This window comes from Magnolia sinica, chromosome 15 (assembly GCF_029962835.1).
Source record: "Magnolia sinica isolate HGM2019 chromosome 15, MsV1, whole genome shotgun sequence".
Lineage (NCBI taxonomy): Eukaryota > Viridiplantae > Streptophyta > Magnoliopsida > Magnoliales > Magnoliaceae > Magnolia > Magnolia sinica.
The window spans coordinates 4157584-4260762 of record NC_080587.1 but is presented as its reverse complement, the minus strand read 5'-3'; the positions used below and the strand labels follow the sequence as shown (position 1 = coordinate 4260762).

Sequence of the window (103179 nt, the reverse complement as noted above, 5' to 3'; positions counted from 1 at the left end):
GTTTTCAACAGTGGAAATCAGTACTTCTACTTTTTCCTGTGGTATGGTCCACTTGAGATTTGGATATGCATCAATTTTGGGTTCAACTCCTAAAATGATCTTGAAAAATGAATGGACGGCGTGGATAAACCACACGCATTCAGGGTGGGCCCAGCAGAGTTTAGTAACTCCTTGCGCAGTCCGATTTCCTCGATGGTAAGCGGATTGCTTCCTGCACCCGTCCAGATGCGGATAGCATCCTACTCCCGTACGTCTCTGGCCACGAACTGGCAGATAGGGGGCGGTATGATGTATATATTTATCCATGCCATTTCTCCCTTTTCTCAAATCATTTTAAGCATGAGCTGAATAAAATGAGGTAGATCCAATGCTCAAGTGGACCACACCACTTAAAAATGAAACATATCCTAATATAAGGTGGACCATAATATAGGAAACATTGGTAATCAATATTTAAAACTTGATCTCCTGAGCCACAAAAGTTGTAGATCATGCTGATATTTGTGTGGTCTCTTCATCTAGGTCCTTGTGACTTTATGAACAGGCTGGATGGCAAATAAATATTCTGGTAGGACCGTAAAGTTTTTTTAATGGTGGTGATTCAATCACAACTATTTTATATGGTATATACCACTTAAGATTTAGATCTGTTTTATTTTCTTGATCATACCCTACAATGAACTTTCAAAATGGATAGATGGTGTGGATGTAAGGCACATACATCCCCGTGGGCCCATAGTTAGGGATCCACCCACCTCAGTGGTTCCTACAATGCACTCAAACCGGGCTCCGAGGAATCCCATTGGGTTCTGAACATGTGGTTCATGTGGTGTTGGGTGCAGCCATGTCACCTTGATGTGTTTTATCCACACAGTCTATCCTTTTGCTGGCTCATCTTGGGCCCTCCGCAAAAAATCAAGCATACCAATCATTCAAGTGGACTACACCACACAAAGCCTTGGTGATTGAACACCCAACATTAGAACTTCTTGAGGCTAAAAAATGAAGTATATCAAAAGCTTAAGTGATCCACACTACAGGAAACAGTGATGATTGAACTCCCACCGTTAAAAACCTCTTCAAGCTCAAAAGATCAATGGATCAAGTTGATATTTAATATTTTCGTTCTTTTAAGTTCATGTGACCCTATCAAGAAGTTGAATGGCAAATAAACATTAAAGTAGCATTAGGAAGGTCATCCACTGCTTAATATAGTGTAGCCCACCTAATATATAAATTTGCTTCATTTTTCTAATTCATGCTATAAAATGATATGACAAAATGGATGAACGGCATGTATATAAAATATATACATCATGATGGCCCATCAGTCACCACCCAATCTATTTCCAAATGTGAGTGGCCTATTCTCGTCCACGTGTACGTCTGAATAGTCACAAGATCAGTCTACGTACGGGCATGGAAAAGGATCCCTATCTTCCGCCGTGTTTGTAAGTGCGACTTTTGGATGCTGCGGAAAAGCGTGTAGACGTACGCTGCGCGTCCTACCCGCTCTGTGGGACCCACTGTGATGTAAATGTTTCATCCACGCCGTTCATCGCTTTTATCAAATCATTTTAATATATGATCCTAAAAATGAGACACGTAAAAAGCTCTAGTTCACCACACCAAAGGAAGCTGCAGTGATAATGACACTCACATTTTAAACCTTTCTAAGGGCCAACGTCATGTTTTTTCACCATCCAACCTATTCATACGGTCACGAAGACGTGGATTAAGTGAAAACAAAAATATCAGCTTGATCTGAGACTTCTCCAGCTCCCAAGAAGTTTTTAATGGTGGGCGTTCAATCCCGACTTTGTGATCCACTTAATCCTTGAACCTGCCTCAGTTTTTGAATTTCATCTTAAAATGATCTTAGAAAAATGATGAACGGTGTGGATAAAACGATTACATCACGGTTGATGCCACGGAGCCCTGCCCGGACGGTAGATAGGACGCGATCCGCGTCCATTGACAGGTTGAGTAGCGTGATTTGCTACTGAAGTTACGTGGGCCCATCATGATGTATGTGTTATATCTACACTGTTCGTCGTTTTGGAAAGATTATTTTAGAAGGGACAGTGATGTGCACCGTTGGATCTTTCCAAGCGTGATAATAATGTCTATTTCGGATTCAACTGAGTAAAGATACCTCGTTTCAACACGAGAGGTCTTGGATCCCCAGTGGGGGTGGCTAACATGGAGTGTGTGTGTACCGACATGGTTGTGTATGTACTAACAAGCTAAACCAAATTTTTTTTTTTTATGATAAGTTAACAAATTCATCGAAAACCAAAATAGCAAATATCAGCTATTTGGAAAACTTAGCCCTTAATAGGTTTTTAATAGTAGGCATTCAATCCCTACTGTTTTCTACGGTGGGATCCACTTAAGCTTTGGAACCATCCCATTCCTTGGCTCATGTCTTAAAATAATTTATAAAAAAATATACACAGTGTGGATACAACACATATATTATTGCACGCTCACCAAACTGGATAATGTCACTACAATAGCCAATTTCACCACTCAACCTGCAAATAGCTATCGAACAGATCGATTGGGATACGAGGAACCCTAAGAAAACTTATAAATATACGGATCCATACTAGATGAAAAGTACATGTAAAGTGATTTTACCCTCGGTTATATTTACTCTAGATTCATCTACCTAACTTACGTATTGGACATTAGATGATAATAATCATTACCAACATTAAAAATCAGTGCATTAAGTGAGTTGAATTTAAAAAATAAGCCATCATCCTGCAATAAAATCTTAGACTATTCCTCATCAAGTGGCTAACCTTTTATCATGAAATCATTCTCACAACCACTCTTTCATAGTAGTGTATCAGGTGCAGCCCTCACTGTCGAGCCCACCTTGATGTGTGTGTGTGTGTGTATATATATATATACACACACACACTATATCTATGCTATTCATTCAATTTTTCCGATTGCTTCTGAGCATAAGCCTCAAAATGAAGCATATCCAATTCCCACGTGGACCATATACTATAAGAAACAGTAGTGATTTGTCCATTAATAGGCCTTGAAAGTTTTGGAACAACTGATTATTCTATTTTTTTCTTCCTTCATCCATGTTTACTGTACCTTATCAACAGGTTGGATAGCAAATAAACAATGGACCATAAGAAGTTTTTAATAGCAAATAAACATTACAGTGGGGCTCATCTGTCATCTCAACGTGGAATCTAAACCGTGAATCTGGCGTGCCACCTCATGTTCACCGTACATTTAAGAATCATCCTGATCTAGAATTAGATGCGATGCACAGCAGTGGAAAATGTACAATCAGGCATACAACCTATGTATTCACGTGCTGTGGCATAACTTATTTTTAGAACTTGCCTGATTTTTTTTTTTCAATCTTTTCATTCATCCTGGTGGGGCCCACTGAGAGTTTCTACGTTGGTACGTCACCCCCCATTGTCGACGGTTGTGTTTTTTTTTTTTTTGTGGCCCATCTGAATTATGGATTGGGGTTGGACTCTTTTTAATCTGTGCCTAACACGAGGGCCCGCATCCAATGGACGGGTTGGATGACACTCACATATCACCTTGGGCCCCACACAACTTCAATGTGTGGTAATTGTTATGTGATCATTCCGGTTGCTTGCTAACAAGGGCATCCGAGCCATGCGGAGGGCCCCACCATGAAAGTTGACAAATCAGGCTGGTCCACGCACTAGGCAGGCCGCTCCGTCAAAATCAATGGACAGATCTGACTGACATACAAATCTGGCCAACAAAATAAGTATATCAGCTTGATTATCGATGGTGGGGCCCACCATTCCGCGACTGAGATGTCCAACACATCTACAGCGTTGGTGGAAAAGACAGGGATACATGTTAAGTTAGCCTTCAGCTGATGTAGGTGTTCACACCATCCACCTATCTCTCTTTGAAAAATTTAGGGATGGATCAGATCATGTATTTGATCAACGTGGTCTCTGGTAGGCTGTGGAAGGTAGGCTGGATGGAATAAACGGTTCAGATCTCCCAATTGGGTGGAAAGGAAACCTGGGAAAGATTTTCTAGGCCGTCTAACTATTTCTAAATTTTCTCAACCACCTGAAGATGGACGAGCCTGCTTCCGCACGAGATCATATATGTGGTCGGATCCATCCAATGGACAGCTCAGATCATCCTCGAGCACGCTACGCAGCCACATCTACCGGTATATAGATGGGATTCTCGTACAAGCACGTTTGCTCAAGCGCAGACCAAACCTTCTTGCGGCCACCCCGGATCCAGCTGGGTGGGTGTGGCCCTGACCGGGGGCTCACATCTATTTATATGCTGTATATCAACGCCATCCATTCATTTTTCATATAATATAATTTCAGAGCATGGTTCCAAAAAATGAAGTATATAAAAATCTCAGTTGTACCACATGACAGGAAACCGTGTTTATTGTAGAGACAGGCCTTAATTTTTATTTGCCATTCAATCCGTTGATAACGTTACACAGACCTAGATGAAGGGAAAAGACAAATAGCATCTTGATCCAAAACTATTGTGGTCCCCAAGATTGTTTTAATGGTGAGAGTTCAATCCCTATTATGTGGTCCATTCGAGATTTGTATCTGCTTCATTTTTGCTACCGCTGCCTTAAAATGAACCGGCAAAACTGATGGTTGGCATGGATATAAAACAGGTACATCAAGGTGGGCCCCATGGCCAGGGATGCACGTCCGGTGTCGTATCTAATCCACGTTCAGCGTGCGGGGCCCTGCTGTTGAGCTCCCTCGCGGGAGGAAACGGATTGGCTACTGACCCCACCACTAGCCAATGGCTAGTGTTTAGTGTTCTGTGGGCCCCACCATGATGTATGTGTTTCATCCATGCCGTCCACCCATTCTTCCAGATCATTTTATGTTATGATACCAAAAATGAGGTTGATCCAAATATCAAGTGGACCGCACAGTGTTGATTGAACGCCCACCATTAAAAACTTATTGGGGCCACAAAATTTTTGGATAAAGCTGAAATATATTTTTTCCCTTCATCCAAGTCTGTATGACCTAATCATCTAACCATTACAGTGGGCCCTAGGAGGTTTTTAATGGTGAACATTCAATCACTACTGTTTTTCCTTGGTGTGGTCCACCTGAAATTTATTTCTAGCTTAATTTGTAGATTAGGAACTAAAATTATCTTTCAAAATGGATGGACAGCGTAGATAAAAACATACATCATGGTGAGGTCCACGTAGCAGGAACTACTAGCCACTTGGCTGATGGCAGCGTCACTAGCCAAACGGCGTCTCCGTACGTGTAGGGCCTGCTTCCCCAGTACTGGATGTCACACGTGTAGAGATCCAGAGCATACATTAGGCAGCGCTGTCAGGTGGGGCCGTATAATAAATTTGGACTATTAGCACCGAGAACATGCCACGCACCATAATGAATTCCGTACGGTCTTTTCTAGCCATCCCTCATTTTGTATCCCGTGGGAAAAAAACAAAGATCTGATTGATCCAAAACTTTTATGATATTTAATGGTCGACACTCATTCAACACTGTTTCATGTAACATAGCCTACTTGAGATTAGATTATACATTATTTTTGGTCTAATATCCTAAAATGAACTATAAAAATAGATAAACAGCATGGATGAAACACATAAATCATGGTGGGCCTATATTTTGATTATCTCAGCTAAAAGTGAAATTTATTTATACGAAGACAGGAAGTGTAACCTTTCTTTTTTGAAAAAAAGGAAAAAAGTCTTTTTGCTTTTTAAGAAAAGCCGTAATAAGATAATCCATTCCCAACGTGTTATGATGGATGGAAAGTGTCGTACATGAAAATTTTCATTTTTTAATTTTTTATAGGTTCGGTGTTACTTTTTGTTTTTTTTTTTTTTCATGTAAGACGACAAGAAAATGATAAAAGGAATCCACTAAAATCTGTGGGACCCACCGTTATGTATGTGTCCGGCCCATGTCAATCATCCGTTTTACTGCTCTTTTTGGACGTGATTAGCTATTGGCGGCGGTTTTATAGCTATGTAGCACATCACCAAGTTCCGTGGGCCTACAATTATTATCATTCATCCATTTGAAGAGAATATTTTAGGGCATGACATAGAAAATGAGGCAGATCAAAAGTCCAAGTGGGCCCCACCATCGAAAACAGTGGAGATAGTGATGCCCACGGTTAAAACCTTTCAGGGTCTTTTAAGATGTTTATTTGAGAGCCAACATGTTCATAAGTTCACACGGACATGAACAAAGGAAAAATACAAACATTAGTTTGATCTTAAACTTGTGGGCCCTAAGAAGTTTTTAATGATATATATTCAATCACCACTGTTTTATGTGGTGGGGTTCATTTGGGCTTTAGATTTGTGTCATTCTTTAGCTCATGCCTTAAAACGATCTCGCTAGTTGGATAAATGGTGTGGATACAACACATATATTATAGTAGGCACACAGAGATTGGTGACATCACTTGATGAAACGTTTCAAAATTGGCCACCAAAGTACAAAGAGTCAGATCATGATGATAATATTAAAACGGTCGAGTGCATTAGCATCGACACTAACAATGCTCTGTATTTTACCACTCGAGTACGATGCTCTAACTGTGCAAATCCAAATGTCACCTATGAATGTCGCACGTGTGTACTTAGTCAAATTAACATTCATCTCATAAATAAATAAATTAGAGTAACATATATAAATTTAGTGGATAGTTAAAAATAAGTAAGGATAATTAAACCAAGTTAGCAGGGCAAATATCCAAATAAAAGTATACAATTCTAAAAGCCTATAAAGACCACCACAAACCATAAACAAACCAATGAATGACATTACATCAATATTAAGGAAAATCCATAAGGAAAACCAATGGCTCAGCCTAGCCAAGCCAACTTTACTCAAAACACATAGCTCGCCACTGAGCCTTACGCGGGCCTCCTACACTCCACAACTATCAACCACCTACATTTACTATTTATTTTTTGAATTCAAGTCGTGAAGGGCCAACTTAGTGAGAAATCCCTCTAAGATTACATGCACAACATATCAATCTAGTGTATAGTTTGAAGAAAATCACAATATATAGTGCATCTTGTTTGAATACAAGAAAATGCTCATTGCACTTCTTAACTGGCTAATCAGTGGGTTTTTCTGTCTACGCGTGCGCGCGCGCGCACACGCTATAACGTCCTGGATTTTTTTTAGATCTCCAAAAATCATTGAATTTTTTTAATGTAATTAGCTTATATTATTACTTACTGGCCATTACCACTCAATGTTAGTTTATGCACGGGTGAAACCAGTAAAGAACCGAATAAGTCCGATTAATCAACTGTAGGAAGCTAACGAATCCGCCCGATCACTTGAACACCAAGTTTAGCCCCATGATTTACTCACATAGGGCCCAAATCTAACCGACCCATCGTTAACTAATCAAGATAATCATAACTAAATTAAAGATCTAACTGAAGCCGAGTCAGATAAGGCTCAAATATTTACTAATGGATCAAATTAACCCCATTACTCTTTTAGCCTAAAACCGATGGTTTAGAGTAATCATGAGCAAATTTTCACTTTCACTAGTTATAAATGGGCCATATTATTAACAAGTTAATCCAAACCTCAATCATTGCCCACGAGAAATCTCAATACCTAATTCATTTCATAAATGTCCCGATTTTTCAAACAAGCTCTAGATCGTTCGTTGGTGGGCCACTAGTTCCAAAACTATAAAATAATGTCCGTTTTACTGGGCTCAACGTCCATCACGAGAGTCGAACCTAAGTACTATCCATAACCACTCAACTTGAGTCAAAGGACGAGTGCATGAGAAGTGCAAATACTTTAAAGGAAGAAACTGAAACTTAAGTAAATTGGGTCGTCCATTCTTAGGCAAAGTTGAGGATTTCGAACCGTCGGTTTATGACCAAACTTCATACGTGGAGTAAGGATATTTTCTTGCTCATATCCGTTTAGCCGCGGCCCCGATCGACCATCAGTGACCGTTGAATAAACTTTTAATCATATCTGTCAATCGACGCATCCAAATGATGGGCCGATCATATCCATACGTAGATCATCATTAGGGCCAACTATCATACTATGTATATTAATATGTACGTCCCCATAGTGGGCCCTAGAAGCTAGAAAAACCCTCCCATAGGGCTAGTATAGTAAAAACACAACCCTTGGGGCCATTTACACCAAATCTGGCATTATAAAAGGGTCTCATGTGGCCACCCCCTCTCACCATACGAATTTGTCTTAGAAGAAAGAAAGAGAGAAAGAGAGAAAGACGAGAAAAGAGGAGAAAGAAAGAGGGAAAGCTTGGAAGCACGAGGGTTTATGCACCTTCACCCTCTCATCTCCTCTATAGCAACATCGTCCTTCATTGGTGTCGATTCGGCGACGATTGAAGGTAAGTATGGAGTTATATTTGTACGTTTAGGTCTTGAGTTAAATTCCTTTCAATTATTACAAGCTTGTATGCCTATTTAGGCATTTCAACAATGATTTCTTAACACCATAACCCTATGGGCGCCGTGGATCGAGCGATTCGTCATAAGGTGCGGACTATTATCCTTCGGTGGCCTAGCACCAATTTTACTATAAGCTTAATGATTATAAATGTTAGGATGAAGTGCTTGAGTAAATCTAGAGAGGGCCTAGCCAAGACCCTACATGATAGGTCTCCCTAAATTCCATGAAATGAATAAGTGTTGTTTATTTGTCTTCAACATAATTGAGTTTGATTTTGGTTTGACATGTTCATCGTATATATGATTTTACTAAATTCCATGATCTGATTGAGTGTTGTTTATTTGCTCTTCAACATTATTAGGCTTGATTTGGTATGGTATATTCATCTTATATGCGAACTTAGTATAAACTTTTTTGTGGCATGCATGATTGCATAAATCCTTGTTGTATGTTTGTCCTATGAATGATGTGTAGCTCTTGTTCTCTTCGTTAACCCCACATAACACACATACACATTTATTTCATATTATTGTTAGTAGTTAGAATTGTGTAAAAATCTGAATTTATATGTTTAATGTATGAGTGTATGACATCACTTGTGTTAGATGATGAATTCCGATGTGTTGAAGTGTTATTGAATGTCATAAACCCCTTGGTTGGTCAGGGAATTGAAGTGGGAGAAGGTGGTCCCATTGGTAGGACCATCCTGCGGGTTTGGGCGGATGCGAATGGGGGATACAATGTACCTGAGAAAACTTATAAAAATACCGCTCCATCTCAAATAAAAAGTACATGTAAAATTTTAACTTTAATTATATCTACTTTTGGTTCATCTACCTAACTTAGGTATCAGATATTAGATAATAATAATCATTAACAATGTAAAAAAACTGTAAAAGAAGTGAGTTGAATTTAAAAAACAAGCCATCCGCATGTGATAAAATCTTAGACTATTCCCCATCAAGTGGCCAACGTTTTATCATGAAATCATTCTCGCAGCCACTCTTTCATAGTAGTTTATTAGGTGCGGCCCTCACCTTTTATCATGAAATCATTCTCACAACCACTCTTTCATAGTAGTGTATTAGGTGCGGCCCTCACCTTTTATCATGAAATCATTCTCACAACCATTTTTTCATAGTAGTGTATTAGGTGCGGCCCTTACCATGGGGCCCACCTTGATGTATATATCATATATCCATGCTATCCATTCATTTTTTTTTTTTCCAAATTGCTTTAGAGCATGAGTGTCAAAATAAAGCATATCCAATTCTCACGTGGACCATATGCTATCAGAATCAGTGGTGATTTGTCCATTGATAGGCCATAAAAGTTTTGAAACAACTGATTATTCTTTTTAAATTTTTTTTTTTTTTTTTTTTTTCCTTCATCCATGCTTATGCTTATGGTACCTTATCAACCGGTTGGATGGCAAATAAACATTACAGTGGATCATAAGTAGAAGTTTTTAATAGCAAATAAACATTTCAGTGGGGCCCATCTGTCATGTGAATGTGGAATCTAAACCGTGAATCTGGCCTGCCGCCTCATGTTCACCGTACATTTAAGAATCATCCTGATCTAGAATTAGATGCGATGCACAGCAGTGGAAAATGTACAATCAGGCATACAACCTATGTATCCACGTGCTGTGGCATAACTTAGTTTTAGAACTTGCCTGCTTTTTTTTCTTAATCTTTTCATTCATCCTGGTGGGCCCGACTGAGAGTTTCTTCGTTGGTACGTCACCCCCCAATGCCGGCGGTTGTTGTTGTTTTTTTTTTTTTTTTGGCCCATCTAAATTATGGATTGGGGTTGGACTCTTTTTAATCTGTGCCTAACACGAGGGCCCGCATCCAATGGACGGGTTGGATGACACTCACATATCACCTTGGGCCCCACACAACTCCAATGTATGGTAATTGTTACGTGATCATTCCGGTTGCTTGCTAACAAGGGCATCCGAGCCATGCGGAGGGCCCCACCATGAAGTTGACAAATCAGGCTGGTCCACGCACTAGGCAGGCCGCTCCGTCAAAATCAATGGACAGATCTGACTGACATACAGATCTGGCCGACAAAATAAGTATATCAGCTTGATTATCGATGGTGGGGCCCACCATTCTGAGACTGAGATGTCCAGCACATCTACGGCGTTGGTGGAAAAGACAGGGATACATGTTAAGTTAGCCTTCAGCTGATGTAGGTGTTCACACCATCCACCCATCTCTCTCTGAAAAATTTAGGGACGGATCAGATCATGTATTTGATCAACGTGGTCTCTGCTAGGCTGTGGAAGGTAGGCTGGATGGAATAAACGGTTCAGATCTGCCAATTGGGTGGAAAGGAAACCTGGGAAAGATTTTCTAGGCCGTCTAACTATTTCTAAATTTTCTCAACCACCTGAAGATGGACGAGCCTGCTTCCGCACCAGATCATATGTGGTCGGATCCATCCAATGGACGGCTCAGATCATCCTCGAGCACGCTACGCAGCCACATCTACCGGTATTTAGATGGGATTCTCGTACAAGCACGTATGCTCAAGCGCAGACCAAACCTCCTTGCGCGGCATGCCGGAACGCTGCGACCCCGGATCCAGCTGGGTGGGTGCGGGCCGTGCGGCCCTGACCGAGGGCCCACATCTATGTATATGTTGTATATTCACGCCTTCCATTCATTTTCCATATAATTTAATTTCAGTGCATGGTCAAAAAAATGAAGTATATAAAAATCTCAGTTGTACCACACGACAGGAAGCAGTGTTTACCATAGAGATGGCCTTAATTTTTATTTGCCATCCAATCCGTTGGTAACGTTATACAGACTTGGATGAAGGGAAAACACAAATAGCATCTTGATCCAAAACTATTGTGGTGCCCAAGAATTTTTTAATGGTGAGAGTTCAATCCCTATTATGTGGTCCATTCGAGATTTGTATCTGCTTCATTTTTGCTACCACTGCCTTAAAATGAACGGGCAAAACTGTTGGTTGGCATGGATATAAAACAGGTACATCAAGGTGGGCCCCATGGTCAGGGATGCACGCCCTTGGCTGGATCCGGGGTCGTATCTAATCCACGTTCAGCGTGCGGGGCCCTGCTGTTGAGCTCCCTCGCGGGAGGAAACGGATTGGCTACTGACCCCGCCACTGGCCAATGGCTAGTGTTTGGTGTTCTGTGGGCCCCGCCATGATGTATGTGTTTCATCCATGCCGTCCACCCAATCTTCCAGATCATTTCATGTTATGATACCAAAAATGAGGTTGATCCAAATATCAAGTGGATCGGACAGTGTTGATTGAACGCCCACAATTAAAAACTTATTGGGGGACACAAAATTTTTGGATCAAGCTGAAATATATATTTTCCCTTCATCCAAGTTTGTATGACCTAATCATCAGGTTAGATGTCAAATAAACATTATAGTGGGCCCTAGGAGGTTTTTAATGGTGAACATTCAATCACTACTATTTTTCCTTGGTGTGGTCCACTGAAATTTATTTCTAGCTCAATTTTCGGATCAAGAAATAAAATTATCTTTCAAGATGGATGGACAGCGTGGATAAAACACATAAATCATGGTGGGGTCCACATAGCACCAACCACTAGCCACTTGGCTGGTGGCAGCGTCACTAGCCAAACGGCGTCCCAGTGTAGGCCCTGCTTCCCCAGTACTGGATGTCACACGTGTAGAGATCCAGCGCATACATTAGGTAGCGCTGTCAGGTTGGGCCGTACAATAAATTTGGAGTATTGGCAGTGAGAACATGCCACGCACAGTAATAAAGTCCGTACGGTCCGACTTATCTATCTGTCACTCATTTTGTATCCTGTGGGATAAAAACAAAGATCTGATCCAAAACTTTTATGGCTCCAAGAAGTTTTTATTGGTCGACAATCATTCAACACTGTTTCCTCTAATGTAATCCACTTGAGATTAGAGTATACATCACTTTTTGTCTCGATCCATAAAATTATCTATTTTGATCTATAAAAATAGATAGACGGCATGGGTGAAACATACAAATTATAGTGGGGCTCACATAGCACCGACCACCTGTAGCCAATCCGTTTCCGATAATTATTGGGTTCTCGTCGTCATGGAAATGTCTCAAAATTCGTGGAAGTAGTTCAGTAAAGGCCCATTGTGGCTTTGTGTGTGGACCTTGATAATGTAGGGCCCACCTGATAGTGTATCGGCTCAATGTTTTGATTATCTCAGCTAAAAGTGAAATTTATCTACACGCAGACAGGAATTGTCAGCTTTCGTCTTTTTGCATTTTAAGAAAAGCTGTACTAAGAAAATCAATTTTCAACGTGTCATAATGGATGGAAAGTGTCGTATATGGAATTTTTCATTTTTATTTATAGGTCCGGTGTTATTTATTATTATTATTATTTTTTTCATGTAAGACGACAAGAAAATGATAAAAGGAATCCATTAAAATCATTTTTAATGGTCGACACTCATTTAACACTGTTTCATGTAACGTGGTCCACTTGAGATTGGATTATACATTATTTTTGGTCTTACATCCTAAAATGATCTATAAAAATAGATGAACAGCATGGATGAAAAACATAAATCATGGTGGGCCCACATAGCACCGGTCATTATCCATTGGCTGGTGGCAGGGGAGTAGCAAATCCGTTTACAATTATTATTGGGTTCTTGTCGTCATGGAAATGCCTCAAAATTCGTGGAACTAGTTCAGTAAAGGCCCATTGTGGCTTGTGCGTGGACCTTGGTAATGTGGGGCCCACCTAATAGTGTATCGGCTCTATATTTTGATTATCTCAGCTAGAAGTGAAATTTATTTTTAAGAAGACAGGAATTGTGAGCTTTCTTTTTTGGAAGAAAGGAAAAGAGTCTTTTTGCTTTTTAAGAAAAGCTGTAATAAGACAGTCTATTTTCAACGTGTTATAATGGATGGAAAGTGTCGTATATGGAATTTTTTTTATAGGTCCGGTGTTAATTGTTTCTGTTTTTTTTCATGTATGACGACAAGAAAATGATAAAAGGAATCCACCGAAATCTGTGGGACCCACCGTTATGTATGTGTCCGGCCCATGTCAATCATCCGTTTTACCTACTCTTTTTGGACGTCGGTTAGCTATTGGCGGCGGTTTTATAGCTAAAAAGTTCTGTGGGCCCACAATGATGTACTGTTATATTAAAATATTTTAGGGCATGACATAGAAAATAAGGTGGATCAAAAGTCCAAGTGGGCCCCACCACCGAAAACATTGGAGACAGCTATGCTCACGGCTGAAACCTTCCTGGGGTCTTCCAAGATGTTTATTTGAGAGCCAACATGTTCATAAGCTTACAGGACATGGACAAATTAAGGAAAAATACAAACATTAGTTTGATCAAAAACTTGTGTGCCGTATGAAGTTTTTAATGATATGCATTCAATCACCACTGTTTTATGTGATGGGGTTCACTTGGGGTTTGGATTTATGTCATTGTTTGGCTCATGCCTTAAAATGATCTCGCTAGATGGATAGATAGTGTGGATACAACACATACATTATAGTGGGCACATAGAGCTTCGTGAGGTCACTTGATAAAACGTCCCAAAAAGGGGCACTGAAGTACAAAGAATCAGGTCGTGATGATAACACTAAAACGGTCAAGTGCATTAGCATCGACACTAATAATGCTCTGCATTTCACCGCTCGAGTACGATGCTCTAACTGTGCAAACCCAAGTGTCGCCTATGAATGTCACACGTGTGTATTTAGTCAAATTAACATTTATTCCATAAACAAATAAATCAGAGTAACATATATAAATTTAGTGGATAATTAAAGATAAGTAAGGGTAATTAAACCAGGTTAGCAGGGCAAATATCCAAACAAAAATATACAATTTCAAAAGGTGTCTATAGGGACTACCACAAACCATAAACAAACCAATGAATGACATTACATCAATATTAAGGAAAATCTAGAAGGAAAACCAATGGCTTAAGCTTCTGCAGCCTAACCAAGCCAGCTTTACTCGAAACACATAGCTCGCCACCGTGCCTTACGCAGGCCTCCTACACTCCACAACTATCAACCACCTACATCTACTATTTATTTTTTGAATTCAAGTCATGAATGGCCAACTCAGTGAGAAATCCTTCCAAGATTACATGCACAACATATCAATCTAGTGTATAGTTTAAAAAAAATCACACAAACAATCACAATTTATAATGCATCTTGTTTGAATACAAGAAAATGCTCATCACACTTCTTAACTGGCTAATCAGCGGGTTTTTCTGTTGAAGAAGATGTGCGATAGCATGCACAACCCGTACTTAGTGAAGAATGGCCCAGTGTAGCAATCCGCCCCTGATATCCTTATCTCCCTCTCTCTCATCCTCTCACTCACTCACACATGCATGCGCGCGCGCGCACACACACACACACACTCTCTCTCTCTCTCTCTCTCTCTCTCTCTCTCTCTCTCTCCCCCCCCTAATTTCTCTATTTTTCAAACCTTGAAAATGAAAGAAATGGGCAAAGACCCTTTTATAGTCTCTACTTGAAAATTTTGGTGATTGCAAGTGTATTAAAATTTGAATGCTGTCAGTTGGACTGATGACAAATGTCAGTCGAACCAACGATTGGTCAGTTGGATCAACATATGCCAATTCTATCCTTTTTTCGTGCTACATAAGTTGGTTGATTTGAAAGGACCTAAACTGTCCTATATCAGTCTAATTTGATGCTCTGAGGCCCTAAACCCTACGTGTCATATTGCTAACCATTCAGTCATACCGAGCAACTTGATCATTGCAAGGTGGTGCCGACCCCACTACCGACACATCGAGACGTGATGAACTAGGGACTCAATGACCCATGTCTCATAGGTGTTATGTTACGGTTTGATTCACTAGGGTATGAAGTTTAATTACGTTATAGGTTTATAAATTTGGATTTCAACTATGACTCCTAAGACTTTGTGTATATGTGCATGTAAGCGCCTCTGATAGCCTACTTTAACCGAAAACCACCGGTAACAGTCGAGAACATTCAATATCCAAATATCCCAAGGTCAGGGTGTTACACTTCAGTAATGAGATTAGCCATTGAAGTATTTAGTGCTAATGTGTGTCCTTCTTTTTAAGGCACAAGCCTGAAAAAAATAGGTAGATCCAAAGCTTAGGTGGACCACACCAGATGAAATTGGGGGAATAGAACACCTACCATTGAAGACTCATTGGGGGCTACCAAAGTTTTGGAATAAGTTGATATTTGTTTGACATTATAAACATGTTGGATAATGGGTCCGCAACCCTGTGAGTCCTAAGAAGGTTTCAGTTTTAAACAGTGGACATCATTATCCCCCTTATTTCCTATAGTGTGGTCTACTTGAGCTTACAATTCGCCTAATATTTTGGGTCATGCCCTAAATTGTGACGGTAAAGCGGATGAATGGCATGGATCAAACACATACATTACGATGAGACTCATAAATTTTACCATTACCCAATTTTTATTAATTTTATGCATGCAAGGGTGGTTTTCGAAGCACATTTAAGAGAGAGCTTTCTTTCTTCCAAAATGCCATTTAAAAGTAATTATTATTTATTTACACAGTTATAGTATAATTCTAAAAAGAAAAACAAGCCCTAAAGGAATTTACATCTTGACGGTCACTGCTATATATATAGATATATAATGTCCACCACGTGAGAACCTCCCATGAGGTCGAGCAGTGTGGGCCCCGCCGTGATGTGTGTCAAACATCAACACAGTGCATTTGATGGGTCCCCTTTAGGTTATGAGATATCTCAAAAATCAGCCATATATGGAACTCAGGTGGGCCATACCATCTAAAACTATGTGAAGACATGCCTAAAACATATAAAAGTACTTGGTGTGGCCCACCTGAGTTTTGGATGGCTGAAACTTGGTCCCAACCCTCAGTCAAGTGGGAAACACACAATGGATGGGCTGGATTTGTGAACCACATCTCAGTGGGCCCAATAAATGATTATGAATATTTTAATGGCAAAGTAACCCCTCTCAACTATTGTATGTGGTGTGGCCCACTCAACTCATGGATTAACTTGATTTTTAAGCCCGTAGCCCACCATGGAATGGCGCATCTGGCTGTTGTGGTAGATGTTCAACACACATCATAGTGGGGCCCAAACAACTGACCTCAAGAAAGCTTAAGATGGATGAAAATGGCTCATGTATTTTCAACACATAGAAGTAGGTTGTGTTGGCCCCGTGCCTAGCTCATTTATTAAAATGGTCTAAGTTTGTGACCTGGGCTTTACCTGGAGCTAGGGCTTGCAATGGGTCAGGTCAGCCCATGGATCAACTAGCCCGACCTACTTCTCAAGCAGGTTTGGGCCAAGCAATATGGGTGGTGGGTCAGGTCGGGTTAGAAATGTAGGTCAATTAAGTAAATGCGCTACAGCTGTTCTTGCAGGACCAAATGGATTTTAAACGGTCCAGTGTTAGTTTGGGATTTGGACGCTTGATGCTCCTGACCCAGTCGCAAGGGAGGGTTATTTAATAAGATCTTAAATGAGGATGAGTTTTAAAGAAGGCTATTTTCGATATCAGATCCATTGCTTAACCTACAAGATATTTGGGCCCCACCATCATGTGCTCCTCTTGATATTCTCCTTGGCACCCAAAAAACATGCTGATCTAAAAATCAGGTGGGCCACACCACAAGAACATTTGTGATGGGATGCCTACCATTCATAATCTTCTTGATTTTGCATGGGGTCCACTGTGTTTTGTATACCATCTAGTCCATTCAGAATAGGAGTGAACACTTGAGAAAGCAGCCCATTCTAAAACTCAGGTGGGCCACACAACATGATACATGAAATTTGAAAGATTTTAGCTCATATGAGTTTTGGATCGGCCTAATTTTGGATGCCAAGGAGAACATGAAGGGCAGGAGAAAATGGATGGATTAGATGTCATGCACACATCACGGTGGCCCCTACGTACTGCATTTTAGGTTAAGCTTAACCTACTATAGGCTCACTAGCCCAACAAACCGTGCACCTATCTTTAATCAAAACAGATGATTTGAGAGGCTAGAAGCTCTAGAAAACCTCCCCATCCAACACAAATCCCCTATCCAATGTCCCACAAAGCCATTGAACACCACAAGCAAATTTGAAGGGCAAACTCCACATAAGCGGCAATTACTATGGTTATTTCAATAGCTTGGGAACGCAGCAAATCATCATGAAATTCCCTCGAGTTGCTATGATCAAATGAACAAAAGTCCACATGGACAACAATAATATTTTCGCCCAAGCCCTTTTCAACAAGTGTAAGGGCTGACCCCGGGACCATTGAGCTTTGATTGGTAATAAATTACAAATCCAGGAACATTCCTAGCCCCGGGACCATTGAGCTTTGATTGGTAATAAATTACAAATCCAGGAAGATTCCTACAATCTCTTTGAAGATCTCCCCGGACAGCTACCGAGAACACTCGGTGGTTGGGCAGCCCTAGGGTAAAACAACCATTTTAACTCCCTAACATAGTAAAATTACTTGTTTTATCACTTATTAAAGCAAATCAATAATGCTACATGTCCCCTAGGTGATTAGATCATTCCACAGGTACGTTTGCTACCAAAAGCTTAGTCTAACTTCTATAAATAGGGCCGTACACCTCTCATTTCTATATAGTTAGTTCTCAATTAATAACACTTGGGTACTTAGAGAGTGAGTAGAGAGAGAGAGAGAGTTGAGTGCGAGTAGGTAAAAGAGTGAGAATATGCCCTATTCATCCAAACCTTCCAACTTAGCTTATATAAGTATTCTAGCCATCTCTGCTGGGTTCGAGATTGATGGAGTAAGGTTGGGATGAGGATCCATGATCATCTCTTCTTAAGCTTCATTTGTCTAAACCTGCAAAGCCTCTCTATTTGCCCAGAGTTTATGTATTAAGCTTCATTTGCCTACACCTACAAAGCCTCTCTATTTGCCCAGAGTTTATGTATCATGCACCTGCACTGTTACAGTGCTATGAGCTTGAGCTTTCATATGCAATGGGTGAACTGTGCATATTTGTCGCACGTGTCCAACACCTCAGCCGTACAAAAGGTGGGCCACACAAAATAAGGCCTTCTGACTCATAAGGCAGACCTCACATGGGGCATTGAATGAGTAATTGGTAGGTCTGGTTTAGACCGTCCATTGCATCACAAGTGGGGTAAGGTGACTGTAGGGTAGGTGAACCAGTCTCTTTCTCACGGTGTGTTCCACGTTTTTGCACGGATCAGATGTCATTTATATGATACACGTTAGCACATTTACACATTGATTTTGAAGTTCTGGTGCAAAAGGAGTTAGGTGGACTGCCATGGATTCAAGGAATGTGTACCAGTGGGCCACTCCACGTGATTTCGTAGGGAGCTGGACTTGAATTGGGTAGTGACTAGGGGTGTCAACGGCCGGACCGGGGTAGGTCTGGGCCCGGATTTTGAACTATTTTGGGCTGGGCTATCGGGGGTATATTCCAAATTCTGATTTTTCAGCCTCGGCCCAGCCCATTGACACCCCTAGTAGTGACCCCTCTACTACCCACCATGATGTGTGTGTTTTGTCTACACTGTTCATCCATTTTGCTAGCTCATTTTAGGTATGGTCCAGTAGACACCATACATAAAATGAGGACAAGCCACTCTTTGAGCTTCAACTTAATTTCAATAAATTGTCTCATATTGACTTAAAAATCATTCAAAATTCAAGCGGATTGAATTTGGAGCATACTCAGTACGCGTCGGAGATAACCAACGGATCTGATCGACTAGCATCAAATCTAGTAGCCGTTCGATTACGGTCATGCATCCGAACTCCAAAACCCCATAAACTCTTTATATATAGCAAGCCATGTGCAAAAAAGGATAAAACGAACTCTCTGTACCCATGAATTTAAATTGGGCAGTGACTAGGGGTGTCAATGGGCCAGACCGGGATAAGCCTGGGCTCAAATTTTAAACTGTTTTGGGCCAAGCCATCAGGCGGGATACTCCAAATTCTGATTTTTTCAATCCCAATCCCAGCCCATTGACCACCCTAGTAGTGACCCCTCCACTACCCACCATGATGTATGTGTTTTGTCCACACCATTCATCCATTTTATTAGCTCATTTTAGGGTATGATCCCAAAATTGAGGCAGATTTGGCCCAAACCTCAAGTGGACCACGACAATAGGAATTGAACACCTACATTGAAAACTTCTTGGGGCCTCTACAATGTTTATTTTCCATCCAACCTTTCATAAAGTCACCTAAATTTGGATGAAAAGAAAACACAAATATCAGCTTGACCAAGCCTTGAAAAGTTTTCAATCCTAGGCGGTAAATTCTCATTGTTTTCTGTGGTGTGCTTCACCATGATGTATATGTTTTATCCACATTGTTCATTTATTTTTCCTAGAGGTGTACACGAACCGAGCTCGCTCGACTCGACTCGAAAAAACTTGATTCGACTCGGTTTGAAGTTGAGTTCGAGCCGAGTTGAACTGATTTTTTGAGCTCGAAAATGCGTTTGAGCTGGCCCCGGCTTGACTTGACTTGGATTGAACCCAACTCGAATCGAACTCGGATTGAACTAGTTCGGTGACTCGGTTACTTTGATATTGATGTTGCTCACCAAGTGTTTGATGAAATGACTCAACGAAGTGTGGCTGGTGGCAAGGAAGGTATGTATATGAAACCAACACCCTTTTTTTTCTTGATTTTTATGTTGCTTAGAAGGTGTTTGATGAAACACCTATAAAACTATTAATGTGTTGTCTCAAATATAGTGAGATTTTGAAGGTACAGTCTAGGTGTTTGTGAAAATGCTGCAATGGCGATCTCGACTCGATCTTGGCTTGAACTCGGCTCGGCGCCCGACTGAACTGAGCTGGCCAGCGAGGCTCGAGGACTGAGCCGAGCCGAGTTTGAGCTGAGGTCAGCTAGTGGCTGAGCCGAGTCGGAGTTGAGGCCGACTTGTTCACCAACCCAAGTATAGGGTTGCGATGTAGTAATAATTTCGGTAAGGCCGAGGTCGAATCCATAGGCTAATTTTGTACGTTTCTCAAAGTAACTAGAACTAGAACTAGAAGAAGATGTAATCTAACTCGGAAATTTTAAGGGAATAATGATGAAATCTTAATTAAAACTTATAAAATTCAAAGGTGGTAAACTAGGGTTTCGCAATGATCCACTTGTAGAGATCGGGGGTTCATGCTTGATTCATAAACACAACTGGAATCGAGTCCCATCTTCATCCAGGTTGGAAGATAATCCATTAAAATCCAATATGAACTTCCTTTGATTGGTTTTCAAGAAATGAGAGGTATGAGAATAGAATTGATTCCATCAAAAACCATGCCTATGAGACAAAGCAAACAATGGAATTTAGCCAATCCACATCCATTCTAAGTGATTATGAGCGTTAGGAAGGGTTCCATCATTCAACCATGCCCATGAGACGATGGTGAATAACAGGCTTCTTAACTTCATAATCATAATAATACAAAGAACATGCTCAAAGCTATTGCGGATCTATTGTAATTCCTTATAATCAAATTAGAATCAAAATCATTTCAACTTAAACCCGAATCAAAAGGCATAAAGAAAAGTCTCCCATCATACTAGAAGCTTCACCTCTTAGCCCTAGCTAAGAGGTTTAGCGATCATAATCATGATTAAACTAAACTCTTATCAAAGCATTAAAGAAATTAAAGAAGGGAAGGAAGAACTTGTCGCCGGCCACCTCTCTCTCTCTCTCCACGCTTCTCCTCCATGTCCAAGCTTCACATGCGTCTTCTCTCTCTCTCTCTCTCTCTCTCTCTCTCTCTCTCTCTCTCTCGCCTTTTATTCACCTTTTTTGGTCGTGTGGGCATGCTCGAATTTATGGACTTCGGATCATTTTCATGTTGTTTTACCATTATATTGATACAGTTATGATTCTAGTTCAATCTCTGCTCTTTTTCTTTTTGCCATTTTTTGTTTGTGTTTTTGAACTTTATGTTTCCAATGCAGTTGTCTGGCTGGTGTACATAATACCTGCGATAAAGCTGTTGTACACATGATTGGCTAATGTACATCACACCATCTATATAGTAGCAACATTGACGTCAGCCCCAAGAATTTCGGTGGAGAATTTCGGCAGAAGTTCTCTTGAGGGTGAGATAGGCGTGCGCTGTTACAGCATGCGGAAGCTGTTGCTTCCGGTTGGATTTAGAAGGTCAAGGTGGGGTCTACCATGACGAATTGTCGTTAAATCCACACCCTCCATTAGTTTTGTAAAATAATTTTAGGCCACGGGCCTGAATTTTAAATGGGTCTATGGATTGGACAGCCCACATATGGAGCAGAGAGATGGGATAAAAACCCTTTAACGCTGCAACGCATTCTTGGTTGTCCATGAAAGGATTCTATTCAATTTCTTGCATTTCAGATGACTTTCAGGCCCTTTTAGGCCCAATCACTTGATTTTCTTAGATCTTTGGCATGTAAATTCTTCGATCTCGGTCCACTGGAGTCCGTCCATTGCCTTGGTGACTTCCGAGCATTAAATCCATGATTTTAGTACCCTTTTTTCAGTTCAGACTCCTAAATTCACCTTGCATCATAAACATGATTAAAATCGGGCGTTAAACAGTATCATGTTCATAAAATCAGGTAAGGTCAGCTAGTGGCTGAGTTGAGTCGAGCTGAGGCCAACTCGACTCGGTTCGACTCGAAATACACCCCTAATTTTTCCTGATTAATTAGGGCATGAGCACAAAAATGAGCTAGATCCAAATCTCAGGTGGATCACGTCATAGGAAAAATGATATGATTAAACATCCATCATTAAAAAGTTTTTAGGTGCGCCATGAAAGTTTTGGATCAAGTTGATATTTGTGTTTTCCCTTCATCAAGGCATATGACCTAATCAATAGGTTATATGACAAATAAACATTATAGTGGGCCTAAGATGTTTTTAACGGTGGGTGTTCAATCACTATTGTTTGGTATGGTATGGTCCACCTAAGATTTATATTTGCCTCATTTTTGTGCTCATGTCCTAAAATAAGCTAGCAAAATAGATGGACAAGGCAGATAAAATACATACATCATGTTGAGACCCATAGAACTTTTCGAGCACCAACCACTACCATGGTCGGTGATAGAGGGGTCATTACTGAATTTGATTTCAATCCAAATCCCTATCCAATTGCTTAGCTCATCTCCCAATGACAGAAAAAGGAGGGACCTACCTTTCTTTTCAGTTCTATCCCTAGGAAAAAACTTAAGTTGGTGTCACAACAACCATCTCTATGGGGCTTATAGTGATGTATATGTTTTATCCACACCGCCATCCATTTTTTTCATATCATTTTAGGGCTTTAGCTCAAAATTGAAGCACATCCAAAGTTCAAGTGGACCACATTACAAGAAATGTCAGGGATGGAATGCCTATTATTGAAAGCTTCTTGGAGGCATATAAGTTTTGGATCAAGCTGATATTTGTGTTTTCCATTCATCGAGATGATTGGATTACAAATAAACATAACCGTGGGCCTTTGAAAGTTTCAATGGTAGACATCATTATCCCTTTTCTTTTTTTCTTTTTTTTTTCGTAGGGTTCCCTTGAGCTTTGGATATACTTCAATTTTAGGTTCATGCCCTAACATAAACTTACAAAATAGATAGACGACAAAACACATGCATTACGGTGGACCTCATAGAGCCCTGATACCACGTGTCTACGCCGTGTTGGGTTCACCATGCAATCTTTATCCCACGGCAAAGGGAACAACAGGCCACAGCAAAGAGCGTAACTTGGCAAAGACCCACATAAAACCAGCGATGTGGGTGGGACCCTAACGTAGGGCACACTTGGATGAATGCGGTGCATATGGAAGCAGATTGCTTGGTGTAACGAGTAAATTCCGTGGGGCTTATTGTGATTTATGTGTTTTATACACACCAACCATCTATTTTACCAGATAAGTTTAGAGCTTCAGCCCAAAAATGAAGCTTATCCAAACCTAAAGTATAACACACAAAAGGAAACAGTGTGAATTGAATGTCTACCGTTGAAAAATTCTTGGGGGCCACACGAGTTTTGGATCAAGCTGATATTCTTGTTTTCCCTTCATTTATGTCTGTGCAATCTTATGAATAGGTTGGATGATAAATAAACATCACTTTAGGCCCTAGGAAGGTTTCAACGGTGGAGATCATTTTTCCCACGGTTTTATGTGGTGTGGTCCACTTGAGCTTTGTATATGCTTCAATTTTGGGCTCAACCTCTAAAATGAACTGGAAAAATGGATGGATGGCATGGATAAACCACATACATTCATGGTGGGCCCAATAGAGTTTACTCAGTACGCAATCGGATTTGCATGTATATTCACTCTGTGCATCTGTGAGCTTATTTTAGGGCATGGTAAAAAAATGAAGTAAAAATTTCAGCTGGATCACACCAAGGGAATCAATGGTTATTGACAGTTAAAATCCTTTCATAGGCCTACAAAATTTTGGATCAGTTGATATTTGTTTTTGACTTTCAGGTTTTTGTGAACTTATCAACAGGTTGGATGGTCAATAAACATTAAGGTAGACCATAGGAAGTTTTAATGGTTTCAATGACCACTATTTCCTGTTATATGGTCCCCTTGACATGTGTATCTGCTTCATTTTTTGGACCACGCCCTAAAATAAGCTGAAAAACGAATAAACCTAGTAGATATACAATGCATATATCAAAGTGAGTCCTATGGTCAGGGTCTCACCCACATCGTTGGGGATGATCTCATGAGGCTGTAGGCTAATGCTTTTGGTTCTTTCTGTCCATCTATTTAGAAAAAGGTCCGATGGAGGTTGCCAGAATCCATCTAGTTTTACTGATGCTGCTTGTTTGAAGGTGCAGATATGATGACTTTAGTGGCATTATTTTTTCATTATTTCTTTCTTCTTCGTTTTTTACCAAAAGTTTTGGATGCTGCTGAGTTGGCAGTGCTGCTGTGGGATCTCTTTATTTGGTATTGGTTTTAATGCCTTGATTTGGGTCTTTGGTGCAAAATGTTGACTGTGTTTGCCTTTTTCTGGTCAAAGCTGTATAGCGCTGTGATAGGACATCCCATGAGGTCGAGCTGTGTGGGCCCCACCTGATGCATGTCGAACATCAACACCATCAGTCAGATGCACCATTCCATGGTGGGCATCGGGCTTAAAAATCAAGTCAATCCATGAATTTTGTGGGCCACACCACATACAAAAGTTGAGAGGGGTTCCCTCCCATTCAAACATTCATAATCATTTGTTGGGCCCACCGAAATGTTGGGCCCACCATTCTGTTAAAAAAGAAAAAAGAAAGAAAAGAAACGAGAGAGAGAGAGAGAGAGAGAGAGAGAGAGAGAGAGAGAGAGAGAGAGAGAGAGAGAGACCTTCCTTCTACACACATATCATTCCTGTGGGCCATGTATGCATTACCCAAGCCATTGATATGATGACCCCATCATGGATGAGTCATGCCCCCCAAATTCTCCAAAATTACAAGATGCTAGCAACATAAAATTAGGCCTTTTCCTCCATTGAATATGGATCATTGGTTTTCTATCATCTAATCCATGTATTCGCATGCCAATAAACATAAGTTTAAGAGTTGTTGATTGAAGAGATTTTTCGATCATGGTCCATCCATGATGGGAACCACAAGCTCAATGATCTGGATCACCAAACCAAGGTCCCAAATGTACAAACTCCATGCACAAGCTCCATTAGGGTCCACATGTAGAAATGGTCCAATGATCAGAACAATCCATCCATTGGGTGCCCTTCTAAGTGGACTGAACAGTAGTGATCTTTGTTCTAAATACAATTCCTACATGATCTTAGAAAATGTTTGTCTTAAAATCTACTTAAATGAACTTCTCAAGTAGTAAAATCCACTCCTGTTCTTTAGCTAAAGGTTAGATGGAAGAATTTTCATACCTTGCATTGAATCCATTCCATCTCAGATAACCAACTAACAGATGGAAACCATTCCTGAATTCAAAAAATGGTGCTTCAACACCGAAGATGAAAACAACTACCCTTCTCAATTAGGCTTGATAGCTCTCTCATATATCCATCACTGTTCTTCGTACTGCTGAGGCTGTGTTTGGATGCAACATTGAATTGGATTGAGTTCAATAGGGAGGAAAAGTGACCAAAAGGCAATGAGGTTATGTTGAAATCACGATAAGGATTAAAATCCAACTTTAAATCGATGTAATTGCAATTGGGTTCCAAAGTCTTTCAATTGGTCATTGCCTCTTTATTTAATCAACTTATTTCAATCCAATTCAATAGTACATCCAAACGTGACCCACATCTCAGGAACCTTCTGCCTCTGGACACTATACTTTAGGTGGTTGATGGGCTGCTGTTTGTTTCCTCGGATGAAGGTATGGACCACTTGTTTAAACGTGTGGCAGCCATAGCTACCTGCAATGGAAATCATATAAACAATGGTGTAAATCATATAAACAACGGTCCATTTACTTTTTAATAAAAATAAAATCCATAGTCATTTGGGTGCCTGTAACTTTTTAAGTCGGAACAACTTCACCATTTCTGGTGCTATAAAGAGGTTTTTTTGGAAAGTCATTCACCCCACACAAATTTGTGCCCTAAAGAGGGGAGAGAGAGAGAGAGAGAGAGAGAGAGAGAGAGAGAGAGAGAGAGAGAGAGAGAGAGAGAGAGTGGCAAAACTGGTGGACAGGGTTGATTTGTCACAAACATCCATGGAGCTTTTACCTATAACTCATAAGTGAATTTTTTCATCCAAACACTACCTCCAAATGAGTTATTTGTAAGTCCTTTACAACTAATGCAACTTACAAGCATCCAAACCACCCCTTGGTAACACCATAAAGCTTCCTAAACATGCCATCAAAAGTTTGTTTACAAGGCAGGTAAAGAAGGATTGATCTTAGGTGGGCCATTGGTCATAAATCTTTTCAAAGGGATCATGAGAATTCCTGTTTTGAATATCATAGGCAAAGCTGTCACACTGTATTCTCAAGAAAAGAGGATCAGTGGGCCCACCTTCATTCATAGTCCAAAAACTCAAAAACTCGCCTAGATGTCTGGCCGAGTCAGGTTGGCTCAGGATTGACAGTCTTTTCTTGATTCAACTCAAAATTTCACATAGTTATGCATTGGTAAAATATATAAAATTACCAAAATAAGCAAATGCATACACAAGGGTATGCTGGTAACAGACCACTTGCTTCCCTCAAGTTCTATAAAAAAATTGTTGACCCGGCAAGTTACTCGGCACGAGTCACTATGCGTTAAGTCAAGCCGATTCAACGAGTCTTCTATTCGGGACAGAGTCCCACTCACTCGTGAGTTTCCTAGTGACTCGGCTTGGAATATTGTCAAGTTGACCCAGTTGAAGTGCGATTCAAGTCTCCAAGTAGTAGAACTACGGTTTCAGTTATGTGGAGCATGAAAGAAGGTGGGATTGCACGATTGATTTGAAGATCCAATGGTTGCCTACCTTCTGATAGAATGAAAATCCTGGATTTGGATTCTTAGTAAGTAAAAATCGAAATCCAAGGTCCCAAATGACCAAAGAGAAGCTGTTTGGGTAAAAATGACTATAACACTTAGACAAGGAATGAGAACAATCTGACACAATTAGGTCACCTTTTGCCTCGGCCACAAGGAAAAGAGTCCGGATTTTTATTTTTATTTTTGGATTTTTACTCTTAGTATAATTTCCAAAATCCACAAAAGAAGAAAAAAAAAGAAAAGAAAAAGAAAAAGAAAAGAAGAGATCCTTGAGTAGATGGAAAAGAGTCTCTTTCCGATAAAGATCAATATTTCTTGCTTTTTGGAAATGTTACTAAGAGTACAGATGCGTTTGGTTGCAATAGATGTGTTGATATTTTATTTCATGATATTTTGCACCAAATTAGACTGATTAATCATCAAATAGCTTGGTATTTCATGATATTTGTTGCAACCAAACACAGCCTAAAGTAGAACTTCAAAAATCACATTATTTTTCTCCAGCCCAATTGTTGCAAGGTGGGTTCACGTGATTGATTTGAAGATCCAATGGTTGCTGACCTGATAAGGGTTGGTTTTTTTTTTTTTTTGAAATGGGCACCAAGATGGTCATTCAGAAAACAAGAAAGTGTAAAAAGATGAAAATTCTGTTCATATTGGAAATGTCCTTTATGATCCTGATTAGGAAAAGAGAACACAAATGAAATTGAATTACCTGATCGTCCCAGTTAGTTCTCCATGTAAGATAAGACAGTACAAGAGTCTGAGCAACCGTGCCAAGCAACATTCCAATCCAAATTCCCTACAAAAAAAATAACATAATCAAGAAAACTGACCTCCTAATGCTGCACTTAGCAGTTTCTTCTAGGCAGTCGTTTGGCGGCACATATTCTGGGCAAATAGGATTTTCAATCCTCGATCGTTAATCCAAGTTGTGTTTGGCACCCTGGATTTGGGGGACTTCAAACCCACCTAGGATTGAAAATTCAAGGATTTTCAATTCCCTCCAACTGGCATAACTGCTGTCTCATCCTTGCTCTAAAGTAGCCTTTTCAAAAATCCAGGTTGCCAAACACAGTATCTGGTTTCCATAGGGTTAAAAATTATGGCAGCCAAACACAACTGATAGAATGAAAATCCTGGATTTGAACTCTTAGTACCTTCAAATCGAAATTCAAGGTCCCAAACGACCAAAGAGAAGCTGTTGGGTAAAAATGACTATAAAACTCAGACAAGGAATGAGAAAAATCAGACACAATTAGGTCGCCTTTCGCCTAGGCCACAATTGAAAAGAGAACTGGATTTTATTTATTTATTTATTATTATTATTATTTTTTTTTTGTGTTTTTGGATTTTTACTCTTAGTATAATTCCCAAAATCCATGGAAAAAAAAATCCTAGTGCAGATCGAAAAGATTTTTTCTTTCCGATAAAGATCAAGATTTCATGTTTTTTGGAAATTTTACTAAAGGATATGTTTGGTTGCAATAGATATCTTGATATTTCATTTTATGATATTTTGCACCAAATTAGACTGATTAATCCTGAAATAGCATGGTATTTTATGATATTTGTTGCAACCAAACGCAGCCTAAGGTAGAACTTTCAAAATCACATTATTTTTCTCCAGCCCAGAAATGACCTTGGGTTCAAGACAACATTAGAAATTGAATGCATCAATCATGACTGATCTCGATCAAGTTTGACCCCTTTGGCCCTACAATTAGGACTCCTTAAGTGAATCTGAGGCCAATTGTTAAATAGGAATTGTCAGAAGATGATTCATCTGATGGGCCCCAGATCACTGAACCATGGTCCCACTTGTATGGACCACACGCATTAGAACTCCATACATGCTCTTATGCAACCAGAGTCCGGACCCAAAAAATTCCTCCTCACTGGGATGAATCTGTTTCAAGAGCGGCATGGAATCATTGCGGCATCTAATTGAACCCCTTCCCATTCTCTATGTTCGGATATGCTGCAATTTTCGTTTCCAAAACATTGGAAAGAACAAAAACATTGAAAAGATAGTTATGTAATTCTACATGTTGAAAGTTGAGTGTTAAATGCTGAAAGACCAAAACAACACATCTTACTTTAACTTGAAAACCGATCACATAACCGAGCACGACTCCAATAGGTATCCCAATCAAATAATAGCATGCGAGGTTCACGTAAGCGACCACACTCTGCCAACCCGCACCAACGGCAACCCCTGCCCATGAAAATTAATACAAAAATAAATAAATAAATATGTGAGATTATTTAAGATGGTTGGACTCCAAAGATGGAAAGAGAGAGAAAATCAGTATCTCTATCAGCATTACTTTAATCACTAATGCCATAATTGTTGGATATTGGCAACCATTAGTGGGTGGGTCCCACAATTACACTTAGGACATTCCCAATTACATATCTCTTATCCAACTTTCTTCATCACATATGAACTCTTCCCAATCCTCTCAATTCCTTCCTTTAAAAAAAAATAAAAATAAAAGGAGGCATTCTCTCAATAAAGGCATCCCATTTGGGAGATTTCCCGGAGAGAATTTTGGGAGAGGTATAACGAGTGAATACCCATTATCCATTAGGCTGCCTCTTGACAATAAAGGCATCATAGTATTAGGGGGGTGATCAAATCCTTTCCATTCCTGTAGTAGTCAGGTGGATCTTCAACTTTGTGCAAAGCTCCCTAGGATCATGTAGATACTATCAGATCCTGTGGGCCCACCCATTGAGGCCCTTTCAATAATCACTAATCTGTAATCACTATATAAAATAAGGACACGTTTGGTTACACCAAATTTCATGATATTTTATGATTAATCAGTCTAATTTGTCACAAAATTTCGTGATATTTGGAACAACCAAACGCACCCTAAAGTAACTCCGACAAGGCCTAGTCAGACAAATCAACAACACTGTGAGTGATTTCCTGGGCAATGGATTAGTGATTCATGCCATCAATCAGATGGCCCTGCTATGGATTGGCAATACCATTAATCTGACTAGTACTGATAAGTCACAACCAAAACTAGCATCTATGTTGAATACACTACAAGAAAAGGAAATGAAAGGAAGAAGCTCACCTGAGAGGACAGGTTGAACGCTGTTGAGAAGAATGGACAAGGATAACAGAGGAGAAAGATCTCCAACTGCTTTCGAAACCTCTGTGCTGTTTGTAAACATGTAAGAGATTTTTCCACGAAGGAGCATGAACGCTATAAAGATAGCCAATCCAATGACAAGCGAAGTAGCCACCGTGATAACAACTGAAAATTTTGCAGCTTTCGCATTGGCTCTTCCGAGCTCATTCGACACCCGCACGCTGTAATTCGTTGAATGACAAACAAATTTTCAAAACTCCACGAATAGTGAGAAACTTGGTACTTAGTAACTACTAATACACATGCACATGAGCGCGCGCGCACACACACACATGCTAGTAGGTATGGCAGGTGAAATGCATGTGCAAAGAGGAAGTGTTTTGCCAGACAGATAGGGGTGAAGTGATTGAGAGTTATTTGATACTCTTGTAAAGTATGACACTCGATATGATATGTTGGGACATCAGCAGTTGGATCTAGGTCCTTTTTAGTGACTAAAACTGTCTATATGATGGGCCTAACTATGATAGGGTCTCAAAATAACTCTCAGATTGAAACATTTGAACCCTTTGATCATTTAGAGGTTGTGGAGACCTTTCAAATTCAAAGGAACAGCGTCAAATGATCAAAGGGAAGGGATAGAATATCCTAATCTAAGCCATTTTATCTTATCATATACAACCCATCTTAAGGTGAGACAGATCGGAAAAATGATCAAATGGATAAAATATCCCAATCTAAGCTATTTTATTTTATTTTATACCAGCCCGTCTAAAGTGAACCCCATCATATGGTTTTGATCTTTGGAAAATGACCGCGTATCGAAGACTAAAATCCTGATGTATTTTATACTAATATGTCGAGATGCATTCTAGCAAATCATTTTGGTGCAGATGTAGGCTACATGTGGTGAAGGGGTGTGGGTTATGGTCCACAGAGGAATTTTAAGAACAACCGAAAGAAAAAATCCAAAGAAATAAAGCAAGAAAATTGCAAGAAAAATACCTTGCTGCAGCCAAGAAACCAAGTGCTATCATCATTTCCCACCCATTGATGTTGAGGCTGTGTGAAGAAATGAATGAGTTTTTGTAATCATAATCTTGAAATTGACAAACAAAAGCATGTATTTCTGACTCTTCTGAGTCGACTCAGACTCAGTCGAGTTTGATCCAGTTCAAAACCATGAGTCACCCTCCGAGTCGCCCAGTTAAAAACCATGGAACAAAGGTTATGATGAAGATGGAGTTTCAAGTACCAGATTGAGAGAGCATCTATAGCAATTTCAGCATTTTTCATGTGTCCTGTTAGTAGAACCAATATAGTGTTGTACCATAGCTCCAGGCTGTTAAGACAAAACAGATTACAAGATTAGAAACATAGGTATAAGTGGGCTTATTTCAAGATCGAACCGGGCTTTTACATAGAATATTGTTTGTATTCAAGATGGGCGCAGCTTTTCTTCTCTCAGGCCCAAAAATCAGGCCCGACCCAACATGCTTAAAAGACTCGGCGATTCAGACTGACCCGTCCAATCTCGAGTCAGGTCGAGACTTAGCTGAGTAGGCTCTGACTCATATGAATCATATAGGGTCCAACCAAGTCCGAGTCGAGTTTGCGGAGCCCAACCTGCAGGTCTAAAAGGTAAACCCAAATCTGCATGAGCCCAGCATGCCGCCGTGCCCAGTAACAGCCCTGATTAGCAAGGGTGTTGGATGTTGATGGACTGGGTCTGAGCCCAGCATTGATTAACAAGACAATCCCAACCTGAATTACAAGGCCTTCGCCCAAGCCCATCTTGCTCATTAAACTGACCGATTTGATGAACTTGGTTTTTGTGATTATCAATGCCCAGTGACTATGCCCACCGAACCAGACCCAACAAGTGATGGAGCCTTGAACTGAGCCAGCTCAATTAGTAATGTGGCCCAGATGTAAGACCAGCCCGACGGGCCGGGCCTAGGAATTTGGGCCCAAATTCGACATGTAGTGCAATCCAACCCGATGCATTGTTACCGTCAATCAGAGGACGCGGATTAGCTACTGACAGGTTGAGTAGGGAGACTGGCTACTGAAGTGACATCACCTAGTTCTATGGGTCCCACCATGACCTATGTTTTGTATCCACACTGTCCATCCATTTGGAGAGATTATTTTAGGGCATGAGCCAAAGAATGAATCAGATCCAAATCTCGGGAGGACCACCACAGAAAACAGTAGAGAAAGTGACGCCCACCGTTAAAAACTTCTAACGGCCACAAAACTTTTCGATCAAAAACTGATATTTGTGTTTTCCTTCTTTAATGTCTGTATTAACTTACGAACAGGTTGGATCTCAAATAAATATCACGTTGGACCTTAGGAAGGTTTCAATGGTGGTCGTTACTCTCCCCACTGTTTTCTATGGTGGGGTCCACTCCAGCTTTCGATCCGCCTCATTTTTCATCTCATGCACTAAAATGATCTCTCCAATTGGATGGACGGTGTGGATACGACACATACGTCATGGTGGGGCCCACAGAACTTGGTGACATCACCTCAGTAGCGAGTCTCGCAACTCAACTTGCTAGTAGCTAATCCGCGTCCCAATCAGAAGCTTGCATCCCAGCATGACAACTGTGCGAAATCAAGGCCATCCATCTGGCAGACACTACTGTGTATGTACCACTGTCACAGAGAAAAAAAAATCAGGCCTCTTCCATCATCTATCGGGGGAGAACGATTGGCTACTCCCCCTGCCACCAGCCCAGTGCCTGGTGGTCAGTGCTCTGTGGGCTCAACCATGACTTATGTGTTTCATCCATTCCGTTCATCCATTTTAAAATATCATTTTAGGGCTTGGCACTAAAAATAAGAGGAATATAAATCTCAGGTGGACCGCACCACAGGAAAACAATAGTGATTGGATATCCTCTTAAGGCCCAATGTACTCTTTATTTGACATCCTGATTAGGTCATACAGACCCATATGAAGAGAGAAAACAAAGATCAGCTTGATCCAAAACTTTTATGGCCCCCAAAATTTTTTTAATGTTCCACGTTCATTCAACACTGTTTCCTGCAATGTGGTCCACTTGAGATTGGGATATACCTAATTTTCGGTTTTAAACCATAAAATGATCTAGAAAAATAGATGGACGGCATGGATGAAACACATACATCATGGTGGGTCCCACAGAGCACCGACCATCAGCCATTGGCTGGTGGCAGGGGGAGTAGCCAATCCGTTTGAATAGCCAACCTGACAACCATGCCGGGCTCATTTTTGGGCCCATCCATATAAGGTGGGGTCCACCTGATGAACGATTCAAATCCCGAATCCAGAGAGAACTTACCAAACATATGAAGTAGGGCTTACCAGAGCATTGCACCAGAGGACAGAGAGAGCTTGATAATAGGCCATAGATCCTTGAAGGCTTGCATGGAGAGGCCTTGCCACGTGTCCGGACACCCACCACAGCAGATGTACCCCACCTGACCAACGATCGGTATGCAATCCGTAAGGAAGATCGAGACCATGATGCCCAAGACGCCCCACTTGAACTTGACCACCATGAGCCACGACAGGAAGATGTGGATAGCCAGCTGGATGACGGCGAGATAAGCGATGATGATGTTCTTGCTCTGGGCTTGGAGGTACATCTGGAGCGTGAATGAGAAGATGAAGGTGAACATGACAGGGATGAACATGAGGGAGATGGTCCCTGCCATGGCTGCGATCTCGTCGGCCTGGCCTAGCAGCCGTAGGATCGGGGCCGTGAAGATGAAGAGCGGGAGGAGGATGATGGTGACCGAGAAGAGGACGATCCATGACCGTTGGAGGTAAGTGCCAAGCATGTGGTATTGTTTGGCACCGTACGCCTGGCCGCAGAGCGTTTCAAGGGCGCTCGCCATGCCCAGCTGCCATAGAAGGAAGGAGATGGTGAAATGGAGGTTGACGGGAATGCCCTTGTGGTGTGGGGGGGCGGCATGCAGCCCATGCAACGTATTTGGACGGACGGTGTAAGGGTATTTTCGTCAACGAAGACGGAATAACCTACAAGAAACCGGATGCGGGTGGGTCCCTGACTGTGGGGCCCACTGTGATGTATGTTCCTTAAATCCGCACGGTCCATCTGTTTTGACAGATCATTTTAGGTATGATCCCAAAAATGATTGAGACCCAAATCACAGGTCGACTCTCGATATCCCGAGTGTCACTTATGCTTTGTGAAAGCTAGTTTTATGGTTTATTTTACTTTGCATATGAGGATTTGAGAAATTAAAATAGATCATGCTACGTACACTGAAATAAATGTAACTTAAACTCAAAATACGACTAACAAGAATATATATATATATATATATATATATATATATATATATATATATGTGTGTGTGTGTGTGTGTGTGTGTGTGTGTGTGTGTGTGTGTGGGAAAAGGTACTATGCGCTCGACCTCACAAGTTCGTCCCTTGAGGTCGAGCTGTGTGGGCCCCACCGTGATGAGTTTCGAACATCTACCCCATCAGTCAGATGCACCATTCCATCGTGGGCCTAGGTCTCAAAAATCAAGTCAATCCATGACTTGTGTGGGCCACACCACATACAGAAGTGGGGAGGGGCCGTGCACCATTAAAACATTCATAATCATTTTTTGGGCCCACAGAGATGTGGTTTGCAAATCCAGCCCATCCATTATGTGTGTCCCACTTGGATGAGGGTTCAGACCAAGTTTCAGCAGCATTCAAAGCCCCACCAAGTGCTTTTATATGTTTTAACAGTGTCTTCACATGATTTTAGATGGTATGGCCCACGAGTTCCGTATACGGCTGACCCATAATTAAAAAATCAGACATATAAGGAACTCAGGTCGACCTGTGTGGGCCCCACTGTGATGTATGTGAGCTCGACCGCATAGAACCATATATCTGTATATATATATATATATATATATGTATATCTATATATATATGGCCGAATGCAACGTATTTGGACGGACGGTGTAAGGGTATTTTCGTCAACGAAGACAGAATAACCTACAAGAAACCGGATGCGGGTGGGTCCCTGACTGTGGGGCCCACTGTGATGTATGTTCCTTAAATCCGCACGGTCCATCTGTTTTGACAGATCATTTTAGGTATGATCCCAAAAATGATTGAGACCCAAATCACAGGTGAATCACACGACAGGAAACAGTGACGATTGAATATCCACCGTTAAAAATTTCTTGCGGGCCACCGGAATGTTTATTTGCCAACCAACCTGTTGATAAGGTCACAAAGACATGGATGAAGGGACCATACAAACTTTGTGGCTGACAAGAAGTTTTTAACGGTAAATCACCACTGTTTCCTGTGGTGTGGTCCACCTAATTTAGATTTCCTTCATTTCTGAGATCTTTCCCTGAAAATGAGCTCTCAAAACGGATGGACGGCGTGGATGTAAAGCACATACATCACGGTGATGCATACATTCTTTCCCGCTAACATGCCACTGGTGCAGTAATCCGTTACACGAAAACTGTGGGTCCCACCATTACTTGGCAAAAGAATCACGTCCGTCTGCTTGCCTGACGGCCGCACCATTGGAATTAATTAACAACCGATGATCTGACTCATAATATAGGTGGGCCCACCATGATGTATGTGTTTGATCCACTCCTACCATTTACGTTGTTAGCTCATTTTAGGGCACCACCCACAGAATCCAAGTTCTTTGTACACCGCCGGTTCGGCAACGTTTCGGAATCTATTCATTGTCTAATTATCCAACACATCAATGTGACCTAACATGCAATCGACTGTATATGATCATTACTATTCTGTATAATATAATTAAGGTTGATTTTTATCATTGTGCCGAACAAATAAAAAACTACTGGCTTTCGCTTCAGTTTGTTGACGTGTGACTTGTGCAGTGCGCTTAGAATCAATTGTATAGCCTAATATAAATTGAACAACTATAATCTCAAGCACTGAGATATTCAGATACATTAAATGTGAGTGTATATGCCAAGATCAATCACTATTCAACCACTTGCAATATAGTTGTAAGATGATAAAGTGATTGTAAGAGGATAAGGTTCTTCCTTCAAAGATGACTTGCACCTTAACTTTCATATGAAATGACTTTTATAAGTAAAGACAATAAGTATTTTTGGCCGATTTCAGATAGCAATTGCTAAATGACTTTTTTAAAGATGAAGTGATTATATTAATATTTTTAATAGTCTGACAAAAGTATAGATTTAGATTACAGCTAAATATTTTTGTTATTGAATTACAGCTAAATATTCTTAGTATTTATATCTTTATTGTAGCTTTTCTTTAAATGTTTCTCTCTTCATTTGATGGCCATGGCAGTTGATTTTTCACTATATTGGTTTTTCAAATCATTCCTCCTCTTGACACATGTTTTTCTAATTGTTTTTTTTTTTTTTTTCACTCCACCACTTTATGCATTTGGGTTGCTCAATCATGTCCAGTACTAACATGTATCTTCCAATTGTAATTCCGTGTGGTCTAAATATTTCTAAAATAAACTTTCGCAGATTATACATTTCTATGTAATGAGCCATGTCCTTTTTTTAATTGGTTAATTATATTAATAACGGTTAGATTATACATTTCTCGTATAATGAGACATGTACTTTTTAATTGGTTATCTTAATAAGGATAAGATTATACATTTCTCTTGTAACGAGACATATATATTTTTAATTAGTTATCTTAATAACAATAAGAATATATATTTCTCGTGTAACGAGACATGTCCTTTTTTAATTGGTTATCTTAATAACAGTGAAATTATACATTTCTGGTGTAATGAGACATGTTATTTTTTAATTGATTTTCTTAACGGTAAAAAAATTAGGTACAACACTTCTTTACATTAATTTATTAATTTATTAAAAGGAGTCGCATGTTCATATTAGCACGCATGTCGATGTCCAAAACAGACTTACAACGGTGCACGGGATCCTCACCTAACACCAGAATAAATTTCATTTTAGTGTTTCAATGTAGCTACATTCACAGGCTGGTTGGTGATTTGGACGGTCTAGATTATTGTATACGTGGTCGAAGGAATCAGTCCATGTCCAAAGGATAAGAATGCCGTTCCATACGGGGTTCTGCCGTGCACGTAAGGGAGATGATATAAATTGGGGGCGGATTAGGTGCGCCCCGGCCTCACCCAAGATGGTATGGCCCCACCTTGATATATATATATATATATATATATATATATATATATATATATATATATATATATATATATATATATATATATATATATATAGGGAAAACGTATTATGCGCTCGACCTCATGATAAGCTCCTGTGAGGTGGAGCTATGTGGGCCCCACCGTGATACGTGTCGACCATCAACACCATGATTCCTTCGTGGGCCTAGGTCTCAAAAATCAGCAGTCAATACGTGACTTGTGTGGGCCACTCACATACGGAAGTGGGGAGGGGCCGTGCATTAAAACCATAATCTTTTTGGGCCCAAGAATCATGTGCGTCCCAATGACAGACGTTTCAAAACATACCCCACCAAGTGCTTTTAATGTTTTAAGCACTTGATGGGGCCCACCTGAGTTCCGTTGAATACGCTGCTGAAACTTTTTGGGATATTAATTTAGAGGGTACCCATCAAATACACAATGTTGATGCTCGGCCTACACGGCTCGACCTCATGGGATAGTGAGGTCATGAAAATGGCACTACGAGGTCGAGGTGAGCTGTGTGGGCCCCACCGTGATTAGAGTTGGGCATCGAGTCACTACCAAACATCTTAATGGTGCACGGCCCCTCCCTACTTCTGGTATGTGGTGTGGGCCCACACAACGGAAGTGGGGAGGGGCCGTGCACCATTAAAACATTCATAATCAATTTTTGGGCCCATTGGTTTGCAAATCCACCCATTTATGTGCGTCCCATTGCATGAGGGTTTAGAGACCTAGGGACCCCACCAAGTGGTTGTAATGGTGTTTCACATGATTTTAATGGTATGGCCCACGATAGATGTTTAATCCCAATGAGGTACATCAAATGCAAGTGTTGAGGTCGCCCACACAGCTCAACATTATGGAACGAACTCGTGAGGTCGAGCGCATAGTACCCTTTCCCACATATATATATATATATATATATATATATATATATATATATATATATATATATATATATATATATATGAGTAATGCTCACACACAACCAGTTGGACATTACATTTTCGTCCAACTAGCCATGCATTTAATGAAAGCAATCCCTCTTAATTAATGAAAGTAAATGCTTCTACCAGGCGTGTGTGTGTTTGTGTATTCTACATCCATGCCATCCGTTCATTTTTCCAAATCACTTTAGGCCATGTAACCAAGCCTGAAGCAGATTCAAATCTCAGTGGACCACATTGTAGGAAATGATAGTGATTGAACACCCCACCATTAAAAACTTCCTAGAGCCAAGTACGATGTTTCCCTTATGTTTATTTTCCATCCAATCTGTTAATAAGGTCACACAAAAGGGATAAGACAAATATCAGCTTGATCCAAAACTTTTGTGGACCATGGGAAGTTTTAACAGTCAATCACCACTATTTCTTATTGTATGGTACAACTGAGATTTCGATATGTTTTATTTTCGGGTTCATGTCCTAAAATGATCCGGAAAAACAGATGGACAGCATGGATATAGAATAAATACATCTAGGTAGGCCCCACTGTAAGGGCCGTACCGTACTGGGTGAGGCCAGGACTGCACCTAATCGGCTCCCACATAGAACGTTCGAATATAGAGGAGCTTTTGACAAATAGCACCCGCCCTTAATCCTACACGCCGAATGACCTCCTCCTTTTTTTTAATATTGTCAAATGATCGAGCCCTTCATATTTGCCCTTAAGTAACTTTGTAGAGATTAGAGAAATTTCCATGCAAACAGGAAAAGGTTATCCAAATCATTTGAATGGTTTTGATCTACCATTTAAATGGTCTTGATCAAATGTCCCGATGGTCCCATATTGGATGGTCTGAATCATGCGGCATGTTGGGTGGACGCAACAACAATTTAGATTTCGTGTGAAATGAAAATTTCTCTCCTCTTTGCGAAGTCAAGGAATCAACAAAGGACTCGGATGAAATTCTAACTAGAGCGGTTCATGAACTAAGTTAGCTCCGTTACCACAAACCAGTTTTGAACCGAGTCAAGCTGATTTTTTTTAGCTCAAAAAAATTTCCAACCTAAACCGAGTTCGACTCCACCCGACCTGGAACCCAATTCAAACTTGACATGCTTTGAATCGATTTGACTTGCACCGGATTCACTTAATATAAATATTTACAAAATTAAATAAATAATGTATTATATATTATATATATTAAAAATCTTAAAATCTAAACTCAAACTCAGCTCTTAGGCTTGAATTTGAACTCAGTTCAAAAGATCGAGCTCAAACTCTACTTGAACCGGCACAATGACTCAAACTCTACTTGAACCGGCACAATTGAGTCATTGATCAAGCCGAGCTGAGCTGGCTAATCAAGCTTGAGGATCGAGCCGAGCTAAGTTCGAGATGTGGTAGTCTACTAGCCAAGCAAAGCATAGCCGAGCCAAGCTCGACTCGGTTCAACTCATATACAGCTCTGTCCAATCATAGGGCAGTTTTATGATCTTATATGAAAAAGAAAGGGCTTATTTGACAATACTAAAAAGGCCGGGACCTTTTTTTACAGCTAAAAGGCTGTGAAGGGGGTAAGCTACACCTACAAAGCATTATATCTTTTTGCCTATTATATTTTTCTTTGAAAACCAAGACACGTCAGTCAACGTGGGTATCTCTTCTGTCGCACATGCACATCACGCGCCCACTTGTATTATTCTTTTTCGGATCTCAATAAAGTAGCTCGGTATAGCATACTGAGTAAATTCTGTGGGCCCACCCTGATGTATGTGTATTATCCGCATCGTCCATCCGTTTTCCCAGTTTATTCTAGGACGCAAGCATAGAATTGAACCATAGCCATAGATCTAGTGGACCACACCACAGGATGAACGCTTACCGTTGAAAACTCCTTGTGTTCTCCCTTCATTCATGTAGAGGTTGGATGAAAAATAAACATCACTACGGGCCATAGAAAGGTTTCAACGTTGGACGTCATTATCCCATCTATTTGTTGTGGTGTGGTCCAAGTGAGCTTTGGAAAATCATTAATTTTGGTTTTATGCCCTAAAATGATCTGGAGAAACGGATGGACGGCGTGGATAAGACATATACGTTTACTGTGGGCCCCACAGGATAACGCTTTCGCAGGAAATCTGCGTTCTCTCACGGTTATTTCTTTTCTTTTAATTTTTTCCTACTGCGTGGTTGTATTCACATCCATTAATTGCACCGCAACGTTACCGTCAACTGAATCGAATGCGGCCATTGTGTCAAGCGTGTATGACATCAGAGCCGTTGAAAAGGTTGCTCCACCTTCAAGATTATTTATTACAAAACTCAGGGCGAACCATATGTCAGATGGGCCACGTACATTGAGTTAATACGTATGACCGTTCATTTTTTCCACGCTTCCCTTACGGTGTTGATTTGAAGGGATCTGATTTATCTATTCTTGTTTTTCTTTTTTTAATCTTACAGCCAACGGATGTCCAAAGTAGGCCCTCCATCCAGGAACAACCCCTACTTCGCCACGTGTAAAACAAAGCGCACGTGCTTAGCACGTGCGATGATAGCTGGGACGCGGATTAGGTGGTGTTGTAAACACGACCCCAAGCCGTAGTGTGTTGTGCGTTGGGGGCTGTGGGCCCATCGTGATATATATATTTTATATCCAAACCATACATCCGTTTTTCCAGCTCATTTTAGGACATAAATCCAAATATGAATCAGATCCGATGCTTAAGTGGACCACACCACAGGGAAAAGTGGGATAGTGACACTCACCGTTGAAACCTTTCCAGGGATCCAACCTATTGATAAGGTCACTGAGAGCTGTATGAAGGGAGAACACAAATATCAGCCCGATCCAAAACTTCTGTGGCCCCCCCCAAAATTTCAACGATGGACGTTCAATCACCACTGTCTCCCATGGTGTGGTCGACTTGAGATTCGGATCTGCTTCATTTTTCGGTTCATGCCCTACAATGAAGGAAGGAAAAGGATGGACGGCTTGGATATAAAACACATATAATTTTAGCCCCACACCACCAGATCCGTGTCCGATGCAGATCCCATTCCTATAACGGTCAAAGCGCGAGTACGACCAGCACGTGATGCGACCAACTCACGTGACGCTCAGCACAGGGAACGCGGATTACGGTCCCAGTTACTCAATACTGAGCGAACTCTGTGGGGCCCCCCGTGATCTATGTTAATGTAACTAATTTGAGTTATTTGAATTCCACGTAAACAATTTCTGAGTAATTTTTAATCGCCTGCTTATCAACCCCCACACTCTGCCAGAGTATGGAAGCATTTTTATAAGAAAGAAAGTGCGAAAAGAAAAAAATAAAAATAAAATCGACGTTTCGGAAAATCGCGTAACGGTAAAGGAGGGAGAAGATCGCTTACCTGGATTCCGTTACAGAACCTGAAAAGGACGGTGGTAACGAGTGCGAAGCCCGCGAGCTCCGTCGAGCCGATATGCCCGATAAACGCCTGGCTGATAACCGCTACGCCGAACATCGTAAATCTCGTGAAAATCGCGGGACCCGCTACGATCCAGAGCTTCTTCGACTCGACCCATATCCTCCGTCCTAGCCTCTCCTCGCCTTCTTCTCCTTTCTTCACAAGAAGCTTCTCGCCTAGCTCTTCCCCCATTTTCTCGTCTCGTCTCGCTCCTACAACATCGAGGTCAGACCCAGCGAAAGGGAGAGAGATTCCATAGAAGTAAATAAAATAAAAAATAAAAAATAAAAAATTGATACTCTGACTGTGTATGGTGCTGGATACGCAGGCATCAAGAAATGTATATGGAATATAATAAATCTGAAATTCAACGGACTAAATTATGGAAACCACTTTCATTAAGTTACTATCCAAAATTCTGATTGGTTGAATAATCATAGCCTTTGATTCGTGGACACGTGTTTCTTAAAACAAGACCAATGGATGAATTTCATTATCAACCGTATAGTAAACGCACATCAATCTGATAGTTTAAATAAAAGAGGTATCTGGACCATGAAACATGTAAAGCAGTGCACATGCTTGGTACGGTTCATGATATGTGAACAGTTTAAGTATTTCTCTAGTGCCTGCCAGTCATCTATCGGTGTGTCCTCGACTTTAGGAAGTGGGGCCCAACATTTTCAGGCCCATGGAGTGCTCCTCTTTTTCCTTAAAAGATGATCCCAGCCATTGGAACCATGATACAAAAATGCTCACGTGCGTAACTTCGTAGATGAGTATCATGCACACCTTTACACACTACACACGTGTCATGGGCATCAAATCCGAACCCTGTGGTTACATTGTAGCCTGATCCAAAATTGCGGTGGAACATAGGCTTAGCTATGGCCATCACATCTTTGGATTTTCTATATATATATATATATATATATATATATATATATATATATATATGTGTGTGTGTGTGTGTGTGTGTGTGGCCCACAATGATGTAATCGATCCGGGCAGGGCTCTGTGGGGCCCACAATGATGTAAGTGTTTTATCCACGCCGTTAGTCGCTTTTATCAGACCATTTTAAAATACGATCCAAAAAATATGGTAGGTTCAAGTCTTAATTGAACCACAAAGCGGGGATTGAACTTCCACCATTAAAAAGTTCTTGGGAGCTGGAGAAGTTTTGGATCAAGCTTATATTTGTGTTTTCACTTCATCCACGTCTACATGACCTTATTAATAGGTTGGATGGTAAAAAAAGAAAAAAAAAAATCATAGTGGCCCTTAGAAAGATTTCCACAGTGGTTGTCATTATCACCGCAGCTTCCTTTGGTGTGGTCCACTAGAGGTGTGGACCTGCCTCATTTTTAGTATCATAAAATAAAATGGTCTGATAAATGCAATTAACGGCGTAGATAAAACACTTACATCACTGTGGGCCCCACAGAACCCTGCTCGAGTAGGACACAATCCGCATCGGCGGGAATGGTTCTATGCGGTTGAGCTCATGAAAACTTCCCATGAGGTTAAGTTGTGTGGGTCCCATCATGATGCATGTCGAACACAACCCCATCAATTAGATGCACTTGGGTGGGCCACACCACATACAAAAGTTGAGAAGGGTTACCCTCCCATTAAAACATTCATAATTATTTGTTGGGTCTACCAAAATGTGGTTCACAAATCCAACCCATTCATTATGTATATCCCACTTGGATGAGGGGTTAGACCAAGTTTCAAACGCATACAAATTTTATATGGGCCTCACCAAGTTATTTTATATGTTTTAGGCATGTCTTTATATGATTTTAGATGATATGGTTCACCTAATTTCCTTACACGGCTGATTTTTGGAATATTCCAATTTTCAGCCCCATCAAAAACTTTAGCTTGCCATAGACAAGAGAGCGTAAATCAATAGAGGAAGTTATTTTCTTTTGTCATGACTTACCAGAGTTTTACATTAGTCTAAAAGTTGGGCCAATGAAATTTCAAAGGGTGGACCATTCAGATTCTGTGCTCATGACATCTGCGCAAAGATACACACAGGTGCTCACCAAAAGATAAGCCGGTGAGCATTCCTCTCTCTCTCTCTCTCTCTCTCTCTATATATATATATATATATATGAGAATCTATATTTACATATACTTTCTATCTATGAAATTACAAAAATACCCTTATTTTGTTTTACCCTATTGAAGATAGTGAAAATCAATATTTGTAAGGCCGTGTTAATTGCTCATGTATAGCGCCATGCACCACAACATAATGATAAACAAACAAAACTTCACATCAATCTTATCACAGAATATTAAGATATTTAGAAAAATGAATATTATTATTTTTTGAATTGGCTCACTTTATTAGATTTGGGTTCTAATAATGTTAGTGTACGTTTCTTGGACTACATGGCCCTCGAACTTTTAATTTTCCACTTTATTATAAAGAAAAAGCAAAGTAAGTTGGCTGAGTATAAGCTGCCGGAGGCGTTATTTGGTTATATATAGAGAGAGAGATGAGTTTTTTTTTGAAAACTTTGTGAGAACTCTTGACATAGTGTGTAGGTCTAAAATTCAAGAGGTCCATTAGATGAGTCATATCATGACATGTTCAGGCTAACACAAAAATTAAACAAAATATGTGTAAAAGTTTGGGTGAAGTTGGGCTAAAATGATTTGCGCTCAGACTCAATAAAAAAATTTTAGAGTAGCCATGCAAATAAGGCACAAACTCAGCCTGTGGCACTATAACAATTCAGATTTTTTGCGACAAGTTAACTTGTGGTTAGAAATATTTAGCCCCGAAAAGTTTTTAACCATGGGGACTCTACAACTGTGGGTATTCATTCCCCACTGTTTCCTGTTGTTAGGTACGCTTGAGCTTTGGATTTGCCTCATTTTTTCAACTCTGCCCTAAAATGATATGGTGAAACAGATGAACGGAGTGGATATAACATATACATGACAGTGAGCTACACAGAGCTCAGGGCTGCAAGCAATCCTGATCCCTCTTGCTGCTCACGTTTAGCCCAAATAGCACGAGTGGCCTGATGTTTGGGCCATAAGCAATCTGCACACTTAGCATCATGCGCACCTGAAATGTACACTTCAGCAAGGTTCTAAAAAAGAACAAAATCAGCTGATGTCCTGGAATCAGGACCCACAACAGGAGGGCAAATCTCAGCTTGATTCAAAAATTCGGTACCCTTAAGAAGTTTTTAATGGTGAGAGTTCAATAAACACCATGTGGCCCATGCCACTTGAGATTTTGATCTACCTCAGTTTTGGGTTCATACCATAAAATTATTTTTAAAAATGTATGGACGGCGTGGATTTATCACTAACATCTTAGTGGGACTCACCTAGCATCCCTGCGTGAGATTTTCATGTGAAAGGCAACAACTGCATCCTTAGGAAAGCTAGAGAATATGGTGGAGAGGCGTGCCAAAGAAGAAAACTCGCGCATAAAAGCGCCTTCATTAAGACCACTTGCTTTATTTGAAATGTTCACATGTAATGACGTATAAACTGGTGCTTAGTTGAGCGTTTCTATATATGTGTGTGTATGTGTTTGTGTGTGTTTGCGTGCCTGTGCGCGCGCCCACACACACATATATATAGAGGGAAATGGTACTATGAGGTCAACCTCATGGGAACTTCCCATGAGGTCGAGCTGTGTGGGCGCCTTCGTGATGTGTGTTGAAATTCTACCCCATCAGTCAGATGCACCGTTCCACGGTGGGATACAATTAAAAATCAATTCAGTCAATGACTTGGGTGGGCCACACCACATACAACAGTTGAGAGGGGTTGTCCTCCCATTAAAAGATTTATAATCATTTATTGGGCCCACCGAGATGTGGTTCACAAATCCAGCCCATCCTTTGTGCGTGTCCCACTTGGATGAGGGGTCAGACCAAATTTCAGCCACATCCAAAACTCATGTGGGCCCCACCAAGTGCTTTTATATGTTTTAGACATGTCTTCATATGGTTTTAGATGGTATGGCCCACCTAAGTTCCATATTCGGCTGATTTTTGGGAAATCCAATAACCTAAAGGGGACCAATCAAATGGACGGTGTTGATGTTTGACAGTCATCACTGTGGGACCCACACGGCTCGACCTTATAGTATCATTTCCTTTTTGTGGATAGTGACTTGATACCATCAGTGAGGCTGTATTTTTGTGGAGCCCACCTCAATGTCCAGTAAATCCTTTTACCTTATCAACAAAGTTACCGGCGGCGAGCTCCCACATTTTTATTAAAAAAATGAAAAAACTTCCCAACCATGCACATAAAAGAGAAGAAAAACTTCCTTGCTATACACATCATTCCTGTGGGACATGTATGCATTACCCTAGCCATTGGTATGATGACCAATCATGGACGAGTCATGCCCCCAAAATCTCCAAAATTAGAAAATGCTAGCCACATAAAATTCGGCCATTTCCTCCATTGAATATGGATAATTGGTTTTCTATCATCTTATCCATGTATTTGCATGCCGATAAACAAAAGTTTTGAAGAGATTCTTCAATCATGGTCCATCCATGATGGAACCCACAAGCTCAACTGTCTGGATCTCCAAACCAAGGCCCCAAATGTACAAACTCCATGCACAAGCTCCATTGGGGTCCACATATACAGATCTTTGTTCCAAGTAGAATTCCTACATTATCTTAGACAATGCTTGTCTTAAAATCTCCTTACATGAGCTTCTAAATGTAAAATCTACTCTTCTGGTCTTTAGCTAAAGGTTACATGGAAGAATTTTCATACCTTGCATTGAATCCATTCCATCTCAAACAACCCACTAGCAGAGGGAAACCATTCCTGGATTAAAGGAATGGTGTTTCAACGCTGGAGATGAAAATATCTGCCCTTCTCAATTAGGCTTGACAGCTCTCTCTTGTATCCATGACTGTTCTTCATACCGCTGAGGCTGCGTTTGGATGCAACATTGAATTGGATTGAGTTCAATAGAGAGGAAAAGTAACCAATATGCAATGAGGTTCTGTTGAAATCAGATAAGGATTGAAATCCAACTTTACATCGATATAATTGCAATTGGGTCCCAAAGCCTCTCAATTGCTCATTGCCTTTTTATTTAACCAATTGATTGCAATCCAATTCAATAGCGCATCCAAATGTGACAGACATTTCAGAAACATTTTGCCTTTGGATACTCTTCGTTAGGCGGTTGACAGGCTGCTGTTTGTTTCCTCAGTTGAAGGCACAGACCACTTGTTTAAACGTGTGGCAGCCTTAGCTACCTGCAATGGAAATCATATAAACAATGGTGTAAATCATATAAACAACGGTCCATTTACTTTTTAATAAAAATAAAATCCATAGTCATTTGGGTGCCTGTAACTTTTTAAGTCGGAACAACTTACACCTGAAAGTCACTTTTAGGCAAGATATTCAATAACAGTAATGGCCGGCCATTGGACATCACGGTGGGCCCATAGAGCTTTGGGTTACATGCAAATCCTGTCCTTTCTTCTTTGATGGCTTCTCTCCAACACAGACATATATATAGAGAGAGAGGAGGGGGGAAGGGGGATGGAGAGAGAGAGAGAGAGAGAGTTGTGCAGCATTTCTCCTTTGTAGCCAATCTATTGAAAACATGAGGCTTTGGAAATCACTTACAAGTGAAATCTCTTGGTTTTTTGCCTATAACTCACTTACAGGTGATTTTTTCCATCTAAACACTGCCTCTAAGTTGCTTGTAAGTCCTTTACAACTAATGCAACTCATAAGTATCCAAACAACGCCTTAGTAATGCCATAATGCAACTCATCAAAAGTTTGTTCACAGGCGGGTAAAGAAGGATTGATCTTAGATGGGCCGCTGGTCATAAAGCCTTTCAAAGGGATCATGAGAATTCCTATTTTGAATATCATAGGCAAAGCTGTCACATTGTATTATCAAGAAAAGACAACCATAGATAAGCTGTTGGGTAAAAATGACTATTAAACAGCTCAAACAAGGAATGAGAGCTAACACGATTAGGTCACCTTTGGGGCCACAAGGAAAAGAGTTCCTGTTTTTTTTCTTTTTTTTCCTTGGATTTTTACTCTTAAGTATAATTCCCGAAATCCATGAAAAATAAAATAAAATGGATCCTTGTGTAGATAGGAAATGAGTTTTTCTTTCTGATAAAGATCAATATTTCGTACTTTTTGGAAATCTTACTAAGGGTAAAGATACGTTTGGTTGCAATAGATATCTTGATATTTCATTTCATAATATTTTGCACCAAATTAGGCTGATTAATCATGAAATAGCATGGTATTTCATGATATTTGTTGCAACCAAACACAGCCTAAAGTGCAACTTCCAAAATCACATAACTTTTCTCCACCCCATTTGTTGCAGGAAGGTGGCTCGCATGATTGATTTGAAGAAGAAAGATCCAACAGTTGCCAACCGGATGAGGATCATTTTTGTTAAATGGGCACCAAGGTGATCATTCAGAAAACAAGAGTGTGTAAAAAGAAGAAATTTCTGTTCATATTGGAAATGTTATTTTTCGGTCCTTATTAGGAAAAGAGAACATAAATGAAATTGAATTACCTGATCATCCCAGTCAGTTCTCCATGTGAGATAAGACAGTACAAGAGTCTGAGCAACTGTGCCAAGCAACATTCCAATCCAAATTCCCTACAAAACAAATAACATAATCAAGGAAACTGGCCTCCTAATGCTGCATTTAGCAGTTTCTTCTAGGCGGTCTTTGGCGGCATAGATTCTGGGCAGCTAGGATTTTCAATCCTGGATTTTTGAAACCAAGTTGTTTTCGGCAGCCTGGATTTGGGGGACTTCAAACCCACCTAGGATTGAAAATCCTTAAAAGGGGCCCTTCTTCATGCAAAATTCAAGGATTTTCAATTCCCTTCATCTGACATGACTGCTGTCTAATCCTTGCTCTAAAGAAGCCTTTTTGAAAATCCAGGTTGCCAAACACAGTATCTGGTTTCCATAGGATTATATATTCAGGCTGCCAAACACAACTGATAGAATGAACATCCTGGATTTGAATTCTTAGTAAGTTAAAATCTAAATTCAAGGTCCCAAACGACCAAAGAGAAGCTGTTGGGTAAAAATGACTATAAAACTAAGACAAGGAATGAGAACAATCAGACACAATTAGGCCGCCTTTCACCAGGGCCACAATGACAAGAGTTCCTTTTCTTTTTTTTTTCTTTTTTTTTTTTCTGTTTTTGGATTTTTACTCTACGAAAAAAAAAAATCCTTGTGCAGATGGAAAAGAATTTTTCTTTCTGATAAAGATCAAGATTTCATGTTTTTTGGAAATTTCACTAACGATACGTTTGGTTGCAATAGATATCTCGATATTTCATTTTATGATATTTTGCACCAAATTAGACTGATTAATCTTGAAATAGCATGGTATTTTATGATATTTGTTGCAACCAAACACAGCCTAAGGTAGAACTTCCAAAATCAAATTATTTTTCTCCAGCCAGAAATGACCATGGTTCCAAGACAACATTAGAAATTGAATGCATCAATCATGACTGATCATGATCAAGTTTGACCCCTTTGACCCCACAATTAGGACCCCTTCAAGTCAATCTGAGGCCAATTGTTAAGTAGGAATTGTCAGCAGATGGTTCATCTGATGGGCCTCAGATCACTGAACCATGGCCCCACTCGTATGGACCACATGCATTAGGACACTATACATGCCCTTATGCAACAGGAGTCCAGACCCAAAAATTCCTCCTCACTGGGATGAATCTGTTTCAAGAGCAGCATGGAATCATTGCTGCATCAAACCCCTTCACATTCTCTATGTTCGGATCTGCTGCAATTTTAGTTTCCAAAACATTGGAAAGAAGCAGAACATAGTTATGTAATTCTACATGTTGAAAGTAGAGCGTATAAATGCTGTAAAACCAAAACAAAACATCTTACTTTGACTTGAAAACCAATTGCATAACCGAGCACAACTCCGAGAGGTATCCCAATCAAATAATAGCATGCGAGGTTCACATAAGCAACCACACTCTGCCAACCCGCGCCAACAGCAACCCCTGCCCATGAAAATTAATACAAAAAACATGAGATTATTTAAGATGGTTGGACTCCAAAGATAGAAAAAATCACTATATCTATCAGAATTACTTTAATCACTAATGGCATAATTGTTGGATATCGGCAACAATTAGTGGGTGGGTCCCACAATTACACTTAGAACATTCCCAATTACATATCCCTTTCCAAACTTTCTTCACCACCTCCGAACTCTTACCAATCCTCTCAATTCCCCCCTTTCTTAATTTTTTTTTTATTTTTTATTTTTTATTTTTATTTAAAGGAGGCATTCTCTCAATAAAGGCATCCCATTTGAGAGATTTCCCAGGGAGAATTTTGGGAGAGGTATAATGAGGGAATACCCAATATCCATTAGGCTGCCTCTCGACAATCTAAATCATTCATGTTCAGTGGACATCCAAATTATAGTATTAGGGGGGTGATTAAATCCTTTCCATTCCCGTAGTAGTTAGGCAGATCTTTGAAATTGTGCAAACCTCCCTAGGATCATGTAGATACTATCAGATCCTGTGGGCCCACCCATAGAAGCCCTTTCAATAATCACTAATCTGTAATCACCATATGAACTAAGGGCACATTTGGTTACACCAAAATTCAGGATATGTTATGATTAATCAGTCTAATTTGTTACAAAATTTCATGATATTTGGAACAACCAAATGCACCCTAAAGTAACTCCAACAAGGCCTAGTCAGACAAATGAACGACATTGTGAGTGATTTCATGGGCCAATGGATTAGTGATTCATACCATCAATCAGATGGCCCCACTATGGATTGGCAATACCATTGATCTGAACAGTACTAATATGCCACAACCAAAACTAGCATCTATGTTAAATACACTACAAGAAAAGGATATGAGAGGAAGAAACTCACCCGAGAGGACGGGTTGAATGCTGTTGAGCAGAATGGACAAGGATAACAGAGGAGAAAGATCTCCAACTGCTGCCGAAACCTCTGGGTTGTTTGTAAACATATAAGAGATTTTCCCACGGAAGAGCATGAACACTATAAAGAGAGCCAATCCAATGATGAGCGAAGTAGCCACTGTGACAACGACTGAAAATTTTGCACCTTTCGCATTCGCTCTTCCAAGCTCATTCGATACCCGCACACTGCAATTCATTGAATGACAAAACAAAATTTCAAAATTCCACTAATAGTGATAAACTTGGTACTTAGCAACTACTAATACACATGCATGCGCACACACACACACACATATGTATGCTAGTAGGTATGGCACATGAAATGCGTGTGCAAAGAGGAAGCGTTTTGCCAGACAAAGAGGGGTGGAGAAGTGATTGAGAGTTATTTGATACTCTAGTAAAGTATGACTCTTGATATGATATGTTGGGACATCAGCAGTCGGATCTAGGTCCTTTTTAGTGACTTAAACTTTCTATATGATGAGCCTAACTATGAAGGGGGGTCCCAAAATAACTCTCAGATTGAAACATTTGAACCCTTTGATCATTTTAAGGTTGTGGAGACCTTCCAAATTCAAAGGAAAAGAGTCAAATGATTGAAGGGAAGGGTTAGAATATCCTAATCTAAGCTATTTTATTTATCATATACAGCCCAGGTGAGACCCATCGGACAAATGATTGAATGGATAAAATATCCTAATCTAAGCTATTTTATTTTATTTTATACCAGCCCATCTAAAGTGAGATCCATCGTATGGTTTTGATCATTGGAAGATGACCACAAATCAAAGGCTAAAATCTTGATGTATCATATAGCAATATGTCGAGATACATTCTAGCAAATCATTTGGTGCAGAGGCAAGCTACATGTGGTGAAGGAGTTTTGAGTCATGGTCCACATAGAGGAATTTTAAGAACAGCCAAAAGAAAAATCCAAAGAAATAAAGACAGAAGATTGCAAGAAAAATACCTTGCTGCAGCCAAGAATCCAATTGCTATCATCATTTCCCACCCATTGATGTTGAGGCTGTGTGAAGAAATGAATGAGTTTTTGTAATCGTAATCTTGAAATTGATTGGAAAAAGAAAAGAAAAGACAGAAAATCAAACGAAAGCATGTATTTCTGACTCAAATTCAGTCTGAGTCTGATCTCATTAGAAACCATGAGTCACCCTCCAAATGTTGCCTGACTTGGACAAGTCAATCCCCCAACTCGGGGCAAGTTGGGAATGGACTGAAGAATGAAATAATCATTCCGACTCACCAAGTTTTTTTTTTTTTTTTTTAATCCATGGAACAAAGGGTATGATGAGGATGGGGTTTCAAGTACCAGATAGAGAGAGCATCTATAGCAATTTCAGCATTTTTCATGTGTCCAGTTAGTAGAACCAATATAGTGTTGTACCATAGCTCCAGGCTGTTAAGACAAAACAGATTACAAGATTAGAAACATAGGTATAATAAGTGGGCTTATTTTTAGATTGAACTGAGACGCAAAATATCATTACATTGTAGCTGCACCAGCTTTTCTTCTCTCAAGGCCAAAAATTAGGCTCAACCCAGCATGGTTAAAAGACTCGATGACTTAGACTGACCCATCCTGACGCGGGCAAGAGCATGAAGGGATATAGAGAAAGATTACCGTCTTCCTAGGCGTAATGGCTCTCAAATCCACAATAGTTAAGAAAATTTGAAAATACTTTATTGAAATCTGTCTCTCAAACGAGATTACAAAACTTTAAATAATAGAAGGAAACCCTAATTAAGAGTCCTAATGCAAATAAACTAAAACTTTCCTAAAATAGTAAAAGTTGCTAAAAATAAATAGTTTTAATCTAACTACGCAGGATTATTACTGGCATTATAAGAAGCAAATCCTAAGAAAACATAAAATATTAAAACTTTAAGAATAAGAAGTTACGTCCGACTAAAAATTTACTAAAAATAGTAAGTTTTCCAAAAATGGGATACTTGAGTAGGAAAGAGTCATTTTTTTTGCGAAACGGAGCGACGTGACACACATACGGGTGTCGGTTGGCCCCAAAACGAAATTTCAATCGAAATTCATAGGTCGTGCCTCCCGTAACTTATTCCGAATCAAAAGTTATGGTTTTACAATTTGTGCTTTGAATGACAATTTTTCTCAATCCGGAATGAATGAATTTCTCTGATCCAAACGCACCTTGGGGCCAATTACATCATGCCCTATGTAAGACTGGGCCCAGATTTGATAGATTACGTCCACTTCCGTTTGAGCGTTTTTCGGTCCATCTATACTAGGATAGGTCTATGTCCCACTCTACATCACATCTAATCTCGAGTCAGGTCAAGACTCGATGACTTAGACTGACTCGTCCAATCTTGAGTTAGGTTCAGACTCGGCTAAGTAGGCTATGCCTTGTAAAAAACCAGATCGGGTCCAACCAAGTCGGAGTCGAGTTTGTAGAGTCGCATGGGACTCATCTGAGTCTTAAAACCATAGAGCTTGACCTGCAGGTCTAAAAACGTAAACCCAAGTCTGCCTGAGCCCAGCATGCTGCCCTGCCCATTAACAGCCCTGATTAGTAAGTGTGTTGATGGACTAGGCTGCGCCCGGTATTGATTAACAAGACAAACCCAACCTGAAGTACGGACCATGGCTGAAGCTCATGCTGCCCATTAAACTGACGGATTTGATTAACTTGTTTTTTGTGATTATCAAGGCCCAGTGACCGGGTCCACCCAACCATACCCAACAAGTGATGGAACCTTGAACTGAGCCAGCTCAACAACCGGGCCGGGCTCATTTGGGCCCCACCCATATAAGATGGGGCCCACCTGATGACTGGGCCCGCCCAACCATACCCGGCGAGCAATAGAGCCTTGAACTAAGCGTGCTCAATTAGTAATGTGGCCCAGATGTTAGACCCAGCTCGACAGACCGGGCCTAGGGGTTTGGGCCCGGACTCGTAGTACACTCCAACCCAATGATGACGCGGTTTGGCTAGTGGTCGGTGTTATGTGGACCCCACTATGATGTATGTATTTTATCCATGCCGTCCATCCATTTTCAAATATAATTTTATGGCTTGATCCCAAAAATAAGGTAGACCTAAATCTTAGGTGGACCACACCATGGGAAAAGAGCAGTGATTGAATTTCCACCATTAAAAACCTCTGAGGGCCCTCTGTAATGGTTATTTGACATCTAACCTGTTGATTGTGTCATACAGACTTAGATGAAAGGAAAAAAATATATATCAGCTTGATCCAAAAATTTGTGGCTCCCAAGAAGTTTTTAACGGTGGGCGTTCAATAGACACTTTGCGGTCCACTTGAGATTTGTATCAACCTCATTTTTAGGCTCATTCCATAAAATGGTCCATAAGAATGAGTGGACGGCATGGATGAAACACATACATCATGGTTGGCCCACAGAGCACCGACCACTAGCCATTGGCAATAGTGTGCGTGATCAAGGCCATAGATCCAGTGGGCACTACATTACATGTGTCACGGACAAAAAATAGAAGCTGGGCTCATTTTGGGGCCCACCCATATAAGATGGGGCCCACCTGATGAACGACCAAGATGACGTGTACAGAGAGAACTTACCAAACATATGAAGTAGGGCTTACCAGAGCATTGCACCAGAGGATAGAGAGAGCTTAATGATGGGCCACAGATTCTTCAAGGCCTCAATGGAGAGCCCCTGCCACGTGTCTGGACACCCGCCAAAGCAGATGTACCCCACCATACCAACGATCGGTATGCAATCCGACAGGAAGATCGAGACCATGATGCCCACGACGCCCCACCTGAGCTTGACTACCATGAGCCATGACAGGAAGATGTGGATAGCTAGCTGGATTACTGCGAGATAAGCGATGATGATGTTCTTGCTCTGGGCTTGGAGGTACATCTGGAGTGTGAATGAGAAGATGAAGGTGAATATAATCGGGATTAACATAAGGGCGATGGTCCCTGCCATGGCTGAGATATCGTCTGCCTGGCCCAGCAGCCGCAGGATCGGGGCCGTGAATATGAAGAGCGGGAGGAGGATGATGGTGACCGAGAAGAGGACGATCCATGACCGTTGGAGGTAAATGCCAAGCATGTGGTATTGTTTGGCTCCGTACGCCTGGCCGCATAGCGTTTCAAGGGCGCTCGCCATGCCCAGCTGCCATGGAAGGAAGGAGAAGGTGAAATGGAGGTTGACGGGAATGACCTTGTGGTGTAGGGCTGTACATGAGCCAAGCTAGCTCGAAAAACTCGCTTAGCTTGGATCGATCTAGCTCAGCTTGGATGACCGACTGCAATAGAGCCAAGCTTCATGTGACCCATCTTGTTTTGAAAACGAGCCGACTTCGATCATAATAAATCTTGACTCAACTCAACTCGTTGATACCCATCTTGTTTACGAGCCGAGTTCTATCACAACAGATGTTTACTCGACTTAAATCGAACATCAACACTATATATTATTGGAAAAGGTTCTATACGGTGTGTGTGTGTATATATATATATATATATATATATATATATATATATATATATGGAAAAGGTTCTATACGGTCGAGCTCATGGGAACTCCCCATGAGGTTGAGCTGTGTGGGCCCCACCACGATGTATGTCGAACATCAAAACCGTGCATTTAATGGGTCTCCTTTAAATTATGGGATATCCCAAAAATTAGCTGGATAAGGAACTCAGGTGAGCCATACCATCTAAAATCATGTGAAGACATGCCTAAAACATATAAAATCACTTGGTGGGGCTCACCTGAAATTTGGATGCGTTTGAAACTTGGTCTGACCCTCATCCAAGTGTGACACACATAATGGATGGGCTGGATTTGTGAACCACATCTCGATGGGCCCAAAAAATGATTATGAATGTTTTAATAGAGGGTAACCCCTTTCCACTTTTGTATGTGGTGTGGCCCACAAAAGTCACGGATTGACTTTATTTTTAAGCCCTAGGTCCACCATGGAATGGTGCATCTGACTGATGGGGTAGATGTTCGACATACATCATGGTGGGGCCCACACAGCTCGACTACCTTTTCCCATATATATATATATATATATATATATATATATATATATATATATAGTTAGTTAGTTAGTTAGATAGTTAGTTAGTTAAAATTAAAAATTGTAAGTCTCATTCCTTGATTATTAATTGTTTGATATTTTATTGTTAACACCGAGAAAACTATTTTAATTTGAGGTCTCAAGTCCAACAGTGTGGACGACAATTTATGGTCCGCTGGGCAGTTAACTTTCAACCTATTAAGTGCATGTGAAATCCAACCTTTTCAATAGGTTGGCCACAACACGAAGATGATCTGGTAGAAACATCAGCCCTTTTTATTCATTAAGTTAGCCACACATGAAAATAATCTGTAGCCATTGATAAATAGAAATATACAAGTACCGTCCACTCAATGAATGTGTCATATGGGGCCAATCTAATCGACAAGTTAGACGTGGCATACAGGTAAAGGTAGGGAGTTATTGATGTAGAGCGGGTCGCGGACAATTACATGGCTAAGATGGATCAGAAAAGGCTCGGTCGACGACAGAAGTGATCCAAACCATCGAACCTTAAATCGGGCGTATCTTGCAATCCGGAATGAGTTATCTGACGTAAAATATATGATTTTGGGGTAGAACGAGCTATTGAAGCCAACCAACCCGCTACGCTGGGTTGCGCAGCCCGGAATTGCGAAAAACCCCTGGATTGACGGTCGTTTCCCTGTTTTAATTTCGTTATTACTATAAATAGTAAGTTTTAGTTTGATTATAACTCTTCATCCGTCGGGCTTTAGGAGTTGCGCCCAACGTGAAAAGAGCTTAAAATAATTAGGAGAACGGTTTGGTGAAGCCAAATAGGACACTTACTATTTTTAACCGAAAACCTTGCGCACTAGTAAACATCACGACCGTCTATAAATAGTAAGTTTACTATTTATAGTAAGTCGCGGATTCTAAGAGTTTGAGTTGTAGTTTGATTATAATTTCTCTCTCATTGCTTGGTAGCCCTATTTAAAGGGTTGTAAACTCGTTTTTAATGATCAATTAATCAATTTCGAATTTATTAGAATTTATTTCTATTTTCTGCTTTCTTTTCCTCATGGATTCGAGAAGTCTCTGTGAGGAGTCCAGAGAAGCTCCGTGGATTCGGAGTAGTTATCCTCATCACATTCATCCCTGCGTCAATTGGTATCAGAGCGAGGATTCCCCTCGGGCCGATGACAAACAACGAAGGTATGAATCAAAATCCTGTGGACGGTGATCCAGGGATTCGTTATCTTTCGGAAAGAATGGAAGCTTTCCACCGGGAGAGTCAGTTGACCATGCAAGGGTTGTAGGCAACTCTCGACCTCTTGCGGATGCACTACTTCCGCCCCGAGCCCTAGGCGGTGCTCCACCACCCATGGTTGCTGTACGACACAATCCCGATTTTCGTAGAGCACTACCAGTGGCAAACCGTAGGGCTACACCAGATGATTCAAGTTCTAGTGACGATGACCTTAATGAGGGTTTTGCTCGACGACCAATCCATGGAGGTGATCATCTAGATCGTGCTGAAAGAGACTATCGAGGTAAGGCTGAACTTCCTAGTTTTAACGGTTTATTACGTATAGAAGATTTTCTCAATTGGCTAGCCGAAGTAGAGAGATATTTTGATTACATGGACGTGCTAGATCATAAAAGGGTAAAATTGGTAGCGTTTAAATTAAAATCTGGTGCTTCTGCATGGTGGGAACAATTACAACTCTCAAGAGCCTGCCAAAACAAGGCACCCATCTCATCATGGCCACGGATGAGACGTCTTCTTCGATCACGATTTCTCCCCAGTGATTATGAGCAGATATTATTCCAGCAATATCAAAATTGCAGACAAGGAAATCGAATTGTCACAGATTACACTGAAGAATTTCAACGGTTGGCTACACGAAACGATCTGTCAGAATCTGAGTCACAGAAGGTGGCACGATTTATAGGTGGGTTGCGACTGATAATTCAGGATCGAGTTCAGATGTACCCAGTCGGGACCGTAGATGAAGCAATTCAATTGGCGGGTAGGGCAGAAACACAACTTGCAAGAGCTCCTGCTCGACCATATCCTTCTAATCGACCCCCCATGACGGGTCCCACGCAGGATCCAGTGCTGCCATGAGGAAAAGATCCAGTACCTCAACTTCCTACAACCGCAAACTGTGATACGGTAGTCCATCTCGACCTCAACGTGCGGCACCCACAATGCCAGTCCGAGTAGGATTCCAAATCCTTATACTCGGCTAAGGTCGAACAATTGTTACCGCTGTGGCCAACCAGGCCACTTATCAAACACTTGTCCTCAACGTCCCGCAGCGCACTTGACTATAAACAAAGGGGGCACTAAAGATGAGGCCGCAGAAGAAGACCATCGCTTTGATGAACATGAACAAACCACTGAAGAAATAGCAGGTGGCGATGAAGTGACGGGCGAGGACCGTGGTGAATTTCTAGTTGTGAGGCAATTACTATATGCCCCACGAAAGGAATTACATCCACGGCGACATAATATATTTCGTACTCGGTGCACCGTCAACGGAAAGGTCTGTGATATAATCATAGACAGTGGTAGTAGCGAAAATATCGTCTCGAGAGTAATGGTGGACAAGTTGCTACTACCAACGATGAAACATCCTTCCCCATACTCTATTGGCTGGATAAAGAAGGTGAATGAGACCAAAGTAACTGAACAATGCACTATCTCGTTTTCAATTGGCAAAAATTATAAGGATCAAATACTTTGTGACGTGGTCGATATGGAAGCTTGTCATATGTTAATCGGTCGACCCTGGCAGTCAGACCGTGATGCGACCCATCGGGGACGAGATAATGTCTACATATTCGTCAAGGATAGTCGAAAAATAATCCTTGCCCCTATGGCACCAGAGAACCACCCTGAAGCCTCTAAAGTGGAGGGGAGTTCCCTCTTGACCATTCGATATTTCATGGAGGAATCCAAGGAAACTGGCGAGGTATATGCCATAGTAGTAAAGGGCGAGGAAGAGGAACCCTCAAACATCCCTCCAAATTTAAGACTGTTGCTAAATGAATTCAAAGAAGTCTGGCCTGAAGATTTACCTGATGGATTGCCTCCCATGAGGGACATCCAACATCACATAGACATCGTCGCTGGGGCTAGCCTGCCCAATCGCCCTCATTATCGGATGAGTCCGAAGGAGTGTGAGATACTTCAGGGGCAAGTGGAGGAATTGATCCGTAAGGGTCTCTTGAGAGAGAGCATGAGCCCATGTGCCGTACCAGCATTATTAACGCCAAAAAAAGATGGAAGCTGGCGCATGTGTGTCGACAGCCGAGCAATCAACAAAATTACCATCAAATATCGGTTTTCAATACCACGGTTGGACGACATGCTCGATATGTTAGAAGGGGCCAAGGTGTTCTCTAAACTAGATCTAAGGAGCGGGTACCATCAGATTCGTATTCGACCCGGTGATGAGTGGAAAACGGCATTCAAGACCAAGGAAGGGTTGTATGAGTGGCTGGTCATGCCCTTCGGCCTATCAAACGCACCAAGTACTTTTATGCGTTTAATGAATCAAGTTCTAAAACCGTTCACTGGCCGATTTGTGGTAGTATATTTTGATGACATATTGATATATAGCCAGGATGAGGCGGAGCACAGAAAACATCTCAGGCAGGTGCTACAGGTCCTACAACTTAACAAGTTGTACCTCAACTTGAAGAAGTGTAGTTTTTTAACTGACAGCCTATTGTTTCTAGGATTTGTTGTAACATCTACAGGCATTCGTGTGGACGATGAAAAGGTGCGAGCAATTAGGGAATGGCCGATCCCGACAAACATTCATGAGGTGAGGAGTTTTCACGGGTTGGCGACTTTCTATCGTCGATTTGTGAGAGATTTTAGCACCATAGTCGCGCCTATAACAGATTGCATGAAAAAAGGACCGTTCCAGTGGACCGATAAAGCTGATAAGAGCTTTCATGAGATCAAGCATCGTTTGTCTACAACACCGGTCTTGGTACTTCCTAATTTCGACAAATTGTTTGAGGTTGAGTGTAACGCTTCATACGTAGGAATTGGAGGAGTATTATCACAGGAAGGCAGGCCGGTAGCCTTCTACAGCGAGAAGCTCAGCGAAGCCCGAAAGAAGTGGTCGACTTATGAGCTTGAGTTGTACGCAGTTGTTCAGGCGCTGCGACATTGGCGGCATTATCTGATTCAAAGGGAGTTTGTTTTGTACACTGACCATCAAACATTAAAGTTTATTAATAGTCAGACTAACGTGAATCGTGTGCATGCTAGATGGGTTGCATTTTTACAGGAATTCACGTTCGTTCTGAAGCACAAGTCAGGGCAGCAGAACAAGGTGGCTGATGCACTTAGCCGTCGTGCATCACTACTAGTTACAGTGAGCAATGAGGTAGTCGGCTTCGACTATCTCAAGGAGCTGTATGCCGAGGATGAGGACTTTAAAGATTCTTGGATGAAGTGTCAAGAAGGTCACTCCAGTGACCTTCATATACAGGACAATTTTCTCTTCAAAGGGAATCGATTGTGCATCCCCCAAAGTTCTCTGAGGGAGCAGATTATTCAGGAGCTACATGGAGGTGGCCTTGGTGGACACCTGGGGCGAGACAAGACGCGAGCTCTTGTGGAAGAGCGGTATTACTGGCCGCAGTTAGTACGTGATGTAGGAAAAGCCGTACACGTTGTTATGTTTGTCAGACCTCCAAGGGGCAATCTCAGAATACGGGCCTCTAACCCCGTTACCTGTGCCTAACAGTCCTTGGGAGGATTTATCAATGGACTTCATGCTTGGTCTCCCACGAACACAACGCGGCATGGATTCGGTGTTCATGGTGGTAGATCGTTTCTCAAAGATGGCACACTTTATCCCATGCAAGAAAACCCTCGATGCAACACACGTGGCGAATTTATTTTTCAGGGAGGTCGTTCGGCTACACGGGGTCCCCAAGACCATTACTTCCGATCGTGACACGAAGTTCATTAGCCACTTTTGGCGGACTTTATGGAATCGATTCGATACACGACTTTAATTCAGCAGTGCTTACCACCCACAAACTGATGGGCAGACCGAAGTTGTGAATCGCACATTGGGAAACCTCCTTCGTTGTATTTCATGAGAAAAACCGAAGCAGTCGGATTTGTCCTTGTCCCAAGCAGAGTTTGCATTCAACAACATGGTGAACCGCTCGACTAGGAGATCACCGTTCCAAATTATCTACGGACGAGTGCCTCGCCACACACTTGACTTGGTCCCTCTACCCAAGCACCCGGGCACGAGCATTGCAGCAGAACATATGGCAGACAAAATCATGGGCATCTATGCAGAAGTGTAGACCAAGCTACATGCCTCGAACGAGAAGTACAAGGAACAAGCGGACAAGCATCGGCGACAAAAAGTGTTCGAGGTGGGCGACCGCGTTATGGTCCATCTGCACAAAGAGAGATTTCCAACCGGGATGTACAACAAGTTGAAAAATAAGAAGATTGGACCCGTCTCAATCATCCGAAAGATTAATGATAATGCTTATATTGTTGATCGTCCAGATGACATGGCAATCTCACAGACTTTCAATGTCGCAGACCTGACCGAGTATCATGAACTAGAGCATGACGAGAACTCGAGGACGAGTTCTTTTGAAGTGGAGGAGACTGATGCAGAGCGGGTCGCGGACAATTACATGGCCAAGATGGATCAGAAAAGGTCCGGTCAACGACAGAAGTGATCCAAACCATCGAACCTTAAATCGGGCGTATCTTGCAATCCGGAATGAGTTATCTGACGTAAAATATATGATTTTGGGAAAAAACGAGCTACTAAAGCCAACCAACCCGCTACGCAGGGTTGCGCAGCCCGAAATTGCGAAAAACCCCTGGATTGACAGTCGTTTCCCTGTTTTAATTTCGTTATTACTATAAATAGTAAGTTTTAGTTTGATTATAACTCTTCATCTGTCGGGCTTTAGGAGTTGCGCCCAACGTGAAAAGAGCTTAGAATAATTAGGAGAACGGTTTGGTGAAGCCAAATAAGACACTTACTAGTTTTGACTGAAAACCTTGCGCACTAGTAGACATCACAACCGTCTATAAATAGTAAGTTTACTATTTATAGTAAGTCGTGGATTCTAAGAGTTTGAGTTGTAGTTTGATTATAATTTCTTTCCCATTGCTTGGTAGCCCTATTTAAAGGGTTGTAAACTCGTTTTTAATGATCAATTAATCAATTTTGAATTTATTAGAATTTATTTCTATTTTCTGCTTTTTTTTCCTTGTGGATTCGAGAAGTCTCTGTGAGGAGTCCAGAGAAGCTCCGTGGATTCGGAGTAGTTATCGTCATCACGTTCATCCCTGCGTCAGTTATCTACTAGGTGGACCGTAGGTTATTGTCCAAGCGAATATAACTAATTCTTTATAAATAAGGTCTCAGTTCTAACTCTGTGGTAGACTCTGAGGGGGTGTTTGGCACATGGTGTTGGGAAGGATTGAGTCGGATGGGATTAAAAAAAACATAATTATTACATATGGCAGAGTTTGTCCCCCGTTACCATGGGATAAGGTTAATCCCACGTTATGTTTGTAATATAGTGGTACATTGAATGGATATACCACCATCATAGAGAATAACAAGTGTTATATCCAAGCCATTCATCTGTTTTGTAACCTCCTTTATGGCATGAGCCTTAAAATGAGGTAGATTCAAAACTTATGTGGCCCCAAAGAAGTTTTCAACTGTAGGCATTCAATCTCCGCTGCTTTCTATGGTGGGGTCCACTTGACCTTTAGATCTACCTGATTTTTTGGCCCATGCTCTAAAATGATCTCGAAAATGGGTGGGCAGTGTGGATATAGCCCACACATCATGGTGGGACCTACACAACTTGCTAACATTGAGTGGAATTGGCAAGGGACTAGATGCAATTCCATCTAATCTAATTCCAAGCTTTTCCAGTCTTCCCAAACATTGAGTGGAATTGGCACGGACCAAATGCAATTCCAACCCACTTAATCCCATCTAATACCATGTGCCAAACGCCACGTGCTCCCCCCCAAGGAAGTTTCAACATGAGGTCTTGGGTACGATACCCATAGGTGGTGAAATCCCACATCAACGTGCATTGGTGTGTGTAAAAAACGAGGGGGGTTGGTTACAAATTATGTTTGCGAGTCATCTAGAGTATTCCCCTTATCCATTGCACGCTGTACAAAAGTGGCACAACTGCTTGCTGGATGAGGTCCCTAACAGTGGGGCCATGTTGATGCATGTGTTGTATATCCACACCACCTATCCATTTTTCCAGCTCATCTTAGGTTATGAATCCAAAAATGAATCAGATCCAAATATCAAGTGGACTACACCACAAGAAACACTAGTGATTGAACACCCATCATTAAAAACTTCCTAAGTCCCATAATAATGTTTATTTGCCATCCAACCTATTGATAAGGTTACATAGACCCGCATGAAGGGAAAACACAAATATTAGCTTGATTCAAAAGTTTTGTTGCCCACAAAAAGTTTTTATTGATCAATCACCACTGTTTCTGTGGTGTGGTCCACTGATATTTATTTAGATCTGCATCATTTCTGGGCTCATGCCCTAAAATGAGCTGGAAAAACACCGGCCACGCTCAATTGGGAGGAGACCAACACCGCCCAGTTAGCTGATGGAAAAGCTCCGTCGGTATTGTCCATGCAATACGTGACAGGACACTATGGACAATGGTGTCTACCACTGAAACCTTCCTAGGGCCCACCACAATGTTTATTTTTCATCCAATCAATTCATAAGGTTACTTGGATCTGAATAAAAGAAAAACACAAATATCAGCACGATCCAAAACTTTCGTGGCCTCAAAAAGTTTTAAATGCATTCAATCTTCATTTCCTACAGTGTGGTCCACTTGAGCTATGGCTAGCTTCATTTTTGGGCTCATGCGCTAAAATGAGCTCCCAAAGTAGATGGATAGCATGATAAAACACATACATCATGGTGGGCTCCACATCTTCCATCGAGCTAGATATTTACCGGGACCCACCCAATCCCCCACCTTTGCACAATATCCAACACATCATGGTAACCTTTTAAAAATAAAAAAATAAAAAAAATTTACACACGCACACACACCCCACACACTCACGCTGGTGGAATCTCACCGCCTATGGGTACTCGAACCCTTGACCGGGAGTTGAAACTCCTGAGAGTCTACCACCCAGGCAAGAGTAAGGACCCATCATGGTAACCTATCATGCAATCAACTGTATGTGATCATTCCAATATATACTATATAATAAAATAAAGGCTACTTTTCATCATTGTATCAAACAAATAAAAAGCTATCTCTCTGCATTAGTTTACTCATTGTATTAAGAGGATGGGTCACATGTTCGTATTAGCACGCATGTCGTTGTCCAAGAAAGACTTACATATATAGGCGTGTGGAATCTTCACCAAACACTGGAAGAAATGTAATTTTAGTTTTTCAATGTAGCTTCTTGGTTATGTTACATCCATAGGCTGTAAATGATTTAGACGGTCTAGATTACTCTATATGTGGTCCAAGGAAACCGTCCAGGTTCAAAAGAAAAGAACTAAATAATAATAGTGTTTGAATATTCTGAAGGCAGTTTCCATCCAGCCTTTTCGTCGTGCACGGCAAGGGAGATTACGTATGGGAGCGGATTAGGTGCACCTCGGCCTCACCCGAGACGGTACGGCCGCTACTTTGATGTATGTATTCTACATCCACGCCGTCCATCCGTTTTTCCAGATCATTTTAGGACATGAGCCCAAACTGAAGAAGATTCAAATCTCAGGTGGACCATACTATAGGAAATGGTGGTGATTGAACGCCCCACCATTGAAAAGTTCTTAGAGCCCACCATAATGTTTCCTTAATGTTTATTTTCCATCCACTCTGTTGATAAGGTCACACAAAACTGGATGAAGGGACAAGATAAATATCAGTTTTATCCAAAAATTATGTAGCCCATAAGAAGTTTTTAATGTTCAATCACCACAGCTTCTTATTGTATGTTCACTTGAGATTTTTATCTGTATCATTTCTAAGCTAATGCTTTAAAATGATCCGAAAAAACAGATGGCTGGTGTGGATATAAATACATCTAGGTAGGGCACATGGGTAAGGGCCGTACCATATTGGGTCAGGATGGGGTTGCACCTAATCCACTCCGATAGAGATGGTTTGAATACGGAAGGGCTTTTGACAGATAGCGCCCTCCATTTTGCCTTGGAGGTCTAATAGCCTCTTGCCCTTTCGATAATTGTCAAATGATCCTTCCCTGTTTGCCCTTAACTTTGCATAGGTTAAAGAAATTCCCATGCAGGTAGAGTTGGGCATCGAGTCTCAGTCAAACCAAGTTATAGGGTTGACCTAAATTGATCCGATTTTGAAATAGGCTTGACCCGAACTCGACTCGACTCAGTATTGAGTCAAGTATGCGTGAACCGATCTGAATTAGGATTTGACATAGACTAATACTGACTGACCCAGTCAAAAGTACCGAGTTGCTTCGAGTTGACACTAATTCAGATTGAGAGATGAGAGAGAGAGAGAGAGAGAGAGAGAGAGAGAGGGGGGGGGGGGTGGTGATGGTGGTGGGTGACTGCCGAGCTTGGAAGAGGAGAGAGAGAGAGAGAGAGAGAGAGAGAGAGAGAGGAGGGTTGGGGTGGTGGGTGGTTTCTGGGCTTGGAAGAGGAGGATAAGGGAGGGAGAGAGAGTTTGGGATCAGGTCGGGTTATGGTTGAATGCATCCTATACGGTTAGATACACTTAGAAATATATATATATATATACACCTGAATTCAAGTCGAGTCAGTTTTACATTGAGTCGAGTACTATGACTAGACCGAGCTCCAAGTCAAGTCGAGTCGAGTTACTAGATAACTCGAACTTGATTCAGTTTGAGTTTAGATTGGGTGAAGCCTACTCGATTTAGACTGACTCACCCATTCGGCTTAAGTGGAGTCGAGTCTAAACGAGTTGGACGAGACAAGTCAAGTGAGGTAAGTCGTCCCGTACCTAACGCTACATGCAAGCCTGAAAAGGTTATTCAAATCATCTGGATGGCTTTGATATATGGTTTAGATGGTCTTGATCATGTTTAGTGCACGCAGGAGCAATATAGATCTCATTTAAAGTGAGAATTTCTCACATCTTTACAAAATCAAGGAGTCAACCATCTTCCTTACTGTTTAAGAACTCGGATGGAAGTCTAACAGTAGGGTCGTTTCATGATCTTATATCAAAAAGATAGGGCTTCTTTGACAATATTAAAAGGGCAGAGACCTTTTTTTAACAGCTAAAAAGCTGTGAAGGGAAAGCTAAACCTACAAAGCTACAAAGCTGCACCTAAAAAGCCGTGTGGTCTATTCATCCATGTCCTTGTCTTTGTGACCTTATCATAGGTTGGATGGCAAATAAACATTCCTGTGGCCACCATGAAGTTTTTAACGGTGGGGATTCAGTCAAGGACTGTTTATTGTGGTATGGCCCACCTAAGATTTGGATCCGTTTCATTTTTGGTATCTTATCTAAAATGAGCTGTCAAAGTGAATGCACAGTGTAGATGTAAGGCACATAAATCAAAGTGGGCCCCACAGGTAGGGATCCACCCAAACCGCGCCCATTGCCTGCTGAGTAACTCAGTACCGTATCCACTGAATAAACCGTGGGGCCCACCGTAATGTATGTGTATTATCCACGTCGTCCATCCGTTTTATCAACTCATTGTAGGGCATCATCCCAGAATTGAACCATATCCAAAGCTCAAGTGGACCAAACCACAGGAAACAGTGATCCACTTGATTTGACTGGATCGGATTTATTTGTTATTGATTTTTATTTTTATTTTTTTCTCGTACAGCCAACGCATCTTGACTGTGAGCCCTCCATCCAAGAACAACCCCTACTTCGCCTCGTGTAAAACAAAGCGCATGTGCTTAGCACGGGCGGAGAGGACGCGGATTATTGAGTAGCGAGACTCGCTGCTCAAGTGGCGTCGCCAAGTTCTGTGGGTCCCACCACCATGTATGTTTTGTATCTACCATGTATGTTTTGTATCTACACCGTCCATCTATTTAGAGAGATTATATTAGTGCATGAACTAAAGAATGAGTCAGATCCAAAGCTCGAGTGGACCCCACCATAGAAAACGGTGGGAGAGTACGACTACCATTCAAAACTTCTATGGGCCACAAAAGTTTTCGATCAAGCTGATATTTGTGTTTGACCTTCTTTCATCTCTGCCTTAACATATGAACAGGTTGTATCTCAAACAAACATCATGGTGGACCTCAGTATGGTTTCAACGGTAGGCGTTTATGTGGGTCCACTCTAGTTTTGGATCTACCTCGTTCTTTCGATCATGGCCTAAAATGCTCTATCCAAATAGACGGACCGTGTGGATACAATACATACATCATGGTGGGGCGCCGAATAGATGGACCGTATGGATACAATACATACATCATGGTGGGGCGCCCCACGGAACTTTGTGACGTCACTTTAGTAGCGAGTCTCGTTACTCAACGTGTCAGTAGCTAATCAGCGTCCCTGCGAAGATGGCTGCGAATAGACGCGGATTAGGCGGTGGTGAGTTGATGTGTCGGACGTTGTGTGGCAAACGTGATGTATGGCTTTTTTAATACACGCCGTCCATCCGTTTTACCAGCTCATTTTACGATCGAATTCCAAAATAAAGCGATCTGAAACTTAAGTGAACCGCACCACGGTAAACAATAGGGATAATGAAACCCACTGTAGTATTTACTTATTATCCAACCTGTGGATAAGATCAACGCGAATATCAACCTCAACCTGATGCAAAAATTTTATGGCCCCAGGAAGTTTTCAACGATGCACGTTCAATCACCACTATTTCCTGTGGTGTGGTCGACTTGAGGTTCGTATCTGCTTCATTTTTTATTTAATGCACTACAATGAGGGGGGAAAACGGATGGACGGTGTGGATATAAAAACAGATATATCACGTTGGCCCCACAGCACCCAAGACATCAACACACCATCGCTGGGGGCGATGCTTGCAACGCCACCTGATCCGTGTCTCACGTGACCAACTCACGTGACGTTCAAGACGGCGAACGCGGGTCGCACAGTGATGTATGTACGTAAGTTGAATTATTGGTATTCCACGTAAGCAATTTCTGAGTAATTTTTAACCGCTCGCTTAGCAACTACCACACTCTGCCAGAGTATCGAAGCATTGTTCTAAGAAAGGAAGTGCGAAAAGGAAAAAAGAAAAAGAAAATTGACGTTTCGGAAAATCGCGTAACGGAAAGACTGTATCGGTAACGAAGGGAGAAGATCGGTTACCTGGATTCCGGTACAGAACCTGAAGATGACGGTGGTAACAAGGGCGAAGCCCCCGAGCTCCGTCGAGCCGATATGCCCGATAAACGCCTGACTGATAACCGCTACGCCGAACATCGAAAATCTCGTGAAAATCGCGGGACCCGCTACGATCCAGAGCTTCTTCGACTCAACCCATATCTTCCGCCCCAGCTTCTCTTCGCCTTCTTCTTTTCTATTCACGAGAAGCTTCTCGCCTAGCTCTTCCCCCATTTTCTCCTCTCGTCTCGTCTCGTCTCGTCTCCCTCCTACAACATCGAAGTCAGATCCAGCAAGCCAGAGTGATTTTATACAAGAAAAAAAAAAAAAAAAAAGAAGATTTGATACTCTGGTTGCGTTCGGTGCTCGATACACAGGCATCAAGAAATGGTACACGTGGAATATATTAATTCTGAAATTCAACTGACTAAATTATGAAAACCACTTTCGTTAAGTTACTATACAAAATTCTTATTGGTTGAATAATCATAGCCTCTGATTCGTGAAGACATGTTTGTTAAAATAAGACCATTGGATGATTTTCATTATTAACCGTATAGTAAACGCACACCAATCTGCGAGTCATCCAACTGGGCCTCGTGGATCGGTGTGTCCCCTACTTTAGGAAGTGGGGCCCACCATTGTCAGGCCATGGAGGGTTCCTCCTTTTCCTTTAAAGATGATCCCAGCCATTGGAACTGTTGAAACTTATATATACAGGAAAAGTTACTATGAGGTTGACCTCTTGGAAGGTCGAGCTATGTAGGCCCCACCATTATGTGTGATGGACATCCACCCCATCAATCAGATGCACCCTTTCATAGTGGCCCACAGGCCTAAAAATCAGGCTAATCTATGGCTTAAGTGGGCCACACGATAGACAAAAGTTGAGAGTGGATATCCACCCCTTGAAACCTTCATGATCGTTTATAAGGGCCGGCTGAGATATGGTTTAGAAATCCAGTGCTCATCCATTGTGTGTCCCACTTAGATAAGGGGTCACACCAAGTTTCAGCCATATCCAAAACTTGAGTGGGCCACAACTAGCGCTTTTAAATGTTTTCAGCATTACTAAAAACTATTTAGATGTTACAGTCAATTGAGTCCCTATTAAGGCTGGTTTTTATAGAATGCAGATCATTTGTTTGACAGGAATAGTAACTTTCTATGTTTATTGATGATGTGGTCCAATTACAATGCACCTAACATAAAAAATTTAATACTAATAAATGAAGGATTTAGACTTATTTTTATGATATCTCATATCTTAGAAGCTATCCCTTGAATACACAGTGTGAATGTCCAACATACATTATGTTAGGGTCAATATGCATTATTTTAGGGCCCACATAACCCGACTTCATGGAAAGCTATCATAAAGACTACGTCATGATATCATTTTCACACACATGTATGTATGGAGGGATTTTGCCCCCAAATCATAGGGAATATATATTTATCGGATGCCTTTTGAGGTATGAAATTACCAAAAAACCTTTAGTTTGTTTTTTTCCTTTTGAAAATTAGTGACAGTCAAGATTTGGAGGGCACATGGCATACGCGTAACATCATGCACCACATCATGATGATAAAACGAACAAAACATCATGTCAATCTTGTTGGACGTAATTGAGCTGCTTTGAATAAGGTACATTACTTTTATGATTTGGCTCACCTTATTAGATTTGGATTCATGAATGTAATGGACATTGGTGTCTATCTCTGGGATGGCTTTAATGTGAGACATACGTCACATGGGCTCATCACTTTTGATTTTTAACTTTGTTGCGAAGAAAACGTAGAAAATGCCTTAGAATTAGTTTTCATGAGAATTTTTTACATGTGATGTAAGTGTAAAATTAGAATGGTCCACTAAATGAGTTACCTTATAACTTGTGCATATGATCAACACAAAAATGAAACTTTCTCAATGACGTCTATGAAAGTTGGGTAAGGGCTACGGGTGTACACGAACCGAGTTAGTCCGGTTAGCTCGCTCAACTCAACTCGAAAAAGCTTAATTCGACTCGGTTTGAAACTGATTTCGTGCCGAGTCGAACTGATTTTTTTAGCTCGAAAAAATTTTAAGCCTATTTTGAGTTTGCCCGACCTTGACTTGACTCGGAACGAACCCCAACTCGAATCAAACTTGGATCGAACCAGTTTGGTGACTCAATTACTTTAATATTGATGTTGCTCACCAAGTAGTCGATGAAATGACTTAAGGAAGTGTCGGTTGGTGGCAAGGAAGGTATGTATATGAAACAAATACTTTTTTTTTTTTCTTAATTTTGATGTTGCCTACAAGGTGTTTGAAGAAATACCTGTAAAATTGCTGCTGTTGTTTTACATACGATGAGCATTAGAAAGTGTAATTCATATGTTTGTTAAAATGTTGCATAGACGAACTCGACTCGATCTTAGCTCGAACGTGCCTATTAACCCGAGCTGCTGATCGAACTGAGCCAAGCCGGCCAGTCAGGCTCAAGGACCGAATCGCGCCGAGTTCGAGTTAGGGTTAGCTAGTGGCCGGGCTAAGACTACTTATGCCAAGCTCGACTCACATCGAGTCATGTACACATCTAGTGAGGGCTGGATGAAATGAATTGTGTTAAGACTCAACATAAAAAATAAAAAATTAAACTAGGCATGCATATGAGGCTTAAATTCATCCTGCGGTCCAATCAAATAAGAATAGCTCAATTCTGAGCTAGGCTCATAGGCTTGGGTCGGTTTTCTGGCCCATTGCCACCTGTAATAGTAGGAAACCATAACAAAGGGCTGGGTTTAGCTATGATGGGATGTGACAAGATTGAATTCCCGTCGGGCCAGGCCCACAGACCTAATCTGAGTTCAGCAATGCACTCAACACATGCCTTTAATCCTAATAAATAATAATAATAATAATAAAGTCCCAACGAATTAGGCTTATAGGTCAGGCAGGCTATCTGGCCAGTACCAACCTGCTATAGGCTGTCAAAAGGAAGGAGCAGAATAGGTGTGACCCTGGACTCACCCAAGATGTTATGGCCCTTACTGTGGGTCCTACCTTGATGCATGTATCATGTATCCACGACGCCCATCCCCTTTTCCATATCATCCCAGGGCATTATCCTAAAAATGAAGCAGATCCAATAATAAGGTGGACCAAACCATGGGAAACATGAGTAATTGACCATTAATGGCTCACATAAGTTTTGGATCAAGTTGATATTTGTTTTCTACCCTTCATCTAGGCTTATGTGACCTTATCAACAGATTGGATGGCAAATAAACACTATGGAAATATTAAGGTGCACCCTAAGAAGTTTTTTTTTTTTTTTTGTGGTAGGGCGTTCAATCACTACGGTTTCCGATGGTATGGTTCACGATCTGCTTCAGTTTGGAATAAAACCCTAAAATGATTTAGAAAAACAGATGAGTGGCATGGATACATTATATATTCTTCAAGTTGGGCCCCACAGTAAGGGCCACACCATCCTGGGTGAGGTGGGCTTCTCACCTAATCAGCTTCAGTCAAAGGGGCTAGGTCTGCACCTGGAGCTGGACACAAGACGACTCAACTCGGCAAACTCGTCCGACTCATTTAGATCTGACTCGATTCGAATTAAGTGGGTGAGTCAATCTGAATAAAGTTAACTTCACCCAATCCTAACTCAAGCCGAGTCGAATTCGAGTCACACAGTAACTATACTCAACTCGACCTAAAATCCAACTTCATACTGACTCGACTCGATTCAAAACTTGACTTGTGCATATATATTATAAAAAATAAAAAAAACTCAAATATGACATTTCGGATTTGAAATCCCATGCAGCTGATAGAGAGGCTGCAATCCTGGTGAGTGAATCTAGGTTTTGAGTTGTGATTTAAGCCCATGGATACCCACTGCACCCGACCTAACTTGGTGCTGATTCGACCTGACGCGGTATTTGTGACTGGGTCAGACTTGGTCTGATCGGGTCAGGCATGCTGAACTCGGTATCGAGTCAAGTCAAATTTGGGTCAACCCTATTTCAAAACCGGATGGGGTCGACTCAGCCGTAACTCATTCTGAATTTACTCTATGCCCAACTCTATCTGCACTCGTAGCCTGAGATGAAGGGATCGAAATCCTGCCATATGGCATGGATTGGGTGTTACCCGGGTAACATCACTCTGGGTGTTACCCTTAACGTAGGGCCCGCCCTGATGATATGTTGCATATCCACTCCGTCCATCCGTTCTTACAGCCCATTTTAGAACATGGTCCTAAAAATTAAGCATATACCACAAGAAACAGTGACAACCGAAATGCTCACTATTAAAAACTTCCCAAGGCCCAAGTAACCATATCCTTAATGTTTAATTTTCATCCAGCCCGTTGATAATGTTAAACAAAACTGGATTAAGGGAAAATACAAGGATTAGATTAATTCAAAACTTTCGTGGTATACAAAAAGATTTTAATAGTTATTCACCATCTCTTCCAGTGTTGTAGCTCACTAGAGATTTGGATATGCTTAAACTGCAAAAATGGATGGGTGCATTCATCGAGGTGGGCCCCACACGGTAACGGTAACACCCACTAATCTTTTACCCGGGTAAAACAGCTAATCCGCTCCCTGTCTGGTCCACCCACGTAGACCTGATAGAGTTCAACAATGCAGTTGAGTATGCCTTTTTATCTTTTGTGTTTCTTTTCAAAGACAGGCAACTAAGCTAGTTGATTTTTGTCCTGGCGCGTTGTCAGGTCCATTTGGACCTGATAGATGGAGTGGATATTCGTGCAATTAGTTGTGGGGCCCACCTTCATGGGTATGATTCATATTCCATCCACCTGAAAATGTGGGAATCCCCAGGAATTAGTATGGTCTGGTCGTAAGTGCTCTACACGGTTGTATTGGTTCGACCTGAAATTCAGTCCTGTGTACGTGTGTATATTGCCAGGCGTGCTAAGAACTAAGCAGTCACATATGACCAAGAATACAAGCAGTTTGGTCATCCAATCAGCCACTCTACCTACAATTTAACAATTTGTGAAGGGGAGAGTGCATCTTTTTTAATAAGTTCTTTTTACGTTTCAGATGAAATTTTTTCTTTTTTTATCATGATCGTAGAGATAATACAATAAGTATAACTTGAGAGGCAAAAGAACTCAATTATATAGAATGAAAGTGAACTTACAAAGGATAATTTATCAGCAATCCAACATCTTTAGAATAGATGATGGATGTCCTAAGGTCTTCCCTAATCTAGAGATTGAGGCATAGAAGCTAATATCACTAAGTAAGAATTCATAGATTTGGAGTCCAACACCGAGGTTGTGGATTAAACTAAACTCATTCTGGCATACTAGAGTGATGCATTGGACAAAAGTGGGGAGACTAATTAAGCTACACTAGTTGATCCAAACTTATTGGATTATGTTGGATGGAAGTGGAGTGGCTAAACTAGGATAAGCTAAGATCGATGTCCATACTGGATGAAAAGATTTTATAGGTAGCATTGAACTAAATAAGAGATCTGTTTGTTTAGATTGGCAAGAGTCACGAGCTCTTCATTCTCTACAACTTTTATAAACTTCAGTTAAGTGGTAGCCTTCACATATGATCACTTGGCTTTCGGGATCGATGGTCCCCGATTAGTTAACAACCTTGACTTGATACACTTCTATTTTGAAAAGATACTAATTAACTATTCATTGTTGTATTTACTTATATTTTCATTTTTAGATGGTTTTCTCTTATTGTAGCACTACTTAATGGTCTATGACTATGCATGGCCAATTAAATTTGATCATGTGTCATTAGATATCACCGCCTTAGCATTACACCGAGTTATGGGTGCTTGTTAGACGTTTTTTGTAGGTTGTCTCTTCTAGTTATATGTTATTGAGAGAATGATTGCCATTAAGGTTTTGGTCGTGTGCACATATTTGGGTGCTATGACATTCCTAGCATGAAACATGTCTCTGATAGAAATGTATTGCAAATTCTAACAATCTCTCTCTACACTCAATGAGTGCCCTTTTCAGCTTCTGTATGAATATGCCAACACGTGGCAACATCTTATTTGTTGGAATTGGATATGACAGGCCAGGTATATGTAGGATCTATAGTATAAATTCTCCACATATGTTCTTGATTAGTTATACCTAGTAGGCATCTCTCATGTGACTACCAGAGTCACACTAATGAGAATCTTTGGAACATTTTCAAAGAATCCAACTTTTCTTTGAAATTGAAAGCCTAAACTCCAAACCCTCTATAGTTGACATATTTGTTTGAAATGACACAATAAGATAACTAATTAAACACCAAGTGCACTCTTTAACTAGAATAGAAAGAGGACCCGATTGCACCTAGTAGGGCATGTTAATGAAAAAGCGTCATGTGGGTTCTCAAGTATGCGACCCTATTTGGTTCGAAATTCAGTATGTGTTAGCAATGTTGGGCATGCCAAAGTCCAATGCGGCTCAATCCGAATTGAATGCCTTTGAGTCCAAATGCCGAGATATATAGAGAAACTATGGGTGGTTGTCCACGTGGGTTCTCAAGCGTGGAACCTTATTTGGTTCGAAATTCAATATGTGTATGTAATGTCGAGCTTCCCAAAGTCTAATGCGGCTCATTCTGAACTGAAAGCGTTTCACCCCAAGTGCCGAGATGAATAGAGAAATCATAGACAGTTGTTTAATTATGACTAAAATTTTAGATTGATTGTCTACTCTGGCACATGCTAAAGAGACAAGACAATTTGTGAAGGGGATAATTCATCCTTCTAATAAGTTTTTTTTTTTAAAAAAAAAAAATTTGAAATGAGTTTTCTCACTTTAATAGTAGATATTGATCGATTAAAACAGTGTGAGAATAAAAGAAAATAAATTACATTAATGAAGATGAACACTTACAAATGAGATAAATAATTCTTAGTGATTCAACGACTGTGGTGTAGATGGCAATTGGCAATGTCATAAAGCTAAGATCTTCCTTAATCCAGGGACTCGAACATAGATGAAAGAAAATTACACTAAAAAAACAAAAGGAAAAATGTTTCCCTTAATTTAGGAATCTAGGTGCAGAGAGAGAATGAGTATATCATTGATGAAACTACTCCTAAGCTAAAGTCAACCCAATATGGCAGTATAGACTAACTATATTACATTAATTAAGTTAAATTTAGAGTTAAACTAGGATAAATAATGTTACAAAACAAAATAAAATTTCCGACATAAAATACCAATTTTGTCCTTTTTACTGTGAATCACGTGTGGGAGCGTACGTTAGCCTTTTCTTTTGCTTTGGACGTGTACGTGCTGGACTCAACTCAACTAACGTCCAAAAGTTAGGTAGCTATCTCGGATGCAGAATATGTACAATCGGACATTGGATGTACCCGGATGTACCAAGGTGGGTGGGACCCCTGACTGTGGGGTTTACATTAATGTATATGCCTTAAATCTACACCGTCCAACCATTTTGAAAGCTCATTTTAGTGCGTGAATTAAAAATGGAAGCTGATTAAAATCTTAGGTGTACCACACCACAAGAAACGATGGTGACTGAATCTCTACCATTAAAAACTTCTTAGATTCCACTAGAATATTTATTTGCCATCTAACTAGCTGATGTGTGGTTGAGATAAAAAGGCATCTAATAATCCTAATTCATCAAATAAGTGTCCAGATCTCAGAAATTAAAATCATTCAACCGCTCTGATTTTAGTGTACTGCTTATCTACAATGGGCCCCACATTTCAGGCGGTTCAATTTAGTTGATCGATGACACATTCAATTTCTGAGTCCACGTGTATCAAACATGAACAGGTGTGCAGCCTGGGTCGGACGCGTCTTTCCTGCACAAGGATGCCGGATGGGGCCCATGGAAATATATGTGAGAAATCCATTCCTTCCATCCGTTTTTTGAGATCATATTAGGATGTGCTACGAAAAATGAGACGGATAAAAAACTCAAGTGGATCACACGAGAGGGAAAATTGGGAAAAGAAATTCTTACCGTTGAAACATTGCTGGGCTCCATCTTGATGTTTATATGCTATCCAAACCGTTTATAAGGTCATTCCCAGTGGGATGAAGTGAAAAAACGAAAAATATATATTGATACAAAACTTTTATGGCCATAAGAATTCTTCAACTGTGCTCACTGAATTCTCACCGTTTCCTCTCGTGTGGCCCACTTGAGTGTTGGATACACCTCATTTTTGGTCACACGCTCTAAAATGATCTCTCAAAACGGATGAACGGAGTGGATTTCTCGCATACGTTTCAGTAGGCCCCACTCAGCATCCTTGCGCAGGAACCCCCTTGGAAAGGCATTTGCAGGAAATCCGCGTCAGCTGGGTCGGAGTAACCCCGAACCCGACGGTCCAACCTGAAATCGACACGCTTACGGAGCCGTACACTAGTGGTGGGCGCGCGTGCAAATATAAAACACGTGTGTGAATCTAAGGCTAACATACGAATGGGGATGATGATTAGAACTTCTGCCACCTCACGGCCACGAATGGCCTCACTGTAATCGATATCTCAGGTCTGACACACGCATCATATCCCCGTGTGGATGTGTACGGCTCTCTCACTCGCGTGGAATTCGGAAACCACACGTGGACACATGGACAACCCAAGAATCGATCTATTCCGTCCATTAAGTCCAGCCCACACTTTAAAGAGTGGCCGCCCTAAAATCACACAACTATGATGATCCTAACCAACCGATTGATGGGACGGTTATGATCACCCAATAAAACTGGTTCCAGAAATAGGAGAAATCCAAATTGATGGTTCAGATGGTCCACCGGGCCTGTTTTCAATAAGAAATCTTGAACGTCCATTGTTTTACTGATCAAATGGCTAGACCGCTGGACTCATCCAATCAAATTGATTTTTGCAGTGGCCCATGAGACGTCCAATTGTCGTAGTGGACGGTTCAGATCACTTGATTGGACTGTCAACGAGTGGGACACTATAACTTATCTTGCTCGAGGAGCACCCTTCTCAAGAAAGCTAGAACGGAGAGGGTGCGTAGGATTTCGGAAGGGAAGAGCGAAGGAAAGATAACTTACGTCGGGGCGCAAGATAGCAACGAGTGGGAGCAGCAGCAAAGAACCGGCGATCGCTGCTGGATAACTTGCGCAGTGGTGAACAGAGCGCTTGCTCCAGGATTGCCTCTTTATTCCATCAGCGACCTGGGGTCTTAATTATGATTGTCTGCGGACTGGAAAAACATTAGTTCTAGATTTCTGCCATTTTATAAATGGTGGTGACTCTTCAATCCTACACATGTCGGAGTCGTTTATCGATCTGAACCGTCCAAATCGTTGACCCATTCGTGGATGGAGCATAACCCAAAAACTTTAAGGATAAGATAATAGGACTGTCTGATTCTGCTCTCGATATTTGGATCGCTTGATATTTTACTTTCAACCACTTATTTCATACCCACCATTTGAACGGTCTGGATAGCCATTCACAAGTGCCACATGTAAAGACGTCACACCGTCTTTAAAATGGTGGTTAACTATCAGAAGAGTCGTTTCCATAAGCCAAAGGCATCGTGATTCGCTTGAGTAAAAAGAATACAGGGCTGGGTGAGTCACTCACATTAATCATTGCGTACACGGATTGCGTAGTGAGTAACTCAGTACGCTATAGGGTACTGTGTAAACTCGTTGGTGGCCCACCGTGATGTTTTTGTCTCATCCACACCGTCCATCCGTTTTACCAGCTTATTTTAGACGTAAACCCAAAATCGAAACGTATGCAAAGCTCACATAAACCACACCACATAAAACAGGGGCGTTAATGACGTCCACCATTGAAACCTTCCTAGGGCCCACGGTGATTTTTATATTTCATCCAACCTGTTCATTAGGTCGTACAGACATGGATGAAGTGCAGAAAAATATAATCTTGATGCAAAACTTCTGCGCCCACAAGAAATTTTCAACCGTAGCCGTTCAATTCCCACAGTTTTCCTGTGGTATGGTCCACTTGAGCTTTGATATGTTTCAATTTTGGGATTATGAACTAAAATGATCTCGTCGAACGGATGGAAGGCGTGGATAATCCGGACACATCACGGTGGGCCCTACAGTACCCTATAGTGTACTGAATGAGTATGCAATCCGCCTCCAATAATTGCTACCTTTTGGATCTGCGGATACAGGAATGCCATCCTATAGCGGTGAACATTGAACTGTTAGATCCGTGTAACCGGATCGAAACCGTTGGATCGGTCCAATTTGGTCCTGTTCCAGGATGCTAACGGTCCAGTTCCGATTCCAAAAATCCCAAAACCGTTGGTTACGGTTCGGTTCCGGTTTAAGGCCATGTGGAATCGATCCAAACCGTTGAACCGATCCGAACCGTAATGGGGTATTGTTCAGTATAAGCCATTGATTTCTATTGTTCTAAATTCATATGCAAAAAAAAAGATGGTCAAAATCACCCGTCCATTTTTATTTTTATATGGTGGCCCTTATGAAATGGGGTGCACAACATGGACGGTTCGGATCATCTGTACACAAAGGATGTGACTCCAATGAGTGGCGACACACGCTAGATGCTAAATCGCGAAAGAGGCACAACAAATCGAGAAAAATAAGAGCCATTCTGAATTTACAGCTGTCAAAGATTTATGGATGACGACCATGATGAAAAAGTAAAGGTGAAGATTGACAACTGAAAAGTAGTCCACGGACTACTAAAGTGAATTCCGTGTGTGTTGATGATCGGAACCGTCAATTAGGTAGGCCCCACAATACATAGGCCATAGGAACTTTATGAGTTGCTGCAAATTATTCCATCCATTAGATCTATGAACAAAAATCATGGAAATCATTGAAGTCCATTTTTCAATGGTTAGAATCTTCTTTTTCAAAAAAAACCCAGAACTGTGGAACCGGTCCGGAACCGAACCGGTTTTCACGATCCAGTTCTGATTTGGTTCTAGGGTGCAAACGGTCTGGTTCCGGTTCCAAAAATCCTAGAACCGTAGGGAATGGTTCGGTTCCAGTTTCACCCCAAAACCAGACCAAACCGAACCGTGTGCACCCTTACCATCCTAGGTGGAAGCGGATTGCTGTGTACCACACGCACCACACACCAGCTATATAGCTGATGTATTGAGGTCAGCAAGTTCTGTGGGTCCCATCATGAGGTACGTATTATATCCAAACCGTCCATCCATTTTGAGAGCTCGTATTAAGGCTTGAGATGAAAACTAAGACAGATCTAAATATAAAGTGGAACACATTGTAAAAAGAAGTGGGGGATTGGACTTCTAGCATTGAAACCCTTTTGGGGGTAATAGAAGTTTTGGATCAATATGAAATTTGTTTTTCCTCTTCATACAGGTATTTGTGACCTTATGAGCAATTGGATGCCACAAATTTTTTAACAGTGAAAATCATTATCCCCGCTGCTATTTTTGGTGTGGTCCATTTGAGCTTTGGATATGATTTATTTTCGTCTAATTCTCTAAAATGATCTCTAAAAATTGATGAACGGTGTGGATATAATAAATACATCATTGTGCGGCTCATGTAACTTTGATCTCATTTGAGCCGTTCGTACAACTTGGAGCTCGAGGAGCGTCGGTGCTCGTCTTCGCACGACAAGTATCTGCACCAGCTATATAGCTGGTGTGTGGTACACCAACCAATCCGTTTCCATCCTAGGTAGAGAAAAACTTAGATACTCTGGCAGAGAGTGATGGATGATACACAGACACTTGGAAATTACTTTTAAATGGACGGGAGTTGTGGGTAAAATCTGTTACCAAAGCTCGGTAGGTTCCACTGTGATGACATCCACTCCGTCCATCAGTTTTGCCGGATCAATTTGCCACATAAGCTGAAAAAAAGATACAGATCCATAGGTGGACCACACCACAGGAAACAGTAGATTTTGATCTCACATCGTTAAAAGCTCAGTAAGGCCCAAAGAGGTTTGGAATCAGGATGGAACTTAGGGTAACTGATGTAGAGAGGGCCATAGACACTTTCATGTCTAAGATGGATCAGAGAAGGCCCGATCAGAGACAAAAATCATCAAGAGCGTCGGAACCATAAAATAGGCATATCTCGCAAACTGGAATGAGTTACTCGATGTACCATATATGATTTTGGGGTAGAACGAGCTAATTTAGCCAACCAACCTGGCTATGACAGGTTGCCCATGTCGAAATTTGCGAGATTCCATCCTATTGACGGTGAAATTCCATGTTTAGTTCCGTTTTTACTATAAATAGTAAGTTTTAGTTTAATTATAACTCTTCATTCGTTGGGTTTTAGGAGTTGTGTCCAACATGAAAAGTGTTTAAAATAATTAGGAAAATAACGTAGTTAAGCCACATATGAAAATTACTACAAAAAGTAAATTTACTATTTATAGTAAGTTGCGAATTTATAGGAGTTTTAATTTTAGTTTGTTTCTGATTTCTTTCTTATTGCTTGGTATCCCTTTTTAAAGGGTTGTGAACTTGTTTTTATTCATGAATTAATCTATTTCGAATTTTATTAGAATTTATTTCTATTTTCTTGCTTTCTTTCCTCGTGGATTCGAGAAGTCTTTGTGAGGAGTCCAGAGAAGCTCCGTGGATTCGGAGTAGTTATCCTTGAGGAAGACGGTGATCACCCTCATCACGTTCATCCCTGCGTCAGTAACACGCAGCTCGTGTCAATTTAAAATTGTACATTTGTTATATAAATAATCCAAATATAACTGTCCAATTACTTGTGACAGTTTAGATATATCATGTGTTAAATTATCTTATTTATACATAAAATAATATTTACGTGTAATAGGATATATATATATATATATATATATATATATATATATATATATATATATATATATATATATATATATATATATATTCATCCACCCAAATTTTCACATGTAACTCAATGACAATGATTTCCACAAGGTAATCGGTTTTAATTTGAGTTAATATATGTTATTGTGTCTCTGTCACAAAGCATCGTATGCAGCCTGATTAGCAAATAAACCATCATTTTATTTTATGTTGGAACTTTCAAGGAGATGGATTCAATGGTTAAGATCAATTTTAAACAACTGATTTATTTGATTTCACGGCGACTTTTCATCCACCTAATGAGTACTATACTAGCATTCTCCTCAACGCATGAGAGTTGTTTACACATAACAGGTACGCGAGCATTCTCCTCAACACATCAGGGTTATTTACACCCAACCTGTCATGGAATATCGCAAGTAGCATGCCGTAATATGTCAGCACACTTGTAAAGATGAAAAATAGTACTCATGAACCACAAAAGACATATAGTGAGTATTCAAAATATAGTGAGAATTGGCTGTTTGATTTTATTTTATTTTTTTCCCGGGGGAATTGGGTCAGTATCACTCTTAGGCATATTTGATTTGTGTGAGTATTTACCTTTTGAAATATTTTTTTTAAAAATTTTTTTTTTTGAAGGATTGACTTAAATTTGTTGGCCCCACCATGATGTATGTAAGTTAGTAATGTTGTTCATTTGTTTTACCAAAACATTTTAGGGCATGAGCCCAGAAAGGATGTAGATCCAAAGCTCAAGTGGCCCATACCATAAGATCACAGTGGTCATAAAACTTCTACAATTGAAATGTTTTTTCTTCCTAAATCTTAGAAGACAACTTATTTCTCATCTAACTTTTGTTTTTTTTTTTTGGGTTAGCTGGTTAGTCTACACCCATGTCAGTACACACACTCCATGTTAGCCACCCCTGCTAGGGACCCATACCAAGACCTCAAGTGTTGAAACGAGGTATCTCTACTCAGTTTGCCAGTTGAGCTATGGATCTGGGTGTTATTTCTCATCTAACTTATTCATAAGATCACATAGAAATAGATAATAGAAAAACACAAATATCAATTTGACCCAAAACTTTTGGATCCTGAAAAAGTTTTTAATAGATTTTGTGTGATGTGGTCCACTTCAGCTTTACATTTGCCTCTATTTTTTGGCTCATGCCCTAAAATCAGCTAGCAAAATGAATGGACGGCATGGATAGGCCATACACATCATAGCGGGTCCCACATGAAATTTACATCCCTTCTCAATTTTAGCATTCAAAAAGAGTGTTTAAATTTAGGTGGCAAATAATTATTATTTACTTTCATTTATTTACATGATTTATAAAACAAACAACGGCTAAAAGAAATAAAGAAAACAAGTTGAATTTAAACCCCAAGCTATGACCATGCAATTAATACCATCTCAATCATTCTTTTGGTAGCCTTTTTTATTAAAAATTCATAAGCCAAAGGTTATCACTGCACCATAAAGTCTCAATCATTCCTCATTAAGTGCAATGGGGATTAAGTACCATCCTTGACCATTCTGAGCGCGAGACACACCAGGGCTCCAAGGGACACGGGACACTGTGATGTATGGCTTTTATCCATACTGTCTCTCCATTTTTCCATATCATTTTAGATTATAAGCCCAAAAGTAAGTCAGATCCAAAACTCAAGTGGACCTCATAGTAGGAATTAAATGCCAAAAAAATCCCTGAGGATCATAGAAGTTTTAGATCAGATATTTGTGTTTTTCATTCATCAAGGTCTATATAACCTTATGAATAAGTTGGATGGCAAATAAATAATATGGTAACCATAAGAGGCCTATCCTGTCCTGATCGAGCTTAGAAGTGGCCGAGGTAGTACCTAATCAGCATCCACTTAAGTGGCTATAGTTGTATTAAAAATTCATCCTCAGGATCAATGCGCTTACGACAAATTGGATAAAAGAAAAGTTGTCTACAGTGTCGTTTGGGACGTTTTATGCACTGTGTGTAGCACCTAAACGGTTTACCTCATTTTTTTGGCTCATGTCCTAAAAGTCAGCTACTAGAATGAATGGACAGAGTAGGTCCCACGTGAAATTCACATCCCTTCTCAATTTAAGCGGCAAGCTATCACTATGCAATATAAGCTCAATCATTTCTTGCCAAGCAACCACCTTTTTATTAAAAATTCATAAGCCAAAGGCTATCACTACACAATAAAGTCTCAATCATTCTTTCTTAAGTGCAGCTAGATTAAGTACTACCCATGCCCATTGGAGCTCATGAGAGGCCAAGGCTTTTATACACACAGCCCCTCTATTTTTCCATATCATTTTAGATCATGAGCCCAAAAAATAAGTTAGATCCAAGGATCTAGCGAACCACATGTAAGGGATTAAATGTGATGTAGAGAGGGTTGCACACAGTTACAGGGCCAAGATCGATCAGAAAAGGCTCCGTTGAGGATAGAAGTGATTCGGACCGTTGGACCTTAATCCAGGCGTAACTCACAATTTGGAATGAGTTATCAAACGTAAAATATATGATTTTGGGATAGAACGAGCTACTTTAGCCAACCAACCCGGCATAGCAGGGTTATGTAAGCCGGATTTGCAAAATACCACTAAATTAATGGTCGTTTTCCTATTTTAATTCTGTTTTTACTATAAATAATAAGTTTTAGTTTGATTATAACTCTTCATCCATTGGGTATTAGGAGTTGCGCCCAATGCGAAAAGAGCTTAGAAAAATTAGGAGAACAGCTTGGTGAAGCCAAATATAACACTTACTATTTTTGGTCGAAAACCTTGTGCACTAGTAGACATAAATAGTAAGTTGCGAATTCTAAGAGTTTTAGTCGTAGTTAGATTCTGATTTCTCTCCAATTGCTTGATATCCCTATTTAAAGGATTGTGAACTTGTTTTTATTGATTCATCAATTAATTTCGAATTTATTAGAATTTATTCTTATTTTCTTACTTTCTTTCCTCGTGAATTTGAGAAGTCTCTGTGAGAAGTCGAGAGAAGTTCCGTTGATTCGGAATAGTTATCCTCTTGAGGAAGACAGTGCTCAACCTCACGTCCTTGACTGTGTCAAAATGTTAAAAAGATTTTGTGGACCATAGAAATTTTGGATCAACCCGATATGTTTTATATTCATCAATATTTATAATATTTATAACCTTATGAACAGGTTGGATAACAAATAAATAATAGAATAGGACCTAAGAGCCCTAACCTGTGCTTAGTTGAATAGATAGAAGTAGTACCTTACCACAACCAAAGTCCATCCAAGTGACTGTATTAAAAATTCATTCCCATGATCAATGCTTTTAGGACAAATTGGAGAAAGAAAGTTGTCTACGGCTGTCATTGTTGGAAAGGCTAGTTTGGGCTTGGACAAGTTTTGTACACGTGTAGAGCACCCAAGGTAGGTAGGGTCAATATAAGTAAAATCTACTCTGTTCATTAATTGAGAATCACTATTAATAGAGGTAAGCCAGATAATAGCTGTTTGGCGTTGCCTGCTTGAGTTTTGTTTAAATGGGTTTGATGGAAGATATCTGCCATGTAGTCTCACACACAAATATATGGTTGGTATTCCATCATCATTACTCCATTCGTTGTGGCCCATATGAGTTGTGAATCTAGCTGATTTTTTGCCTCAAGGGCTATGATGGTGGAAAGAACCTGATAAAGGGAGCAGATGTTGTATATAGAACCAGGTGGGTCCCACAGACTTAAGTGTCTTACGGACTGCTAAAAAAGGCATAGTACAGTATTACAGTCTAGTAGGGGTGTACGCGAACGGAATTAGCTTGGTTAGCTGGCTCAACTCGACTCCAAACAGCTTAATCCGACTTGGTTTGAAGCTAAGCTCGAGCGGAGTTGAGCTGATTTTTTTAGCTTGAAAAAAATTCGACCGAACTCGACTCTGGCTCGGATTGAACCCTAACTCGAATCAAACTTGGATCAATCTAGTACGGTGAGCCGGTTATTTTGATGTTGATGTTGCTCACCAAGTGTTTGATGAAATGACTCATTGAGAGTGTTGGCTAGTGGCAAGGAAAGTATATATATGAAATAAATACCGTTTTTACTTGATTTTGATGTTGCTTATAAGGTGTTTGATAAAATACTTGTAAATAGCCGCTGTTATTCTATATATATTGAGAAATTAAAAGTGCATAACATGTGTTTCCGAAAATGTTGCATATGCATGATTTTGGATCGAACTTGCTCAAATTGGCCCAAGCTGCTGACCGAACTGAGCTGAGCTGGCCAATCAAACTCGAGGACTGAGCCAAGCCGAGTTGCCGAGCTGAGCCCAGCTCAACTCTGTTCGACTCAGTGTACACCCGTACAGTCGAATCACCTTCGAGCACCGTTGAAAGGGGGCGTATTGCTTGTGAACCGGACAAAAGAGATATCTCTGTACCCAGGGCTGTGTGGGGTCCATTGATATCTCCGTGACAAATCCAGGTCCATCTGTTTTTAAAGACCACGGTAGGAAATGATTTTAAAAATCAGGAGATCCAAAACTCATGTAGGCCACACCACACGAAACAGCGGGGATTGAACGCTTGGCTATGATAAACGTTTTGTATCTGGATGATATTTGCTCCTATAGTTTATCTGAGTGGTAATAATTCTATGAACGGTTTGGATCACATATAAATATCATGAAAAGCTCCAGGATGGTTTCAACAGTACACGTTGCTGTTCCCACTGTTTGGTTGGTGTGGCCCACCTGAGGATCTTCCTGAAAGAGCACTTCAACGGATGATCACATAGGCAGAAACGTATGGTAATTACTGTACGTTCGATCTGTGTGGGGCCCATCTATCACGTGAATGTAGAATCTATACCGTGAATCTGGCGTACCTCCACGTTTTCACCATACATGCAAGAATCGTCCTGACCAAGAACTAGGTGCGATGCACGGCAGTGGAAATGTACAATCAGCTGTACAACGCTGTCGCATAAATTAGTTTGCGAGCTGCCTGATTTTTGGTGTTTGCATTCATCCTGGTGGGGCCCACTGAGAGTTTCCAGGATGATACGTCAGTCTCCCCAATGTCAGCCGTTGCTTTCTTTGGTGTGGCCCATCGAATTATGGATTGGGGTTGGACTCTTTTATTATTATCTGTGCCTAACATGTGGTGGGCCCCACCATGAAGAGGACAGATCAGGCTGGGCCATGCACTAGGCAGGCAACTACGTCAAAATCAATGAACAGATCTGACCGAACATACAGATGCGGACGACACAATAAGTACATCGGCCTGATTATCGATGGTGGGGCCCACCATTCCGCGACTGAGATGTCCAACAAATGTGCGGCATTGGTGGAAAAGACAGGGATGCATGTTAGGATAGCCGGCAACCGGATATAGGTGTTCACACCAGCCATCCATCGCTCTCTGACAGATTTAGGGACGGATCAGATCATGTATGTGATCAATGTGGTTTCTGCTAGGCTGTAGAAGGTAAGATGGATGGAATAAACGGTTCAGATCTGCCAATAGGCTGAGAAGGAAACCTGGGAAAGATTTTATGGGCCGTCTTAACTATTTTTAAAATTGTGAACCACCTGACGATGAACCAGCCTGTTTCTGGACCAGGTCATATACGTGGTCGGATCCATCAATGGACGGCTCAGATCGTCCTAGGGTACGCTGCAAAGGCACGTGTACCGGTGTGTAGATGGGATGCCTCGTACACGTGCGTAGGCTTGGGCGCTTAACAAACCTCCTTGGGTAGCACGCGGGAACGCGGATTAGGTGCGACCTCGGATCCAGCCAGAGGGTGCGGCCCTGACCAAGGGGCCCACGTCGATGCATGTGTTGTATATCCAGGCCGTCCATCCGTTTTACAGCTCATTTTAGGTCATGGTCCCAAAAACTGAAGTAGATAAAAGTCTCAGATAGACCACACCACAGGAAACAATAGTCATTGAATGTCTACCATTAAAATTTTCATAATGTCTACTGTAATGTTTATTTACTCTTGTAATGGCGTGGATATACAAACTGATGGACAGTGTGGATATATCAGTTTGGTGCAAAATTTTCGTGGCCCTGGGTAAGTTTTCAACCGTGAGAATTCAATCCCTACCATGTGTTCCATTGGAGATTGTATCTTCTTCACTTTTAAGATTATACACTAAAATGATTGGGAAAAACTAATGGATGTCATGGATATACATCGTTGTCGAGAGCAGATGTCTTCACATCTTCTGGGACGCTCGATCGATCGAGAGTATGGCTTGACGGGTCGAGGGTCCACTTGACCGGTCGAGGCCTGCTCAACTCGAAGTACAGTGGCTATGGGTTTTGTTATTCCGTGCTGCTCGACCAATCAAGAGATTGGCTTGACCGATCGAGTGTCCCCTCGACGGGTCGAAGACCTCCTTCGACTAGTCGAGGATTACGCAGATTCAACGCAGATTTTGCGCAGACTGCGTAAATTTGATGCGGTTTCAAAGAGGTGATGAAGGAGAGTTTTATAAACTATAAATAGCAGTCCCTAGAGCTATTATAATGTATTTTAAGGCATTCTAAAAGTTTTCCAAGGGTTCTTAAAAGGGATTTTAGGGTTTTTAAAGGGTGTAGCAAGGGTGAGATTCGAGGTTGTTTCAATCGGATAAGTCCTTTCTCTTATAATTTCTATTTCATAGTAGATTTCTGTCGCTTTGTGTCGTGGTTTTTTCCCAGAAGGATTTTCCACATTAAATCTTTTTGTTATCTTGTGATTGCTTGTTGCTCTTGAATTGCTATCCTAAATCTAGATTTGTGTGATTCTGCAGCACAAATCCCCAACAAGTGGTATCAGAGCAATCGTTGGGGCACAAATCTGAATCTGCAGGATTAGTAATAATGTAAAATGACAAGTTTGATATTGAGAAGTACTCAGTCAAAAATAATTTTGAGTTATAGAAGGTTAAGATGATTAGCCTATTAACCAAGTAAGACGAGATTAAGGCTCTTGAGGAGTAGAAATCTACCATGAAAGATGATGAATGGAAAAACCTTGATAGTAATGCTTTAGCTTCTATCCGTTTATGTCTCATGGATGGAGCTCTTTATAATATTTTGAGGAAGAAAACTGTGGCTAGTTTGTGGGCAAAGTTAGAGAACATCTATGCCAATAAATCCTCTGAAAATCGCCTACACTTGAAGCTACAGTGTTATACCTTCAAGATGATAGAGGGTGGAGATCTAAAAACCTACATCAGCAACTTTAATAAATTGATGTGCAAATTGCTAGATATGCAAGAAGTGGTTAAAGATGAGGAACATGCATGTATATTGTTGAATTCTCTTCATGTATCATATGAGTCATTCAGGGACACGATGTGCATCGCAAATAAAACTCTAAATGTTGACACCGTTATCTCAGTCCTTCAAGGGAAGGTTATAAGAAAGCTAAACGGCGACATGGGGGCATCTTCCTATGCACTGATTACGAGGGGAAGAGATTCTAAGCGAGGTACAAGATCTACTAAACCTAGATCCAAGTCCAAGGGCAAGGCAAAGGAAAATTAAAGTGTTAGAATTATGAGTTATCTAGACACATGAAGAATGATTATAGAAATCCTAAAGCGAAGAAAGAAAATTCAACGACTTCTTCCAATGAGGCCAATGTTGTCAAATCTGATGAATAAACAAGTGATGGTGATTTTCTGTTTGTTTTCATGATTGGTCACTTACACAACAATCATAAAGACGAGTGGATACTTGACACAGAAGCATTTTATCACATGACTCCTCATCGGAGTTGGTTCGCCAGTTACAAGGAATGTGATGGTGGATAGGTTTTTATAGGCAATGACAATACCTGTAATGTTGTGTTATTGGTATGGTGAGCATCAAGATGTTTGATGGGATGAAGCGTACCTTGACTGATGTCAGGCATGTTTCTGATATAAAAAAAGTCTGATTTTTCTCAGTGCACTTGAGGCTATATGGTGTAAGTTCACTGGTATTGATGGTGTCCTTAAAGTTTCAAAAGAGACACTCATGGTTATGAGAGCGCAAAGGTATGGAAACCTTTACAGGTTGATCGGAAATACTTTAGCAGGTGGAGCGACAACAGTTATTGCAGATTCCACGTCTCTAAGTATGTGGCATGCTCATTTGGGCCACATGAGCGAGCGAGGCATGAAGGTACTATCTGATCGTTGTTTGATTCCAGCTTTTAAAACTTTTGATTTAAATATATGTGTTCACACCCCAAGTGCAGGGTTGTGATGTAGTAATAAACTCGGTAAGACCGAGGTCGAATCCACAGGGACTGAAACCTGTACGTTATCTGAAAATAACCAGATCTAGAACTAGGCTAAGATGAAATTTAAACCAATTGTGATTTGAGGAATATGGTGAAATATTAATTTAAACTTAAAGAATTCAGAGAAAGTGAACTAGGGATTCAGAGGATCCACTTGTAGAGATCAGGGAGATCTTATACCTGCTTCATGGATATTATACTGAACTTACTTGATATAGTTTTCAAGAGATGAAAGGTATAAGAATTAGGTATGATTCCATCACAAATCCATGCCTAAGAGACAAGGTAAACAACAGAACTTAGACCAATCCATAACCAATCAAAAGATGTATGAGTGCTAGGAAGGATCCCATCATCCACCCATGTCTATGAGACGATGGCGAACAACAGGGTTTCTGAACATCAAAATAAAAGGAAAGGAATTATTCAAGCCATCACAGATCTACTGTAATTTAAATCACAACAAATCATTAATGACTAAAAGAATTTCTTAAATCAAACAAAGTCAATCAGTTCAGTTCAATCAAACCTGTAGAAGCTCCCATCACGCTACAAGCTTCACCTCTTAGCCCTAGCTAAGGGATTTAGCCTAACATAATCATAGGAAAAAGAAGAAAAATAAAGAAAAAATACATAAAAATTCCAAACACTTCTCTCTCCGCCTCCCTCTATCTATCTGACGTCCCCTATTCAAGCATACCCTCTTCTCCACGTTTGGAACTCTTTTTATAGCTTTTGGAGTGGTGGAAATCGGATTTGGGAAGCTATCGTACGCGCAGCGAAAGCCTTTTCGCAGCCAAGTTTGGGGCTTCATAACTCTCGCGTTCCTTGCATTATTTCTGTAAAATCAGCGTCTCTTGGAAGTGTTTTGGCTGGCCTACACGATGGACGGTTCAGATCTGCCATATGATCAAAGATGGTGGGCCACAACTGCCTGGAAAGTCTGATTTCGCGGACGTGCGTAGCCTTTCGCACGTCCGGCGCTGACGTGATTGGTGGGCCCCACAGAGGTGTTTTCAAGGAAATCCACCCCGTACATTAGATTGCCCTCGAAATTTCAGTAAGAAACGGATGGTTTTTCATATCCATTGACTAAGAATCAGAGAAGAAATCATCCAAACATCAATTTGAACGTTGCAGGGCAGTCCACTTATAGCCTCTGTATCGCGCACGTGTGATTGCATGAGTCCAAAAGCTCAGCATGGGTTCGATGAATTCGTGGCCCTCTACACGATGAACGGATTGGATTATCCGTACAGGCCATGGGTGGGGCCCACTTGCGTCCGCAAAAACGGACAGTTTCCGTCCGTTATACAACGTTAATGCGGCAATTGCCGTTTTAAAGAAGAAGATACGGGTCAGCCGCGCTGACCCGTTATACACGGTATGGTGCGGCTCGGCACATGTGTACCTCATGTACACACTTTGGTTATACGGGGCCCACTGTAATGTATATACAAGATCCGATCCATCCATTTGTTTCCTCATCTTATTTAAACCGCCGAGACCAAAGTTGAGACAGTTCCAAATATCAGGTGGGCCCAGAATTAACGGTTTATGGGCTGATCTGTCAGTTGGGGCACTTCTATAGTGATCCAAGGGCTAAATTTTGATATGTACGGTTAATTTATGGCCCTCAGGCCATGTATGAAGTTTTGAGCCAATCAGATGGCGAGAACTATATGATCTTGCATTTTTCATCAATTTCAGGCCTCTTTAACGTGAATAACTTGATTTCCTCGGATCCCTGGTGTGTAATTCCATCGATCTTGGTCCCCTGGAGTCCGTCCCTTGCCTTGGGTGTCATCAGAGCGTCAAATCCATGGTTTAAGCACCCTTTTTCAGTTCATGCTTGTCAATACACTCTGCATCACAAATACAATTAAATCAGGCTATTAAACGGTATCATGCTTGTAAATCCATGCAATAAATGGGTCTGATATGCAATATTTGACCCTCAACACAACCCCCAACCAGCATTTTGCTAGTCCCGAGCAAAATATGCGAAAAGTAAGTTGAGAATTACAAAACAATTTCTATAAACTCGCGTGATTTTTGTAGAATAATCCAGATATAAGAATTCCCAGATTCATGAATGTTGGATATTACTTCCTCCTAGACTCAAGCGCACGGTAAACTTCATAGTCAAGTTCAAAGTATTATTCCATTAATTAGAAAAATTCTAATCGTTGAGATCTATGAGCGTACAGTGTAATCTCAGCTTATCATCATTAAAATTCACTTCTCTATTTTAGGATATTACTGGTAACCAATAAGAAGATTCATGATAACCAAAACTTGCCTCACAGATCATCTTTTCATTCCTTCAGCTTTTGATTTTTTTCATTAAAAGTAACGCCAAGAAGGGGAATCAAATCCTCACCTACAGGGAGCAAACCTATGATGAAGACTGTACACCTAAATTTTTCACATATCATTCATAGGGAATTAAATCTACACCTATAGGGAGCAAACCTATGGTGTAGACCATTCGCCCAATCCTTTCAATTTCTCAGGTTGGTTCCCTTCAAGCTTAATGAGTACCAAGTAAATCCTTCAATATCAAACTGAAACCTTAATGTGAAAGCGAGATGTGACATGTGAGATCATAACTCAATCAATGTTTACAACTTCTAATCAGAGATTAACACTTCAAACTTAACTGTGAAATCTAATAACTGAATCTAAGAGTCATAAATTACCAACATCACTCATCTTGTAATTCCAAGTGCCCTAGATGGCCGTCAAAATCACTTCGAATTCATACGAAATTCCATAAAAATTTAAAATTTTCACAATTTTTGCTCAAGACCAAGAAAACACAGATTAGGAAACCTAATCTCCCACCCCCAACCTAAAATCTACATTGTCCTCAATGTAAAAGAAATAAGCATGCAATGCACATGGGACAACAAAAATATAAGAGGAGTGATGGAAAGATAGTACCTGGACGAAAGAATCAAAAGGCTTTCCAAAGATATCTACGTAAGATCGGGTCAGCACAAGAGAGAAACCAGTAAAATAAAAATAAAAATAACAAAAATGAAATCCTACCTACACCACTTTCGCAGGTACTCTCGATTGCATTTAGCGTATGCAACAAGCCTTTAAACCCCTAGGTTGCCCCTAGTGGACGAGTTGTAGTCTCGTGAGGGTTTGCAGCAATGTTACCCACAAACATTGAACTAACTAACTAGGAAAATGAAACAGAAAGAAAAGCTGGGTTGGCTCCCAGGAGCGCTAAGTTTACCGTCTATCCTAAAACAGAATAAAGGAAACTATCTTATTCCTATGAAAACAGGAATCCTACCTATACCTCCATCAGACTAGGAGATCAATCCTGGTAAACAGGATCAGTCAGAGGTATGGACATGTCCTCTGAATTAAATTTCTCGACAAATGGCTTTAAGCGATGTCCATTTACTTTAAACTCCTTGCCATTGTCGGGGTCTCTTATCTCGACGGCCCCATGAGAGTAAGCAGTGATAACAGTGAAAGGGCCGGTCCAACGAGATCGAAGCTTACCCGGAAAGAGATGTAATCGAGCGTTATACAAGAGGACTTTCTGGCCTGGCGTGAATGATTTTCGTAAAATATGTTGGTCATAAAACGCCTTCATCTTGTCCTTGTAAATTCTCGAGTTCTCATAAGCGTCGTTCCGGATTTCTTCGAGTTCATTTAACTGAAGTTTGCGTAGCGAGCCAGCGTTGTCCAAATTGAAATTCAAACTTTTGATTGCCCAGTAGGCTCTATGTTCCAACTCCACAGGCAAGTGGCAAGCTTTCCCATAGACAAGTCTAAAGGGAGACATTCCAATAGGGGTTTTAAAAGCAGTACGGTACGCCCATAAGGCATCGGTCAATCGAATTGACCAATCCTTACGGTCAGGGTTAACCGTTTTTTCCAAAATGTGTTTGATTTCCCTATTGGAAATCTCAACTTGCCCGCTTGTTTGTGGGTGGTATGGGGTGCTCACCTTATGAGAGATACCGTATTTCTTCATTAAACTCTCAAATGGTCTATTACAAAAGTGTGAGCCCCCATCACTAATGATAGCTCGAGGCGTTCCAAATCGGGAAAGGATGTTTTCTTTCAAGAATTTAATGACCGTGCGATGGTCATTAGTTCGACATGGAATCGCTTCGACCCATTTAGTGACATAGTCTACGGCAAGCAAAATATATAAATTCCCAAAAGATTGGGGGAATGGCCCCATGAAATCGATGCCCCAGCAATCAAATGCCTCGATGATAAGAATGGGATTCAAAGGCATCATATTTCGACGGGACAATGCTCCCAATTTTTGACAACGCTCACAAGCTTTGCAAAACTCGTGAGTGTCCCTGAACATAGTGGGCCAGTAAAAGCCACACTGTAAAATCATGGCCGTGGTCTTTTTAGCAGAAAAGTGACCACCACAGGCCTGTGAGTGACAAAAGGAGATGATACTTTGATGCTCATCATCTGGCACACATCTCCTCAGGATTTGGTCTGGGCAATATTTAAACAAATACGGATCATCCCAGAAAAAGTTACGTACCTTGGTGAAAAATTTCTTCTTATCTTGCGCAGTCCAATGTGTCGGTATGGAACCTGTGGCAAGATAATTAGCAATATCAGCGAACCAAGGTGAATGGGAGACTCTGAACAATTGTTCATCGGGGAACATGTCATTGATATGTGTTGTTTCAAGGGAATCAGAGGGATTAAGGCGAGAAAGATGGTCAGCCACTACGTTCTCTACTCCCTTTTTATCTTTTATCTCTAGGTCAAATTCCTAGAGTAGGAGGATCCATCGTATCAGGCGGGGCTTAGCATCATTCTTAGACAGAAGATACTTAAGCGCTGCGTGATCAGTGTAAATAATGATCTTGGATCCAATCAAGTATGACCTAAATTTGTCCAAGGCGAACACTACGGCTAAGAGTTCCTTTTCCGTAGTCGAGTAGTTCACTTGGGCAGGATTTAGAGTCTTACTTGCGTAATGAATAACGTAGGGTTTCTTATCTTTCTCTGGCCTAGAACTGCCCCAAGAGCATAATCAGACGTGTCGCACATAAGTTAAAAAGGAATGCTCCAGTCAGGTGGCTGTATGATGGGTGCACTAGTCAATATGCCCTTAAGCTTAGTGAAAGCTTCCTGACATGGTTCAGTCCACTCGTATGGTGCATCCTTTTGAAGTAGATTACATAGAGGACGAGAGATGAGACTAAAGTCCTTTATGAATCTTCTGTAAAACCTGGCGTGTCCTAAGAAGGATCGCACGTCCCTTATGTTCTTGGGTGGAGGTAGGTTAGAAATAAGATCGATCTTTGCCTTATCCACCTCGATTCCTTTGGATGAAATAATGTGTCCAAGGACAATTCCCTTCTGAACCATGAAATGGCACTTCTCCCAATTAAGTACCAAGTTCTTTTCTTCACATCTCTTCAGCACGCATTTAAGACTTTCCAAGCACTCGCTGAAAGATGGACCGAAGACAGAGAAATCGTCCATGAAGACCTCTAAATATTGCCCCACCATGTCAGAAAATATGCTCATCATACATCGCTGGAAGGTGGCAGGAGCATTACATAGTCCAAACGGCATCCTTCGGTAAGCAAAGGTGCCGTAGGGACATGTAAATGTAGTCTTTTCTTGATCTTCAGGGGCGATCTCTATCTGGTTGTAGCCCGAATACCCGTCAAGGAAACTGTAATAGGAATGACCAGCTAACCTTTCCAAGATCTGATCAATGAAGGGCAAAGGAAAGTGGTCTTTCCTTGTGACGACATTTAATTTTCTGTAGTCAATGCACATCCTCCAACCAGTAGTGACTCTAGTCGGCACGAGTTCATTATTGGCATTGGCTACGATGGTGATCCCGGACTTCTTAGGAACCACCTGAGTTGGGCTCACCCATTGACTATCAAATATAGGGTATATGATACCCACATCCAATAGTTTAAGAACCTCGGCCTTAACCACTTCCTTCATGTTTGGATTTAGTCTACGTTGTGGTTGCCGAGCGGTCTTCGCATTATCCTCAAGATATATGCGGTGAGTACAAATCGAGGGGTCGATTCCCTTGAGGTCCGCGATTGTCCATCCAAGGGCTCCCTTATGTTCCAGGAGAGTAGATATGAGCATACTCTCTTGTTCTTTCTCAAGGTGGGCAGAAATCACCACCGGGTATGTCTCATCTTGACCTAAGTATGCATATTTTAAATCAGAGGGCAAAGGTTTTAGGTCAAGCTTCGGTGGCTTGAGGTTAGACGGTAGAGGCACTTCATCAGTTTGGGGTAATTCTTCAAATTGTGGCCTCCACCGGTTAACTTCAAGTACCGGTAGCGCATCAAGCATGGCACACGTCTCCCTAATTATGTCATCATCAAACTCATGGGAGTGGGCCAGGCACGTCTCTAGAGGATCAGAGGATAAAGTAAGGGGTGTCCTGTTATCCACAAAAGTATCGATCATGTTAATATCGTAGATATCGTCATCTTCCTCTATCCGTCTGGCCGTGTTGAAAAAGATATTCATTTCTAATGTCATATTCCCGAAAGACATACTCATGACACCATTCCTGTAATTGATAATTGCGTTTGAAGTGGCAAGGAATGGGCGACCAAGAATGACGGGAATCTGAGTGCTTGTGTTACCGATGGGTTCGATATCCAAGATGATGAAATCAACTGGGTAGTAAAATCGATCAACCTGGACCAACACATCCTCAATTATCCCTCTTGGTATACGAACAGAGCGATCAGCAAGTTGTAGTGTGGTTAAGGTGGGTTTTAATTCACCTAAGCCCAACTGTTTATATACCGAGTAAGGGATAAGATTAACGCTCGCTCCTAAGTCAAGAAGTGCGTGATCAATTCAATGGTCCCCAATTACACATGATATGGTTGGGCTACCGGGGTCTTTGAATTTTTGCGGCACATCTTGCTTTAGGATGGCACTCACTTTCTCAGTTAGGAAGATTTTCTTTTGAATATTTTGCCGTCTTTTGGTTGTACATAAGTCTTTCAGGAATTTGGCATATGAAGGTATTTGTTTCACGGCATCAAGTAGTGGAATATTGACCTTCACTTGTTTCAACACCTCTAGAATATCCTGAGAGTTAGAGAGCGATTTTGGTGCAACCAACCGTTGGGGAAATGGAACAACCGGCTTTCCTTGAGGTTCCGGTTCTAACTCTGGTGGGGTATGACTAGATCCATCTTCTTTATCCACTTCCGGGTCCTTAGGATTTTCAGCCCTAACCGGAATGGTTTTGTCAATGATTTTTCCACTCCTAAGAGTGGTGATGGATTTAGCTTGCTCCATCTGATTTGAAGAGCTTGGGTCGCTAACTTCATATTGCGGTTTAGGATTGGGAAGAGGTTGAGCTGGGAAGCTCCCTTTGTTCCCAATCGTATTTTCAGCCTTAAGTCCTTGTATTGCTTTTGTTAGGTCTTGGAAGGCCTGTAGCATACCCTGATTGAAAAGCTCTTGCTTTTGAAAATGTTTCAGAACCGAATCCTCTTGAGGTTTCTCTTGAGTTGGATTTTGATTTAGGTAACCTTGAGGTGTAGCGGTTTGTCCATTCCTCCAACTGAAGTTGGGATGATTTCTCCAGCCAGGATTGTATGTGTTAGAGGTGGGCCCACTGAAAGGTCTTTGGTAATTGCTTACAGCATTGGATTGCTCATTTAATACCTCTTGAAAGGCAGAGATAGTTGGACAGTTTTCAGTAGTATGAATGTTGCAACCACAGATGCTACAAACAATTTCCTTAGCCTTATCCTTCTTAAATTCTATGGCCTCGAGTTTCCTAGTGAGATTAGCTACCTTAGCATTAATATCATCATCTTCTCTCAGGAGATACATTCCACCCCTTTCCTTGGAGTGAGTCGGCCTAGACGCAGTACTAGGTCTAGGAGAGATATCCCATGTTTGTGTGTTCTCAGCAAGTTTATCAAAGTAATCCCACACTTCATCAACTCCTTTATTCATAAACTCTCCATTACACATCGTCTCGACTAATTGGCGCATGGGAGATGTCAGTCCATCATAGAAAAAGTTCGTGATGCGCCACGTTTCAAAACCATGTTGTGGGCATGAACTGACAAGATCCTTGAACCGCTCCCAACATTGGAAGAATGTTTCATCTTCCCTTTGGGCGAAGTTCATGATCGACTTTCTTAGGGTGTTCGTCTTATGGTATGGGAAAAACTTCTTAATGAACTCCCTTGTCATGTCATTCCATCTGCCAATTGATCGAGGACGTAGTGAATGTAACCACGTCTTGGCTTTCTCTTTCAAAGAAAAGGGAAAGAGTTTCAACCTGATCGTGTCATCAGATACGTTAAGAAAGTATAAGGTAGCTATGATCTCGTCAAATTCTTTTAAATGTAAGTAAGGATTCTCTGACTCAAGCCCATGAAATTTAGGGAGGAGTTGGATCACCCCTGGCTTGATATCCATGTGTCCTTCATTCTCAGGAAAAACCATGCATGAGGGCGTGCTCACCCCCGCCGGTTGTAAGTAATCTCGTAAGGTACGAGGCGGGGGTGCTTGATGCACCTCATTCTCATCTTGGAGATCTTCTACCCTAGGTTGGGGTAGAAGAGGTTGATTTCCAGCCATATCCTCCATTAACTCAGGGGATTTCGAGCGGTGTCTAGTCCTACGATGGACAGTTAACCCCTCAACTAATCCTCCTTCAGTCAAGAGACGTCGAGTGTTGTCACGAGCCCACTTGGGCATGAATCACTCGCAGCCTTCAATCAAATTCTAAACCTAATCCTAAGAAGGGAAATAAAAATCTAAACAGAAAAAGAGGGTTGGAAGGAAGTTACCAATTTGGAGTCCCTAAATTGAAACCTGCAAAATAGAACAAAACAAGTTAGTTTCTAAGAATGGCAAGCCTATAAAATTCCTAAGAAGAGAAATATAGAAATAAAAAGAAACAAGGAAGAATTCCTAAATTAGAAAGTAGCAATTTAGAAAGAGCGTACCAAATTTAGAAATTTCTAATAAGCCTACAAAACAGAAAAGTTAGTTTTTAAACAGAAAGTCTTAAAATAGAAAATTTCTAAAAATAAAATAGGAAATAAAATTAGATTCTAAAAAAGTTAGAATTAGAAACTCATTAAAAAGGAATCCTAATCTAGAAATAGTAAGGAAGAGAGAAATTACCAATTTAGAAACCTATCTCAGAATCCTACAAAATAAGAAAGTTTGGTTAGTTTCTAAAAAAAGGAAAACTATCTAAAAATAGAAAGTTATTTAAATAGAAGATTTCTAAAAATTAAAGGAAAACATGGAATTAGAAAATTCTAAAATAAATCCTAAAAATCAGAAAAGTCCTAATCCTAAAACCAGTTATCTTCAGGAAACGTAGCCGTCAATCCCCGGCAACGGCGCCAAAAACTTGTTCACACCCCAAGTGCAGGGTTGTGATGTAGTAATAAACTCGGTAAGACCGAGTTCAAATCCACAGGGACTGAAACCTGTACGTTATCTGAAAATAACCAGATCTAGAACTAGGCTAAGATGAAATTTAAACCAATTGTGATTTGAGGAATATGGTGAAATATTAGTTTAAACTTAAAGAATTCAGAGAAAGTGAACTAGGGATTCAGAGGATCCACTTGTAGAGATCAGGGAGATCTTATACCTGCTTCATGGATATTATACTGAACTTACTTGATATAGTTTTCAAGAGATGAAAGGTATAAGAATTAGGTATGATTCCATCACAAATCCATGCCTAAGAGACAAGGTAAACAACAGAACTTAGACCAATCCATAACCAATCAAAAGATGTATGAGTGCTAGGAAGGATCCCATCATCCACCCATGTCTATGAGACGATGGCGAACAACAGGGTTTCTGAACATCAAAATAAAAGGAAAGGAATTATTCAAGCCATCACAGATCTACTGTAATTTAAATCACAACAAATCATTAATGACTAAAAGAATTTCTTAAATCAAACAAAGTCAATCAGTTCAGTTCAATCAAACTTGTAGAAGCTCCCATCACGCTACAAGCTTCACCTCTTAGCCCTAGCTAAGGGATTTAGCCTAACATAATCATAGGAAAAAGAAGAAAAATAAAGAAAAAATACATAAAAATTCCAAACACTTCTCTCTCTGCCTCTCTCTCTCTCTATCTGACGTCCCCTATTCAAGCATACCCTCTTCTCCACGTTTGGAACTCTTTTTATAGCTTTTGGAGTGGTGGAAATCGGATTTGGGAAGCTATCGCACGCGCAGCGAAAGCCTTTTCGCAGCCAAGTTTGGGGCTTCATAACTCTCGCGTTCCTTGCATTATTTCTGTAAAATCAGCGTCTCTTGGAAGTGTTTTGGCTGGCCTACACGATGGACGGTTCAAATCTGCCATATGATCAAAGATGGTGGGCCACAACTGCCTGGAAAGTCTGATTTCGCGGACGTGCGTAGCCTTTCGCACGTCCGGCGCTGACGTGATTGGTGGGCCCCACAGAGGTGTTTTCAAGGAAATCCACCCCGTACATTAGATTGCCCTCGAAATTTCAGTAAGAAACGGATGGTTTTTCATATCCATTGACTAAGAATCAGAGAAGAAATCATCCAAACATCAATTTGAACGTTGCAGGGCAGTCCACTTATGGCCTCTGTATCGCGCACGTGTGATTGCATGAGTCCAAAAGCTCAGCATGGGTTCGATAAATTCGTGGCCCTCTACACGATGGACGGATTGGATTATCCGTACAGGCCATGGGTGGGGCCCACTTGCGTCCGCAAAAACGGACAGTTTCCGTCCGTTATACAACGTTAATGCGGCAATTGCCGTTTTAAAGAAGAAGATACGGGTCAGCCGCGCTGACCCGTTATACACGGTATGGTGCGGCTCGGCACATGTGTACCTCATGTACACACTTTGGTTATACGAGGCCCACTGTAATGTATATACAAGATCCGATCCATCCATTTGTTTCCTCATCTTATTTAAACCGCCGAGACCAAAGTTGAGACAGTTCCAAATATCAGGTGGGCCCAGAATCAACGGTTTATGGGCTGATCTGTCAGTTGGGGCACTTCTATAGTGATCCAAGGGCTAAATTTTGATATGTACGGTTAATTTATGTCCCTCAGGCCATGTATGAAGTTTTGAGCCAATCAGATGGCGAGAACTATATGATCTTGCATTTTTCACCAATTTCAGGCCTCTTTAACGTGAATAACTTGATTTCCTCGGATCCCTGGTGTGTAATTCCATCGATCTTGGTCCCCTGGAGTCCGTCCCTTGCCTTGGGTGTCATCAGAGCGTCAAATCCATGGTTTAAGCACCCTTTTTCAGTTCATGCTTGTCAATACACTCTGCATCACAAATACAATTAAATCAGGCTATTAAACGGTATCATGCTTGTAAATCCATGCAATAAATGGGTCTGATATGCAATATTTGACCCTCAACAATATGCGAGCATTATATATAAGGTAAACAATCTAGATTGTCTTTTAAATCTGAAAAATCTGTATGTAAGAGAGTGCTTGATTATGTGCACTCTGACGTGTGAGGGCCATCGCTAGAGGTTTCCATTGGGGGTCGTCATGGTTTGTTTCATTCATTGATGAGTACTCCAGGAAAGTTTGGGTTTACTTCATGAAACGTAAATCTGAATTTTCACCATAGTCAAACAATGGAAGGTAATGGTGGAAAAACAGTCATGACGAAAAATAAAGGTTTTAAGGACTAACACTGGTGGAGAATTTACTTCCACAGAGTTTAATGATTATTGCAAGAATGAATGGATCATCAGGCACAACACAGTACGCCACACGCTCGAGTAAAACAGTGTGGCTGAGCGAATGAATCGGACTCTCATGAAGAGGGCCAGATACATGTTAAGTAATGTTGCGTTGGGCATGGACTTATGGACAGAGGCTGTTAACATGACTTGTTATTTGGTGAACCGGTCTCCTTCAACGACAATTAAATGTAAAATCTCCGAGGAAGTATGAAGTGGTTAGAAAATCGACTACTAAGGTCTACGCATATTTGATTATGAGGTTTACTCTCATGTATCGTCAATTGAGAGATATAAGCTAGACCATAGAGCTAAAAAGTACAACTTTGTTGGCTATGACATTGGTGTGAAAGGTTGCAGGTTATTCAGCAAGGTTACACGTAAGGTCATCACTAGCCATGACGTCAGATTCGATGAAAACTCTCTATTTCGGAAGAATGATCAAGAGGAGCAAGATGAACAAGAAAGGTTTATCGTAGACGTCCAGATTGAGACAGATGATACTCAGGCAGAGACAGGTGCGCAAACAGAGGTATAAGATTAGTTGGAGTAGCCACCTATGAGAAGGAACCCACCGCATGATCGCAGGTTACCGACAAGATACATGGATGACTCTAATATTGCATATGCCCTCATTATAGATGAGGGAGACGCGTATACTATTCAGGAGACTCTTGATGAGCCTGATGCAGAAAAGTGGAAGGCGGTTATGGACGATGAGATGGACTTGTTGCACAAAAATCACACATGAAAACTAGTGGAGCTTCAAGTGGGCTGAAAAGCGATCGGATGCAAGTGGTTATTCAAAAGAAACATGATAGATATAAAACAAGGCTGGTAGCGAAGGGTTATGCTCAGAGAGAATGAATCGACTTCACAGAGATATTCGCGCCGGTGGTTAAGCAAGTGTCTATCAGATTCGTGTTGGCGCTGGTTGCCCAATACGATTTCGAGCTGGAACAGATGGATGTCAAGACTGCATTCCTACACGGGGAATTGGAGGAGCAAATCTACATGAAGCAACCAGAAGGCTAACTTAAAGGGTCAGAGAAAAAAGTTTGCAGGTTAATAAGGTCGTTGTACAGCCTGAAACAGTTGCCTAGGCAGTGGTATAAAAAATTTGATTCTTTCATGTTGAGTTAGAAATTTACTTGGAGTGAACACGATCACTGTGTCTATTATAAGACACTGAGTTATGAAAAATTCATCCTCCTAGTACTATATGTTGATGATATGTCGATCGCTTATCATGATATGTTTGAAATCAACGTACTAAAGACTCAATTATCACAGATATTTGAGATAAAAGATCTGGGGGCTGCAAAGAGAGTTCTCGGCATAGATATTCATAGAGATAGGAAGAAGAGTAGACTTTAATTATCACTGGCAGAATACCTTGAAAATGTATTGATCAAGTATGGGATGGACCAAGCAAAGCCGGTGAGCGTTCCTCACGCGGTTTACTTCAAGCTTTCATCAGAACAATGTATTAAATAAAATGTGAAAAAGCAAGTTATGTCTCATATGCCATATTCAAATGCGGTTGGCAGTTTAATATATGTCATGGTCTATACGAGACTAGATATTTCATAGGTAGTCAGTGTTGTGAGTAGATACATGTTAAACCCCGGCAAACAACATTGAGAAGCGATGAAATGGCTACTTCGATACATTCGAGGTACGAAAGAATATGTCACGCCATAAACTCGAAAATCGGATTCACAGGAATCCCGATTGCCGAATCCGGTGCTGACAGTCTCCGTAGTACCCCATTCTCGGCTCCTAGCGTCCATACGCTAGATTCCGATCCTAGGGTCCTAAAAGGAAGTTTTTTTTTTTTTTTTTTTACATTTAACTCGTAATAAGCATAACCACAAGACTACCCATTTCACAAAGGCAACATCATCATCACATATCTACTAATATAATCATTTGAGTACAATGCTGACAGAAAATACATAAATCGAAAATCAAGCACCATAAGACCATTGCACGCTCCAAGCTCAACACTGCTGCAACCTAACATCACCTGCACGTATTTATCGTGCAAGCTTATAGAAAGCTTAGAGGGTGGTGTAAGTGTGTGCACAAGGTAAGTGCTAAGTATTCAATATCAGA

At 40.9% G+C, this 103179-nt stretch overlaps 2 protein-coding genes and 1 non-coding gene across 3 annotated transcripts; 1 reads left to right on the top strand and 2 right to left on the bottom strand.

Moving 5' to 3' along the window:
* Positions 1-25240: 25240 nt before the first annotated feature.
* LOC131227708 (protein DETOXIFICATION 21-like) lies at positions 25241-77399 on the bottom strand. Its single transcript, XM_058223511.1, has 9 exons — positions 77254-77399; positions 41699-41964; positions 33502-34043; positions 31402-31488; positions 31152-31208; positions 30129-30367; positions 29136-29254; positions 27752-27838; positions 25241-25962 (listed from the first exon to the last, which is right to left on the bottom strand). Exons 2-9 carry the CDS (start codon positions 41945-41947, stop codon positions 25882-25884), a joined length of 1461 nt encoding a protein of 486 aa, XP_058079494.1. The 5' UTR covers positions 41948-41964; positions 77254-77399; the 3' UTR covers positions 25241-25881.
* Positions 46385-68456, bottom strand: LOC131227706 (protein DETOXIFICATION 21-like). Its single transcript, XM_058223507.1, has 8 exons — positions 68179-68456; positions 54390-54931; positions 52103-52189; positions 51743-51799; positions 50720-50958; positions 49701-49819; positions 48336-48422; positions 46385-47029 (listed from the first exon to the last, which is right to left on the bottom strand). The coding sequence occupies exons 1-8, from the start codon at positions 68425-68427 to the stop codon at positions 46949-46951; spliced, it is 1461 nt and encodes a 486-aa protein (XP_058079490.1). The 5' UTR covers positions 68428-68456; the 3' UTR covers positions 46385-46948.
* Positions 77400-97365: 19966 nt separating the features above from the next.
* LOC131228397 (small nucleolar RNA R71) lies at positions 97366-97472 on the top strand. Its single transcript, XR_009162899.1, has one exon. It is a non-coding gene; the product is annotated as a small nucleolar RNA R71 (small nucleolar RNA).
* Positions 97473-103179: the final 5707 nt, after the last annotated feature.

What these genes read in the sequence shown, in the direction of transcription:
- LOC131227708 (XM_058223511.1), bottom strand. Translation starts at nt 41,947, where the DNA reads ATGGGGGAAGAGCTAGGCGAGAAGCTTCTTGTGAAGAAAGGAGAAGAA. An exon ending in GGTTCTGTAACGGAATCCAG is followed by an intron (nt 34,044 to 41,698) that starts GTAAGCGATCTT and finishes CTTCTATGGCAG; the next exon opens with CTGGGCATGGCGAGCGCCCT. An exon ending in CGTTCAACCTGTCCTCTCAG is followed by an intron (nt 29,255 to 30,128) that starts GTGAGCTTCTTC and finishes TTTCATGGGCAG; the next exon opens with GGGTTGCCGTTGGTGCGGGT.
- LOC131227706 (XM_058223507.1), bottom strand. Translation starts at nt 68,427, where the DNA reads ATGGGGGAAGAGCTAGGCGAGAAGCTTCTCGTGAATAGAAAAGAAGAA. An exon ending in CATTCAACCCGTCCTCTCGG is followed by an intron (nt 49,820 to 50,719) that starts GTGAGTTTCTTC and finishes TTTCATGGGCAG; the next exon opens with GGGTTGCTGTTGGCGCGGGT. An exon ending in GAACTGACTGGGATGATCAG is followed by an intron (nt 47,030 to 48,335) that starts GTAATTCAATTT and finishes TTTCCATTGCAG; the next exon opens with GTAGCTAAGGCTGCCACACG.